Here is a 144,179-nt window from a genome sequence, read left to right as displayed (position 1 = left end):
ATCATCAGAGAGTTCTCCAACCCCTCAGCCACCGAAATCTTCATCATCACCACTTGCCGGGAACTTTGCAACCCCCTGCAAACTTCTTCCATGACAGTAGCTCCACCGTCTACAAAAACTTTGGACTCCAACCTGCCCCCTCTGACCTCCTTTGCCACCTCGCTCCTAAAAATGAGAGCCCTAACCATCTACTCACCTCCTGGGGCCAGCTTACCACACAGAACACCACAGCTTCCACAAACCCTTGACCCACTACATCTTCAATCTTAGGAGCAAGAAAATCAGCAGCAAGCTTACTGCCATTTTAAATGCATCCATCACCTTGGCCACCTTCCCCGAATAATGGAAGCATGCAGAAGTCAAACCCCTCCTCAAGAAACCATCCATCAACCCCACTGAACTCAAGAACTACCATCCCACATCTCTGCAACCCTTTCCCACCAGAGTCCTAAAAAAAACATCAACTGCCAACTTGCAGAACACCTGGAGAACAACAATCTTCGGGACACCTCCCAATCTGGATACCGCACCAACCACAGCACCAAAACTGCCCTGATTGCTGCCTCCGATGACTTTAATACTCTCCTTGACCAAGGAGAAATGGCGGCCCTCATCTTCCCTGATCTCTCTGCAGCATTCAACACTATATTCCACCACAATCTAATCAAAAGACAGCATCCCATCAGAATCCAAGGAGATACCCTCAAATGGATCGCCTCCTTCCTCACTGGAAGAATCTAGAGAATCTGCCTACCTCCATTCACTTTGGAACCCAAGAACATCATCTGCGGCATCCCTCGAGGCATGTTCCTCAGCCCCACACAGCTGAACACTTACATGACCCCTTTGGCCAACATCATCAGAGCTCATGGACTAAACATCATATCCTACGCAGATGACACCCAGCTCATCCTCTCACACTCAGAAGACGTCACCACGAGGGCCAACTTCCGCAGGTGTATGATGAGTGTCACTGACTGGATGAAAAACAACTGCCAGTAATTGAGCACAGACTAAACAGAAGTGCTGATCTTCAGCAACAACACCTCCCCATGGAACGACTCCTCATGACCCCCAAAATTAGGACCTTCACCAACTCCGACAGACCATGCTTGCAACCTCAGCATCACCCTTTACAGCAAACTCACCATGAAAAGCCAGATCAACCCAGTTTCATCAGCCTGCTTCCTTACTCTTTTCATGTTCCAGAAAATCTTCAAATGGCTCCCCATCAATACAAGATGAACCGTCACTTAAGCCTTAGTCATTGGCCGCCTTGACTACGGCAACACACTCCATGCAGGAATCACCACTAACCTCCTGAAGAGACTGCAAATCATACAGAACTCAGTGGCCAGACTCATCCTTGACCTCCCCAAACAGACACACATCACCTTCTCACCTCAAGAAACTCCACTGGCTCCCCATACAGAAAAGAAGTCAATTCAAGATGCTAATCCACACCTACAAAGCCCTACACAGCCAAGGACCATCATACATCAACCACCGACTGAATGTGCACCAACTCTCCAGACACCTACGCTCCTCCTCCCTCTCCCTAACACACAACCCCTGGTAATGCAACAGTGAAGGGCGCTCCTTCTCCTACCTTTCTCCCAAATCCTGGATCGGCCTCTCCCATCAGCTCCGGACCTCGATCTCTCTCCTAGAATTCCGGAAAGCACTTCAGACCTGGCTGTTCAACTGAACCCACCCGAAGCAGCAAGTCCCTTAGCACCCTCACAGATGATTAGCCACGCTTTCTAAATCCTGCTTGATTGAGCGATTAATTGGCAGTGATAACCTAGAGATGTTAGCAGAAACCTTAAACACCTCAGAGAAGTGTGTAGGAAATGGGATCCACTTTAAATTATTGACTAATTCACCTCAGTATCAAAAGAGAAAACCTGATTCTGAAAATCTGATTATTCACAACAAATGAAATACAGTTATAAGGAACTGGAACACTATAGAGAACATGTTCGAGACTATAGGGGCACTAAAAGAAAATAGGGATTAATCTCAAAAGATATATTTGTGGACCTATATACTCTATTAAAGGAAGAGATCCCTCAAGCCTTTTGGGTGGGATATATAAATAATGCCCAAAAAAATTCTCTACTTGTGACGTGTCCACAAGAACTAAATGGTTCCCTAGGGGGTCTGAAATATTACAAGGATGTATGACTTCGATATGGTCGCACATAGTCCTGAAAGGCGCCAAGCGTAGTTTACATTCGGAGGCTTGTAGTCCTGCATTTGCAATCAGAAAAGTTATGCACTACTAATTCTTTAATCTAAAGAATAAAGCCATGATTTCATATTCTGCTCTTAATGACCCCAGCGTTTTTGCACTCAACTTCGGTTTTAAGGAGAAGCTTGCGACGATCCAGTGCTGAAAATCATAGCACTTAATGGAAGGTCAGACATTTTGCACATAAAATTCACAATGGGGTAGTAGCGCAGGCACATTCTAGACAGTTCCTGGTGTGCATGTTGCAGATAATCTTTCGCAGTAGTGCAGGAGTACAGTTTGTTTTTTAAACATTAACAAATTTAATGTAGCTTGTCTTTTGTTTCACTATTTTAATTATTCTCCGTTTCTTCCACAAATTGACTTGTAGACTATGTTTAAAAACAATTTCCAGGTCAGTCTTTCATGTGCTTAAATTCACCATCTCCCAGGTTGAGACTAAAACCTCCCATGGCCGGCACTGTAAACCCTTTCCCATTACACTTTCAAGGAGTACAGCTCTATCCATCGGATCCCTGCTCCAACCTCTGTGGCAACCCCTCCCCCTCCTTTCGATATGCAAGGTGAGGGCTTCCTTTGTCATTCTTGAGGCCCAGGAAGAGGTGCGAAGGAGCGCTGTCCCGCGCAGCTCTGAATGACAAAGAGCCTAGACCTTGACGCTCCAGCCGAGTAGCTTTGACTTCTGACCCCAGTGTCTGTAGATTTCTACCGACTGCAGTAACATCCCAAACTGGAGTCCACTAACATTAGTGCATAACACAATTTTAAAAGCAAAGCATAATTTACTGTGAAAAAGAAATAACCAAGTAACATTCTTTACCTTATGCGATGAGGCTGGCCCCCACATAAGCAAACCCCCCAAAAAACAACAGCATATTGCAACTCGATGTGATATTTTTTTTCCTCAAGCAGAGCAAATATAGCTCGGAATTAAACATTCATTTAGGCACAAATGTTGGCAAAGTGTCAATGTTTGTGTGTGTTTTTTAGTGGTCTTTTTTCCATATAATATACCTTTTACAAGAACACCATATGAGTAGCATTTCTTTGAATTAAAAATCTTTCATATCACGTTGTGTTCTGCTCCAAGGTCAATGACATAACTGTACATTAGTAGGTAGTATATTTGCCTATAATAATAAGTTGCTTGACTACTGCTCAGATCCCTAACTTCTATTCTTGCCCATCTGGCATAATTTTTAGGCCGCCACTAGCTAGCTGGAGGTAGTTCTTCACCTAGGGAGGACAACTGTGGCATAAAGGCATGACAATCACGAAAAAATGCTGGCACTGACACACTAGAGGTATTATTTCAAAACAGATGTTCCCCTCCTGCTTCCCACCGCCATGGTTCATGGATGGCCTTAATGGCAAAACTTTGTCACTGCCAAATTGTATGTAATTATTGGCATGCCGGCATCCATGGCATATAGGGGGCACCCATCCACACTTTGAAAAAACGGGAAGCATCAAGATTCATTGATTAGGCACGCTATAAAGGATTTGAATATTTAATGAGTGTTCCCACAGTGCCTTTGGCTTTTGAGCAAATTAATGTGAAAATTGTGGTTCAAATGCAGGATTTGAGTCCATTTTATTCACAATGTTCTCAAGGGGAGACACCATAAACCACATCTGAACCCTTATATAAGAGGCCTGACTCACTTACTTTGCTCGCTACAATTCAGGGCAAGTATTACTTTCCATCACTTTCAAAGATCACACCAGCATCCTAATATTGCACATTTCTGTGTAGTGTTGTCATAGTAATCATACAGCTATTTGGGAATTTCAACGCTGTCAAATACTGTTTGCCATTATGATATAGTTATGTGGCCTCACTTACTGGGAAGATTCATTGCATGGTCTCTTCTTGTGATGCCATTAAGGTAAAAGGGTGTGTCATGTCACTGTCACTACCCCTGGCATTTTGGTGTCAACGTCCATGTGAAGTCTTTGTCGCAAGTGTAGCAATAAGTGCATGTTTAATGCTGAAGCCATATTGTAATCACATTATTGCGCACACAATGTACAGTAAACACATGCTGGACATATGCAGATATGCAGGAGCCACATGCCTGAGACGGCAGCTATGCAAACAATGCACAGAAAGCACACTATGGTGTTTGGTGCTCTGAACATGGCACTCCATGGAACTTCTGTTATGGAGGGATGTGCACTCAGTACTGAAGCTGAGCATGAGGAGCAGGTGCCACTAAAATTATGCATGAGGCACATCTTTACACGCTGTCTGGGCATGTTAGACGCTGTAGATGAGGGTAGCAACTAAGGGGCAGATTTACAAGCCCCTTGCGCCACGTTTACGCCGCCTTGCGTGACGCAACAGCAGCGTAAACGTGGCGCATCCCTGTGAGGCATTTACAACGTGACGCATCTAGGGAGATGCGTCACGTTATAAAGCCCAGCGCCACAATGGGGGCGTTCCCACGCAGGGTGGGCGTTCCGGCGCCTGTGTGTCTCACAAAAGTGCCTGCGTGAAATCTACAAGATTTCAAGCAGGCACTTCCGCGACGCTGCTATGTCAATTCCTTACGCCTGCTTGAAGCAGGCGTAAGGACTGACGCAGCATGTTAAGTATTGGGCGGCCCAGAGCATTGCTGGAGTTGCGTCGCGCTTGCGACGCGACTCCAGTGGTGCACCACCCTTACATCACGAGATGCGTCACGCATCTGCCTACCCTTGCGCCACGGCGCACCGCATTGTAAATGCGGTGCTTCTGCCGTGACGCAAGGGTAGTTTTGCGAGACGCATTTGTTCTGGCGTATCTCTGCTGATATGCAGAGATGCGCCAGAACTCGTAAATATGCCGCTAAAATTTCAAGGCAATCTTTTGCCAAAGGTATAATGAAGATAAAAGTAAAACACAAAATGAAAACAAATAATGGTGTACAGAATGTGTGTCTATAAAACGGGTGACTCAGTTAGTAAGAAAGAATTTGTATTGAAAAAGAAATAGTACAATATTAAAACTAGAACAGAAAACGGGGTAAGTCAATTGGTAAATTTTGAACAGGTCTCTGTACCCCCAAGCCGTCGTGTGACTGAATGGAAAGAAACATTTATGAAATTTGGATATTGCAAAACCGTAACAGAAAAATGTTGGCTGCATGCAGGTGCGCTGTAGGTGCTTTAGCAGATTCCTGACTTTACTAACTTTTCCAGCTGTAGGTAATGTAGGATTGTGGATGAGAATTTGCAGGTAACATTGCTACAACTTTTCTTCCTTTGAAGATAAGAAGCCCTTCCGTGCCCAGTTATTTGAGGCAACCCTCCCCCATACTCCTGTTGAGCTGCGGATGAGAGGCCCTTTGTCAGCCTCTGCGGTCAGACTGTGGCTGAGAATCAGGTGTGAATGTGCTCTATTCCGAGTTCAGTATAACAAAGGGTCGTGCGCATGATGCTCCCAGCTCCATTCAGACCTGCTCCACGCCCTGGCACCGGCGCCCACAGAGCAGCAAGCAATGGAAGAGAAACCCGGCCGCACAGGGCTGCAGCTGTTGGAAGGGAATCCGCTTGGGCTGTATGTATGGATGTCTGCACCCCTTAATGAAGCCATATGCAGACAAGATTACCAATTTAAATTCCCGGTTATATTAAACTGTAACTTGAAGGAGATATTTCGTACTAGTTTATAACATTTTCTCAAGTGGATTTGTTTTTTCAGAACCTTTTACCATGCAATACACCTAACCCTACTTTAGAGGCAGGTGTCCAACAAAAGAATGGCAAGTGCACCTAATCATATAACTCATTTTAAAAACTATTTTCTGTTTTATGACAACATATATTTCTCATATCAGGCCCTCTTTCGCCACATATACAATGCTGTGATACTGCAAGTTGCTAGTTATCTATATTTTAGTGCTATACTAATTTGTTTACAATTATAAAATGTTTAGGGCTCATGTAATGGGCACAGCAGCAATCTGAATTTGACAAATCTAAATCCGAGAGCTCCAAGAAGGATGAATATTCACACGAATAGCATAATTCATGGCTTAGCATAAAGCCAGGTTATTTGTAGTTCCAGGTCCGTTCAAAGCCTGTATACAAATAAGCATGTAAAGTCTGTAATGTGTGATTGTGAACTGTGAATAATTAATCTTGACAGGATAGTGTAAAATGCTAAATTTCACACCTTGTCATCTGGGTTGAAACTCAGTGTTCTCCACTAGACAAAAAACATTTTGCAGATTGTGCACGTCGCTTTATCTGCACTCTTCACTATTACTCTCCAAGTTCCTATCACATCCTGGTTTCTGCATTACAGTCACCACGGATGTTGCACATACTTTTCTGATTAAAGCGCCCCCTTTTTGGAAGCTCCTGCTACAATGAAAGTGTACTCCGTACAACGTCCAACAATTCCTGGAAACTACAGGTCTAACCTTCATTGAACAGATGATTTGCTGCTGCGTTGCAGTCAGCCACTGTGGATTGAGACAAGAGGAATTATGGGTAGAGGTAGACAATGACAACGAGAAGGGGGAGGTTGATGTGGCCATACATAAACATGGAGTGGTGAATGTGGAACACGTGTACACAGGAGACACAGGGAAAATTAAATAATAAAACATGGATCAGAGAGAGACAAGGGCATCCATTAAAACAGGGAGACATAGATGCGAAAACAGACACAGGAAGTCAAAAGAACATTGAGCTGCCTAGACAGTGATATGGTGAGATGGACGTGGACAAATATTAACATAGAGAGACATGGACATAGAAAGACGTGCATATGGGAGGCATGGGGAAAGCAGGAAAACGCTTTTGGACAGAGAGAAACAATTGCAATGAGACATGGTTACATTGATTCCAGTACATTGAGACACAAACTTTGGGACATGAATAAATGTGCCCTGGCGAAGAGACACTGGAACAAGGAGTCACAAATTCCAAGACATGGCCTTAGACCAGGGCAATGGTAGAGAGAGAGACAGTACAGATAGCAAGGCAAACATATCTCGTACTGGGACATTGTAACTTTGACACTAGTTTAGGGAATCAAAAACCTTTAAGATAACAAGAGAGAAACACTAGGACAATATATAAGGGCCTGATTCACAAAGATAACTTTCACTTTTGAAAAAATGTAGAATTTTGAGAACATTTACTTTTTGGCTAATCACAAAATTCGAGTGTAAATAACACGTTTAAGTACATTTACACTTAGATTTTGTGAATAGCCAAACATCATTAAACTTATTCAGAAGTGTAAATTACTCAAAAGTATAAATTACTCAACAGTGTACAGCCACCAGCCCCTTCGGCATGGAGTAGACATGTATTGGGAATTGCCAGAAAGTAGTAAACATACTAAAATGTTTAATTACTCAAAATTGTGAACAGCCAAAAAGTAGTAAACTTACTCAAAAGTTTAATTACTCAAAATTGTGAACAGCCAAAAAGTAGCAAACTTACCCAAACGTTTAATTACTCAAAATTGTAAACAGCCAAAAAGTAGTAAACTTACTCAAAAGTTTAATTACCCAAAATTGTAAGTTACTTTTGTAAATCAGGCTGATACATGTGGCCCTTGGTCCTAATTCCCATGTCTCTGCGCCCAAGTGTATGACCATTTTTAATGGTCACAACCGGAGATGCGGGGCATCTGCGACAGCTAAAAAGGGTTGTTGCATGTATCAACCCTATTTTGCAAGTCGGTAGCCTGTCGTAGGGTGGAATGTCATAGAGTATACTGTCATAGGTTGGAGTAAAGTGTCATAGATTGGAGCAAAATGTTGTAGATTGGAGTAAAGTGTCAATTAGTGGAGTAAAATGTCTTAGATTAGAGTATAGTGTCATAGAGTGGAGTAAAGTGTTGTAGAATAGAATCTAGTAGAGTGGCGAACAGATGAGTAGAGTGGTGAACAGATGAGTAGAGTGGTGAACAGCTGAGTAGAGTGGGAAACAGTTGAGAACAGTGACAGAGTGGCGTACAGTATAGTACAGTAGGTTGGTGAAGAGTAGCATAGAGTAGCGTAGAGTAGAGGAGTGCACAGTGTATTGGCCTTGAGAAGAGTGGAGCAAAATGTTGTAGAGAAGGTGGCACAGAGTGGCATAGTCGGGTGGCGTGGAGTATTGTATAGTGGAGTATTGTATATCATTATTGATGAGGTAGGTCAGTTGCGACTCCACTAGGAATTGCAAAATGCAGCTGAGACACATTACTACATTTCCTTTTACGACTCACTAATTGCGAGTCATTAAAATTGACAAATTGCGAGTCGCAAATGAAAATGGTCGTAAATGTGGCCGAAAGTGCCATAAATAGCACTTTTGATCACACTGCAGCACAACCCCTGACATGTGTTTCACACTCATAAGAGCTCTTCAGAGAAGTACAGCTTTGTCCAGACACAAGGGAGCACCCAGTAAAAGTAAAAAGAAAACCCATTCAGGCATAGAGTGACGCATGAACAGGTTTACGGTGGGTATGGGTTTTATGGGTTTCAATGGAATTTTTAGCGTTTAGTATGGGTGTGGTATTTTTGGTGGCAAGGGATTTTGTAGGGTTTATGGTGTGTAGGGGTTTTTGAGTTACTAGGACATTTTTAAGGTTTTAGGTTTGTGTGGATTTTTGTGGGGCAAGGGAAATCTTATGGTTTAGGGTGAGTATACGTTTTTGGGTGATAAGGAATTTAAGGGTGCAGGGTGGTTACCGATTTTTGAGTTGTAGGGTTTGCCTTAGGGTTTAGGGTGGATATGTATTTTTGGGTGGCAAGGGAATATTGAGAGTTTAGGGTGGGTATGGGTTTTTGGCTGGCAATGGAATTTCCAGGCATTAGGCTGAGGATAGGTTTGTAGGTGATAAGGGCTTCTTAGTATTTAGGGTGGGTATGGGTTCTTTGGTCGGCAAGGGAATATGTAGGGTTATAGGGAATGTGTGGGTATTTGGGTGGTAAGGGATTTTTTAGGGTTTAGGGTTGGTATGGATTTTTGGGTGGCATTGGACATTTTAGGGTTTAGGGTGGGTACGTTTTTTGGGTGCAAGTGAATTTTTAGGGTTTAGTGTGGGTATAGGTTTTTGGGTGGCAAGGGAATTTTCAGCATTTTGGATGGGTGTGGGTTTTTAAGTGGCAAAGGAATTTTTAATGTTTAGAATGGGTGTGGAGTTTTGGCAGGCAAGGTAAATTCATGGTTTTGGGTGGGTATGGGTTTTTGCATGATAAGGGAAATTTTAGGGAGTAGAGTGGATGTGTGTTTTTGGGTGGTAAGGTACTTTTAGGGTTTAGCGTGGGTATCTTTTTGGGTGGTAAGGGTATTTTCTAAGGTTTAGGATGGGTATGGGTCTTTGGCTGGAAAGGGATTTGTTAGGGTTTAGGGTGGCATGGGATTTTTTATATTTAGGGTGGGTATGAGTTTTTGATTGGCAAGGGATTTTTAGTGTTCAGGGTGGGTATGTTTTTTTGGGTGGCAATATAAATTTTAAGGTTTAGGGTGGATTTGAATTTTTTTGGGCAAGGGATATGTTAAGGTTTAGGCTGGGCATGTGTTTTTGGGTGGTAAGTTATCTTTTAGGTGTAGTGTGTGTATGTGGTTTTGGGTGGCAAGGGATTATTCAGGATGGGTATAGGTTTTTGGGAGGCAAGTGAATTTTTAGGGTTTAGGGTGGGTGTAGATTTTTGAGTGGTGAGGGATTTTTCAGCATTGGGGATGGGTGTGGGAAAGGAATGTTTAAGGTTGGGTGTGGATTTTTGGGTGGCAAGGACAATTTATTGTTTTGGGTGGGTATGGTTTTTGGATGATAAGTGAATTTTTAGTGATTATAGTGGATGTGTGTTTTTCTGTGGTAAGGTACTTTTTTTCGGGTTTAGGTTGGGCATAGTTTTTTTGGGTGACCAGTGAATTTTTATGGGGTAAGGGTGGGTATGGGTTTTTGAAAGGCGAGGAATTTTTTAGGGTTTGGGTAGGTATGGGTTTTTGAGTGGTAAGGGATTTTTGGGGTTAGGGTCGCAAGGAATTTTTAGGGTTTAGCGTGAGTATCGTTTTTTTTGGTAGCAAGGAAATATTTAGGGCTGAGGGTGGGTATGGGTTTTTGGGTGGCAAGGGATTTTTTAAGGTTTAGTGTGGCAAAGACATTTTTATTTCTAGGGTGGTTATGGCATTCTAATTGGCAAGGGATTTTTCAGGGCTTAGAGTGGTTATGGTTTTTTTGGTGGCAAGGGAATTTTTAAGGTTTAGGGTGGGTGTGAATTTTTTGGGGCAAGGGATATGTTAGGGTTTTGGGTGGGTATGGGTTTTCGGGTGATAAGGTAATTTTTAGGGTTTAGGCTGGGTATGGGTTTATTGGTGGCATTGAATCATTTAGGTGTAGTGTTTGTATGGGTTTTTGGGTGGCAAGGGATTATTCAGGATGGGTAGGGGTTTTTGGGAGGCAAGTGAATTTTTAGGGTTTATGGTGGGTGTAGGTTTTCAAGGGATTTTTCAGCATTTGGGATGGGTGTGGGTTTTTAGGTAGCAAAAAAATGTTTAATGTTTAGAGTGGGTGTGGGTTTTTGGGGTGCTAGGACAATTTATGGTTTTGGGTGGGTATGGGTTTTTGGATGATAGGTGAGTTTTTAGGGATTAGGGATTAGAGTGGATGTGTGTTTTTCGGTGTTAAGGTACTTTTTCGGTATTAGGTTGGGTATACTTTTTTGGTTGGCCTGTGAATTCTTATGGGGTAAGGGTGGGTATGCTTTTTTGAGAGGTGATGAATTTTTTAAGGTTAGCTTAGGTATGGGGTTTTGGGTGGTAAGGGATTTTTGGGGGTTAGGGCTACAAGAATTTTTTACGGTTTAGCGTGAGAATAGTTTTTTTTGGGTGGTAAGGGAATGTTTAGGGCTGAGGGGGGTAAGGGTTTTTGGGTAGCAAGGGATTTGCTAAGTTTCAGTATGGCAAAGGAATTTTTATTTCAAGGGTTGTTATTGGACTGATTGACAAAGGATTTTTTAGGGTTTATGCTGGGTGTGTTTTTTTGGTGGCAAGGGAATTTTTAAGGTTTAGGGTGGGTGTGAATTTATTGGGGCAAGGGAAATATTTTTTGTTTCGGGTGGGTATGGATTTTTGGGTGGTAAGCATTTTTTTGGGTTGATGCTGGGTATGGGTTTTTGAGTGTTAATGAATCGTTTAGGTGTAGTGTTTGTATTAGGTTTTTGGGTGGCAAGGGATTTTTCAGGGTGGGTATGGGTTTTTGGGTGGCAAGTGCAATTTTAGGGTTTAGAGTGGGTGTAGATTTTTGAGTGGTAAGGGATTTTTTTAGGGTTTATGGTGGGTATGTTTTTTGGGTGGCAAGGGAAATGTTAAGGTTCAGGGTGGGTGTGGATTTTTGGGGGGCAAGGGATATGTTAGGGTTTTGGGTGGGTATGGATTTTTGGGTGGGGCAGGATTTTTTAGGGTTAAGGCTAGGTATGGGTTTTGGGGTGGTAATGAATCATTTAGGTGTAGTGTTTGTATGTTTTTTTGAGTGGTAAGGGATTTTTCAGGATGGGTATGGGTTTTTGGGAGGCAAGTGAATTTTTAGGGTTTAGGGTGCATGTAGGTTTTTGAGTGGTAAGGGATTTTTCAGCATTTGGGATGGATGTGGGTTTTAAAGTGGCATAGGAATTTTTAAGGTTTAGAGGGAGTGTGGATTTTTGGGGGTCAAGGAAAATTTATGGTTTTGGGTGAATGGGTTTTTGGATGATAAGTGAATTCTTAGAGATTAGAGTGGATGTGCGTTTTTCAGTGCTTAGGTACTTTTTCAGGTTTAATGTGAGTATCTTTTTTTGGCTGGTAAGGGAATGTTCAGGGCTGAGGTTGGGTATGGGTTTTTGGGTGGCAAGGGATTTGTTAAGGTTTAGGGCCCCATTAGGATGGCAGACGGATCGCCCCCGCCAGGCCAGCGGTAGCCACCGCCGGCCTGGCGGGGGCGATCCGCCCGCGTCCGTGCCGGAATGACCCCCGCCATATTAGTATGGCTGGGGGGTCCGCGGCGGACGGAATGACTGTCCACCGCTTTTCCGCCCCGGTCTCCTTGCGACCGGATGGAAAAGGGTTCTGTATGGTGGCGGTGTCTATCAGACAACGTCAGCCATATTAGAATGGGCATTTTGCAATGCCTTTCTGTGGCGGCAATGCCACCACAGAAAGGCATGCAGAGTCTGCTTTGGGGGCCCGTTGCAGGCCCCCAAGGACTCTGGGGGGCTGGGGGGTGCACATGGGGGTTACCTATGGTACCCCCCAGCAGTCCCATGCACAACATGGCAGGTACCGCGCAGTGCCCGCCATGTTGTGCATGGAAGTGCACTGCATGCCTTCCTGCCATTGTGGCAGGCGGTGCGGAGTGCACCGCCCGCCACAATCGTAGGAATGCTGGATGCGCCTGCTAATGTGGTGGGCGCATCCTAATGCCAGCCACAGGACCCCCGCCCTTATGGCGGGCGGTCCCTTTCCACGATGGGCCTGTCGTCCTAATGGGGGCCTTAGTGCGGCAAAGGAATTTTTATTTTTAGGGTGGGTAAGGGTTTCTCATTGGCAAGGGATTTTTTAGGGTTTAGGGTGGGTATGGTTTTTTGGGTGGCAAGGGAATTTTTAAGGTTTAGGGTGGGTGTGATTTTTTTGGGGCAAGGGAAATCTCTTAGGGTGCATGTAGGTTTTTGAGTGGTAAGGGATTTTTCAGCAATTAGGATGGGTGTGGGTTTTGACGTGCCAAAGGATTTTTCAGGGTGGGTATGGGTTTTTGGGAGGCAAGTGAATTTCTAGGGGGTCATTATGATAGAGGGCTGATCGTCACCGCCTGTGCACAGACACTACCAGCCGTCAGTGCACGCTTTCACCAGGCACACACACCACCAGCTGTCAGTGCACGCTTCCACCAGGCCCACACCAGCAGCCGTCAGTGCACGCTTTCAGCGGGCACACACACCACCAGCCTTCAGTGCACGCTTTCACCAGGCACACACCACCAGCTGCCAGTGCACGCTTCCACCGGACACACACACCACCAGCCGTCAGTGCACGCTTCCACCAGGCACACACACACACACCACCAGCCGTCAGTGAACGCTTCTACCAGGCACACACACCACCAGACGTCATTGAATGCTTCCACCAGGCACACACCACCAGCCGCCAGTGCACGCTTCCACCAGGCACACACAGCACCAGCCATCAGTGCACGCTTCCACCGGGCACACACACCGCCAGCCGTCAGTGCAAGCTTCCACCAGGCGCACACACCACCAGCCATCAGTGCACGCTTCCACCAGGCACACACACCACCAGCCGCTGGTGCACGCTTCCACAAGGCACACACACCACCAGCCATCAGTGCACGCTTCCACCGGGCACACACACCGCCAGCCGTCAGTGCAAGCTTCCACCAGGCGCACACACCACCAGCCATCAGTGCACGCTTCCACCAGGCACACACACCACCAGCCGCTGGTGCACGCTTCCACAAGGCACACACAGCACCAGCCATCAGTGCACACTTTCACCAGGCACACACACTACCAGCCATCACACACCACCAGCCATCAGTGCACGCTTTCACCAGGCTCACACACACCACCAGCCATCAGAGCACACTTTCACCAGGCACACGCATCACCAGCCATCAGTGCACGCTTCCACTGGACACACACATCACCAGCCGTCAGTGCACAGTTCCACTGGGCACACACACCACCAGCCGTCTGTGCACGCTTCCACCGGAAACACACCGCCAGCCGTCAGTGCACGCTTCCACCGGGCACACACATCACCAGCTGTCAGTGCATGTTTCCACCGTGCACACACACCACCAGCCGTCAGTGCACGCTTTCACCGGGCACACACACCACCAGCAGTCAGTGGGGTGATATAACACAAGTGTGTGATGCTACACTACAAAAAGCGGGGATTTATTGGTGTGAGCTTCACCATTACGCATGTGAAGGCACCCGCTGTGAGTTTGGCAGCAGTTGGTGGGACTTGAGAGAGATAGATAGATATATATATATATATATATATATATATATATATATATATATATATATATATATATATATATATATATAGTACATTTAATTTAGGTGAAAATGTCAGTTAAAACATGCCATTTAAAGCTTAAACACTGCAATTCACCAGTTATAGTTATCTCAAGTAATTATAACTTGAGTTGAATGGAATACCCTTGATTTAAATGTGTGAGTGGGAGGTCAAACATAGATCCCTCAAGTGAATACATTAGTTTACAAATCCACCATACTAATAGAATCTGTTTGGTATCTTTAACATAACTATCGTCAAACACATCACTCTGGAGCCTTGAATATGACTATGATCCCACACTTTCAGGGTGGGGACCTTGGGATCCCTATAATCACACACTATATCTCTGGGGACCTGGTCATCCCTATAATCACACACTATCTCTAGGGCAGACCTGATCATCAGCATAATCACACACTATCTCTGAGGGGACCTGGCCATCGGTATAATGACACACTATCTCTGTGGGGACCTGGACATCCCTATAATTACACACTATCTCTGTGGGGACCTGGCTATCCCTATAATTACACATCATCTCTGTGGGGACCTGGCATCCATATAATCACACACTATCTCTGGGGCAGACCTGACCATCAGCATAATGACACACTATCTCTGTGGGGACCTGGCCATTGGTATAATGACACACCATCTCTGTGGGGGGGGGCCTAGTATCCCTGTAATCACACACTATCTCTTTGGGGACTTCAACATTACTATGATCACACCCTATCTCTATGGGGACCTGGTATACCTATAATCACACACCATCTCTGTGGAGACCTGTGCAGCCCTGTAATCACACATTATCTCTGTGGGGACCTGGTCATCACAATAATAACACAATATCTTTGTTTGGACCTGGGCATCAATATAACCAGTCACATGCAAGCTTTTCTGGGGGGCTGTGAACTTGACTATATTCACTATTCACGCACTATCTTTGTGTGGACAGCGGTAACACTATAATCACACGCATCTCTCTGAGAATTTAGACATCCCTATCATCACACACTATCTATGTGGGGAACTTGGCATCCCTATAATTACACACTATCTCTTGGGGAATCAGGGCATCAATATCATTTTGGGGAATTAAACATGACTATCATCACACACTATCTCACTGGTGACCTTGGCATGTATATAATCACACACTATTTCTTTTGGGAGGACTTGAATATTATTATCATCACATACTATATATGCAGGGGCATGAGCATGTCTATTATAAAAGATTTTTTCCGTAGAGAGACTTGAGCTTGATAGTTATCATGCACTTTCTCTGCAGGTTTACAATCACTATCTCATGGAAATGTGGGCATCCCTATTATCACACACTATCTCTTTGGGGGCCTAGTCTTCACTATAATCATATAACATCCATGCAGGACTTGAGCTTGACTTTAATCACACCCTATCTGTGCAGACAACTGGACATCATTATAATAACATATTATCATTACAGGGACCTAAGCATATCTTTATTAATACATTATCTCTCTGGGAACTTGACTATCATAACATTCTATATGTGATGACTTGAACATAACTATGATCACTAACTATCTCTGGTGGGATTTGAACAGAACTATAATCATAAGATTTCTCTGAGGGGACTTGAACATGAATATAATCACACACTATCTCAATCAGGACTTTAGAGTAACTATCATTTAATACTATATTTGTGGGGACCTGGGCATTAATGTAATGGCACACTATTTCTACATGAACATCAGTATGACTATCATCATACAATATTTGTACTGGGACTTGAATATGACCATCATAAAACTTTCTATGTGGGGACTTGAATATAAATATAACGACACTCTCTGTGGGGGACTTAAATATAACAATTATGACACACCATCCCAGCGGGGACTTGTTTATGTTTGTTTTGCGATTTTTTTTTAACATGACTAATCATTCAACATCATTGTGGGGACCTAAGCATGAATGTAATCACACAATATCTCTGTGTGGACCTGGACATCCCTATAATTACACACTATCTCTGTGGGGACCTGACATCCCTATAATTACACACTATCTCTGTGGGGACCTGACATCCCTATAATTACACACTATCTCTGTGGGGACCTGACATCCCTATAATTACACACTATCTCTGTGGGGACCTGACATCCCTATAATCACACACTATCTCTGTGGGGACCTGACATCCATATAATTACACACTATCTCTGTGGGGACTTTAACATTACAATAATCACACACTATCTCTGTGGGGACTTGTACATTACAATAATTGCAAACTATCTCTATGGGGACCTACACCCTTCTATAATAACACGCTATATTACCAGGATCTGCAGAATGACTGTCATTGTCCACTCTCTGTAGGGGGACGTGTAGGGGGACATCAGCCAGACTATAACCAAACATGATTATATTCAGACACTGTTTTGGAGGATTTGAGCATGTCTAAAATCACACTATCTATGTGAGAACCTGGACATCCCTCTAATAACAAACTATCTCATGTGACTTAAACATAACTAGCATCAAATACCATCTTTGTGGGGACTTAAGTATAAGTAGAACCACACTTTGTCTATGCTGGGACTTGAACATAAGTATAATCACACACTATGCCTATAGAAACTGAGAGTGACTATACTTAAACACAATTTCAAAATAATCACACATTATCTCTGCAGTGGCTTAAAAATTACTATAATCACAGACTCTCTCTGTCAGTTGTAGAACATAACTATAATATCATACCATATCTCTGGGAATTATTATTGCAGCGACATACAAAAAAATTATGCCTAGTAATGAGATTGATGGAACGGAACTAGGTAATCTCAACTTGGCTTTCCTATCAGACCACATTGCAGGATCTTTGGCCTCTAAATTAATTCAATGTTGTGTTGTTTCCTTAATCCTAAAAGTTTTTGAGCACTCAGTAACAGGCCAAATAACTGTACATCCCTTTCCAGGGACTACATATGCTATAGGCTTCTGCTGAAAAATGCATTATCATCACAAACTATTTTCTGTCTGCTCATAGGACACAATGAGCTATTCACATATGACTAAACTATCATGTAATTTAAGTACAACATTGAAAAATTACATTTAGCCATTTCTTTATGAAGACATTCAATCACAAATGATAATTATTGAGTAAGTCCCCACAAGGATGGTAACACATGTTCAAGTCCCCACAATGATGGTTCTGTGCGCGCGATCATAAAACAATATATTTGCAAATTTGAAGCAGGATCCTGTATTAGGATTTTTTTCTTAACATTTTTCTGTTATTGGCATATTTTTAAACAAATGGGAAAGGTTAGTCCCCACAAGGCAGGTGTTCACACATAGTCCCCACAAGGATGGTAACACGTGTATGTGTGTGTGTGTATGTGTGTGGGGGAGGGGCTCTGGGATGGCAGCATCACTGTGGAGCTGTTGTGTGTGTGTGTATGCGTGTGTGAGATGGGGTGGGGTGGAGGGAGTGGGCTCTGGGATGGGAGTATCACAGTAGAGCTGGAGGCGTGTCTGTGTGTGTGTGGGGGGTGGGGTGGAGGGGACTCTGTGATAGGAGCATCATTGGAAAGCTGGCTCTGTGTGTGTGTGTGGGGGGTGATGGGGCGGGGAGGGGGTTCTGTGATGGGACCATCATTGTAAAGCTGGACGTGTGTGTGTGTGTGTGTGGGTGTGGGTGATGGGGAGGTGGAGAAGTCTCTGTGATAGGAGCATCATTGGAAAGCTGGCTCTGTGTGTGTGTGTGGGGGGTGATGGGGCGGGGAGGGGGTTCTGGGATGGGACCATCATTGTAAAGCTGGACGTGTGTGTGTGTGTGTGTGGGTGTGGGTGATGGGGAGGTGGAGAAGTCTCTGGGATTGGAGTATCATTGGAAAGCTGGCTTTGTGTGTGTGTCTGTGGGGGTGTGGGAGGTGGAGGGGGCTCTGGGATGGGAGCATCATTGGAAAGATGCCGGTGTGTGTGTGTGTCGGGGGCTCGAAGCAGGGTTGATGCTGTAGGCTGGTCTGCTCTATACTGGATGAATTGTTCACTGAAAACATGCAAGCTAAGTCTCTCCCTCTTTCTCTTACCCTCTCCGTCTTACAAACACACAGTCACACACACCCTTTCTTTGTCTCTGCCAGTCTCCTTCTCTATCTCTGGACGTTATAGTTAGAAATTAGCATTTAAAAAACCTTAGAAATTCACTGAATAAAACACGTTTCAGGGACGTTATAGTTAGTTGGACTTTTCACTCGTACAATACCAGAGAAATTCGGCTGTTATAGTTAGTTGAGCTAACTATAACTCGCGCCCTCGCAATGCACTGCTGATGACGTCACATATTACATCATTCATGACATGGTCAGTGGCATCACTGTTGACATCACTGATGACATCTCAAATGACATCACTGATGACACCAATGATGACATCACAAATTTAGTGGAGACGTGTGGCTCATTGGTTAGAGCGGCAGACCCTGATGCAGAGGTCTAGCCTGGGACCAGGGTTCAATTACCCGTCTCGGCGGGTCTTGGGCTCAAAATTCCACGGACCTGATAATTCTCACCTCGGTGCCTATTCCAATCATGGAGTCCCACTCTGCAACTCTGGGCAATAGCTTGCTTAATCTCCACAACGGACCCCATAACACTAAGAATGCCTGGTCTCCACCTTGGGGGTGCCCAGGAGTGGACGCCTCACAGGGAAAGCGAGGATGGGTTCCACAGCGGTATTCGTACAAGCGCCTTGAGACCCTTGCGGGTGAGTAGTGTGCTATACAAGTATCAATTTACATTACATTACATTTACAATTGAATACAAAACAATTAGGAAATTGAATACTCAGTGGACCTTGGAGATTTCTCCATCAATGTAGCATGTACTAGATGCTAGCACTACCCAAAAACATTTTTTATTTTTTAATCAACACAATAAATATTTTTTCATTTTTTCTTCTGTTTGTTGTTGGAAATTGTTACATTTATCTAATTTTTCACGTTCAAAGATTGAAAACAGCGCATCTCATTTCATAGGTCTTATTCTGTTTTAACCAAATCCTATCCACCCTTTCGTCCACATTCATACACTATTTATCTGACAATGTGATTAAATACAAAAATTCATGACGTACATTGTATTTTAAGGCAAACCCCTCTTTGTCCAATCTTTTTGTCACATATCAATAATCATTAATGTTAAGCATGATTCAAATTGTAGCCTAAAATGGGATATATAACAGTTTAATAAGGATGAGTTTTCACCAGTAGAAATGTTGCCTCTGTTTTAATCAAAGAAAACAATCAATATAATCATGGCTAAGATCAGTCGTGTCCTATGTGCGTTTCGGCTATTAGCCTTCATCAGGAAGCCAGGTTTGATGTGATCCCTTTAAGCTAGAGCTTGCAAGCATAAATTGAAGGAAGATAACCAAATACTTTGCGTAATGTAAATGGTCTGCAAATCCAAAATCGATAGTTTTCTAAAGGTCCAGTCGAGATTAAAACAAGAAAGGGAGGATTGTCTAAAATGTTCAAATGCTCGACTATCCAATATGGGGCTCTTAGTTCTCTGCCACGAAGGTGCAATTAACTGAAGAGCGGCTTGCCGGTCTCGAAAGTTCAGTGAGTTCAGTGTACTTCAGGGCCCCATTCGTGCCAGCCTAGAAATACGTCGAGAAGAAACCCCCTAAAACTTTTGAGGTGGGACTGCGATGACATCATCCACTTACTGTGTGTTTCTGTAAAGTTTAAATATGTTTTGTGATCAAGGGCACAGCGTGCTGGAAACGCGTCGTGGAGGGAAAGAGTAATAAATATTTTCCTGCCTGAGCCGTTTGGGTCAGTCTCTGACTTTTTGCCACAAGAAAGTTCTGAGAGTATGCTTTGAATATATATATATATGTATATATATATATCCAAATCAACAGAGTCACCTCATTAGGAAGAGCCACTTCAGGTAGGTTTATAACTTGCTTCATTTATTTCACACGAAGGCTGCATACAGGAAAGCAGAGATGTTCATCAAAAATTAAACTGCACAGGCCAGACGTGTTTCGAGTCAAAAGACACTTCCTCAATGGCAGCAGTTGGGATGCTTCACGGAACCGGTGTTTGTGCAACCACGTAATTTAAACATTTACCGCCCCAGTGGGCGTGGCTACTCCAACAAGCCTTCTGGTCTTTGTAGTTGCACGCATAATCCTCCAGTGAGTCCGTTAACAGTGAAGCATGTTAAAGTTATTATTGTTACACCACAGTGGGGGGATGCGCACCTTCAGATTGTCCTGCTGCATACTTGCTCCTCCATATGGAAGTGCTACCTGCCTCATAGGCGAAGTCGGATGACATCACCGAGGAACACTGCACTTCACAGCTGGGCCCTTCCGCGACCGAGGCAGGCCGCTTCAATCCAAATCAACAGAGTCACCTCATTAGGAAGAGCCACTTCAGGTAGGTTTATAACTTGCTTCATTTATTTCACACGAAGGCTGCATACAGGAAAGCAGAGATGTTCATCAAAAATTAAACTGCACAGGCCAGACGCGTTTCGAGTCAAAAGACACTTCCTCAATGGCAGCAGTTGGGATGCTTCACGGAACCGGTGTTTGTGCAACCACGTAATTTAAACATTTACCGCCCCAGTGGGCGTGGCTACTCCAACAAGCCTTCTGGTCTTTGTAGTTGCACGCATAATCCTCCAGTGAGTCCGTTAACAGTGAAGCATGTTAAAGTTATTATATATATATATATATATATATTTTTTTATATATATATATATATATATATATATATATATATATATATATATATATATATATATATATATATATATATATATATTACCTACTGGCGGTCGCCAGTAGGTATATATAGTTAGGATTTTTTCTCTATGTAACTTTTGAAAATTCTATGTCTAATAACTTTGCCGTTTGTGGACGGAATCGGCTGAAATTTTCAGGAAAATGGCACATTTTGTTTCTGAGCAGCCCCTAAAAATTTGGGGGGGTTTCGCCAAGGGGGGGACGAGAAAAAAGGGGGGTCCTAAAATGCGTTTTTAACATTGAGTTTTCCATAGGGCGTTTGGCCTCACTTTTAGCTCGAACGGCTGAATGGATTTGCACGAAACTTGGCAAAATTGTAGGGACTGTTAGCCCGATGTGCCTTTGCTGGGTCTCAATATATGTGCTCCAGTGGATTTTGAGAAATTAACGTTTAAAAAAACAGATATATCTGTGACAGCGTCCCGGATAGCGCTCCAGTTCGCGTACTTTTCGCGTAACGGAGCTTTGCAAAGCGAAGCTGATTGGCTCTCCGGTGTCTGTCAACATTCTAAACAGTCCGTAGCGGCCGCCATCTTGTCTCTCGGTAGGATCGAGAGACAAGAGGAGGAGAAAAACGAAGGGGGAATTTAATGAAAGGGGGCAAGGTAGACCCCTCTTGACCCCCTAGGAATGATGTTGGAGTTATTAAAGGGTCCCGTGGGGCAAATAGAAAAAATTTGTGTTTTGTTTGTGTTTCGGTTTAATTAAATTACAAGATGGAGGAAAAACAATGTGAGAAATGGGTATAAGGGGGTACGGGAGACGTATCCTGACCCCCTATGTTTTCTGAGGGTGGCTGAGGATGCTCATATATGTTGATACATGTCTTCCAGCGGCTGCGCGTGAGCGTTGTTTTTTTTTTTTTTGCTGCGTGACGTCTGTTAACGTTCGATTCGAAGGAAATCAGGAAGTGTTGACCGCCATTTTGATACTGCGAGTAAATATATTGTTAAAAATATTTGTTATAAATTAATGCGTATTGATAAACATTGTCTGCGCCATCTTGCTTTTTTTCCAATGGCACACTTTTGTCGTGCACGGCAGCCATTTTAGATGCCTTGACCAGACCCACTCTCTGCACGCCGCCGATCGTGACGTCTGTTAACGTTCGATTCGAAGGAAATCAGGAAGTGTTGACCGCCATTTTGACACTGCGAGTAAATATATTGTTAAAAATAATTGTTATAAATTAATTCGTATTGATAAACATTGTCTGCGCCATCTTGCTTTTTTTCCAATGCCACACTTTTGTCGTGCACAGCAGCCATTTTAGATGCCTTGACCAGACCCACTCTCTGCACGCCGCCGATCCTCAGCATGGCTCCCCACCCTCCAAGCATCTCCCCCACGCACTGGTCCCCCCCGCTCTCTGTCTTATGCATGGGCCATAAACCTCCCCCCATCTGCGCTGCTCTTCCCTGAGAATCACACCCTGTGCCCGCCCGACACCACCCTTTCACCCTATTCACTACCGCACCCTCTGACACTCCTCTTCCTCTGTGTCCGATTGTCCAGGCCGGTCCCAGGCTATCACCTAGCCCTGCGGATGTAGTTTATGGCCCCAACTGTAAAGAATCACCCCTCTTCAAAGGAGTTACAGTAGATCAAGGCCCCCACCCCATGAGATCCGTCACACCACATGCGTTCCTACTACCTGATAACGATCCTGTATTGTGATTGGGGAGGGTATTCTCACTGTAAGGGTGTGTGGGACCGAGCCTGAAGCGGAAGATTCCAGGGATGCCATTTTGTACATCAAAGTCTTCACAATTATGTGTCACATTAAAAATATATAGCACTCCAACAAAGTAGTAGGATTATAACACTTTAATAACTTATAAATATATACATCGCAACAAAAACAGTAAACACCTTAAATTTTTTTTATTAAAACAGAAGCAACAATGGTCAGTAGTGGTCTGTTGTGCGAATAGTTCCAAGGCAGCAGAACGTGCTGAGTTCTGGATGGCACCCAGGTGAAGAACCATCCCTTCTTTAAACCCCATGGTGACCAACTATAGTTTATTCTCTATTTCTTTCCCTTGCCATAACAAAATAAAAGTCTTGGGTTATTTATGGAAGGGAAGACTTTTTGTTTCTTCCAATTTTTTTTAAAAAACAAAGGTTTAAGGAAAGGCAACCCTTAATGTGCATGTTTTCCACAGAAATTTGCCTTTGAAAACTAGAGGCAATAAATAAGGCAGAAATCTGTATTTTGTTTTTGGATACACATGTTATTTGTGTCTGTGTATTCATTTTTATGCATGACTTTATATGGAATGGTTAAAATAACTTATGATGCAACTTAACAGGAAAGATCACAAACATTCCAATGAGTGCTATGTCCCAGGTTTTACATAAAGTAGTGTTTACCTAGAGTGGTGCTGTGTAGGACACTCTGAATGGAAATTAACCAGAACTATAACCATCTACTTCCAATAATATAACTTTTATGCCCAAATTACACAAAGATTTAGCTAATCTGCTAAAGGGGGGAATCGCCATTTCTTTTGATCATTTATTCACCCATCCGTAGCCTCTCTATTCTCCATTACAATGTGTTTGTTGCTGTCGCTAGCTGATGAAACAACTAAAGTGACAACTTCCTCATCCTTAATTTGTCTTTCTTTGTTCCTTAAGATGTCATCTGTGTCAACCTCTTCCGAGAATGCTGATGCGTTAGGGATTTCCTTGTGTTTCTTAATAGCATTGGTTTCTGCACACTTCTTTGTCAATTCTGTGAACATGACAGCTGCTTCATAGACAGACGATATCTTTGTTAAGTCATTAGTGTTAAGTGTGTCTGAAACTACAGTGCCCTTCTGTTTTACTTTCCTCAGAAACTACAGAGTTTTGCGTGTTGTTCCTCTGAGCGACAATTATTCCAGAGGTTTCAGGTTCACTTGTTTTGTCCTGCAGTGAGTTAACAGCTTCAGAGACTTCATGTTTATTTGCCATGTCCTGCTGTGCGTCAACTGCTTCAGAGACGTCAGCCTCATTTGTTAAGTTTGACTATATCCTGGACCTGCCCGGTCGCACCCAAAATGGCACCGGTATAAATGTGACTCGTAACTCCTTGTTGTGTACTGGTTGCCCAACCTTGATATCACGAGATACGTATGCACCGTATGCGCCCCTGGGTGCCGCACTGGTTTTGGTATCCTACAATGCTGCTCCAAAAAACGGCGTGGGGCGCCCCGGGGGCTGTGGGGGGGAGAGGCGGCGTGAATGGGCCTCCCCAGGTGGAGGCTCGTCTGCTGTAGTGGGGCGCCCCTTTACCGTTTCAGTTGCCATTCCGCCCGCTTTTGCTACACTGTGCCTCTTCCGCCATTCAGCTGTTTATCACCTGCTCTTACGGCTACAGCGTCTCGCTCACCATGTAGTTGAGTTGCGCCCACTCTTGCGGTGCAGCGATAGGCGGCTGCCACAGGACTCTTAAAATGGCGGCCGGCTCTTCGGATTTGGGCCTGGTCCACTAAAATGGCCCTGGGACACCTTGGAACTCGGACGCTTGTCTGCTAGGGCTTGGGCTCCATTCTCGAAAGCGTCCCCTCAGCCTTGAACATTCTACAAAAGTCTTGGGGGCCCCGACTCCCGCAGGCTTCCGGTGGGGAGCGGCTGCCATGATTGCTTGCGGAATGGCCACGACGGAGCTACGAGATGGTGGTGCTCTCATGCTGACGCCAGCTTTAGTCTGAAACATCCAGAAACACTGTAGACTATCAATTCGATGAGTTCCGGTGGAGCCCCAACGTGACCCGGTAGGGAAGAACTTGCCCTCCCCTTTTTTAAGTGATGGTTCTTGTTGCCTGTCCCCTCTGTTGTAATCTAACGGAACCTTTTTTGATTGCCGAGTGAGAAAAAAAAAGGTGGGTCTTTCATCGTTTGGGAAAAAAAATGTTTTTAATCCAATGAAAAGTGTTATTTTTAGGTCATATGATCAAGCCTTCCATCATTAGGAAACCAAAAGTAAAATGAACCAATGAAAAGTTTTATAAACAAGTCACATGACCTGTTATGCGGCTTTGGGTTATAAAAAGCATACAAAACCCGTTGGCTCATGAGGCGGCGTCAGTAGCGGACCGATGTGCGAATAGGCCGAAGGCAGCACAACGCGCCGAGATCCGGATGGCACGAGGTGGTGTCCAGCAAGTTGCACTGGTGTGGCCATCCTACAATGCTGCGCCGAAAGACGGCGTGGGGTGCCCGGGGGGAGGCAGCGCAAACGGCCCTCTTCCGCCTCCCTAGGTGGAGGCACCTCATGTGCAGTGCGGCGCCCCTTAGCGTTTCACTCGCCTTCCAGCCGAGTTGCGCCCGCACTTGCTGCAACAGTAGGTCGAAGGCAGCACAACGCGCCGAGGTCCGGATGGCACCGAGGTGGTGTCCAGCAAGTTGCCGCACTGGTGTGGCCATCCTACAATGCTGCGCCGAAAGATGGCATGTCCAGCTGAGTTTCTCCGGCTCTTGCGGTACAGTGACTCAAACGCACCGAGATCCGGATGGCACCGAGGTGGTGTCCAGCAAGTTGCCGCACTGGTGTGGCCATCCTACAATGCTGCGCCGAAAGACGGCGTGGGGTGCCCTGGGGGGGGGGGAGAGGCGGCGTAAACAGACCTCTTCCGCCTCCCCAGGTGAAGGCATCTCATCTGCAGTTTGATTTGGTGGATAATCCCCGACCTGCCAGTACATCCACCAATGAAGTGGCAGTGACAGAATCAGAGGCATGGAAAACGGTTCTAAATCTTCAGAAGAACTTTGGACAAATGAAAATGACAGGTTTAACTTGCGGCAAATTAATTTCATGTGGAGAGAGGAGTGTTATTCTAATCAATAGAGCTTATGAACATCATCATAGTCGCTGGTTGGTGGAGACATTTTGACTATATCCTGGACATGTCCGGCCTCGCCCAAAATGGCGCCGGTATAAATGGGACTCGTAACTCCTTGCTGTGTACTGGTTGCCCAATCCTTGATATCACGAGATACGTATGCAGTTTTGAAGCACATGGCGGGCGGGGACGAGTACTGATTGAACATTTGGACATCCCTATTGATATTAAGTTCTGATGTGTTATTGATTACTGTACTATTGAAAGTTCGATTTAAGGTCATCCATGGTACTTGCCCGCAAATGTATATCCAGATAATTTTATTGTAACTGGCCCTGTCGTACTTTAATTAAAAAATGTACGTCCACCGATTCCGCAAATGCTAGACACCTTAGTTCTTGCAATCTAATGGGTCGCCCGTTACGTTGTTCTACAGTGTAAATGTCCCCTCATCATATACGATTCCAGTTTGCTCCGTGGCCGGCCCACGTGGTTATAGGCCCGTATATGTATACTGACATTTTCACAATAAAGGTTTTTAAAACAAAACATGGTAGTAGTACTTACATTGGAAAAGTTTTGAATAATAGCCACTGTTTTCGAATCAGTAAAAGGCAAGTGAAATAAAGCAGTCCAATTACATGATGGTTAAAAGGTATAATACGCAGGAACGCAGTAAAGATAAATGGTCAAGGGCTGTTGTGTTTTCTACTCCTGCAACATAAAGTGATCGTTAAGAATCTGATATTCAGGCCTATCGGCGACTAAGACAGCAGGGACGAGCCTCTTTTGCTCAACGGCTCCCTCATGGGACGAAGAAACGCCCTTTTTCTCGAAATAGGAATATTTTACTTGCAGGACAGTTGTAAAGTTCCCGGGAAAATACATTAGCCTGGAACATTATAACATATATGTTTAAGAAACAAAAATGTTCGTAAGCAATGAAAAGCGTTATTATGACCAAGCCTTTCATCATTAGAATAACAAAAGTAAAATGAACCAATGAAAAGTTTTATTAACAAGTCACATGACCTGTTATGCTTATGTTATGCGCTGCGCGCCGCGCTCTGACTCGCTTCTGGGAAGCTGGGCCTTGCGCACCGGAGTACTTCCGGGTGCGCTAACGCGGCGCGTCATATGACGCATTACGCGACAACGCAGGTCCAGAATATAGTCAAAATGTCTCCACCAACCAGCGGTCGGAACACAACCCCTTTCAGTAGTCCAAAAAGTTCTGTTAAATGACAACAGAAGGGACAGGCTACAACAACCTTCAGTCAAAGAGGGGAGGGCAAGTTCTTCTCTACCTGTTCACGTTGGGGCTCCACCAGAACTTATAGAATTTGGGCGGGGTGGGTGGCGGAGCCGAGCTGTCTTGCAGCCATCATGGCGTCGAGCTCAGTTCATCTCACTAGTTTCGTATTTCTCATGAAGGGTAGTTCCTAATGTTTCTATTTTAGCGAGGTCAAAAAGAGATCCTATTAGTGGCCTACTGATTTTGCTCGATTCTTTTTGTTTTTTTAAACGATTTTTCACTATCTGCAAAGACTAAACAGAGTATTGTGACTCTGTGCTTGTTTGTTATTAGAGAATGAAGCAAAGAGATCCAATTCTAAAACAGTAAATGCTTGGATAACAATCAATCAAATGGAGAGAGAAGCTGGCACGACGGATTACAACGGGGGCAAAGGCTTGCGTTACCTACCCTTCACTATCTGCAAAGAGAGAATACTTCTAAAAGAAAAAAAGGGGGGGGGGCAGCGTTCAAAGCACATCAGCGTGCATAGACACGAAAATGTTTTTACCTACCACGTACTTGACATTTTAAAGCTTTTCATATTTGCTATTAAAAAACCATTGAAATTCACTGAAAAAACCATAGGTTATAGACCATATATAGTTAGGAATTAGCATTTACAAAACCTTAATTTACTTGCATAAAACCATAGAAATTCGCATATATAGTTAGTTGCAATAACTATATATCGCGCACCCGCAATCCACTGCTGATGATGTCACATATTACATCATTCATGACATGGTCAGTGACATCACTGTTGACATCACTGATGACATCTCAAATGACATCACTGATGACATCTCAAATGACATCACTGATGACATCACTGATGACATCTCATTTGACATTACTGATCACATCACTGATAATATCATTCATGTGATAATACGATGAACCTCTTCAGACTCTAATATAACCTTAGATACAATCAGTGTAAACAGACACTCACAGATTGTCACTCATCCATGGAGTTACTCATACATCTAGTCAGTAATGAAAAGAATCAATCACTCCTCCATTTCCTCAACTATACAGTTATACACACCTTACTTATTCAAACATATACTAACACATATTTACTCTCTTATACAATCCCTGATACAAGTTCACAATGATCCATACAGCCACTCACACATTCACTGGCTCTTATGCACAGTTATTTATATATGTCAACTCTCACATGTACTGTGTTTTACATATGTACTTACTTTGACATGTAGCACTGAGATATCCATTCACTCACCAATACACTCATGCACACAGTCAACCGCCCATACAGCTGTTTCCACATGCACTTTTGAAACCATACATCTAGTGAATCAACTGCTCACACATCTATGCACAGAGTCATACACCTCCCAGCCACCCTCACACACGCTCAGTCTCCCATACAAATACTTGGGCAACCAATCAATAACCCATATAGTTACTCATATAGCTACTGATCAACACATGCAGCATCTTACACAACAACAGACATACTGATGCACACATTCAGACAGTTTAGTCACTAACCCATGCACTCAGTGAGACACATTTAATCATTTACTCATACAGTCAGTCATGCACCTACTAAATCCTTCATCCAGACACTTATACATCCACTCATTCTTCAATATGTAAGACATATTTTAACTTTACAGAAACTTACAGTCACTGGGTGTTGTCATCAGTGATGTCATCAGTGATGTCACTGGCCATGTCATGAATGATGTAATATGTGACATCATCAGCAGTGGATTGCGGGTGCGCGATATATAGTTATTGCAACTAACTATGTATGCGAATTTCTATGGTTTTGTGCGAGTAAATTAAGGTTTTGTAAATGCTAATTCCTAACTATATATGGTCTATAACCTATGGTTTTTTCAGTGAATATAGATATAGATATATATATACCAAGGTGTATTAAAGAATGACTGGGTGTATAAGTTAAGTATAGGCGAATTTTGCGGATCTGCGGTCCGCGAACTCGAGCGAAATCGCAAAAAAATCTGTGAGTTCTCGGAAAAATCCGTAAACTTGCGGATTTGCAGAAATATTACTGGAGTACTTTCAACTGGCTAATCAGTAAGTGCTAGCTCTTTGGGTAAATGTATAGTGCTTTTCCTACACTGCAGCTCGTAAAGGGCCAGAAGAGTTGTCGCCAGTGACCATGTGTGTTTTACTAAGGGGTCCCTTGAGTGAGCTGTCCATCATAGTGGGTAAATGGCGGGAAGACGGTGCACACCGCTAGTGTGTGGGCGGAGCCAAACGGGCGGGGCTTCTATGCGAGTTCACATGCCTTTTGTGTGTATAAAAGGTCAGAGACCGATCAGAGCAGCAGACGAGGACAAAGAAGCTCCTGGTCACAGGAACTGCACAGGGATTGCACTCGTGAAAGTGAAGGATGCAAAGGCCTCCATCCAGAATCACAGCTAATTTTCGACTGTAGATATGGGGAGAAAGCACACCTGCCCAGCCTCGACAAAGCTCACAATTGTTTTTGGGCTGATGAATGCGTTACTGAATTTGAGCTTCAACTCGGGCACCTGCTTTATTTATATCTGTAAGTGCTTCCTGTTGAGGTTTAATTTTTGTGACAGGAGCATCGTGCCAGAATGAACCCTGCTCTTCCCAAGAAGACGCCACCGGTTTGTATGATACATCTACTCAACTGCCAAACTTGCGGGGCTTCTAAAAAAAATCCGCCCACGAGCGGATTTGCTAATTTTTCATCAATTTTGCGATATTCGCGGATTGTGAAATTGCCGAAAATCCGCAAATTCCGCAAGCGGAACAGATTTTGTGCCCATACTTAGTATAAGTGTCTGAATGGATGATTTAGTAGGTGCGTGACTAACTGTATAAGTGAGTGATTAAACGTGTCTTAATGAATGCATGGGTTAGTGACTAAACTGTGTGAATATCTGTGTCAGTCTGTCAGTTGGTGTGTAAGCGGCTGCATGGGTTGGTGAGTAGCTACATTAGTGTCTATATGGGTTATTGATTGGTTGTCTGAGTATCTGTATGGGTGCCTGAGTGTCTGGGTGGGGGGTGTGACTATGCATAGATATGTGAGTGGGTGAATCACTGGGTGTATGGGTTCAAGAGTGGATCTGTGAAGGGCTGTGTGAGTGGGTGAGTGTGTGTATGGGTGTGTTAGTGAGTGACTGGCTGTCTCAGTGGTACATGTGTGAGTAACTACATATGTGAAAAGGAGAATATGTGGTTGTTGGACTATATAAATGACTATATGTGAGAGTGAGTGATTGTGAGGGTGGCTTTGTAGACGAGTGTGTGCTTGTATCAGTGATTGTATAAGAGAGTAAGTATGTGTTGTTATCTTTATGAATAAGTGAGGTGGTGCGTGTACAACTGTATAGGTGAGTAAATGGGATTGTGATAGATTCTTTGCATGACTGACTGGGTGTGTGAGTAACTATGGATGAGTAGCGGTGTGTGAGTGTCTGTATAGGTGTATGAGTGCACATAATAGTGTTGTATTGTTGAGTGACTGCATGTATGAGTGACTGTATGGATAAATGAGTAGATGTCTATGAAGACCTAGGAATCAGTGAGTGGGTATGTAGTAACTGGTATTGTTGTGTCTATGATTTTGAGAATGGTAGTCTGTATTTTAGAGTGGGTGTATCAAAGGTTCTATTAGGGTGTGAGGAGGTGCATCAGATTACCATGTGGATGATGTCATCAGTGATGTCATTTGAGATGTCATCACTGATATCATCAGTGATGTCACTGACCATGTCATGAATGATGTGATATGTGACGTCATCAGCAGTGCATTGCGGGGGCGCGAGTTATAGTTAGATCAACTAACTATAATGGCTGAATTTCTCTGGTTTTGTGCAAGTAAAATGTCCAACTAACTATAACGTCCCTAAAACCTGTAGTTTTTTCAGTGAATTTCTAAGGTTTTGAAATGCTAATTTCTAACTATAACGTCCCTGAAACCTATGTTTTTTTTCAGTGAATTTCAAAGGCTTTTTTAAATGCTAATTCCTAACTATAACGTCCCTGAAACCTCACTTTCTTTCAGTGAATTTCAAAGGTTTTATAAATGCTAATTTCTAACTATGCCTACAGAGGTAGGACATGTGTAATTAAAGAGATAGAAAGGTGCAGAAAGAAGCAAGGGAAATGCTTAAAGAGGCAAGAGAAGTCCAGAAAGACGAATAAAGGTGTAGGAACAAGCAAGAGATATGCAGTAAGAACCAACAGAGGTGCAGAAAGAGGCATTGATGCAAAGTTATCCTGTGCCCCCAACTTTTTGCTGACTGGTTCTCTTGGTAACTGACTCTGACTAACCATGCCAGGAGCCAGTGCTATGCTGAAAAACACTCAGAGTACAGTGAAAGCACCTACATACACTAGGGTACACTATGGGTAGGGGTACCCCTATGATTGGCATGACCTCCCCTGTAAGGCCCTGGTACATAATAGGGCAGGGGGACTAAAACTACCTCCAAGTCTGAGGTGCAGAAAGAAGCAAGAGCATTGCAAAAAGAAGCAAAAGCATTGCAGAAAGAAGCAAGAGAGGTAGAGAAATAGAGAATAGGGGTACAGAAAGAGGCATGAGGGATGCAAAAATTTGCAAAAGAGGTGCAGAAAGAAGCAAGAGCAGTGCAGAAAGAGGTGCAAACAGAGGCAAGAGGTGCAGAAAGAGGTAGAAGAGATGCACAACTTGGCTAGAGAGTAACAGAAAGAGGCAGGAGAGGTGCAGAAAGAAGGAAAAGTGCAGAAAGAAAAAACAGGTGCTGAAAGAGGCACATGGGGTGCAGAAAAAGGCTAGAGAAATGCAGAAGGAAGCAACAGAGTGTGAGAAGTTGGCCTGGCATATGCTGTCCACTATTCTAGTGGACACCTTGCACCAGTCCAAACGACCCTTATTGATGGTAGGTTTAAAGACAACCTATATAGAAAGCTATCCTAGTGGTAGCTGTGGTGGGCAGCCTTCAGGCTAAGCCTTGAAGGAATGTAAAGCAGCTTGTTTTACCAGTCTATAACCTCCTGAATGATCAAATGAAAGGAGAACCACACCAGGTATATATATAAAATACACCCCTCTAGTCTCTTTATGAGGCTAGAGGCAAAAGTACTTACAGGAAACTTAATTAGCACACAGTAAATTAGCACAGTATACGTTTTGCCCTAGGAGCCTCACAAACCATATACTAAGAACGTGGTATAAGTGCTGCTGTGAACATAGAGACAAGGCCAAGGGCTTGTAGAACCGCTGGGGCAGCCAGGAACCACCCAAGGTAGGGACGCATGAGACCCACGGGGGCCGCGTGCAGTGTCCAATCACAGCCGCGAATCACCATTGACTTTTTATGGAGAAAGTTGCAGTTACAGTAAAGAACAAGGACACTTAGGAGTGGACTGCAAACAAACCCCTTTAGTACTGGACACTTCGAGAGTCAAGACCCTCAGGAGCACTGAAGTACTTGTGTTACCTCACCCAGGGAAGCCGGGTGCATAGGTGTCTTTTCGTGTTGGGTTTCGTCATTGTTTCCTATGGAGAGTGGCAAAAAAGTGCTGCAGGCGACCAGATGAAAAGTGTCCCGATGGATCCAAGGCTGGATCGGAGATCTGAAGAACCTGAAAGCAGAGGGGACAGAATCTGGGACACTTGCCAGTGACCAGGGAGGCAACCAGAAGATGCCAGCCGATGTTTGGTGATTTCAGGTGATGTAGGTCAAGCTTGGCTCTTCAGCCACGAGGACCAGGAGGTATTGACGATGACCAGGATCTGGATTTGAGCTGTTCCTCATCATATATCGAGTGCTGCAGTATCAGTATTTGGATTGGACCCAACAAGCCTTGGCAACAGCAACCCAAGTAAGATGCAAAGATTGGCTTAGGAGCAGACCAGCAAGGTCTGAGGGACTCACCCTTTGGAGGGGAGTCAGGGCACATCTAGTGCAACCAGAAAAGCCCAAGAAACAAAGAAATTACCTTCCTGGGGACCCAGGAGTCAACAGACCAGGGATCGCAAAGGAGCCTCAAGCAGGAATGTCAAAAGCCGGCCCAAGGAACTCTCGTGGAGTGTAGACCCACAATCTTCAGTACAAAAGGTGCTTAGGGCTTGAACTACAAGTAGCCCAATGCACAACTTCGGGAAAGCTCGGGAAGTTGATGCACTAGCATATGTGCTGGATGTCCAGGTGTTCCAGTCCCATGTCTCCCGGGATGGCTACAGGTCTCAGCTTTGCTGGAGACTCGTGTCGGCCTCGGAGATGTCTGGAAGTCCATGTCCTATGTCGCAGATTCTTTGGGATCCGGCGGTAGCTTTGAAAATGCAGTCCGGCAAGATGCTTCTTTGGTGCCTGTTTGAACAGAGGAGTCACTTCTTGACCACAAGGGGGATTTCTTCCGTCTTTCAGTCAAAATGGAATGTTGAAGGTCCAAGATATATGTTGCAGAGTTTCTTCCAGGGTAATCTAAAGTCCTAGGGACTGGGTTCCTATACTTATACTAAGTTTAAGGGTTGGACTAACTCTAAGGTCCCACTTATGGGAGGACTTGGAGAGGGGGTGGTTACACCCCTTTCCCTTTGTCCAGTTTCATGCCATAGCTGGGGCTGAGTGCCCCAGCAACCAGTTTGAACTGGGGTATGCACAGGGACCCCTTGTGTGCCCCAGGCAGTGTCTGAAAAGCATTCAGTGAATGCACCCACCCTACCCCAATACACCTAAGCCTGCCTGGGGAGGTGGTTCCACCTCCCTGGATAGCAAACCTATTTTCCAGACCTCCCCTGCCGGAGTTTCATCCAGCAGCAGGAGGTCAGACTCATGTCTGTGGCAGCAGCATCCATTTTGTGATACTTGGGCTCTTTTAAACTATTAACGGTCAGGTAAGTGTGTACATGACTTCCAAAGTTAGCATTAACCAATAGGTTATAATGCACTTAAGAGTATATGGCATGGCTATATCACAGAACAGCTATAAGAAAGGGATTCCTAAAGCTGCAGAGGGGCTCAGCTCATGCTTGGGCACCCTCCAACACAAAACCAAGCACTCTGCCTTCAGTATTGTCAAGGCCTGCCATAGGAATGACTTATAGGTTTAAATATATCTGTATATATAGGTGGATATTAGTATACTATACCTTAGTAAGGGGTACAAGTACCACCTTACCCAGGCTGCAGTAGCAGACCTGTGGTGCCATTTTGGAAGGCTTCTCGGGGGTGGCATAATACATGCTTCAGCCCCTGGTAGGCCTCTGGGGTACCTATGCCCTTGGTACCTAAGGTACCATATACTAGGGACTCACAAGGGTAACTCAGTAATCAAACTGGAATGTACCTAATGTACATGCAATCAATTTAGAGAGAGAGCAGCTAGGCTGGGGTCCTAGTTATCAGGGCCCCAGTCAGACTAAAGTCGACAAATCAGTGAAACACAGCAAAAATTGGGGGTAACCATAGTAAGCAGATCCTACTCTCTTACACAGAGGTACAGAAAGAGGCAAGAGAGGTACATAAACAGACAGGAAAGGTGTAGAAAGAGGGAACAGGGGTTCAAAAAGAGGCAAGAGAGGTACAGAAAGAAGGAAGAGGGGTGCAGAAACAGGCAAGAGGTATGCAGAAAGAAGCAAGCGAGGAGAAGAAAGAAGCAACAGATTTGCAGAAAGACGCAAGAGAAGTGCAGAAACAAGCAAGAGAATTGCAGAAAGAGGCAAGAGAATTGTTGAAAGAAGCAACAGAGGTGTAGAAAGAAGCAAGAGAAATGAAGAAAGAGGCAAGTGAGGTACGGAAAGAAGCAAGAGCAGTGCAGAAAAAAACAACAGAGGTGCAAAAAGAGGCAAGATGGGTGCAGAAAGAGGTAGGAGAGGTGCACAAAGAGGCAAGAAAGGTACAGAAAGAGGCAGGAGGGATACAGAAAAAAGGGAGAGAAGTGCAGAAAGAGGCAAGAGAATTGCTGAAAGAAGCAAGAGCAGTGTAGAAAGAACCAATAAAGGTGCAAAAAGAGGCAAGAGGGCTGCAGGAAAAGGTAGGAGAGGTGCACAAAGAGGCAAGACATGTACAGAAATAGGCAGGAGGGGTGCAGAAAGAAGGAAGAGATGTGCAGAAAGAACCAACAGATGTGCTGAAATAACTGCAAAGGGTGCAGAAAGAGCAGACAGAAGCAGTAGAGGTACAGAAAGAGGCAAGAGAGTTGTAGAAACAGGCTGTAAAGATACAGAAAGCGGGAATAGGGGTGCAGAAAGAGGTGCAGAAAGAGAAAAGAGTGGTGCACAAGGAGGCAAGAGGGGTGCAGAAAAAAGAAAGTGAGGTGCAGAAAGAGGCATCAGGTGTAGAAAGATGCAAGAAATGTGCAGAAACAAGCAAGAGAAGTGCAGAAAGAGGTAAGAGAATTGCTGAAAGAAGCAACAGAGGGGTGGAAAGAAGCAAGAGAAGTGCAGAAAGAGGCAAGTGAGGTGCAGAAAAAGGCAAGAGAGGTGCAGAAAGAGGCAAGAGAGGTTCAGAAAATGGCAAGAAAACACCAGAAAGAAGCAAGAGGGATGCAAAAAGGGATGAAGGGTGCAGAAAAAGGCAAGGGAGGTATAGAGAGAAGCAAGAGAAGTGCAGAAAGAAGCAAGAGAGGTGCAGAAAGAGGGAAGATGAGTACAGAAAGAGACAACAGGGGTGCACAAAGAGACAACGGGGTGCAGAAATACACAAGAGAAGTGCAGACAGAGGCAATAGAAGTGCAGAGCCTGGCCTGCCAAGAGAGGGAAGTGAAATGTATCCTGCAGGAGGAGCCTGCCTGGTCTGCCGAGAGACGGGAGCAGAATGTATCCTGCAGGAGGAGCCTTCTCAGCCTGCCAAGAACGGATTGGAAAGTATCCGTACAGGAGGAGCCTGCCTGGCCTGCCAAGAGAGGGGAGTGGAGTGTATCCCTGCAGGAGGAGCCTGCCGAGAGAGGGGAGTGGAATGGATCCTGCAGGAGGAGTCTGCCTGTCCTGCCGAGAGAGGGGAGTGAAATGTATCCTGCAGGAGGAGACTCTCTGTCCTGCTGAGAGAGGGGAGTAAAATGTATCCTGCAGGAGGAGCCTGCCTGGTCTGCCGAGAGAGGGGAGTGGAATGTATCCCTGCAAGAGGAGCCTGCATGGTCTGCTGAGAGAGGGGAGTGGAACATATCCCTGCAGGAGGATCCTGCCTGGCCAGCTGAAAGAGGGAAGTGGAGTGTATCCCTGCAGGAGGAGCCTGCCAGGTCTGCCGAGAGAGGGGTGTGGAATGTATCCCTGCACGAGGAGGATGCCGAGAGAGGGGAGTGGAATGTATCCCTGCAGGAGGAGCCTGCCGAGAGAGGGGAGTGGAATGTATCTCTGCAGGAGGAGCCTGCCGAGAGAGGGGAGTGGAATGTATTCCTGCTGGAGGAGCCTGATTGCCTGCTGAGAGAAGGGATTGCAAGGTATACCTGCAGAAGGAGCCTGCCTGGGCTGCCGCGTGAGTGGTTTGGAATGTATTCCTGCAGGAGGAGGTTGCTCAGAGGATCCAAGCTGCTGGCTTCCTGGTGGAAGGGACACCCCTGAACAGCGTGGAGCAATGTACAAGCTGACCTGACCCGACTGCTGGGTAGATCTTCCTGCCTCCTTGATCACTGTTAAATCACCAACAACCCCAGACTCTCAAGGTGGTGATGAGGGAGCTGTGCAGGAAGATGGCTGGCAGACTCCCTGCCCCATTATTGCTGCCTAAGCTATCATCGACCAACCAAGGTGGAAGGAAGACGGGAGAGTGTGGCTGAGCAGGAGGTGTAAATCACATAACATTACCAAGAGCAGGATACTACAGAGTGTAAGCGCGTCTACAGCCTTGAGTTTGTTTTCATGAGATATTTTGCCCTCCTTTGACTTTTGGTGGGGAATGCGAGTGATTGGGGCATTAAAGGGCTGGTCCACAGGCCACCCAATTAAAAGTCTGCTTATTCTGATTACAGCGAGCCTGCACCTGTGAAATGACTGTCAGTCTGAAGCCTTTTTGTCTGATTTCTCTGTAGTACCTGTTATTCAAGCCCTGTGTTTACGGGCATATTCTTTGTTGTGGTATTTCATTATAAATTACTATCGTATACCTATTTTATAAAAGTAAGGCAAGCTATGGGAAATTCATTCCTGCACGCTATAAAGCTCTCAGGGGCAGATTTACAAGCCCCTCGCGCAACTCTTGTGTCCCTTGCCCCATGTTAAAAGTGACGCAAAAGTGGCGCAAGGGGCTTGTAAATCTGCCCTACAGTCTCTACTCCCACTACACTCCCTCCCTGAGAAGCCTCGGGCTGCTCGCCACACATCCCTGAGGGTCAGGTGCTGAAAGGGTTCCTTGGTGCTCAGTTTACAGAACCATAGAAGGTGAGATCCCGGAACAGCAGAGGTAAAAGTCGGAGTGTGATAAAATCGCATAATTTGCTACTGCATAAATATGTAAATTACCACAAAGTTACTTGTGATTACACAAAACGTATCTCTCACTGACATAATTACCCGGACAGCCGGTTCCAGTGAAAATGTAACTCGAAAATGTAATTTCGAGTTTACTTCCAGTTGCTTGCGTTGAAAACACTGCTTGTAGATTTGCTCTAACAAATTATCATTATCCGAACGGTCAGCGCGTGTAAAACATGTACCTGAAATGTTTGTTGACCGCCCACAATAAAGGAACTGCTGCTCGCGTTCAAAACACTGCTGCTCGCGTTCAAAACACTGCTGCTCTCGTTGGATTTATAGTCACGCCCACAAATAAACCGAACTCTGGTAAAACATGCACATGTTCATGTTAAAAAAAATTACCTCAGTCTACATCTTGCAATAAAATTTGTCCCAGAAATTACACAACATAATTAAATGGTGTAATCATGGTATTTTTGCATAAATATAGTTAATTGAAAATGGTAACAAGACAAAATATCGAATTCAAAATATAGAATTGCCATAATATTGAAGTCAAAATATAGAATGGACAAAATATCGAATGGACAGAATATAGTGGTGAAAAATATCGAATTGAAGGTAAGTAATATAATATCGATTTTTTTTAATATAGAAAGCCAAAATATCGAAGTATATAATATAGGTATTAAAATATATCGAATTTTTAATAATATCGAATTTTTTAAAGTGTTTTTTATGTTAGTATATTTGTGAAAAGTGTATATTTTTTTGTAATTTATTTTAAGTAATGAATTTTATGTTATTAAATTTTTGCGTCATTTAATTCTGTAGCTGGTTGTGGGTTTATAGGGGAATAGGGTGGGAAGTAATTTAATTGTAATTCATTAAATATGTTAATTAATTTATTGGTATTCATTTTGAATTAATTGTTAATTAATTTTTAATTGGTAAATAATTAATTTTTAATTGGTAATTCATTTTTATTAATTGATTATTTGATAATTATGTTAATTGTATTAATTTATTTTCCATAGCGGGTTTTGGGTTTATAGGGGAATAGGGTTGGAAGAAATGTAATTGTAATTTAGTAAATCATCTTTATTTATTTATTGGTATTGCTTTTTAATTTATTGTTAATTAATTGTAAATTGGGAATTAATTTGTATTAATAGGTAATTAATTGTAATAACATTTATTTGTATTTTTAATTTTTTTATTGGTATTGATATTTAATTTATTTTGATTAACATATTAAATCATTACTTTCCCTACTGTTGCACTCTCTGGAGTGGGAATAGTAATTTTTACCCCTACGCTATCCAACGCTTTCCCTACTGTTGCACTCACTGGAGTGGGAGTAGTAATTTTTACCCCTACGCTATCCAACGCTTTCCCTACTGTTGCACTCTCTGGAGTGGTAATAGTAATTGTTACCCCTACGCTATCTAACGCTTTCCCTACTGTTGCACTCTCTGGAGTGGTAATAGTAATTGTTACCCCTACGCTATCTAACGCTTTCCCTACTGTTGCACTCTCTGGAGTTGGAATAGTAATTTTTACCCCTATGCTATCCAAAGCTTTCCCTACTGTTGCACTCTCTGGAGTGGGAATAGTAATTTTTACCCTACCGCTATCCAACTCTTTCCTACTGTTGCACTCACTGGAGTGGGAATAGTAATTTTTACCCCTACGCTATCCAACGTTTTCTCTACTGTTGCACTCACTGGAGTGGTAATAGTAAATGTTACCCCCTCGCTATCCTACGGTTAAAATATTGTATCTTTTTTATTAATATTATGTTAATATATACATATATATGTTTTAACAAATAAAATTGTATGTTTTTTTATAACTTAAATTAATTATTTAATATTTTTGAGGTTATTTAAGTATTTTTAAGTATGTTGTAGTTAATTATATTTATTATTTCATTAATTTAAATTACTTTTAAGACATTTAAAAAAAATCGATATTTTGAGTAACTATATTTTTTAAAACAATATTTTTTATTCAATATTTTTGTACTTACCTGTTTGTAGAGAGGAATTTGATATTTTTGCATTCTTTATTTTTTCCTCGATATTCTGCAAATATTGTTTCATGCAAAGATCTTCAGCAGAGTGCAGAACTTCCACAAATAGTCCATAGAGAGTCATTGGAGCAGTAAAATACTGGAGGTCTGTGAAAGGGATAGTTATGGTCCTTTTCGGAGGGGCCTTGTGCCCTTATATACTGTCAATATCAGTGTAATAATAATGCAGACTTTTTCTTCAGCACACATCAGAAAATACATTGCCTCTAGGTGCTTGAATAAAAGGTGACACAAATGCAACAGAACTCATTGCCATCCCTCAGCTTGATTTCACAAGGCCTCTTGCAATAATACTTGATAAGACCTTTTTTTTTTACGTTTTATATAGCGCTTGCTTAACCCGTAGGTATCAGAACGCTTTTCATACACACAGTAAACAGCAGAAGGACATTACATTACATAGTAGGTCGGCAGTAAGGAAGCAAACCAAAGAAAAAAAGACAGCATGGGAAATAAATATGCAGTGGAGCGGAGGGGGAGAGAGCAAGAAATAGAAACAGGTGAGAATGACATAGTCCGGTCACCCACTATCCTTGAGTGTCCAGGGAGAGAGGAGACAACTCGGATATAGTAGTCTAGGTAAGTTGACGTTGGTCATGAAAGTATTTGTTTAGGAGTTGGAGTTTCAGGTCCCTTTTCAAACAGGAGAAAGAGGGGTTGCATCTGAGGACTCCAGGGAGAGTGTTCCATATCCTGGGAGCGTTGCCAGAAAACGATCGGTATTGGGTGTTGGAATAAGAAGGAGAGAGTTGGAGCTTCTCATCGTTCTGGATTGACCTGCTCTCCTCAGTTTGTTGTTTAGGTAGTTGGGCAGGAGAGTGGAGGGTTTTGTGTGTGATGCATGCCAATGTATAGATACACCTCCCTTCCATGGGAAGCCAATTGAGGGAGTTGAGAGCTGGAGTGATGCGTTCAAATCTTTTTACTCCAGATACGAGTCGAGCGGCCATGTTCAGCACTGCCCTTAGAGGGGCTAGGTGAGCTTTTGGAGTCCCTGTAAGGATGGCGTTCCCGTAGTCGATTTTAGAGAGAACCAGGGATTGGAATACTGTCTTGAGGTCATCGTGGGGTAGAAAAAGTTTCAATTTCTTTAGGTGTTTTAGAGAGAAGAGAGCACTTTTTGACGAGTTTTTGATGTGTGCCTCCATTAATAAGTTCTTGTCAAGGGTGATGCCTAGAGACTTAACTGAGTCGGATAGGGTAAGGGGGCAGTTCAGGGCAACCAGATTCTTGAGCCACTCTTGGATTGGACGATGGTTACTTTTTGGAGAGAATAGGATTAGTTCAGTTTAGTCTGGGTTGGGCTTTAAGTGCAGGAGAACATCCGCTCTCCCACCAAAGGAGCGACCTTCCAAATGAGCATCCTAAGAAAGATAAAACCCTTCCTCCCCAGAAGACTTCAAGTCTGCTGCTCAAGCGCTGGTCATTTCCAGGTTGCAGTATGGTAGCGCCACCCTTTGTAGGCTATCCAGCCACAAGTTGGCACAGCTCAGGGCATCCCTGAATTCAGCTGCAAGGCTTATCACAGGATCCAGAAGAAATAACCACATCACTCTACCTGAAATCCCTAAACTGGCTGCCTTTTGATGTGAGGATACTTCTTAAAATTGCTTGCATGACCCATAAATCTTTCCACCTTAACACTCCTTTGCACCTCACCCATAAACTGGAACTCTCTGGTGTTTGCAGGTCTTCTAGGAGCTCCAGCAACTTGTTGTTGATACAACAAAAATTCAAAAGAAGTAAAACCAATAACCGAGCCTTCTCTGGTATTGCCCCGAGAATCTGAAACTCCTTGCCTCCAAAAACCAGACTGAATCCTTCAATGGCGTCATTCAAAAAAAAAAAGTGAAAGCACTACTGATGAATACTTTCAGAACTTGAACTGTACATATTCTGCCCTTGGTACGATGTTAGGATACTTCCACCACACATATGGTGTTCCTTCTTATAAAGACTTTTCCTCCCAGATGGGCGGCTACTTCCTGTTTCATTCCTTATCGTTTGGTTGGTTGCAACATCTTCGTTTGTTATTGCTTTTACATATTTTTTATGTTCTCTTTGTGGTGTTGTGATGTATCCTCTTGTGTCCACCTGTAGCTTGCATACGCTTGTTGTTGTTCTGCCATACTTGTCGCTCTCTATTGTGTCCCTTTTTATTTGTAAATCGCCGTGAAACCCTCTTTTGGTCATGTTAGCACTATATGAAACTCTATAAATAAATAAAATAATAAATAAATAAAATGTAACCCATATCAAGCCCCGTTCACAAACAGGAGTATATTTACGATTTGTAGTCTTGCTCCTATGATTTTATATACTTTTGTGAGTTTCTGTACACTCCAGGAGTTCGGTCTGAAAGGAGCATGCCTGCCTGTCCTTTCTGCACTCCTGCGGTCAACAGACAGATAGTCACTTTTCCTCTATTTTCCCCTACAGCCCAACAACATATGGGGGAATTTCACATTTCACCACCCTAAATGGATACTCACTCACTTCTCTTTTGTAGATTTATGCTGGGAAAACCATTTGGGAGTGTTTTTAAATACCCACACAATTACACTCATTAACCCACTCTTTTCCAACTGTATGTTACACTGAATTAACTGGCAAGTCATTTGTCATGTGCATATGTTACATTCTCCTTAGTGCACACGTTCCTCCTTCTTTCCTCTCCCCATACCTTTGTTGCATCACCTATACCGCATGCCTCCTTTGGCATGCACTCTGTGTACTTTCATAGTGTATTCCACATTCTGCAGGCTTTGCTCACTGTAAGGTTCTGGACTGTTTGCAAGTTGCATCTGGAGCTAAACTTGTATGGACCATTTTTACAGTGCTGACAATAAACCTGCATTTATTTCATAATTGGAGTCTGGATTAATTTGAATAGCATGCTATATGTTGGCCTAGATTATTTCATGGAACAGCATAATTATCTATTTAAATCATACACAAGAGGGTAATCAGACAAAATATCGAAAAAAAAGATTCGGAAAGACAAAATATCGAAGTAAAAATATCGAAGGACAAAAATATAGGTATGCAAAAATATCGGATACAAAAATATCGAAATAGGTGAGTATGCAAAAATATCGAAAAAAAAAATGTCGAGTGTCAAAATATCGTAAAAAAAAAAATATTGTGTAGTAATGGAAATAATCAATAGTATAGGAAAAAGTAAAATAATTGTATAGAAAAAGTATTAAAAAAGTTGTATTATTATAAATAAAACAATTATAAATAAAATATTTAAAAATACATATCTATGTTTAGGAGCGGGTTATTGGGTTTATAGGGGATAAGGGTGGGAAGTAATTTAATAATAATTAATTAATAATATATGTTATTCAATATTCCTAAATTATACCTAATTGGTAATTAATTTAAAATAATTAGTTAATTAATTAAGATCATATAGTCCATATTATTAATTACTAATTAATTGGTAATTAATTAATAAAAATTAGTTAATTATATTAATGAGGTTAATTTTTTTAAAACATATATAATTTTTTTTGTGTTAATTTAAATTTTATAAAAAAAATTTTTTTTAAAAACATCTAGGTTTAGGAGCGGGTTATTGGGTTTATAGGGGATAAGGGTGGGAAGTAATTTATTAATAATTAATTAATATATGTTAATAACAAATACTAAATTATACGTATTAGTTAATTAATTATAATTAATTAGTTAATTAATTAAGCTCATATAGTCTATATTATTAATTATTAATTAATTGATAATTAATAAATATTAATTATGAAAGTAAAATTATATATTTTAAACAATATATGTAGATATTTGTTGATTTTGTAATTTCTACATTTAGTAAAATATAAATTAAAAAAATTACATTTTTATGTTTAGGAGCGGGTTATTGGGTTTATAGGGGACAAGGGTGGGAAGTAATTTATTAATAATTAATTCATTAAAAAATAAATGTTATTAAATATTTTTACATTATACCAAATTGATAAGTTTTTTTTTATTAATTATAATTAGTTAGTTAACTATTTAAGCTCATATAGTCAATTATATTAATTAATAATTAATTGGTAAATAATTAATATTAAATAAGAAATATTAAATATTTACTTAAATAATTCAATGTACATACATGTTTATTTAGTATTTCGACATTATTGTAAAATAGTTATTTGTAAATTACATTTCTAGGTTTAGGAGCGGGTTATTGTGTTTATAGGGGATAAGGGTGGGAAGTAATTTATTAAGAATTAAATCATTAATTAATAATTGTAAATATTTTTTTGTACATTACACCAAATTGGCAAATAATTATTAATAATTAGTTCAGTAATTAATATTATATAGCCTAATTTATTATTTACTCAATTCTTTGTAATTAATTAATTTTTATTGTTATTAATTGTAATAATGTACTTAATTATTTTGATTTTAAGGGGTATTAGTTGAGTATTGGGTCAGTTTTCAGTTTGTAGTTAAAGGGGTATTTGTTGAGTTAAGGGTCAGTTTTTACTATTTGGGTAAAGGGCTAATTTTAGGGTTCTGGGTTAATTTATCGTTTTTGGGTACAGGGGTATTTGTTGGGTTCAGGGTCAGTTTTCAGTTTGTGGATAAAGGGGTATTTGTTGGGTTCAGGGTCAGTTTTCAGTTTGTGGATAAAGGGGTATTTGTTGGGTTCAGGGTCAGTTTTCAGTTTGTGGATAAAGGGGTATTTGTTGGGTGCAGGGTCAGTTTTCAGTTTGTGGATAAAGGGGTATTTGTTGGGTTCAGGGTCAGTTTTCAGTTTGTGGATAAAGGGGTATTTGTTGGGTGCAGGGTCCGTTTTCAGTTTGTGGATAAAGGGGTATTTGTTGGGTTCAGGGTCAGTTTTCAGTTTGTGGATAAAGGGGTATTTGTTGGGTTCAGGGTCAGTTTTCAGTTTTTGGGTAAAGGGCTAATTTTAGGGTTCAGGGTCAGTTTTCAGTTTGTGGATAAAGGGGTATTTGTTGGGTTCAGGGTCAGTTTTCAGTTTGTGGAAAAAGGGGTATTTGTTGGGTGCAGGGTCAGTTTTCAGTTTGTGGATAAAGGGGTATTTGTTGGGTTCAGGGTCAGTTTTCAGTTTGTGGATAAAGGGGTATTTGTTGGGTTCAGGGTCCGTTTTCAGTTTTTGGGTAAAGGGCTAATTTTAGGGTTCAGGGTCAGTTTTCAGTTTGTGGATAAAGGGGTATTTGTTGGGTTCAGGGTCAGTTTTCAGTTTGTGGATAAAGGGGTATTTGTTGGGTTCAGGGTCAGTTTTCAGTTTGTGGATAAAGGGGTATTTGTTGGGTTCAGGGTCAGTTTTCAGTTTTTGGGTAAAGGTCTAATTTTAGGGTTCAGGGTCAGTTTTTAGTTTTTGGGTAAAGGGCTAATTTTAGGGTTCAGGGTCAGTTTTTAGTTTTTGGGTAAAGGGGTATTTGTTGAGTTCAGGGTCAGTTTTCAGTTTGTGGGTAAAGGGGTCATTGTTGTGTTCTGGGTCAGTTTTAAGTTTTTAGGTTAAGGTCTATTTTTGGGGTTCTGGGTCAGTGTTCTGTTTTTAGGGTAAAGGAGTATTTGTAGGGTTCAGGGTCAATTTTTTGATTTTGGTACCTAGTTCTACAGGATAATAATATATTTATTTTTCATTTAATCAATTACAGGATTTTTTACATATATAATATTACATCAACTTTAATTTACTGTACACTAATGTTGGAATAATCTATTCTAATTAATTAGTGTATAGTACATATTAACATTTTATGTAGAGTGCAGTAGGAATATTAATATTTATGTTATTACTGTGCTACACCTATTGAAATGTAATGTACACTGGATTTTGTATATTATTTATTACATTATTAGAGTCCAACATATACTCACTTGTAATATACAGTTATTAATTTTTTATTACATTGATACTTTTTAGTAAGATAATAAAATACAATATTCAGCATGATTTTATTAACTTTTATTTTATTTACATTTTAACAAATAACATAAATGCATAATAATATATTTTTATTGACATTTCATTCGAAATAAACTTTTATAAACACAGTTAATAACAACTGTACAGAACCATTATTATTTTTCTTCTTTTTAATATGAAATTCACATTCTTTATTATCTCTTTCACATATTGTTATGTCAGAAAAAAAATGCAAATAACACTAATATTTTTCTGTTAAGCTTTTCTCAGCTTCATTTGTGAAGATCACATTTTAACAATATAAATAAACATTTTTCCTTTTTTTATAAATAAATTTCCAGTTTTGTGACAATGTAATTACATTTGTTAACATTGTTAACATAAACATCATTGTTTTCATCCTATTAAATTATTATCTTCATGTACATATTTTTCATGATTTCTTTGTAGGATAAAAAAATAGAATTTTTCTATATAACATAAATTAATACTTCTTTTTTTACACATTTGGTTCTGTATAGATATTATATTTTACACTTGGGACTATTTTATTCATTTTTGGTGCTTTCTTTTGTAACCGGGTTTGGTCGTTTTGGGTTATTTGGAAGAAGGGCTGATCGCGGTTGGGAGACACTTCACGTCGCTGCAGGTAAGGTTCATTTTATATGTTATATGTGTATTAATATTATGGTTTGAGACTAGTGAGCTTATATTTAGTGATGTTGAATGTGAGGGAGCTATGTTTCAGATTTTGAATGCACATATTTACGTATGGTATATACACGTCGTGTTAGTTAGTTAACTAATTATTTATAGAGTTCATTTAAGTCTTTTAGGGTATATCGAACATTAAATCATCAATGTTAATATGTTAGTCTGTCATTATTTGTTAAATATTGTGGGTGGGAATGTCTGTTTTCTATGTTTTTTTCCTAGGTGTACGCAACATCGGAAGTTCCGTTTTTTTTCTAAAGGAAGTGTTAGTTTTTTTAATCCAACACTGATTTACAAACACTTCTTTACAGTTTTTCGGGTTTTCCGGAGCGATTCTTTCTTTTTTTCTACTTTTTCGGGTTTTTGATGGTAGTTCGATGGCTAAGGACCGCGTGGAATTCGTAATTGTGGAACAGTTGTATTTTTACATTTTTTTTTGGGTTACTTTTGCACTACCTGGATTACTTTGGTGGTAATGGACGTTCTTGGATAGACAACAAAATTGGTAAGTGTTTGCTTTCTATTATTTTTGTGGGTGGGTAATGTCATATTTATTATGGAATTGTTTTTAACTTATTATTTTGTTTTAATGTGTGCATATATTAAAATAATATCATTATATATTGCATACATTAAATACTTTAGAAGCTCACGTTACATATTTTCACATACTTAGGTGCTACATTTGGTCTTTTATAAGAGTTTCGGTTTTATTTACAGTAGTGTTTTGGCTATGATGTTTAGGTATTCTATGCCTTTCGTATTAGGGTAAAGTTTAACCTGCTCTTCCAGGTACTTGTACATTTGTTTATTTTGCTTGGATGTTTTAGGGACAATTTCGGTAACAGATTGGTCCATTCGAAATTCTTGATAGCTCTGTTCTTTCTGTAGGCATTTTATGAATTTTTCGAGACTAGGTTTGCTTCTGCCAGTTGATTGGACAAATGCATTGTGCCAACCTTCAACTGCATTGTTAGTTTTTGACTCCCCGTTAAGGGTACTATTGTACACATTCCACCAGGGAATGAGGAATTTTGGATTTCTTCTGTGCCCAGATCTGTGGAGTCTGCCTACCCAGGTGTCCTCAAAGTAATCAAGAAAAGGAGTTAATCTAGCTTCGTTTTGTTTGTAAAATGGACTGTCTATGATAATATTGTAATGTTCAGCTACATCTGTTGTAGGGACATAGGCAAGTGCTATAAGTTTTTTGATTTGAAAAGCAAATGAAGAATTTGTAGCATATTCGACACTTAGGGTAGTTTTTTGAAGGTGTCGCCATAAACACTGGTTGAAATGATAATAGCACCCTTGAATGGAGGTATGTGGGTGGATCTTTAGAATAGTTGAGAGCATTGCATGCTCAAAATCAAGAATGATTTTGTCCGGAGAAAAATCATTGTTTTTTTGTTTTATGACATTTAATAATTCCATATATGTAGAATTGTTTTTGTTAGGCAATAGTGCATATAACAAAGGGATATTGCAGTTGTGATAGAGGCCATGTATTGTGTATAATTGGAAGAATGGTTTGGGACAGATGTTAAATGTCCCATCCATCATCCAATATTGGCTTTACTGCAGTTTCACTAAATTCATACTGGTACCAAAAATTATAAGTCTATTCTCATTGCTTTCGTTGTCATAAATTATAAAGGGTTGTTTATTTAAAGTTATTATTTCGTTAGCACTAAAACTAATATCCTGATATCCTAATATCCTGATATGTTCTAGGACATGGTGTTGAAGAAGTTGTCGCTTTTTTGGTCCGTGCTATAGTTCTTTTTAATGATAGGATGTTTGGCATTTGGGTTGAGGCTGTTTTGGGAATTTTTGGAATGGCTTCTTTTAAAATGACATTAGTTTGCTTTTGGGATCCGGTACTAGCTTCTTTTATACTTTCCATGGCTGTTCTGACTTCTATTTCTGTAATATTAGGTGGATGATTATGTTCCCTAGTATATAGTACTGTAGCTTCTTTTGTTGTTGCTCTGCCATAGCACTTGTTGGAATAATATTTGCAACATTTCCAATTCACTTTCATGCCATATTGTTTTTCCTGTGTGTACGTGTAACCCATGTAGCATAATAATAATTTTCCTTTTTGGCTGGTCACAAATTCGGCTCCTTCGGTCATTTTGTACTTTGTATATCTATAAAATATATATAACAGTTAATGTCAATTTAAATGTGATCAATAATCTATGTTAGTGATAAGTAGGAATGTTTATACTTACGTGTTTTAGAATGTAAAGCTAAACTTCGGACTTTCTTGCTTCTTTAGTTGAGGATAAATAGTTTTGATGTTGTTGTAGCTGTTCTGAGAAATATGAAAGTAGTATATTATTTATTAATGTTTAGGTAAATTAGCAATTATAACGCTCATTTTTACTACAAAAATGTGTCTTCATTATTCACATTGTGAAGATACTTACATAATCGTCCATCTTAGGTGAGCCTTGTCATTATGGCAGGGAGTCCCAGTTGGTTCCTTCTCATTTCCCACTGTCTTCTTTACCCCGGCTCACCCCAGCACCAGCTTACCCATTGGAGGATACTATGGCTCCTAACAACTCTATAAACAAGCCCTTAGAAAGGCCACCGTCATTGGCTGTGTCCTCTCCACTTGCACTTGCCCATTCCGTTAACCATTCCTCTTTAGAGACATCACTGTTAAAGATTGTAAGCTGGAATGTGGCAGGGCTTGCTCGCAACCTCGATAACCCGGAATGGAATGCGTTCTTAGAGCCTTATAACATCTGCATCCTGCAAGAAACCTGGTCTCAGGAACCTAAATATAAGGTAGGGTTCACAACCTACTTTGTCCCAGCTCACCAGCAAAGCGGATCTAAGGGTCGTCCATCTGGCGGCCTGTTGATATGGGTCAGTATTGCTTTGGGCCTAAAAGTGAGCCGTAGGCCCACCCAATCTCCTGACCTACAGAGGATTTCTATTCATTGTGATGGGGAAGGACGCTAGAGGTTTTTAATCTGTACTTGAGAGGTGCTAGAAATGGGTCATCCAGTTTGCCATCGACAGGCCTAAGTAAAGATCTAGCTGCTTGCAATATCAACTCCTATGTCCTCCTTGCAGGCGATTTTAATTGTTGCTTTGAACCATTGGCAAGGGAGGACATCTTGGAGTCTTTCGATGAGGACACTAAAAGAGGAATACCGATTTTGACTCTCGACCCAATTCCAAAATGGACGCAAAGTGCGATAGACATCACTGCACTTTGCATGGAACACAACCTGCGCTCAACGAATGGTCGATCCAAATCGGATCCTGGGGGTGCCCACACATACAACAGGACGGGCCATACCTCCAGAATAGATTTCATCATGTTGAACTATAACCTCTGGCCTCTTCACCATGACATGGAGGTCATCATGTCTTCCGACAGTGACCACAATCCCCTTTCCCTAACCTTGTCTTCCCCGTGGCAGATGAAGAACCAGGTCAGGCCTTCCCACATCTGGAAATCATCCCATAACATTGTACCAACGAACTGTGGCAGACGATTGAAGTGGGCCAAAGTTAAAGAAGATGAGGCTAGACTGATGCTAGCTGGGACCATCTTGTCTGTGGTGGCATCCCGGCTTGACACTTTATGCCCTCCGAACACTAAAGTGTTACCATTATTCACAGAGACCGTAGTATCCTTGAGTGATTTGTTTGTTATTCCTCAACCCAAGTGCAGGTCTGTAGCTAATGGTGCCAACAAAGCTAGAGCTAAATGGTATTCCGCCAAATGTAGAGCTGCTAGGGGGGATCTGATCACTGCAGTAAAGAATAGGGATCCAGTCATTATCAAATCCGCAAGGAAATTCTATAAAAAAACGGTGACTGAGGCCAAGGAGAATTATGAATATCACTTTTGGTGTGAGTTAACTGAGGCAAGTAAAAAGAAGGACTCGAAGGGGTTTTGGGATCTTTTGAGAGCAAGGGACAAGCCCATTGACCAGCTGATAACCTGCAATATTCCCGGTGATGTTTGGTTTGCTCACTTCTCCAAACTATACTCTGAGTCTCAGGGGATATCCCTTGCATGCCCGGGCCCGGGCCTCTTGATTAGCCCAACAGTTTTCCCCCCTGTCATCGTCGACCCCTTTACTAACCAGGAAGTTGATAGGGCAATCGGTGGTATTGTTTCTAACAAGGCACCGGGCCCCGATGGAATCCCAGGCGACCTATTGAAGTCCCATCCAGTAGTATGGAGCAGATTAATTGCTTCTCTGCTAAACGAGGTCTTGATGGGAGGCTCCTTTCCTGACTCTTGGAGGGGCGCTGAAGTTGTGCCAATATTCAAGAAAGGCAGCAGGGACGATCCAGCCAACTACCGTCCCATCAGTTTGCTGGATTCAACCCAAAAGGTGGCAGGCAAGGTGGTTTTGGGTAGGATCCTGCAGTGGGTTGACGAGGGAAAAATTCTGTCTGATTTTCAGGCAGGATTTAGATCAGGGACAGGCACCATCGAGCAGACATTCCGTCTCCTAATGATATATTGGAAGGTGGTGGTACTGGGAGGGGGCAGTTTGTACCTAGTCTTTATAGACTTGCGTACTGCCTTCGACCTGGTCCCACGGGCACCAGGCCCGGACTGGTCATTCCGGGCACCGGGCAATCCCCCGGTAGGCTGGACGGGTTGGGGGCCGGTTTTGTGGCAGGGGCTGGTTTTGTAGCGTGGGGCCGATTTGGACCCTGAAGCGTGACCGAACAAAGAATTAGCACAACTATCTGCATAAAAAGCAGCTGCTGGTCCGTGATGTCACCCGATTTAATTTTATTTCATTTAGCCTAGCCTATTATTTATGAAAATCCACCTCTGACCTTCACCTGGGTGGCTGCACGCACCGTGATGCGTGCAATAGCCTCTACTCGCAGTCTTCGCCGCCGCCGTGTCTGTGCGCCGCTGTACAGTCATTCACCCTTAGGGTGGGGTCTGTAGTCAGTGGACCAGGTGATCATGCGCAAGCGCATTTGGGGGGTCGCGGAATGACAACGTACACGTGACTGCGTGACAGAGGCCAGAGAAGACTGAAAGAGAGGCTGGAGCGGAGCCTGGTAGCACCAATAATTATTTCTAGCCGACCTCGTCGTGTCTGTCAACAGGGAGTGAGGGGCCGTTCCTTCCCTGCGTGAGTCTCCTGAGATGTTGTTTGCATTCAATTATTCATGGCCAGGCTCTGTCTGGGGGCATCACGACTCGCAACCGGGCCGGACTTAAAAGCAAAAGCCTGGTTATTAGTTAAACTTAGACCCCGGCCCGGGCGGGCAGCATAGGCTCGTCCATCAAACACAGAGGTCTCGGCGCAGCGCACACCCTGTACTTACCGATTTGACGGCACTACTACTAGAAGTCAGGGTGCGATAGCCCGCTTGTGGTCTGAATGAAGCCGTGCCATGTGAGGCCTGGTGTGGGCAGTTGTCGGGGTGAGAACTCTCAGCAGTGCAGACAACGAGCACCTGCCTCTGTGTCCAGCTCCTGAGTGTAGCAGTACCCAGGGAGTTCCTGACTGCCCTTAAAGAGTGGGATGCACCCGGGCGCTGTCTGTATTCAATGGAAAGTAGCGCCTGGAAGCCGGGAAAAGAGCTGCGACCCAGGCGATCGAATACAACCCTGCCAATAAGGTAACTCCAATCTTACCTCAGATGGGAAACAACTTTACATATGTTACACGATGGGTTACACAATTCCTGAACATTTACCCACCAAGCTATCCGACGGAAGGTATCTGCAGGGTAAATGTACTTGCTGACTTAGGTTAAAGTTAATGTTCAGTAATGGTGTTGAACTTTGATAGCTGAATGTAAGTCAGTGAATAAAAGCTCTTCAGAAATGTTAAGGTCACGGTTGCGAATGATCAGAATGCTAAGGGGCTTTGATTGCAAGCTGTACTTTGCAGGTTCACATACTACGCATGTGGTATTTGTGTAGCGCCTACATGGCTGAAAACACGGAATGCTGCTACACAGGGTCAACAAGAAGAATAAAGTTAGGGGGCGATAGGGGGGTAGCTGGTTCTGGGAGCGCGGCTGGATCCTCACTGCATCGTAATGTGGTCTTTTCCAAAAAGAAGCGTCTTTAACCTTTCCCTAAACTGGTTTGGGGACCGTGCGGTAATAAGGGAATGTTTCTGCATCCTGAGTGCACAGATGGACAGGATCTGTACCCTTGAGTTTTCTTTTTTCCCACTTTTTAAGCCTTCAGAAGGATGGCATCCTTGCTTTGGGTGGGCAAAGGGCCACCAGAGGTGAAGAGTCTATCAGATAGGTCACCAGCTCTAGAGGCTATGAGGTCCGGGCGACCGGCACGGACCACGGCATATAGTGTACACAACACATCGATCCATGGTAATTGGTAAATCAGTTGTGAAGTCACTTCACAACTGATTTAATAATTACCATGGATCAGTGGTCGAAGAGGGCAGGATCGGCGGCCGGGGCACGGCGTGCCCCTACTTCTTTTTTTCAGTAGATTCTGTTCCCCAACGTATTTTATTTTTAACATTCATCCCACGACACAGCAAAGTTGCAAAGGCCTGCAAAGAAGGCTTGGCCACAGTACGGAGACGGGCGTGGGGGGCAGAGGAGGAAAAGGACTCTTTTTCTTCTTGCCCAGAGAAGACAAGGGCAGTGTGCACTTCTGTTCTGCCTTTGGCAGCTGCCCCCTCTCTTTCTTTGTCTTATTCCCACTTTCTGTCTTGCTCCTCCTCACTTAGTGAAAACCATGACTTCAAGAAACGTTTTTCACACTCTCGTCTTCCCTCCTTTCGTTTATTTGTTCCCCTGTGAAATGGATCCAAAAGCAAAAAAAACACTTTTGTCGTCTTTTTCTGACACTTTTGTTTTCCACAGTGCAGCCTAAGGAATAAAAGGTTCAAACTATGAAAAAGAAATAAAAAAATAAAAACAGCTAGACAGTGTTCGCAAAGCGACCAGATTGATTTTATTCACACCCAAACACATCAGCGCCACTTTACAGAGTTTGCCAGTGAAGCGCTACTTTTGTTTGCTTGTCTTTCTTTGAACAATATTGTTTTCCCCAGGTGGAAAAGTGCACCAAACCTGAAGGTACTGAAATACCTGGTTGATGGGTGGATTGGTAACCATGTTGATCCTGCTTACATCTCACATACTTTACTTTGCTTTTTCCAGGATTTTGGTACTTTTTTTTAGGCAGCATATTGCTCTTGTCTAGTGCGTAATTTGAATTGAGTTACATCCAGGTGTTTATAACGGGGCACAATTGGGTTGTAGTTTAAGGCGGTGAAAATTTTCCTCAGTGGAGCAGTATGGTGTTCAGTGGGGGAGAGGATGTGGCACTATGGCCAGAGCTGCAAAATTTAGAACTGGGGAACCAGGTTCAGCCTTCATGGCCAGTATCCCAGACCACGCTCCAGAGGGAGCACATTCTGTGCTAGACCATAGATGGCCCTGCTAGACCTTAAAAGCCCTGGTGTCTTAGCACTAGCAGGTGGACTCTAGCGGTGGCAAGTGTAGGTTAACCTTGATGCCTGTCCACCACAATCCATACTGAAGTTCACCTCCAGTCCTGCAGGCAGGCCTATGAAGCAGCACACCCTAGAGCAACAGTGACTCTGTCACTGAGGTCACAGGATCCTTGAGAAGGGCCGGTGCGACCGGTGTGACCGCACTGGGCACTGACTTTGGGTGGGGCTGTCCTGTTTGCAAGTATATTATGGTTCTAAAAACGACTTGCTGCCATCTTCCTGACCTCCAGCAATTTTCAGAGACAATAAAAATGTCATGATAATGCTGGTAGTTAATGTTCTTCCTAGAGAGTGAGAGAGAGATCAGAGTTTTGTCTAAATGAAGTTTTGACTCATGGAAAGGTAGCGTACAGGGTTAATGTGCCTGCTGCAAAGATCACAAAGTGCCTATAATGTAAATAGGTCAGTGGGTCACTGCTTTTGTCAGAGAGATCCTTTTGTTACTTGCAATTTTTAAGTTAGAATCCTAACATAGAACAGTGAGCTATTAACTGTCACCTAAGAGCAGCATACAAACTGCAAGGTATAAATTAGAGCGTTATGTTTTTTTCCCCAGTGTTTGATTATCCTAATGTTCCAAAAGGTGCTCACTCGAGATGGAAATCAATTCTGATTATTAAAGAGGACCCCCCCAACCATAGTATTACGTTTTAAATTCTCAATTTGTGTTTCTCTAGACCAATCACTATTAAACTGTATTGCTTACCTGTATGGTTGTCATGTGGCTCCTACACCTTGTAGTCCTTTGTCTTATGTAACATATCCTAAACAGTGGTGTATACACGTATAATTGATTGTCTCTTTTTAATGTGTGTGATGTAAAGTACTCGGACGCCCTACACTGGTATGAGCGACGCTGTAAATCAAATTAAATGCATATGAGAGAGAGAGTGTAGTTATGGAGACTTGAGGGGCACTGTTAAAGGGTGGTAGTGAGAGAGTCCACGGCGGAGGTGGTCATTGGGTGCACCAACAAACATTGTTGCACAGGGTGCCACCAGGGCTAAAGCCAGCCCGGCACTTGAGGCCACCCATTGGTACCTCCATTGGCCTTGTTTCAGCAGTAGTAGCTGCAACTCACCAGGGATCGGCAATGCAGGATTGGCACGCACACCATACTAAGTTTGTAAACTTCACAGTCTCTCTGCTTCATGCACAAGCCCTTTTAACCTGTTCTGCCTGCTTTTGGGGTCACTGGAATTATGCAGCAAAGGAGGACAAAATTATGCCACAGTATTGACTACATTATGCAGCAAAAAAGGCTGCAGCGTAATGCAGTATATTTTCTGATACTTTATTATTTGACATTTCACACATGCTAACAGTCTCTAGAAAGATTTTGCCTTATTAGTACCAGAGTAAAATACAAATACAGCAGTGAGAAAGGTGATCAGTCAACCTTTGTGAAGGGCTGACCACTTCACAGCAACATAAGTCACATTTTTTTTGTAACTTTTGATCTGTTTGAGCTACACACAATTTATTAGTTAAAATTGTCAGATTATGTATCAGATGTTGTGTTATGTGTCCACTATGGCAGAGCCATAATTATATAGAAAACATTTTCAAACTAGGAAATTTTGCTATTCATGTTGGAACTGCTCTGGTGGAAAAAGGGAGGAGAAGTGAGTATGACAGAAACTGCATGGCTACGAGACAAATGGCTTGTACTTCCACTTTTAAGCATATTTGGGACATTCTGAGATTGAAACCGCCCCATGGATTCTCTGCCCACAGTTCCCCTACTTTTTTCCCCTCTTCGACCACTGCCATGGATCAATGTGTAAAATCCCATGCAGTGCTACTGGCTTGGGTGCGTTTGTGTGAATTTTTCTTGCGTTCTGGCTAGGGTGCCATGTGAGACATTTCCATATCTTCTGGCAGCCTGGGTGTTTGTGTGATATTTCCATGCTTTCTAGCCTGTGTGGTTATGTGTGCTATTTCCATAGTTTCTGGCCTCAGTGACCTGGAGGCTCTGTAGGAATGTCTGTGATTTGTGACTGGGTATCCTGATGCTCCATAAGGTAATCGTTTACTATGCTTTAAAAGTGAATACAATCTAATATGTAGTGAAAAATATGTTGAAAAATGCTTTGTTTTGGCCTTTCTGCCTCCAGGAGTTTCTAGGGGGTACAACACCCCAAACTCCCCCTAATAGTGGTTGCCCACTGCGCTTGCTCACTACACACCATGTGGGAGCTGGTCTCACTTTTACTTTGTTCTCTCTGTTTTACTACTTGTGTCTATTTTTGATGCTCTTTGAAAGGATGTCTATGGGCACATTTGACTGGGTGGCTAACCTGGTGCTCTTTAAGGTCATCATCTACTATTTACTGTGCTTTGAAAGTTGATACAATTGAATATGTAAGGAAAAATGTGCTGTAAAATTCACCGTTTTGGTCTGTCTTTTTCCAACTTTTTCGTGGGGGGAGAACCCCCCCCCAATCCCCCCTAGTGGTGGACGAGCTCGCTCGCTCGCTACGTCCCGGACGGGGGCTGGTCTGGCAAAATTTGCCAGGGCTGCTTTCAGTTCCCAGTCCGGCCCTGACGGGCACTACTCTGGAATGTCCTCGATGGGCTAGGTCTACCACCCTACTTGCTGCTTTTGCTTAGAAAATTCCATGAAGACAATTTCGCCCAGATCAGATGGGGTGTCCAGGGAGAAAAAACATCTCGTATCCCAGTAGACAGGGGCGTCCGCCAGGGGTGTGTGCTTGCCCCCACTCTGTTTTCTCTCTATGTAAACGGAGTGGTGGAGCATCTCTTGGAACATCCAGCAGATGCACCTACCCTGGCGGGCAGAAAAGTTCCAACTCTCCTGTTTGCGGACGACACCCTCCTGATATCCAAAACACCTGCGGGCATTCAGAAATTGCTCACAAACTTTAAATCTTTTTGTGATTCCAGGGGATTGGCAATAAATATTGGCAAGACTAAATTCCTTGTCCTTAACCCTCCTAAGAAATCCGTTATCCCTCCTGTCCTAGACTCTATCCCCCTCGAAAGAGTCAAGGAATTCGATTACCTCGGAATACGGCTCTGTGATACCATGAGCTGGAAGGCACACCACCAAAAGGTATTCCTGACTCACAAAAGGGCCACTGGAGCCTTACTTAAGGAACAGCGAGCCTCATCCTTAAAACCAATCGGGGCATTGATAGATATCTACAGAGCGAGGGTTGCGAGTGCCGCCCTGTATGGGGCTGAACTGTGGGGCTTACAGAAAGTTGATACCCTGGCCCACCTTGAAAATAATTTTCTCAAGGATTTGATGAGGTTGCCCCACAGTACTCCTACAATCCCACTACTGTTAGATACAGGCACCCGCCCAATTTGTGAGCAAGCTAATTTACGACCTTTGCTTCTCTGGTCCCGGATTTGGAATGTCCCCGAATTGTGCAGCTACGCTGACGCCTTAAAAGACCTTCTGTCGCTTCCAGGTTGCAGTAAGATACCCTGGTTTAGGGAAGTCAAACGCCTCCTTTATGAGCTGGATTTGGGTGACGCCTGGGTCGACAAAACCGCACCCCCTAAACAGTTCCTGAAGAAAGTGTATTGGCTATGGGTACACAATAAGAGAATACACAATTCCAACCACTGCAAATCTGTCGCCAAGTTCTTGTTAGTCAAAGAGTTCCCCTATAGGGAACCCTATTTGGACCTGATTCACAATTCTGGAGACAGATCTCTGTATTTTAAATTTAGGGTGGGAGTGCTTCCCCTAGGCTCGTTTACCTCTACCTGGAAACCTCCACTTCAAACGCTTCCACATTGCCCGTTCTGTGCTTCAAGGGTTGAGTCCATCGCCCACTTATTGTTTGAGTGTAAGGTTTATGCAGCACCCAGATCGAAATGGCTAAAACCATTGTGTAGGAGCCTAGGAACAAGATCACACTCAGAAGCCCTACGCATACTATGCTCAGATGCCCGCCCATTTTTTGCATGTTGTATGGCTAAATTTTTAGGTTGGGCCTGGCGTATAAGAACCTCAAGGAAGCTGCTACTCCAGTAAAGTGCCCCTTGATGAACTATATTTCGTAAGGGTGCTCAAATGTTAATGTTATTCTTATTTGCACATCTCGCTCTTATTGCTTTTACTCTTAAATCTGAAGGTATTTTATATGATATAAATTGTATCGTTTTACTTGATGCTTTGTATTGCTTTTATGATATGCACTGTATCGAAATAAAGCTTACTTACTTACTTACTTACTTACATAATTTTTGTGGTTGGTATTTGGCAGTATAATTCTTTCTTCAGCTTCTGTAGAATACTTTGTAGTGTTATCTTTAAAAAATAAGGAACATATGAGTTACTATAATCACCATGTTGGTAGGTTTTTTGAAACGTGGTAAATATGTTATTTAATATACTTACTTAGTTATTTGTTTTACTGTTGTTTTGAATGTGAAGTTCTGTATGTTGTCTGTATATCTATTCACTGTGTTTGCTCTGTAAATAAAGAATATGTCATAGAAAATTATTAAAACAGTTAGAAATGTTAGTATTGTTTTTACACATTTATTGCAGTTGCATAATACTTACTTACTAAAATGTATTTTTAGAAATAGTACTGAGGTCCTTAGTTAATTAGGAGTGCAGTTTTCAGAAGTCGAATCTACAGAGAAAAAAATATATGTTGAGGAAAACTGTTATTTTTTCTGTGTTTAGATTTTTGAGCACATAATTACACAATGTAACTTAACTTACATAGTTATTCGATTCTGTGTTCCTATGCTTTCTTCACACTTAGTTTGAGAAGAAAATTCAGTTGTTGTAGTATCTAAAAAAATAATAATATGTTACTATTTAGGATGTTAAGTAGTATGAATAGCAAAGAGCCACTGGGTATTTAGCAGGAAAATAATTAGTAGTGCTAAATATGCAGTTTCTATTTTATGTACTTACTTATGACAAAGTATTGTAGAAATAGTTCTGATGTTCTTAGTTCTGTAGTAAAGCAGATTTTAGTAGTATAATCTATAGAGAAAAATAAATATGTGGGAGAAAAATGATTATTTCATTGTGTTTAGATTTATGTGGACATAATGAAACAATGTGACATTATTTACATATATTTGGGCATCTGTATTCCTATGCTTTGTTCACAGTTATTTTGAGTAAAATATTCAGTTCTCGTGGTATCTTAAACAAATAGTAGTAGATAATTTATTAGCATGTTAACTGCAATGAATAGCAAAGGGGTACTGGGTATTTAGCAGGTACTTAAGTATTACTAGCAAATGAAGCACTTTCTATTTTATTTACTTACTTAATATAAAGGATTATAGATGTAGTACTGTAGCCTTAGTTCTGTAGTAGTGCAGTTTTCAGTAGCAGAATCTACAGAAAAATAAAAAGATGGTGTGCAAAAGTCATTATTTCAGGGTGTTTAGATTAATGTGCACATAATGAAGTAATGTCAAATTACTTACATATTTATCTGAATCTGTATTCCTATGTTTTGTTCACAATTATTTGGAGTACAATTATCAGTAGTGGTAGTATCTAAAAAAAAATAATTTTATATCATTATTTAGAATGTTAAGTAGTATGAATAGCAAAGGGCCACTGGGTATTTAGCAGGTAAGTAAATACAATTAGAAAATAATGTATGATATATTTTATTTACTTACTTAGTAGATGTAATAGTAGGTTTTGAGTCTCGTTCTTCTACTTGTTGTGCAGCAATTCGGATAGAGATGAATCTCCTTCTGTGACTTTTGGCAAGTAGTTTGTGCTTACGTTTTCATTGCTTATATAGGGGAGTGTCAGTAGTAATTACTTTACTATTGGTTCATTTAAAAAATTAGGCTTGTGATTGGTTAGTTAGTAGATTTGAATTTCTGTTGACATTAATTAGTATTAGAATATAAAATCAAACAATAATTAGAAAAGTATACACAGTACCATAGAATATTTTTATATGTGTAGGTGACATTTTTTAAACCAATATAAAAAAAGATTTGATTTTATAGTTTGTGTATAGTAGAAATGAAAGTGTTGTATGTTATTTTTCCTGTGAAAACATATAAAGCGTTAATTAATTATGTAAAGAAAAGCTTTACAAAAGTCGATATAAATCATAATCCGATATTTATGTGCACGATATTTGTGTTATCGATATTTTTGTAAATGTCATTACATTTTGCAGATAGCGATATTTTTGTTTTCCGATATAAATGTGGTCGATATCACAGTAAACAATATTTTTGTATATCGATATTATAAAATCGATATTTGTGTAGATATATAGTTAAGTATAGGATCCCGATATTTTTGACATCGATATTTTTGTTCCGATATTTTTGTACTTCGATATTCTAGTTTTCGATATTTTGTCAGACATTCACACAAGAGAGGTGTAGCACCCACTCTGAACTCACGCATTTCAAAGTGCTCTCAAGTGCAATGAGGAAAAAGAAATCACAGTGAAACAAAATATGTGCTGCTGATCAGTGGCGGCTCCTCTACAATGGCGGAGGAGCCTCACCTCACCAGCTCATAGCCAGCAGCAAAAAATACAATTATATATTACTATTGTTTTTATATTTTTGCTGCTGGCTCTGAGCTAGTGTGTGCAGGGAGAGGTGGGGCCGGGCCATGGGATGGGGGAGGAGGAGTGGTATGTGCACTTGTAAGTGCGCATGTCAATTTGTCCGGCCGCCTTAGGCTGGCCAATCTGCAGCCCAAACTGACACGTGCACTTTGCTTTCTGCACCTTGGATGTATCGTCCAGCCGGGTTAGAGAAACAGCACAGACTCCCTGTGGCTGAGTGAGCGTCTTTTCAGCCCACTCAGGCCACTCCCTGTGCTGCTCTCATATAATGAGAGCAGCACAGGGATTGCACAGGGAGACCGTGATGCTGCCCCAGGGACTGCTGGGAGCAGCAATCAGAGAAGTAGCAAGAGGCGAGGTGCAACGTCATCATGTGGTAAGTATTTATTTATTAATCCCCTGCGCGCTCCCCCCACCTCTTGTGCTCAACTGCGACCCCCCCCCCCCACCCTCTTTTAAATGATATCGGCCACCACTGCTTAGAATCACACAATTTACAAGCAGGGAAGCCAAGAACACTCCAGGGTTTCCTGGTTTCACTTTTACCCTTCAGCCACTGGAAGGCTATCTCTTTCTCTCTCGTGTTTTAGGTTAATGGTTATTGTTAGATTTGGGGGTCTCTTGTTGGTACAGGTAGGTACTTGTGACAAATAGGGACCCTCTCCTCTACTCAGGGAAAGGGGGATTACACACCCAAAATAACCCCTGCTCACCCTCTAGGTTTCGTGGCACGAGCAGTCAAGGCTTATTACAGAGGCGTTGTAAGTTAAGCAGTTGTGACCACATACAGTAACCCAGTGTCAACACTACAAATGGACACCACACAGGTTTTATATCAAAAATAAGTAGAATTTATTTAGATTTACCACAAGACGGTAAACTACAAAAATACACACTATGATTACTTTAAGATGATAGATTTAAGCTTAGTTCAATTCAGTTCTTAGATGCGACACTCTGCGTCAATGTGCCTTAAGTTGAGTTGCGCTTCCACGACAAGCAATGTCGCAGCGATGGGAATGCGGCAAACTTCAGGTGCAAATAAATAAAGACGTGAAGATATTCCAGATGCGGCGCGCTTCTCTGGGATGCGAGAACCTCCAGCGTCGACGCACTTCTCCCACGATGCGTGAAGCTTCCGCTCGATGCGACAACTACTGCGGCGACATCCAAGATGCAATGGCAGCAGCTCCGACGGCGGTGCACTTCTCGGGTATGCGAGGTCCTGTTGGTCGATGCGGTGCAATGCGACAGTTCCAGCGGCGACACCCTCCTTCTTCGGAGTTGCGACGGCAGGCACAGCGCGGCGACACGCTCCGACCTCGTTGCGAGATGCTTCTCCTGATGCGGTGCAGTGCGACAATCACAGCGGCGACACCCTCCTTCTTCGGAGTTGCGACGGCAGCAGAAGCAACAGCGACACGCTTCCTCTTCGTTGTGGCACGCTTCTCTCCGATGTGGTGCAGTGCGACAGGTCCAGCGGCGACACCCTCCTTTCTCTAGAGTTGCGACGGCAGGCACAGCGACACGCTTCTTCTCGTTGAGTTGCGCTTCCAGCTCCTTGCGACACGCAGTTCCTCAGAAGGCTTAAAACTGCAGCAGGCACTTCCATAAGAACTCTGGGGAGCAGGGGGTTGAAGTCTGTTGTCCCTGAGACTTCAGCAGGAGGCATGCTCTTTTCCAAGCCCTTGGAGATCCTTCACAAGTTGAAAGCAAAGTACACAAAGTTCCTTTTTCCTTCCTTTGGCAGTAAGGCAACCACTGCAAGCCAATCCACCAAGCAGTACTTCAGCTTAGGAATAGTCTCTCCTCAGTTTCTTCAGGTTTCTCTCCTCAGTAAAGGTTTCTTCTTGTAGTCCAAAAGTGATCTAATTTCATGGGAGCAGAGTCCCAATATTTATACCCCAAAATCCTTTGTTGTCTGAGGGGAGAGGGGCCTGTGCCTAGTCCAAACCAGTTCCTGAGCACTGTGTTTACCAGACTTCTCCTTTCCTTTCACAGTGCAGGGCAGAAACATCAGACGCCCCACAGGAGGTGGAGCCAGCATTGTGGAAGGCAAGTACAGTCCTGGAACACTTTGTTGACAGGACTCCTTCTCTTCTTTCAGTGTGCAGGGCAGAGACATCAGCCGCTCCCCAGGGCATGGAGCCAGCATTGTGGAAGGGAGGCACAGCCCTATTCAGATTCCAAGTGCACTCCTCCCACCCATCTAGATGCAGATCTCTCTATTCACCACTGGGTGACTCAGCCTTTCTCCTGGAATTCCCCAGCCCTGTCACTCACAGAAACCAGACATAGGAATACACAAACTAGCAGAGGCAGGTTTGAATGGTTAGACAAGCAAATCCTACCTTCTAAAAGTGGTACTTGCAAACACAGAATATTAAAATAAACTTTACTAAAAGATGTATTTTATTATTCCAGGCATACTAAACTCGAAGTTTTACCATGTTCTCTGAGCCTGTTAGGATTATAAAATGTAACAATTCTAACAGCCCATTCTGGCCTATGAAGAACAGGTTGCCTTGCAATAGTGAAAAGCGAAAATGGCTGTAATTCACTATTAGGACATGCCACACACCCCAGGGTTTGTCCTATCTTATACTTACAATGCACCATGCCCATGGGCCTACCCTAGGCGTGACTGATATGAAAAAAGGGAAGGTTCAGGGACTGGCAAGTGGGTGCACTTGCCCAGTCAGCATGGCAGTACCAGACTGCACACAGGCTCTGCAATGGCAGACCTTCGACACATTTTACAAGGCTGCTTCTGTGGGTGGCACAACCAGTGCTGCAGGCCCATCAGCAGCATTTGGATTAAACGCCCTGGCACACTCAGTGCACTAGACTAGGGTCTGACAAGTAAACCAACATAGCCAAACATAGAATCACTAATCCATACATCAATTTACAATAGGGAGCACTCGCACTGTGGCACTGGACGGCAGTGGCACAGTGCCCAAAGTATCTAACATCAGCAAAAATACATGAGGCAACAGTAAAAAAGGAAGGGAGACCCACGCCAATGGTGCCAGGTCTAAAACGTGTCCCCTCCAGCTGAAAAGTGGGGAGAACTACCCTAACTCCTGGGAGTTCTCTTCACTAAGGCGGAAAAATCTGGACAGACCATCGGTGTTGGCGGGTTCTGTACTAGGGCAGTTTTCCACCGTAAAGTCTATATCCTGCAGAGAAATAGACCACCTCAACAACTTTGGATTATCTTCCCTCATCTGCATCAATCATCTGAGGGGTCTGTGGTCTGTCTGAACCCAGAAGTGAGTCCCAAACAGGTATGGTCTCAGCTTCTTCAGTGCCCAGACCACAGCAAATGCTTCACGCTCAATAGCACTCCACCTCTGTTCCTGTGGAAGTAACCTTCTACTGAAAAGGGCTACAGGTTGATCTAGGTCCTCCTCATTCATCTGTGACAAAACAGCCCCCACACCATGCTTTGAAACGTCTATCTGCACAATGAACTCTCTTGAGAAGTTGGGTGCCAGGAGCACGGGCGCTGTGCACATGGCAGCTTTCAGAGCCTCAAAGGCTTTCTGACAGGTGTCAGTCCAAATCACTTTCTTGGGCTGCTTCCTGGAAGTCAGCTCTGTCAAGGGTGCAAAAATGTTGCCTTACCCCTTGACAAACCTCCTGTAATACCCAGTGAGACCTAGAGAGGCTTTAACCTCTGTCTAGGTTTTGGGTGGCTCCTAAGCCAGAATGGTTTCAATCTTGGGTTGTAGGGGCGACACCTGGCCGCTCCCAACTTGGTTTCCCAAGTACACCACAGAACCCTGCCCGATCTGGCACTTGCTCGCCTTGATCGTGAGGCCTTTCTCCCAACTGACACTGAACACTGCGATGTCATCCAAGTAGGCGGCACTGAATTCCTTCAGTCCAACCAACACCTGGTTAACCAACCTCTGAAAGATGGCAGGGGCATTCTTCATCCCAAAAAGCATAACACAGAACTGGAAATGCCCATCTGGTGTATAGAATGCTGACCTCTCCTTTGCCCCGTCAGCCAAGGCAATCTGCCAGTACCCAGACGTCAAATCAAACGTGCTGAGGTACCGTGCAGCCCCTAGCCGATCTATGAGCTCATCAGCTCTGGGGTTGGGGTGCGCATCAGTCTTCGTGACTGAATTGAGCCCTGTGTGTCCACACAGAACCGGAGTTCGAGTGTGGCACCCGGCGGTGCAGCCTTCGGGACCAAGACCACTGGGCTGGCCCAAGGACTGCTGGAGGACTCAATCACCCCAAGGGCAAGCATATTTGAGACCTCCTCCTTGATGCAGACCCTGACCCTGTAAATTACCCTGTAAGACTTGTGCTTCACAGGTAAGCTGTCTCCTGTGTCCACATCATGGACACGCCAATCTGTTACACTAGGAACCAGGGAGAACAGATCAGATAACTGTCCCAGCAACTGGCGGCAGTCATTCTGTTGCTCATGGGTCAGGGTGGAAGAGAGGTTAACACCATCCACGGACCCATCTTGCTCTGAGGCTGACAGGAGGTTAGGAAGAGGCTCAGTCCCCTCCTCCATTCTATCAACTGTAGCCAAGAGCATGCCCACTTCAGACCTCTCTAAGTGGGGCTTAAGGCGGTTGACATGTAGGACCCTCAAGGGGTTCCTAGGAGGCCGCATGTCCACCAAGTAGGTAACTGGACTCTTGCGCTCCACAACCTCAAAAGGTCCGGGCCACTTATCTTGGAGCGCACAGGGCTCCACTAGAGCCATGACCCACACTTTCTGTCCAGGCTGAAGCTCTACCAGAGTGGTATTCTGGTCTTACCAGTGCTTCATCTCCTCCTGGCTGACCTCCAGATTCACCTGAGCGAGTTGACTGAAGCGCCTGGTCTGGTTTCTGAAGGCCAGCATGTAGCTATATACATCCTGGGGAGGTTTCCTGGAAGATTGCTCCCAGCCTTCCTTAACCAGACTAAGAGGTCCTATGACCGGGCGTCTATAGAGCAACTCAAAGGGACTGAACCCAAGAGATTTCTGTGGCACCTCCCGGTGTGCAAACAGTAGGCATGGGAAGAGGACGTCCCACTTACTCCTCATGGGTTCCTCAAGACCCATAATCATGCCTTTCAGGGTCCGGTTGAACCTTTCAACCAGCCCATTTCCTTAGGTGTGGTAAGGAGTGGTGAACTTGTAAGTCATTCCACACTCCTGCCACAGGGACTTCATATACTTAGAAATGAAGTTGGTCCCCCGGTCAGACACTATCTCGCGAGGGAATCCCACTCGGGAGAAAATTCCCATCAGTGCCCGTCCCACCACGGGGGCCGTCACTGTCCTCAGAGGGATGGCTTCCGGGTACCGGGTGGCATGATCCACCAAGACCAGGATGAACCTGTTGCCCATGGCTGTCTTGGGGTCCAGTGGCCTCACAATGTCAATCCCCACCTGCCCAAAGGGGTACTGACCACAGGGAATGGCTGGAGAGGAGCCTTGTGCTTTCTCCCACTCTTTCCACTTGCCCGGCAAGTCTGACAGGTCCTGCAATGAGTATCTGAACTTTTGCGCATTTGGGGCCAATAAAAGTGGGTAACAAGCCTTTCAAAGGTCTTGTCCTGCCCCAAATGTCCTGCTAAAGGTACATCATGAGCCAGCCCCAGTAGGAAGGCTCTGAACTTCTGGGGTACCACCAGCACACGGGCTGACCCAGGTTCAACAACCTTGGGCTCACTATACAGGAGACCATTCTCCCAGTAAATCAAGTGTGACCCTAACTGATCACCTGCTGCCTGGCTTGCAGCCTGTTGCCGCTCACCCACAAGAGAAGGGCATTCTTTCTGCTCCTTGCAAAATTCTTCCCTGGAGGGGCCTCCTTCTTGCTACCAATGGGTCAGCTCAGGCAGGTCTCCCAGTTTAGCTATCTGTTCCCCGGTAGGCTCCAGGGCATACCCCTCAGGGTCTACCTCCTCCTGGGCCGTGGGAACTTCTTGGACTGGTTTCCCGCGCCCCTTGCCACTTCTCTCTTCGGCAGGTTGATGGGCCTCCCTCTCAGGCTCCAGGTCCTCTTGAGAACACCTACTGGCTGACATTGACCGATGGTCACGCACGCCCAGTCAGGCAGTCCAACCATCTTCAAGTGAGTTGTTTTCTCCACCTTTTCCCAAGGGAAGCTCTCCAAATAATTTCCTAACAAACTGTCAACAGGCATGGCGGGCCTCACAGCTGCCTGAAGAGTACCAGAGACCCCCCCCCCCAACTCAAAGGGAACCTGAGCCATTGGACAATGACTCTCTCTGTTGTCAGCGTTAACCACTCGGCAAAATGCATGAGGGACAATCTGCTCTTGAGTCACCAGGTGACACCTGACAGCTGTCACACTGGCTCCTGTGTCTCTAAGAGCCTCCACCTTTTGGCCATTGACGGTAAGTATGGACTAATTTTGCGGATTCGCTGTCCGCGGATTCGAGCGAAATGGCAAAAAAAATCTGTGAGTTCGCGGATTTTCCCGCAAACTCACGGATTTTTATGCCATTTGCACAAATAATGTGACACATGTGTCTGTAACTTTGCCACCGTGCCGAAAGGTGCCGGTGTCCCTCGAGTAATCTGTCCATCATAGTGAGGAAAAGGGCGGGAAGACGTTGCATACCCTAGTGTGTGTGTGGCGGTGCCAACGGGCGGGGCTTCTATGCGAGTTCACATGCCTCTTGTTTATAAAGGGTCAGCGACCGATCAGAGCAGCAGATGAGAAGAAAGTAGCCTCTTGGTCACAGGAAGTACACGGGGATTGCGCTCGAGAAACTTGTGGATGCAAAGACCTCCATCAAGGATTACATCTAATTGTAGGCGGTAGATAATAGGGAGGAAGCACACCTGCCAAGCCTAGTGCGTGCTCACTAGTTGTTTGGGTTGATTATTTGAGCTTCAACTAGGGCATGTTCAAAAATCAGCCCGCGTGCGAAATTTGCGAATTTTTCGGCAATTTCGCACGATTCGCGGATCGCGAAATTACTGAAAATTCACAAATTCCGCGAGCGGAACGGATTTTGCGTCCATACTTAATTGACGGTCACTCTGTGCCCATATTTCTTAGTGTTCCTGGGTAGCTGAGCTTCTGAGACCGTCTCACAGTCTCCTAAAGAGACAAGGGCCATCTGTGTGGGACCCCACCCACCTTGGACATCCATCTCCTCCCCCAAGGCTACACTAGCCATCTGCCGGGGCAGAGCACCAGTGGGTGCTTGTTTACCAAACAGGCGGCACCAGGTATACTTCGCCTTATGACCCAGGTCACCACACTTGTAACATTTCAGGGTCCCCTGGGGAACAGGACTACCTGTTGGGCCCTTTCTTTCTCTCAGGGGGAGACTGGGAACCTTTCACAGGGTTCCCTTGAGGTCTACTTTGGGGCCAGACTAGCCGCCCCGCCGATCTCCCAACCTTGACGTACTCATCGCATCCTGCTTCATCCTCTCTCCACCCCTCCCGCCACCCTCCCCTGCCCCCTCCCTACCCATCTCATGCTCCCTCTCCTGAAGTCTGTGCCCCCTCTCTCTGCGCTCCCCTCTCACAGATGCTCCTCCCGCCCCCCCTTCGCGTTCTGTTCGTGACCTGCTCACGCCCCCCCCCCCCTTTGAGCCTTCACACTTTCTTAACTACGAGGCGCGCATCCTTTCGCCATTTCTCGTCCCTTCACTCCTCTCTTCCCGTGACTTCATTCACCCCCCCATACACCCAGGGGCGTAGCTGCTACTGGTGCAGTGGCACCGGAGCCCACTGAAACATGATTATTGCTGTATTTCTATGTGTTTTACCTTTTGTGACGTCACTTCCGGTCGTGACGTCACTTCCTGTCTCTGAGCGTCCCCCCACTTCTTTATTTAGGACTTATGCCCTGATTGTAACCCCTAGGTTCTTGGCCCACCCTCTTGGGGAAGGAGCTTCTTCTAGTTCTGATGGACTCCAGTCCGAGGTCCACAGTTCTTCTGCCTTGACAAAGAGCAGTATATCCCTTTTGGAGGAGTTAAGTTGCAGAAAGTTCCCCCTCATCCAACCTGCTCTGCTCGTCCTACAGTTTAGGAACTTAGCTTTAGTTACTGCAGGGCTGTTCTCTATGTGCACTATCAGCTGTGTATCATCAGTGTAGGATATCGTTTCAAACCCACAGTTTCTGATGATTGAGGCCAAGGGGGCGACATATAGGTTGAATAATGTGGGGCTCAATATAGAGCCTTGTGGAACCCCCTTATCCACCGCAGCTGTATGTAGCATGTGTGCAGTCTATACATTATTTTGTCAAGTTTAGTGACAGCTTCCGTTGTACTTGTTGGTTTGTTTATAACTTTGGGGTCATTTCACAAATCTGCATGGAACTTTTCAATCAAAAATTGGATTTCCGCAAATACTGATTATTATTTTTTTTTATCATCACAACCCAGCAGGGTGGCTCTGCCGGCGGCTCTGCAGGCGGCTCTGCAACATGGCTTTACAGGGCTATGCTACTTATAGAAATGTTCTATTGTGGGTTAGGGATGCACTCGTCTCCTCTTAATTTCCTATGTTTTAACCAAAACTCCAAATAGTGCTGCGACCAACAAGGGATGTCCCCCCCTGAATACTGAAATCCAAACTACAAACACGCTGTGTGGCTTGCAACAGTCGCGCACTATTCACAAGGGGGCACATGCATCAATATTGCTTTTTGCGATTCCTTAATTGCGATTAATAAGGAACGCAATTAAGGAATTGCAAACTGCAATGCATCAAGAAATTGCTAAAAAATAGCGATTTCTTAAAATTCCTTAATTGCGATTCTCTAATTGAGAATCGCAATTAAGAAATACCTCCCCATCCATTCCTATGGGCCTAGAGGCCCATAGGAATGAATGTGAAGACATTCTTAATTTGCGATTCTCCATTAGAGAATCGCAAATTGAGAGTGCAATTTCAAGAGTGCAGGGGTGTCCAAAGGACACCCTGTTGCACCCCTGAAATCTGCTTATAAGTACATCTTGCACACACACATGCCCCAAGGACATGTGTGTGTGTGTAAAATGGAAGTTTGAAAAATGCATTTTAGTGCATTTTTCAAAGTTTTCGCAAATTACCATGAAGGTCAACTTCATGGCAATTTGCTCCCCTTATTTGCGCATTGGCAAATGTTTTAAGTTTGATGCATTGCAATTAAGGAATCTCAATTTGAGATTCCTTAAATGCAATCACAATTTAAGAAATCACAATTTTGCGATTTCTTAAATTGCTTGTGAAAAAGGACAAAAATGGTGATGCATCCCAAAAATTGAAATTGCATTCGCAAACGGCCGAATTTTGCGATTCGCACCATTTGCGAATGCAATTTACAATGATGCATGTGCCCCAAGGTGTGTTACCACAATTATACTCTCAAACAAATTAATTAATTGCTCTTTTCAGTTAACATCTCCATAGGTGTTGCCCAATGCATTAGGTTCCGAAATACATTGGGCAACACCTATGGAGATGTTAACTGTACAGCCAACTTGTTGAATTATGTAATATGTACAAGAATGAAATTTGTACAAATATCAGTTGATTCATTGTAAATACGATGTACATAATCATGATGATTGGTTTATTGCCAAGAAAAATGAACTATAAACTATAGCAGTGAAACTGAAAAGGGCAATTAATGAATTTGTTTGAGAGTATAATTGTGGTAACACCCCTTGTGAATAGTGCGCGACTGTTGCACGCCACACAGCGTGTATGTAGTTTGGTTTGCAGGGCTATGCTGGCTGTGCAGTGCAATTATGCAGGGTTATGCAGTGCGGCTATGCAGGCTATGCATTGCAACTATTTAGGACTCTGAAGGCTATGTATTGCAGCTACTAAGGGCGAGGCAAGACGAGCCCGCCTTTAGGGGCCGGCCCCCCGGCCCCGCACCCCATTCGCACAGTGTAGCCGGTCGTCCACCTTATGGGAGGCGACCGGGAAGAGGAAGTCCTTCCGGGTGGCGGTGACGCATGTCCGGCGCGGGCGGGGTCAGAGGCCATGACCTATATAGGTCACGCTCGCAATTTGGTCGGCCTCTTTCCTCGCCTGCGCACGGACCTGCTCGCACCTACTGCCCACCTTATCCCCAGGCTCGGTAGCCTGTTTTATTTAAATTAAGATAAGTTTCAGGCTTTTTCTAGGGCCATTGAGGCGGCATTGTCTTCTGCTAAGGTGACTCTGCATCAGTTACAGGTACTAGTGGGCCAGCTGAATTTCGCCCTGAGAATCATTCCTATGGGGCGCCCTTTCTCGAGGTCAATTGCAAGAGCTATGGTAGGCCTGTCCCAGAAGCACCACAGGGTTCGCCTCAGGGCGGAGGTGAAGAATGACTTGAAGGTGTGGCTGAATTTCCTGGCAAACTTTAATGGTTCTGTTGTCTGGCCGGCACCGGCGGTCTCTAGCAAAGAGCTAGGATTGTTCACGGATGCGGCGGGAAGCATTGGCTTTGGGGCAATCTTGGGCCCACGTTGGTGTGGGGCTGAGTGGCCACGGGAGTGGCATGAGAGTGGCCTGACTAGGAACATTGCATTCTTAGAATTGTTCCCGATCTTGGTAGCAGTGAGCGTTTGGGCAGAGCACTTCAGGAACAGATGGGTGATCTTTTGGTCTGACAACATGGCTGTGGTGGAAGCTATTAACAGGCAAGGGGCTACATGTGCGCACGTGTTGAGATTGCTGAAGCGGCTGGTGTTGGAGTGTTTGAGGTTGAATTTGACGTTCAGGGCAGCGCACATTCCGGGCGTTGACAACCACGCTGCTGATGCTTTGTCTCGTTCCAAGTTACAGGAGTTCAGGAAGTTCCACCCGGAAGCAGAGGACGAGATGACAGTGTTTCCCCCATCACTGTGGAGGATTGGAGCCCCGCTCTAGCGGGGCTGGTAGGTGCCTCACTGAGTGACCGCACTCGGGTTGGGTATCAACAGTGTTTTTTGACTTACAGGTCCCTGGTCCAGGAGGCGGGCAACACGAATTGGTTCTCCGACCGGGCCATGTATTCTTTCTTGCAGCGAATCAGGGACCAGGGCAGGTCTCTCTCTTATGCTAGGGCTCATATTTCAGCAGTGGGGTTCTTTGCTAGATTGGCTGGTTCACACGATCCTGGGTCATCCTTTGTAGTTAAGAAGGCTTTATCGGGTTGGGCTAGGCAGGAGGGGCCCAGGCGGGATTGCAGACGCCCTTTAGATGTGAAGACTTTGGGGGATATCCTGGGGGTATTGCCTATGCTCTGCACCTCATCATATGAGGGCAGGCTCTTTGCAGCAGTGTTTTCCTTGGCATTTTATGGTGCCTTCCGCCTGGGCGAGATTGTAGGGTCTTCTCGTAACAATCAGGATGGGGGGATTCAGTTTAGGGACACGAGGATTGAGCGCAGGGACCTGGTGGTGATCCTTACGAAATCCAAGACCGACCAGGCGGGCAAGGGGGCTGTCATTCACCTGCGCCCCGCCCCCGAAGCCCCGGTATGTCCGGTGGCCTGCATGCAGGAGTACTTATCCTTACGCCCTGGTGGGGGGGGGACAGCCTTGTTCATCCACGAGAGTGGGGAGTGCGTATCGCAGTTCCAATTCAAGGCAGTATTGCAGAAGGCCTTGTCACATTTGGGTTTAGGGGGCGCGGGTTACTCTTCCCATTCCTTCAGGATAGGGGCTGCAACTTTGGCTGCAGGAGCAGGGTTGACATCTGTGGCTGTGAAAAAGGTGGGCCGCTGGTCGTCCGATTGTTTTAAGCGTTACATTCGCCCTGAATTGCTTTGACAAACAATTTTGCCACGATTTTGCTTAACTTTTCTATTTCCTCTCTGATTAGTATGCTGGGAATGGTGGTGTGGGTGTTGGGTCACTCATTTGTGCGGCGGGCGGCTGAGCACCTGCGACGGCGCCGTCTGAGGAAACCACCGAGTTTGGACGGGGCGGAATTTCTATGGCACGGTGTGGGAGGAATGCGCATCCGGCATCTGCGGCGGCTCGTGGAGGAGATTAAAGAACGCGAGGGACAGAAGTCCCCGGACCTAATCGTAATCCATCTGGGCGGCAACGACATGGTGGACCGTGGACGCTTGGCAGTCAAGGAGGCGCTCCTAGCGGAATTTTCTTGGCTGGGTCACACCTTCCCACAGGCCAGGATTGCTTGGTCATGTATGATTCCGAGGAAATGTTGGGGCACTGGCATCAGGGCTAGGGTTTTGAACATATCAGTGAGACGTCTGAATGGTGAGTTGGCAAAGCTGTGCTCAGCGAAGGGCCGCTTGCTGCACTTACCCCATAAGATGATTTCTGGCCCGGCCATGTTTCACCATGATGGAGTGCACTTGTCGGACATTGGCATGGACGCATGGATTAACGGAATCTGGTATTTTGTGCTACATCTACTGGAAGGGGGGAAGGGCGACGGACCTATGGCCCCTAGTCGCCCTTGTGGCGGAAAAGAGACATTGGAACACTGATCTTGATAGATGACATAGACGGGAGTCCACCTTGAGCACTCTCTTAGGCCAGCACTGAGGGGAGAGAGGGTAAGCTCTCCACAGGGGGATGGAGACCACCGGTTGGGGAGGCTAGGGCGACAGGTACGAGCCTCCTGGGTCCCTGGTCAACCTGGTGGAGGAGTGGTGGTGCCCTGGAAATGGCGGACAAGGTTACGAGGGCTGGGGCCCATCACTCTATGACGCAGGTGGGTTGCACCTCGCGTGGGCATCGCTTCCTGGGGAGAGCCTAGCCAGAGGGCCTCTTGGTGCTGGGGGGATAATGTCATTCTGTGTGATTATTAAAAATGATAATGTACAGTTTTTAATTTTGTGTTCCGATTTGCAAGTTTTTATAATTTTAATAATTTTAATAATTATACATCGTCATGTTTATGTTGTGTTGATATTAAACATGGCCGTTTTTTGACACCCACCTAAATCTCAAGTTTAATTATTGGGTGGGTGATGGGAGGGCGTGGAGCATGCTGGGGGATCCGGTCCCTATATGCAGGGGTATGGAGGCTATTCAGTGGAGCTATGCAGGCTATGCATGCAATGGAGTGAAGCTATGCAAGCTATGCAGCTCAGCTATGCAGGGCTATGGAGGCTGTGTAGTGCAGCTCTGCAGGTCTACGCAGGCAATGAAGTGTAGGTATACTTGCTAAGCATGCTATGCCGTGCAGCTATGCCGGGTTATGCAGAATATGCATTTCAACAATGCAGGCCATGCAGTGCAGCTATGGTTAATCTTCAGAGCCAAAGCCCGTGCGCGGCAGGTTCATTGGTACCGGGGCTGGAGGGGGGGGGGAGGTGATGGGGAGGCGGGGGCATCAGGACAGGAGCTCTGGGCACAGCCGGGGCCTTGCGCCGCTGGTGTGACACGTGGTTGTGTTTAAATACATCGCAAATATGTTTTTGATCTCCAAGCTTGCATACTTCTTTTTATTTCATATTGTACATGTTTTTGTTTGTTAAAAAGCTTGAATGCGCATGTTTTTTTAGGACTTTCGTTTCAAGCTCCCGCCCTCCCTCCCGTCTCCTTCTTTGATGGTCTGTGAATGCACCGCCGACGCCGTGCAGTGAAGCGCCCCCTGGCAGTGCCCCCTGGGTGAGGAGTGCGCCGCATTCCTGGGGTACATAAATACCAAGGCTTCTAACTGACGCAAGCACGAGCCACGGGAGGTGAGGGGTGCGGTGTTGTGACAGATGCCTACATCGTTCAGTGTATAGGCCTGGAAGCATAAACGTCTGGGTAGGCCCCGCCGAAAGAAGCCCCGTCTCTTACCTGCAGGTTGCACCATGAGAGCCCGAGAGATATGCCTGACTGATCTCTGCAAATGCAGAATTCATTCATGAAGGGGTTACGCCCAAAGCCCTAAGACGAAAATAGAAAACACGAAGGGACCGCGCCTGGCCCCCTTCAAGGTGCACGGCCAACTCTGGAATAATTGAAAAATATATTTAAAGCTGGATGTATTGGATTCATTCATGGCAGACTTGGCAGCGCATCTTGAAGGGGGCCAGCCGCGGCCCCTCCGTGTTTTTCTACTTTCCTTGCGCAAGTAGGGGGAGCGCGTTGTAAGTTTGCGCGCCTTCATTGGTTTGAAATAATGAACAGAATACATGTTGTGTATAAACTTGGAGTAAGTGGTGTGCATTCCGTCACCATTGTGATTTACCAAGCGCTAAGACGCTACCCCAGCAGCCAGTGGGCGCTATGCAAGAACCCTTTTTTGTATATTTTTACAGTTTCATATACTCTCAGTTCTCTAATGCACCGCAGGCCAGGGTCCCAAAGCACCAGTGAACATCTGGACAGTTGAACATGCGAGACTCGTGTCCTGACACATATGGATGACACATGACGCGTCATAGAAAGCCCGGTCGTGGTATCTTCAGGACGAGCCTTTGGCGGGAGGACCAGCAGTCATCAGCTAAAGAAACAAACCCCACGCATAGAGGCGACAGCTGCAGCCCCGGCCCCCCTGGAGGGACCCCCACAGATACTGACAGAGGGAGGGGCGAGTGGTTTCACAGGTGGGCTTGTGACAACACAGCCCCCCGCGGCTGCCCATCTGCGGGACAAACGAGGGCGTTTGCCCCGAGCCAGGGCCGTTCACACCTCTGAACGAGGGCCCCGGGAGGGCCCATTCATTCCAGGGCCCCTCACTGCAGGGGGCCAGACGCAGCATCCAGACAGGGTTGGGAGAGGGTTCAGGGAACATGCCAGCCACGCCAGGCTGCCCAGGGTTTGTGCCAGACGGCCTCAGTTACTGAAATAAATGAATCATAGTCTTTTACTGGAAACGTACATATTTTTTTTGTTGAAAAATTAGTCCTGGGAAGAGGGTGGGGGAGGGGATTCGATTAATGGCAATAAAATACATGTACATGTGGGGTTTTATATGGCAATTAATACTCCCCTCCTTGTCGGAGTTTTAATATCAGTCTGGGTTTATTTAAGGTCCGTCTCCAGCCAGAGGGTCCCCGGTCGACCTGTCCGCGTCCAGGCGGATTCTCTGCTTCCTGGTTTTGCTCCAGATCCGAGGCCCACTGGCACGAGGGAGGGAGGGGCCCTTTCTTTCAGGTGCGCGGCAAGCGAAAAAAAGAACGATGGCTTAACCCCAGATCTGTGACTGGGGCTAATGTGGGACATTGTTCTGCATTCCGTCCTTCAATTGTTCTTTTTGCTCGCAATGACGCCGGAGTCACGAGATTCTGCCTGAAGAGGGGTGACCCCCGAAACCGGTCCCAGGATGCTTGTTTCCGGTCCAGGGAGGACCTGGCTTGGCAGTTCGGGCTGGACTGTTCCCATGAGGCACAGCGCCAAGACTGGTTTGCATATGGGTGGGTCCAAACCCGGGTGGCGCAAAAAAACAATGGGTCAGATTTTCAAACCCCCTGCGCCACCGCTACGTCACTTTTCGTGTCGTACTGGTGGCGCAGGGGGCTCCTTCAAATTTACAAGGAGATGAAAAGCCACCCTGCGTGACTTTTCCTCTCCTTGTAAATACGGCCCCTTCACACACAGCACTTTGCGTTGAAGGGGCGTTCCATGGGTGTTGCTGTGGGTGTTCCAGGCAACACCCATGGAACCAGACACATCTCCAGATTCACGAGAAATCATAAATCTTTTTTCATTTATCCTAGTTTTTTCCTCTTTCAATGCGTGCTGTAGAAAGAGAAAAACCTTTAGTGATTGTTTTTGTGCAGGAAGGAGGACCTTCCTGCACGAAAATAATCTCCCCATGACTCAGGCATCCTTGGACCATGGTGCAAGGGTGACTGCGCCGGTGCATGGCTACAGTTTGTGCGCCAGTGCAGGGGAGAGCAGAGAAATGCAACATATTCGTGTAAATATGTTACATTCCTGTGCTCTGAAAGTGCCGCAGCCAAACGGCTTGCGGTGCCGTGCTGAAGCACTTTCTTGTAGTTCTGCCCCTATATGGATTTAGCCCAGATCGGTGGCTGGGGGATGAATGTCTGATTTGTTCAGCATTCCGTCCATCATCTGTTCTTTTTGCATCCTTCAGGTGAACCTCTCCCCTTGCATCCTTCAGGTGAACCTCTCCCCAGGGTTCAGAGGAAAGATGCTTAGGAGGAGCCCTCAAGGGAAGGCCCAGGGAAGTCTCGATGCCCCTCTGCTTCGGTGTATCCCCAGAGAATGTTGCCTCCAGCTCGGATCGGGGGCCTTGACTCATGCCGGGAGGTTAATGCAATAAACTTGCCATGCCCAAAGCTGCCCAGCTTCCCAGGCCCTCGTGTGTCTGATGAGGTCACAGTCCTGATTTCAGCTCCTAGAACTCTGGGACCCGTGGTCTTATACTATAAACCAGGACCACAAGTCCCAGAATTGTAAGAAAAAGCCGGGACGTGTCTATAAAGTCAGGCCTCGGTCTTGGAAACTCGGCGCTGTGCCCCTTGGTGCAAGGCCTGCTGCTGAACCACTGGGAAGGTTCACCCACCTCACCCCGCTGCTAGGAGCCTTCCCTGGCAGCTGCTCAGGGAGGCACATCTGTGGGGGGCTCTGAGCCCCGCCCTGGTGCGTTGAAGCCGCTTCAAACTGCATTTGTCCTTCATTTTGTGAAAGAGCTTCCCTTCGCGTCACACACGCAGCGCAGTGTTCTAACTTTTGACATTAGGGGTTGTTTTAGTTGTGAAAGAACAGCTCATGTGATGCAACTGGAGCTCATGCAACGCACCCCAGTTCCTTCGGTCGAGTATAAAACTGCAAAAAAAGAAAGAAAAACAGTTCTTCATTTCCATATATCACCCGGACTTCTATTCTCCTCGCAGGACGCGCAGGGGCTCAGAGAGGCAAAGGTGGCATATATAGAAACACTAAAATAATGCGCACGAATTCGTTAGAATGTGTCCACTGTAGGGGGGCTCGGACGCTGTACAGGGAGCCCGAGAGACCTCGAGGCCACTCCCTCTCCTTGTGGCAGCCCCCCTTGCAAGTGTTGGCCCGGCGGGGGCTGTTTGTTGGTGACCTGCTCCTGGGCGCAGACACCCGAGTATACACAAGCCCCTCTCTACGGGGGTGTAACTGGATAATCATTGCCTCCAATTAAACGCACAGTCAGCCAATTATGCTATTTGTCCGGCCAGAGTGTGAATGTCCATTACACAGACGCAGCGGGACGCTCGGACGCAATTAAAATATGGATTGGATTAGAGGGTCCTCATTACAGCACCCTGGACCCCTCGAGCTCTCAGAAACGGGAAGTAGTGACAGCCCCCACGACCCCTACCCCCCACATCCAATAGTCCGACACTACACCGCACATAGGCCCTGGAGGTCTCCAGCTCAGCCCTCGCCATTCCTGGGCTTCACCACACCAGCTCCCTCTGGGGCCAAGGGCCGGCGGCCTTCTTGCCAGACTGCAAAGAGTGCATGCCCCTGCCACGCATACATGACCACGCGCATGTCACTCTCAAGCACGCGTGACCACGTGCGCGCCACAACACCGAAATACCCACAGCAGTCACTGCCGACCACTCAGAAACTTGGCATTTATTGCTGACTCTTTGTTCAGAAAGTCGCGGTGTGCAATAGAATCACAATACTCGGATTTGTATAGCGCTAAAGACTCCTGCGGGTCTCCAGGCGCTGTCCTGAGAAAGGGGAGCGGAAATGATTTGCCGGAATCACAGGAGTTGAGCCGATGCTGAAACTCGAACCTGGACCCCCAGGTCCAAAGTCGGCCGCTCCGGCAATTACGCCACACCCTCTAAAGACAGCATTTTATGGGCATGATACGTCATCATGCGCCTGGAGTTCAGGCAGACCCACCCCTTCCAAGCACCTCGGGCTGCCGTGGTTTCCGGCCCCTTGTCTGGTTCCCGTTGTTTTATGTGTCTTGTCTGTTAGGGTGATGGTGACAGACAGACAGACACGCCGCCTCCTGACACACTTCGGTTTCGTTTCTTCCTCAAGGAGCCGCAACCCCCTCCCCCCCTCCTGTGTGTCTGTTCCTGATGTTGGGTTGAGAGGGATAGAAAGGGCTCCGATGTCTGGAGCAAGTGTTCAGAATCAGCCCTGAGGTGAATTGTTTCCCCACGAGGACAGCGTTCTGCACGGCTTGTCTTGTTCATATCTGCAACCTACAGTGGCGGCTGCTCCGGTAAGGCGGAGGAGCGTCGCCCCACTGCTCAAAAGGAAACATGATATGATAATAACCTATCTTTATCATCATTTTATGTTTACTATTGACGTCAGTGGCTCTCAGAGCGGGCGGGGCACAGCAGGGGAGAGGAGGGGTTTGCACTCCTAAGCTGCACATGGAACAAAGTGGGGTTGCCTGTATCGGTATCCCCCGTCTCTGCACATCTTTAAGATATGCGACGTGGATCCGCTGTCTAAGGCTTTAGACCTGAGTCCGGTTGTATCTCTTCATAATGTCATTTTCCGGAGGTTCCTCAGACACAGCCTATGTACAAGGTGATGGTTCCCAGCAGGCTGTGGTGATGATGCTGGCTCCAAGCAAGACACGAGCACAGTGACGTCAGAGACTCGGCACCTGGTTGTCCTCAGCCTCCCTGAATCAAGCATCAGGGACAGACAGACGGCAGGCCTGGCGGGGAAACCTCGCCTTGAACAACACCCCTCAGCCCTAACATCTGCCAAACGTCAATGCTCGGGAGGAAATACTCACAGACTAAGGGGCGGGGGCCGAGCCCTATGGGCACGCTCCTTGGTATTCGCGCTGGGCATACTCAGCAGCTCTCTGCTAGCAGTATCCTCTCTGAATTTCTGGAGGGAGCCCTGATGCACTCTTCCTTGACTTTAGGGCCGGGTCTCCACCCTTCGGCCAGGAATGCAGCTGTTACACGTTCACTGTCAGGGGCAGCTGTACTCAACATCTGTCTTGTGTCATGCTAAACCACGGACTCCAAATGGCTGCAGGGGACCCACACAGTCCTGCTGCATACATGTTCTACACGCTCGCTGCACATACACACGCATGTCAGTGCAGAGTTCTGGGTTTCACATGACAGAAGTGTAAACGGGAGGGGTCAGTGGACGCTCCTCTTCCCTGACACCGAGAAGAAGGTTGGATCACAAGATTCACACAATGCGCCAGACCGCCACCAACCCGCTATAGATTCACCGGGAGCAGGCACAGCCATGCAATGCCCACTGTTAGGGCACGCTTGACGCGCCCCTCCAGTGCCAGGGACTGGCCTAGTCCGCTGCCCACGCGCTATGCCAGAGTGATGCCAGCATCAAGCAGTCCGGATGCCCGTTTCATTTGCATCCAGGCTCCCAGGGCTGGTTTACGCGCCCACGTGACACGCAGAGGACGCTCTGGGCCCAGCAGTCATTGTGGGATCCGTACACCCGTGGAGGAAATGCTGAGTCTGGGAGAGGGATCAGAGGTGCACGGAGAGAGAGATGCAGTGATACAGGGACACCAACCACAAGGCTCGCATCACAAGCGACCCATAAATCCCAAGGGCCCCAGTCACAGAGATCAGCCTGAAGCCGTGCATGGAGGACTGAGGGAAAGAAAGCAGGAAGTGCTGCTGAGGCACTGACTTCCACATATCGAATCACCCAAAAATTGTAACCCCATTACTTTCCCTCCCCCTGATTTACTGGCACCGTACCTGAGGAATGGTGAATCCCAGGTGAAGAAATAAAAGGGATCAATACAAGGGGGCAGATTGGCAAGCCCCATGCGCCACTTTTGCATCACTTTGCCCATGTTAAAAGTGACGCAAAAGTGGCGCATGGGGCTTGTAAATCTGCTCCAAAGTACTTGGGGGCAGATTTTCGACAAAATAACGCAGCACGGTCCAGCAAGTCATTTTGCTGCGCCGTGCTGCGTTAGTTTGGAAAGCACAGGGATCCGACATATTTACAAGAATACGTCACATCTCCCTGCTTCCCCTGCGCTGGCGCACAAACTGCAGCCATGCACCGGCGCAGGCACCCTTGCACCATGGTCGTGGGGAGATTGTTTCTGTGCAGGTAGGGGCACCTTCCTGTACAAAAACAATCACAAGAGACTTGTTCCTCTTTCAATGCGTGTTGGGGAATGCAGCACGCATTGAAAGTGGAAAAAACGAGGAGAAATGAAAACATTTCTCCTCATTGCGCTTGGCTACGCCACCCCTAGGTTGCCGTAGCATTCAGACGCATCTCCAGATATACGATTTCTCGTAAATCTGGAGATGTGTCTGGTTCCATGGGTGCTGTGTGGGAACACCCACAGCAATCCCCATGGAACGCCACTTCAATGCACTGTGCTGCGTGTGAAGAGGCCATATTTACAAGGAGAGGAAAAGTCACGCAGGGTGGCTTTTCCTCTCCTTGTAAATACGGAGGAGCCCCCTGCGCCACCAGTACATCATGAAAAGTGACATACTGGTGGCGCAGGGGGGCTTGTAAATCTGCCCCTTGGTATGGAGGCGTACGGAGGAAGATCTGAAGCAGGAATTGGGATAGAAAGACGCAGACACACTCTCTGGAAAGGAAAGACGGGGACACACTCTCTGAAGAAGAAAGACGTGGACACACTCTCTGAAGAAGAAAAAAGCGGACACACTCTCTGAAGAAGAAAGACACGGACACACTCTCTGAAGAAGAAAGACGCGGACACACTCTCTGGGAAGGAAAGACGCGAACACACTGTCTGAAGAAGATAGATGCGGACATACTCTCTCAAGAAGACGTGGACACACTCTCTTAAGGAGAAAGACGCGGACACACTTTCTGAAGAAGAAAGACGCAGACACATTCTCTGGGAAGGAAAGAGGCGGACAAACTCTCTTAAGAAGATAGACGCGGACACATTCTCTGGGAAGGAAAGAGGCGGACACACTCTCTGAAGAAGAAAGACGTGGACACATTCTCTGGGAAGGAAAGAGGCGGACACACTCTCTGAAGAAGACAGACGCGGACACACTCTCTCAAGAAGACGCGGACACACTCTCTGAAGAAGAAAGATGCAGACACACTCTCTGAAGAAGAAAGACGCGGACACACTCTCTGGGAAGGAAAGACGCGGACACACTCTCTGAAGAAGATAGACGCGGACACACTCTCTGAAGAAGAAAGACGCGGACACACTCTCTGAAGAAGAAAGACGCGGACACACTCTCTGAAGTAGAAAGACGCGGACACACTCTCTGAAGTAGAAAGACGCGGACACACTCTCTGAAGAAGAAAGACGCGGACACATTCTCTGGGAAGGAAAGAGGCGGACACACTCTCTGAAGAAGATAGACACGGACACACTCTCTGAAGAAGAAAGATGCGGACACACACTCTGAAGAAGAAAGACGCGGACACACTCTCTGAAGAAGAAAGAAGAAGACGCGGACACACTCTCTGAAGAAGAAAGACACGGACACAGTCTCTGAAGAAGAAAGACGCGGACACACCCTCCGAAGAAGAAAGACGCGGACACATTCTCTGGGAAGGAAAGAGGCGGACACACTCTCTGAAGAAGATGGACGCGGACACACTCTCTGAAGAAGAAAGACGCGGACACACTCTCTGAAGAAGAAAGACATGGACACACTCTCTGAAGAAGAAAGACGCAGACACACTCTCTGAAGAAGAAAGACGCGGGCACACTCTCTGAAGAAGAAAGACGCGGACACATTCTCTGGGAAGGAAAGAGGCGGACACACTCTCTGAAGAAGAAAGACGCGGACACACTCTCTGAAGAAGAAAGACGCGGACACACTCTCTGAAGAAGAAAGACGCGGACACACTCTGAAGAAGAAAGACGCAGACACATTCTCTGAAGAAGAAAGACATGGACACACTCTCTGGGAAGGAAAGATGCTCCCACTCACAGTCAGATGGCTACCCCCACACTCTCTGGAACCAGAACACAGGAACATCTGATCACCTTCATGTGATTGCAGGGAAGGCAGCCGCGGTCCATGCAGGTAAGAGCGGTGGAGCCGGGTTGGGGGGAGGAGTGATTTTAACAGATGGCAACAAAGGAAATTGGATTACTTATTTAATATTCCCTTGTCATTGGCTGTCAAAAAACCCTAGAACCCACAAACACCAGTCTAGAACGTGAGAAAAAGTGTTGCTGCTCTATTTGAAAGCCAGGTAATACGGCATAACATTTGTGTCTTCTGGTGCATGGTGGACCTGCCTTCAGGAGATCTTATCCGACGTGAGGATCCTGGGAGGAGGTGTTGTCAAGTCAAGTCAAGTCAAGTCAAGTCATAAAATTTATATAGCGCACTACATACCCAGAGGGTTTCAAGGCGCTTAGGAAGGGGAGGAGGATTATTTGTCAAATATCCACGTTTTAAGCTGCTTTCGGAACGCTAGGTGATTCTGGGTGAGGCGAAGGTAAGCGGGGAGTGAGTTCCATGTTTTGGCAGCCAGGTATGAGAAGGATCTGCCTCCCATGGTGGTCTTGTTGATGCGAGGTACAGTGGCGAAGGCTTGGTTGGAGGAGCGAAGTTGGCGGGAGGGGGAGTAGAAGGACAGTCGAGAGTTGAGGCAATTTGGTCCGATGTCGTAGAGTGATTTGTGTGCGTGGGTAAGCAGTGGGAAAGTAATCCTCTTATTGACGGGTAGCCAGTGGAGGTCTTTAAGGTGACCAGAGATGTGTTCGTTGCGTGGGATGTCTAATATGAGCCTGGCTGAGGCGTTTTGGATTCGTTGTAGTTTCTTCTGGAGTTTAGCGGTGGTACCTGCGTAGAGGGTGTTTCCGTAGTCCAGTCGGCTCGTGACTAGAGCGTGGGTGACTGTCTTCCTTGTCTCGGTGGGGATCCAGCGAAATGTTTTTCTGAGCATGCGAAGAATGTTGAAGCAGGAAGAGGACACGGCGTTGACTTGTCTGTTCATTGAGAGTGAGGAGTCCAGGATGACACCTAGGTTCCGTGCGTGGTCTGTCGGGGTGGGTGCTTTTCCGAGGGCTTCCGGCCACCAGGAGTTGTCCCACGCAGAGGGGGATGTACCTAAGATGAGGACTTCTGTTTTGTCTGAGTTCAGTTTCAGACGGCTTTGTTTCATCCATTCGGCGACTTCTTTCATTCCTTCGTGAAGGTTAGTTTTGGCGGTGCTGGGGTCCTTGGTGAGAGATAGGATCAGCTGCGTGTCATCCGCGTACGAGATGATGTTGAGGTTGTGTTGGCGGGCGATGGCCGCGAGGGGGCTCATGTATACGTTGAAGAGGGTGGGACTGAGTGAGGATCCTTGTGGTACGCCGCAGATGATTTCAGAGGCCTCGGACTTGAATGGTGGGAGGCGGACTCTCTGGGTTCTTCCGGTGAGGAACGAGGTGATCCATTCCAGTGCCTTTCCTTGGATTCCGATGTTTTTGAGGCGTTGTAAAAGGGTGCTGTGGCAGACTGTGTCGAAGGCTGCAGAGAGGTCGAGGAGGATGAGGGCGACTGTGTCTCCATTGTCCAGTAGAGTTCGAATGTCGTCTGTTGCTGCGATGAGGGCGGTCTCAGTGCTGTGTTTGGCTCGGAAGCCAGATTGTGAGGGGTCGAGTGAATTGTTGGCTTCGAGGAAGGCGGCGAGCTGGTTGTTGACAGCTTTCTCGATGACTTTGGCCGGGAATGGAAGAAGCGAGATGGGGCGGTAGTTTTTGAGTTCGGTGGGGTCTGCTGTTGGTTTTTTCAGGAGGGCGGTGAGTTCAGCGTGTTTCCAGACTTCTGGGAAGGTAGCGGAGTTGAAGGAGCAGTTGATGACGTCTCGGAGGTGCGGAGCTATGACGGAGTCTGCTTTGTTGAAGATGTGGTGAGGGCATGGGTCTGTGGGGGATCCAGAGTGGATGGAATTCATCAGGCGGATGGTGTCCTCAGTGGAGATTGGGTTCCAGGCGTTAAGGGTGTTAACGGGGGAAAGATGGTCATCTGATGGTAGGGTGGGTTGGCTTCCGGGTTGGTTGTCAAAGCTGTTGTGGATGTCCGCAATCTTGTTGTGGAAAAAAGAGGCTAGGGAATCGCAGAGGGTTTGAGAGGGGGTGATGTCGTTGGAGTTGGCTGAGGGATTGGAAAATTCCTTGACGATGTTGAAAAGTTCCTTGCTGTTGTGGGCGTTGTTGTCAAGTCGATCCTTGAATGCTGTTTTCTTGGCTTTTCGGATCAGTTGATGGTGAGTACGGATGGCGCTTTTGAAGGCGTCCTTGCTGCTGGTGGATGGGTCTTTTTTCCAGGCCTTTTCAAGGGAGCGGCACAGTTTCTTGGACTTCTTGAGGTCATCGTTGAACCATGAGGTCTTCTTGCTGCCAAGTTTGTGTTGACGTATTTTCAGTGGTGCTAAGGTGTCGGCGGTGTTGGATAACCAAAGGGTGAGGTTAGAGGCGGCTTCGTTGGCATTAGAAGAGAGGGCTGGGGAGGTTTGAAGGAGCGATGTGGAGATCTGTTCCGTGGTGATTTTGTTCCAGTTTCTTTGTAGAGTTGGTTGGAGGTGGATGATGGGTTTCGGCTTGTTGTAGGTGAAGTGAACGCAGCTGTGGTCAGTCCAGAGTAGATCCGTAGTGTGGCTGAAGGAGACATGGTTGCTGGAGGTGAGGATGGGGTCGAGTGTGTGACCTGCGATGTGGGTGGGGGAAGTGACCAGTTGTTTAAGTCCGAGGTTGGCTAGGTTGGTACCAATGTAGGGCTTTGAGGTAGCACCAGTGTTTAATTTGTAAAAGAATACGTGCCGGGAACCAAGGTTTTGCTCAGAACTCTGTGCCCGGTGCTTTCAAAGACGGAGTAGTCTTGTTTCCACCTCATGCCTTGTTCATCCACCACCAGGCTGTCCATGCCACTTTATCTCACTCTGGCAGGTTCCTTTTAAATCCCTGCTGTAAGAAATGGAGCTATTAGTTGAGAGGGGCGGATGCCCCACTCCAATAATGAGGAAAATCCTTGTCAGGGTGAACCACAAAAATCACTAAATTAAACTGTGCTTAACCCTCTGGAAAATAGCCACAAGGGCAGTCAGGCTTAACTTAACTAAAAGAGGTAATGTGTAAAGTATTTATGCAACACTCAAACAGTTATAAAGTGTAAACAACAAAAGAAAAATGACACCAAAATGACAACAATTTCAATCAGTGGAACAGGAGATATGAGTTTCAAAGTTTCAGGTAAAAATAGTGCCAAAAAGCACAAAGTGCCACTTACGTTTATTTATTTATTTATTTGTTTATTTAATTACATTTTTATTGCAAAAGAAAAAAAAGACAAACATAAATGTACATAACATTTCTCCAGTGAATCTGCATGGCGTATATGATAAAGTATCAACCATAGTCTAGAAAGTCCCCCAGCACATTTCTCCGTATGCCTAGAATAGAATAAACCTCATCAAAGCAAAGCAACAAACGAAAACGATAAAAGAAATTAAAATAAAACCAAAAGGTCCCATCCTTGGCATGATACAATCCTGGGTTACACAGTCGTGTCTGGGCAGTGCATCAATCTTCGCTCACCATATGGCCCGCCCCCCCCCCCATCTCTCTTCTAGACTTAACGTCAATCACTTTTATTGAGCAAATAAGTTCGCAGCGGTTCCCAAATGTCCCTCCGCCTCGAAATTGTCAGCAGTTCCTCCGCATATGTTTCCAGGCTGTCTCTACAGTATACCAAATCTTTTATCCACAGGTCGATTTTCGGCTGACATCTGCCCCCCCCATGCAATCGCCACTCTCTGTGCCGCTAGTAACAAAGGCAGGCGCACACACTTACCACTCACTCCCTTGATGTGTGGTACGCAGCAGAGCAAACATATAAGTGGGGTGCACTGAATTTCCACAGCTACCATATCTTTCAAATGTCCCACTACCACTTCCCAAAACTCAAACCCCCTCTGACAACCCCAAGCTAAATGCAGAAAATCCGCATTCTCTTGTCCACAACGCACACAACGATCAGATACACACAATCCGTATCTGTGCAATCGTACAGGAGTGTAATGCACTTGGGGCCAGATGCATCAAAGGGGTTTGCCCATTCTGTGTCTATGGGAAAATGTGTTCATGCATATGGCCCTAGGTGTGTGTATTTAAAATGTATAATCCGCAGATTTCCATTCATGCTGAAAGTCCCTGTCAATCCACAGATATATTTCTAGCCAGCCTCCGAAATCGGATCAGGCAAACACTCATTCCATGTTTCCCAGCTCCCGTCTGAATCGCCGACACCTTCATCTTTAATCAGCTTGCAAAGCTTGGATATCAGCTGTTTATTAGTAGGGGTTGTGAGTGCAAACTGCAAAATCAATAGCGTGGGGGGTTCTTGTGGGTAAGTGGTGTTGTACATCCTGGCCGCCTGACGTAGGCGATGGATGGCAAACCTGAATAGTAATGATTGGCTACTGACGTACTGCAGGTCAGCATGTGTAATAAACGAGCCATCTGGATAGATATCAAGAATGCGCCGAAGACCTGCTACCTGGAGCAAATGCATTGATGGTGCTTCATGCGTTACAGACATGGCACCATGATGCTCCAGAAACATATAGTGCGTACAACGGCAATTTCCGTGCCAGATGCCCTATCTTCTGCCAGGCAGTAATAGTGGTATCAAGTGAATTTATTTCTGCTCTCGGGGTGCCACATATCCGATGAGTGATCACGCTGTGTAGTGGAACTGGGACAGTATCCCCTTTCTCCACCGCGACATGAGGCGTATACGCATGCGGTCTGTACAAATAGAACACATATTGGGCCTGTCCGCTCAAATAATACGCATAAAAGTCTGGTGCCCCGAACCCTCCCTTTTCATACCCCCTAGTAAGGACCGACCATTTCACACAATCAGTCTTGCCCCCCCCACACCAATCGAAGCAGCTCTCTGGGAAGATTCCTGAAACATCCCATCGTTAGCACCACTGGGATGTTAAGAAAAAGATATAGGAACCGCGGTAGTACCACCATCTTGATAAGCGGAATACGATCTGCCAATGATAAAGGCAGCAAAATCCATGCATTCACCTGGCTCTCCAATTTTGTATATGCTCTCCCAAAATTCTCCCTAACTACTATATTCGGATCTCAATGGACCCAGACTCCAAGGTATTTTACCCGGTCTGTCGACCACACCAGTGGGAACTCCAAATCAGGTTGCGCAGTAGACTCCGTCAGTGGGATAATAAAAGATTGATCCCAATTTATGCAAAGGCCTGACAGGCGGCCAAACCAAACGTACTCCCGTAGCAATTGTGCCAGATATCTAGAGGGTTCATGCACAAAAAAGAACCATGTCATCCGCTTAAAGCGAAATGGCAACGGTCGGTTGTTAAAATTGAGTTCGGTCTCCCTGTGCCGCTGATGAACCACACAAGCTAAGGGTTCTAAAACAATTTCAAACAGTAACAGTTATGTTATGTTATGTTATGTTATTTATTCTTTTGTATAGCGCACGGCTACTCAAAAAGAGTGTCCCGGCGCTTTTTTGGAAAAGGGGGGCTGCAACACAATAACATAACACCGTTAAAAAGAAAAGGACAGAAGGCCAAACGAACACATACAGGAACAAGCATTGGAAATGCAATAGGTCTCGCAGCATTAGAGTTAGTGTTTTTAGAATTGTTTATTTGTTTTTTTTGTAAATCTTTAGCATTTTTGTTTCCTGTAGCCAATGCTAAAGAATTACAAATAAAAAAAGCCATAAACAATTCTAAAAGCTCTAACTCAAATGCTCCTGTGGTCATGGTAATGTGCTCTGCCTTCCCAGCGGAGTAAACTCCATCTGCCAAACTCTAAATTGACCCCTAACTTCTATGCCAATTTCAGAAATGGGAGAACTGGTACTATCTCTTCTTGGTGATGACACCGTAAAATAATGTAGAAATTATGTACCCTCCTGGAGCAGAAATATTGCCAAGAAATGCTGCCTATTCAGTAATCCTGAAAGTGAAGCTGCCATTGAATAATGCGACTTAAAACAGCCAAACCTGCACTTGACGCCAGTATCATAAGAAGAATCGAGGAGTGGAGATGTTATGATTTCTTATTCACAGTGCGTTTTGTCATATATTTCGACTTTTGGGCACTATAAATACACATTCCTATTTCCCCCGTGCACCGACTAGAATTACAATCAGCTGGGACTAATTAAAGTGATTGCATCAACCAGGAAAAAGCATTTCGCTCAAATAAATGTAACTTGGATTTTTGATTTTTTTAAATTAAGACGCGCGCCTTATATTTTACATGCATGTACCTGTAGGTGAAAGCCCAACGTAAAAGTTGCAGAAACTTCTGATCCGGTTAGCCGCTGTCTCAGGTGTGCCGTTTTGCTTTTCTTTTTTTTTTTAAAATCTACGTAAAACTCATATTTAATACGTGTGCGTTCTGAACACTTCAGTCTTTTTTGTTTGTTTATAAAGCTGGAGGTGAACAACCCGGCAATAAAAGTAAAGGTGCACTTCAGACTCGTTGAGAGCGTGACCCCGCGTGAGGCTACAGGCAGAACATTCCTGTGAGCGCTTCCCTGAAAACAGCAGGAACTGTTCTGCCCCGCACGGTAAACAATCCTTACATTGCATACATATTTCTGTCCATTATTGTGCAGGCAGAACTAACAGCGCTTTGTAACGGGGGCGGGGGGGTATTTACACCGTAAAGCAGGGGCCGCTCCGTGATGTGGGCAAAGGGGTGAGACATCTGAACAGTCCAATGATCCCCAATAAAAGAGTGCACAAGAACGGGAGGTTGGCTAGACACGTCCTCATCTGGGCACGTCAAAGTAGGAGGAGGCGGCAGCGGCGCCAAACAAAACAGAAAAGCAGAAAACCTCCGAGGGACTGTTAAAGGGAAAGACCTCGAGGATACTCCTGGGTGCAGTTCAGGGCGCGAGGGAGGACGCTGAGAAAGGTGCAGAGTCCTGCGGCGGTACAAAGGTCGCAGAACACCCGAGGGCTGAAATGTGCGCCTGCCTCCTGGCTACGTATTAGCATTCCAGCGCGGCGATGCCATCTGCGGGGGAGGGGAGGTGCGGGTGGTGTTGGTGGCCAAGGATAGGGGTGGCTAGTCGCCTGCTCGAATCCAGGCGGGATTACGCAGCCTTTCACCCTATGGTGTCTATACAATCTGTGCAGTTTATTAAACTAACAGCGTGGCTACACGAAAGTTTACTTTTAAGAAGAACTTTTTAAGAAGAACTCGATCGAGGCTTTGCTTTCCTCGTCGCCTATGAATGAGGGCGGGTCTGTGAAGAAGCGAGAGAGCTGGGGAATAATTCCCCTGTATATGTGTGTTTTGCCATCTACCCACCGCCCTCCATTACACAGAGAACTCTGCCAAACTAAGGCTGGATTGGAAATTAAAATCAACCCTGCAAAAATGTTCAAAGCACCGCGACACTGTAGAATGCTGGGAACAGACATGCGGCGCAGGGGTTGGGTGGGTTGTGACTGCCCAGCTCCGAGAAAGCAAGGTAACCTGACCCAGGAGGGGGGAGGAGGGAGGAGAAATGCGTCTCGGCCGGAGCAGGGGGCGGAGCAGGGAGAGCGGGCTTTGAAATGTAATTGACACGGCCGGCCGGTCGTGAAACTGAAAGCATGGCCGGCCGGCCGTGAAAGCCTTTGATGCGGCAGGGGGAAATGCGAGACGGCGGGAAGGGGAGGGGGAGGAGCGGGTAAACAAAGACGGACGTGCACGCGCTTTTAAGCTCAATGCGCATGCGCATTGAGCTTAAAAGTCACGGGCACTGCAAGGAATCGCCACGATTCCTTGCAGTGTGGATAAAGAGTAGATAAGTCCCAATACTCTCGCCTTGCTCGATGCGCATGCGCATCGACAGGCGAGACCTAAAAACAGGCTACTGGGTAAACAGCCAAGTTTTAAGGCTTTTTCTAAAAGCAAGTAGGCTGGTAGCTCCCCGCAGAGTGAGCGGCAGAGAGTTCCACAACTGTGGCGCCAGTAGTCCAAAAGAGCGGCCTCCCAGGCGAGCTCTCTTCACACGCAGAACAACCGCCAGAAACAGGGATTCCGACCTCAAAGACCGAGTCGGTTGATAGAAGACCAGTCTCTTTTGAAGATACTTTGCTCCCACCGCGTGGAGAGCTTTATAGGCCAGAGTCAGAGCCTTAAAGGCGATCCGTTTCTGGATTGGAAGCCAATGCAAGGTTTTCAACAGGCCCGCTGCACTGGTCCGTCTGTTTAAACCAAAGATTGCTCTCGCGGCAGCGTTCTGCACCACTTGGAGCCGCTGCAGCAAATACTCTGGCAGGCCCAGGTAAAGAATGTTAGAATAGTCCAACCTGGACCCGATCAGAGCCTGCACTGTCAGTTTCCTGTGCTCCTCAGACAGCAGGGGGAGGAACCTCCGCAACATCCTAAGGATGCCGAAGCAAGTGCCCGACACCCCAAGGATCTGGGATTTCAATGTTAGCCCCTTATCCATCTTGACCCCCAGATTCTTGGCGACTTGGGAAGAACAAGACGGAGGAAACATATTGATCGGCCACCAGGCCTGCCAGTCTGGCTCAGTGTCGCACCCAAAGAAGAGTACCTCGGACTTATCGGAATTGCACTTGAGGCTGTTCAGTTGGAACCATTGGAAAACAGCCCCAAGGCAATCCCGGATACTCTCCCCGTCAAAGTCTCCTCCTTTCTTACAAGAGAAGAGGAGCTGGGTGTTGTCGGCGTAGGATACGATCTGGGCCCCATACGACTCCGCCAACGCCGCCAACGGGGTCATGAAGATGTTGAATAGGGTCGGGCTCAGGATAGAGCCCTGTGGGACCCCGACTCCCAGAGGCAGCATCACGGCGGAATCTGGCGAGGCCCAGACCGTTTGCCGGCGGCCGGCTAGAAAGGAGGAAAACCAGCCGAGCACCGTCCCCCGCAGACCTATCTCATAGAGTCTTGCGAGAAGGCCATCATGGGGGACGGTGTCGAAGGCCGCCGACAAGTCCAACATCACCAGCATGGCTTTGCCCCCAGAGTCCAGAACCCCTTTAATGGTTTCTGAGACCTCAAGGAGCGCAGTCTCTGTGCTGAGGTGGGGACGAAAACCCGACTGGGTGGCGTGCAGGATCTCATTGGTCTCAAGAAAATTGGAGAGCACCACCTGAACGTGCTTTTCCACAATCTTCGTGAGAGCCGGCAGCAGAGAGATAGGCCTGTAGTTGACTGGGGCCTTCGGATCTAGGCCAGGCTTCTTGAGCAGTGGAATCACCATCGCCTGCTTCCAGGCGTGCGGGACCACTCCCTGACTCAACGAGAGATTCAGCAGCGGGTTCGCCAGCGGATTGATCACCTCCGCAACTTTCGCCAAAAATTTAGCAGGGCATGGGTCGAGGGGCGAGCCCGATTTGAGATTGCCCATTAGCGCTAGAGAGTCAGGGGCAGAGATCGAAGGAAACACACCCAGCGTCACACCTGGCGAGGCCCGCGGGGATAAGATGGCCTCAGGATTAGTCTGGCCCGTAGGCCCAGGCGATGGAAAAGAATCCTGTATAAGTTGGATCTTGCTCGTAAAGAAATCAGCAAGGTCCGAAGCCCAGGTACCAGATAGTTTTTCGTCCGAGGTGTTAGGCCGTGGGGAAATAAATTCTCTCACAATGGAGAAAATCTCCTTACAGGAGTTAGAAGCAGCTTCTATTCTCCTAGCTAGATATGCTTTTTTTTCCAGGCGAATGTCCCGGTGATAGGCCTTGACCACTGTCTTATACAGTGAAAGGGGACACCCTTGGTGTGTACCCCTCTCTATGTGAAATGGTTCGGAGGTCAGTCCCCCAACACGTACTCTCGCAGTCGGTTATGTGTAAAGCACAGCTATCCAGTGTAGGAACCAAGGTGGGAAACCCATGCGACGCAACACATAATACATATACTGCCAATCTACTGAGTCAAATGCTTTGGCAGCATCTAACAATACTGCCGCCGCTGACAAGGTCGGTTCAAGAACGTGGAACATGGAGGAAACAGTTTGCAGATTGTGCGAAGTGGATCTCTCGGGTATAAAACCCAATTGATCGGGCAGTACCAGACACTGCATCAGGGGTTGTAGTCTGGTCGCCAAAATCTTAGCCAGTATTTTGGCGTCGATATTGATCAATGACAGCGGACGGTAAGAGTCACATTTGTCCGGGGGGCTTGTCTTTTTTAAGCAAAGTGATTATCAATGCCTGTCTCAGTGACAGCGGTAATTTCCCTGAGTCATGCGCTTCCGCATACATCTCCAAAAGATTCGGCGCAAGAAGATATGTATACTTCCAATAAAACTCTACAGTGAGCCCGTCAGGCCCGGTGCCTTACCGTTAGATAATGCCGAAAACACTGTCTTAACATCCTGCTCGTCTATAGGCACACACAAGCACTCCCTATGTGCGTCCGAAAGCCAGGCACACACCACGTCCTCCAGATATGCCTCAAATTCTGCCTCCGAAGCAGCCCCGCGATGTTTATAGATCGGTGTAAAAGTCACAGAACTGCTCCGTAATGGCGACTGGGTGATGATGTTCCCTTCCATGTTCGTCCATTATGCTATCTATGTGCATCTGCTCAAGGCGCTCCTTAATTTTAAATGCCAGTGTACGTCCCAGTCGTCCCCCCTCCCCATATCGCCGGGCCGTGTGTCTGCGCGACAGGTATTTTATCTCTGTGTCAGCAAGCTCATCATTGTCCTTAAGCAATTTTGTATACAAGCTAGTTTGCCCGCCTCTCGTGCCTCAGTGTACCCGCGTTCCAGCTCCCGTAGCACATCCTCAGTGTTTTGTAATTGTGTCCTTAAATCTCTCAGTATGTCCGCTGCAGTACTAATACACAACCCTCTAATCGTGACCTTAAAGGCCTCCCAGGGTGTCGAAGCCTCGTCTACAGTGCCCTTGTTGAGTGTGAAATATTGTTCTATGGCCTCCCACACCGCGGTCTCATATGCAGTGCCTCGGACCGCAATCGCCACGTAAAGGGGCGATGTACAGCTGTTGGGATCACCACATCCAGCTGCACAGGGCTGTGATCCGACAGCGTTCTAGCAAGATTTGTTACTTCTTCCACCCAGTCCATAATCTCCGCCCCCAACAGCCAATAGTCCAATCGCGACCAACTCCGATGCAAAGGTGTCGCTTGTGTACCTTCCCTCACCTGGGGGTTCCGCACTCGCCAAGCATCACATAGACCAAATTCCTCCATGGCACAAGCAATACTCCTAGCAACCTTAGGAGTGCGATGAGAAATGGGATTAGATTTATCTAGCTCAGTGTTCAGGTACGTATTCAAATTCCCCCCCACAGTACAGGAGACTCTTTCCATTCTCTCAATACCCCATACATGCGGGAAAAACAATTTGGGTCATCCATGATTGGTCCGTACATATTATTTATAGTAATCAGTCTGCCACTCATCTTGCCATGCACCATTGCACATCTGCCTTCCTCATCCACAAATGTATGTATCGGCTGAAACGCCACCCCTCTTTTGACCAAGATCATAACACCTCTTGCATAGGAGGAATATGACGCAGTTAGCATAAAGCCTGCCCATCTACCCGCAATGCCACGTTCGGTATGTTTCGTCAAATGCGTTTCCTGCAATAAGGCAATATGTATCATATGACGATTCAGATATGCCATCACCTGTCGCACTTTTTTAGGTGAGTTGAGGCCACGGACATTCCAGGTCAACATCCTGCATCTATCTCCCATCATTTATGGCAGTACTCTGTCTAGTCGCTTCGCAATCTGCCTTAGGGGGGCGCCGTTCATGGCATATTGCAACATTCCTGCCCATTTATTCGTCCTAAGTTCACCTGCGTGTACTATGATAGATGTGTTACAAAAAAGAACAACTAACAACACAGAACTCTCCTCGCCCACCCCCCTCCCACCTCCCACACCAACCTCCCAATTAGGTCGAGACCGGACCCCACCCCCCACCGTCTGAACTTCCCCATGAACTACCCAATGCAACATTCGGGGAACACACGGTAGGGGAAGAGATTTGGTGATGAATACACGCACCGGAATGCTGTCGCCGGACGGAGTATCACTATTCGGACCCCCTGCGTACCCCATGGAAACATGCTCTAGTCAATACCTAACGGCTACACCCCCAGGACATACGGTGTTCAGTGTTAGTGTGCCCCTACCACCCGCCCCCGTTCCGCCCAAACAATAAACTAGCCATCATTTGCGATCAACCCCAAACGAGCCAGGGAGAATTAAGACACATCCACTTGCAGTATCTTTAGACCAGCTGTACAGTCATTAGTCCGCTTCTTCCAGTCCCAACACCCCAGCTGCATCCTCCAGTGCATTCTGCAGGGATCTGATCTTACAAATGTGTTTAGTAAACTTCAATGCCGACTTCGCATCTGTGAAAAAATGTGCCTGTTCCTCGTGAGTGATTTTCAATTTGGCAGGATATAACATGGCATAGGGTACTGAGGCGGCCCTCAACAGTTTTTTCACTGGCACAAATTCTCTTCTTGCCACCTGAACCACCGGGGTGTAATCCGGGAAGAAAGACAGCGTGTCCCCTTTATAAACAACGGGGTTTTTTGGCCCTAGCCTCTCTCGGCACAGCGTCCCTGTCAGCATAGTTTAGAAGACGTGCAATAATCGGGCAAGGTGGTGTGCCAGGTTTAGGTCTGGGCCCCAGCGAGCGATGCACCCGCTCCACAATCATCACTGTGGAGAGTACAGATCCAAAGAGCTCTCGCAGTAGGCCATCTATGAACGTCTCCATTTTGCAAATAGGAGTAGGTTCCAATAGTCCAATAATTCGAAGGTTGTTTCGCCTCGAGCGCGCTTCCAAATCTCCATTCTTCGCACTTATTACCTCCAATATCTTTTCCATCTGTAGGATCTTCGTCCGCCATTCAGCCTGCGCCTCGTGTGTGTCAGGCATTTGTTTTCCTAGAACGTCTAGTCTATGTTCGTGTTTATCAACCTTCGTTTTTACCATGTCTAGCCCGGTCTCGATTTCATGCTAGGCCGCAGTTCCAACAATATGGTCCTGGTGTCATCTTCCGCACTTTCTACCAGCCTGAGGCACTCCGCGACTCAGTCTGGTCACCCATCACGTTTGTGGCACGAGTATTGCGTTTATTGTCACATTGTAGTTTGGCCTGATTGGGGTCTGATTTGCCCATAGTGAAGGTGAGAGTCTCTGAAAGTCGCAAACCACCCAGTCCCGCAGCCACACAGATGATCTGTTCCAGCAATCCCTGCTCCAGTGATAGCTCACGGTACCACTTCAGCACACGGCTGCCCAGATGGTATATCTCAAAATGGCAGCCCCACCGCTTGAGTGCAAGTGTGAACCACTAGAGTTCAGTCAGGGTAGCCAGCACCCCCCGACCATGGGCTGATCTCAAATGTCGTCAAGGGCTGCGCCACCAGCTTGCAGCACCTCGTTGCTGACTCTATGCCGGAGAACTGGTCAGGCCACTCCGACAATCCCAAAGCCTTTCCCGACTCCTCCATGAACCACCAGGCACGGGCGGCTTCACGGTGAGGCCAAGGCAGCGCCACATCCGCCTCTCCTGCAGCCAAGAGGTCTCCCGTGGTCCCGCCAGCCCGCTAAGCCCGGGCCAGCTGGAGCTCAGGAGCCCCCAGGGAGTGCCCCTCAACCACCGAGCGGCAGTCCAGCACCCGCCCAGGGCACACAGGGAGCGGTGCCGCGATCCACCGTCCCCAGCGACCCGTCAGCCCGAGCCCCACCAGGCGCCACTAAGCACTCGATAGTAGCACCCGAAGAGGGCCGCACCGCCCAGAGCCAACACAGGCCCAGCTTGCACTGGTGCTTCCGTCACCCAGCCACAACGTTTCCAGCTCCGTCCACGGAAGCCGCCTCAGCCGCTCCAACGTTGCTGCTACTTCCTACTCACAGCGCCAGTATAAGGCTCATAAATAGGCTTTGTCTCAGTCCTCACCACTGCACCACACAGCCCCGAGCCATCCACTGCAGGAGGAGCACCCCACGCAGCGTTAGTGCGGACCTCTTAGGCACGATCGGACTCGGTAGACTCCACCGCCTCCACAGCCACGAGTAGGTACGCACAGTCAGCCACGATCTGCAGCAAATCCCGCCTCCTCCAGCTGACGATAATTCCCTGCAGAGCGTTCGCCATTTGAAGCCAGTCCCTGCGCGTTAGCCTCAGATGGCAAACTCCTAGCAGCAATCACCAGGCCAGCGCCATTTTCCCACCCGATCCGCGAGGGAAAGATCGGTCCAGTGTAGTAGCTTCCCGGCGGGCACGGTGACTCAGACCACACCAGTATTTGCCACAGCCCGTGGGCTCTGTCCTGTGAGGGTTCACAGCATGCAGAGGGTCTTTTTAGGATGGGACTAATCGGATGAAGTTTGTGGCGTGCGGAGCTCCCTTAAAAGGCAGCCATTCCGCTTCGCGCCGAAGCCACGCCACAAAAGTGCCACTTACGGTTATCTGGTCGTGCACGACCTAAGAAAAGTCACAAGCACAGGCTGACTGTGATGGAGCATGGGTCAGATACAGGGACCAGGTTAGACCAGCTGAAGAGTTACCTTTTCTAGTCCTGCACGATTGGTGTTGTTCGTATTGGCAAAAGCCTCGAGGAGCAGCTTGTCAGCGTGAAAAGCAGGATGGGCGTCGCAGACAGTCGCTGCGGTAGCGCAAGGAGCCTGTCGTCACTGAAGACTTTCACTGGTTGTCCACAAACATAACCTGTGTATTTGTAAAGCACATGTTCACCCAGAGGTCTCTTGGCGCTGAATAACAGATGTTCATTGTTACCCAACTCAATGGTACTCATTTTATCGACCTCAGATGCATGAAAGACTGAGTGGACCCACCAGGATTTGAACCTGTGACCATGAGGTCAAACACAGGTTCCTGCAATGGATGCATTATTCCACTGAGCCACCTTGGGTTGTCGCTCTCGGCAAGGAGAGCCAGTCACACTGGATATTCGCGCTGTTGGTCCCTGCAGACAGTTGTTGTCGATGCGAAGAGCAGCACCTGCTTGAGCTTCACGTTGGCAGTCGTCATAAGCGGTCGATTCTCTGCATAAAGAGGTCACTTTGCAGTTGCAAGGTGCCGAAAATATTTGTATCTTCACCTTTCTTTCAGGAGGAGTGCACTTGAATGCCAGCTAATGGTCAAGGACCTGGGGGCCCTAGAAATTGGTTCTGGTCAGTTCTTCGCCTTCTCTCGATCCTGGCTTCAGTCTGTCAAGGTTGACAAAGGCAAGGACAGCCCTGTTGTCATGGCGCTTTGTGTTTGTTGCAAGCAGGACACTTTAAAGTGTTATCAGGGCAGGGCAAAATCCCTCCCCAGCCACCCTAGGCCTCTTTGTTCCCATGTCTTGAACGGATACACAACCAACATCAGAGGAGCCATCCACAGTCATGTGACCCAGGACACTGTCAGAAAGACACAGTTGGTTCGGACTGAAAAATACCAACTTTCTAAAAGTGGCATTTTCAAAATTGTAACTTAAAATCTGAATTTACCATTTAAGAGGATCTTAAATCGTAATTACTTTAAGTGGAAACATCATTCTCTTTTCTGGTCCCAATCTGAAGTTAGTACTCATTAAGGGTAATAAGGTAACTCAGTGTTAGTTTATGGGGTAGATAGCCTTACATTATTGACACATGACTTCATGGGCCTGATTTAGATTTGGCAGATTGGTGAGTCTGTCACAACGGTGATGGAGGAACCTTCCTCCAAAACATAAATCCCAATTTATCCTATGGGATTTGAATTTTGGCAGATGGGATCTCCATCAGCGTTGTGTCGGAGTAACCTGTCCCCGAGATCGAAATTAAGCACAATGAGTTTTGCATTATAAAAACATGTGAACCCTCAAGCCATACTCATACCCTAGGGGTGGTTAAGGCCTACCCTAGGGGTGACTTATAAGTATTTAAAAGGAAGGTTTAGTCTGGCAAAAGGCGTATTTTGACGGCTCAAAATGGCAGCATAAAAATGTACTGCAGGCTGCAATGGCAGGACTGACACGTTTTGCGGTGCTACTCTGGTGGGTGGCACAATGTGTGATGCAGCCCACTTGTAGCATTTAACTTACAGGCGCCGGGTACAATGCAGTTCCATTTACTAGGGATATAAGAACATTACATGTGCCAATTTGATGTAGGCCAATATTGCCATGTTTAGAGAAGGGCACAAGCTCCTAGCCACTGGTTAGCCGGGAGAAAGTGCACAGAATCCAAATGCCAGCAAAAACAAGTTTAGCGAATATCAGGGGGTGAAGGCAAAAAGTCTGGGGGAGCACCACGCCAAGGGTGTTTCCTCCCCTTGTCACTTGTTTTCCATCTCTCTCTTCTTCCTTCTTTCCCCCATTTATGTTTTTCTCTTTCTTGTGCTGGGTGAAAGTCTGATGAGGAAAAGCAAGTGTTGTTCCCAAAAATGAGTTCCAGTGGGCCCCACCTGCAACACCAGCTCAAATGAAGCACCGGGTATTATCAAAGCAGTGCTAATTTGTAAAAATATACGTTTCCAGGTCAGTGCCATTTCCAGTGCTTGGCACCTGCACTTATTTATGACAGCCCACCTCATGGTGACACTGTCTGTTTCTTATTAATATCTTCATTTAAGTACATTGAACACTTTTTCTTATTTATGAGCTCAGCTCAAAAACAGACAGCGTCACCATGAGGCAGACTGTCATAAATAATTGCAGGTGCCAAGCACCTGCAAACGCCTGCACAAATTAACCACTGAGATGATCTTTGTGGTGGTGGGAGTAGAGCACTGACTTGGTATTCTTGCGCCATGGCAGTACTAGAATTTCATAGGACCTGGACCCCCGCCCGCCCGCCCGCACCCATCAGAACCCACAAATCAAGACTTGCCAACCAGAGCTGTGGGTAAAAGAGGCCATGTTTATAACACACCATCACATATAAACATGACAATATATAACCAATAATATTCAAATTTCATACAACATAGATTTATCAAATTCGACCACTGAACGATATTTACATTTATGTTGATCATAACTTCATAATCTATCTGCAGAAATGACAGAACTTAATTTATCAACAAAGAATGTTCTCTTTCGCTCCAGCACTAAGGGGCCTTCTGTCTCGCACCCCCCAACTGAGAACCACGCAAGGCGTAACCCACCTGCGTCCTTGAGAGGTGAGCCCCTGCATCTGGTCCTTGTATGCCATCCGAGGGGTCCACCCGTCCACCACCAGGCTGCCCACCGGGGCACATAGGGTATAACCAGGGGCTGATGACCCATGCCATGGATTGTAAACTGGCGCCCTTGCCCCCAGCCGGTTTCTCCATTCTCTCTGGGGTGAGCTTACCGTCTCTCCCCCTCAGAGCTGGCCGAGGGAGTACGCAGGAGGACTCCCCTTAACAATATAAGGCAATGAATGTGGCCTCCTTACCGCCACAAGGGCGACCCAGGGCCAACCGGTCCTTCACCCACACCACCACCAGACCACTCCTGAACCACCAAGTCCCATCGACCCCTAGGCCCACAGCCATGTCAGACTCACATGCCACGCGTGCACTGGTCTGAGTACAAGGTAGACATGTGTACACCGTTGTAATGACCATTACAAAAATATCACCCAATGTGAGATATTAATAGAACATCTGCACTTAATGAGGCAGTTTTTTGCAAATGATATTTAGGACACAACATTTATTCAGATGATATGGGAGAGTTTGATGACATCCCTTCTAGTGCCTGGTACTTGATGGCGTTTGGGACACTATAGAAGTGAATCACTTCACCTCTGACCCCATTTCTATGGCAGCGTCTGTGTAACCACAATGTTTGTGGAACTTGAGGTGCAGAGCTTCTGTGATAGATTTGTTCCATTCTGTGTATTTATAATTTATTGCCAGACCCCCACAGTTGCCTCCAACACAGACTTTCTGATGACTTTGTGCCTTCTAAGCACTGTGGGCCCCTTGTTTCGGGAAACCATACAATGAATGGTCTTTTTCTGGCAGAGTTTTTATTGCCAGTTTAAAACTCCCCAATGTTTTCCTACAAGTCTACCTAACAATAGGCTGTATTCAACTCTACTCTCGCATCATTAAAAAAGAGTTTGTGTTGACCTCTGCTCGTTTTTTTCCCTATAATACCACAATCCTATTTTTTTTTTTTTTACGCTTCCTCCTGTCCCTGTGGCTGTCTGTGCTCCTCTGAAAGGTTAGGTTCTGTCTGTCTGTGTTCTTTAGTCAGTGGTAGGATGACCCTATCATCTGCACAAGGTGTCATTGTTTCACTCCTCCCACCCTGTTCTCTTATGTGGGCAGATGCCTCTCTTTTAAGGTCCTCCCCAGCGTTTTGGCAGATGCTGCTGGTTTTCCGACTCTGAGGCTTGCTAACCTGATCTCCGTGCCAGGGCCATGACCTTACAGTGTGTATGTTTGATTGGATTATACCCAATTGGCATATGCTGACTTATTTTTATTTTTTTGGGCATTTTATATAACGCAAACTCAGCCAGAAGTTATCCAAGCGCTTTACATGTGCACCAGTTTCGTGACAGACTGACACATTCATTCTTGTCAGGCACAGGGAGATTAAGTGATTTGCCCAGAATCACAGGATGTTCAGCGTCCCTGCCGAGTCTCGAACCCGGTTCCCCAGCTTCGAGGTCGACCACTCTGCCGTTAGGCCACATCCACAGTCCTTTGTATATGGTACCAGGAGTACCCAGAGCCTGTAAGTTAGAGGGTGCTCTCAGGGACTGCAGTATGTGTTGTGCCACCTGGAGGGGGACAGGGCAAAGCAAGGCTCCCTTTATGCCACTGCCGGCTGCAGGGCGGTGTAAACCCGCTAACTGGGCTCTGCCACTGTAAGCAATGGCAAAACCCAAACTCACTTTTTAATGTGAGCAAGTCATCCCGACAACAGGCCTATCAAGTCCTAAGGCCAGGTGCCAGACATTAAAAAAGTAGAATATGTGTTTAACATGTTCCAGTAGCAAACACCCAACATTGATGTTTTTTTTCGGGAGAGATTGGGAGCCCCTTTGGTGAGTACAGAGTTACATGCTGACATCTCCGCTGTGCTAACTTCTGAATGGGACCACCAAATATTTTCCAACTCCAAGATATCAAAACAACTTGTTACATGAAGCCCAACTTGAGGCCCAATTTGAAATGAATGTAACTTGTTGCACCATCCAACTATTAGAAAGTAGCTACTCTGTCGCCCATGTTTTCCAGTGGCCGTTTACTGAGGCTGGTCATGAGATAGCCTTCTGCCCGCCTGGGCAGACATGTAAATGACTCTCAGGACAAGTGACAATAGAGGCCTGCCATTGGAGGAGGTGTTACCTCGGGCTGGAAGGAAGACACAGCACACAGGGTGTTAGCCCAAAGGTGACTTACAGAGGGAAAGCCACCTTTGAAGGGCAAAGGGTAACCACACTGGAGAGAGGCTGCTCTTTTGTTCAGGTAGACAGGTTGGCATCGGGCATAGAGAGGGGGAAATTCCCACCAAACTGATTTTTCTGTTGGAGTGAAGCTCACAGGTAGCCACGCCTCTAGGGTGGGCTACCTAGCTCTTGAGGATCATAGAGGGGTCCTGCCACCTTGAAAGTTGTCAGAATTAAGTCTTCTTGGATAGGCAGGTACCTCAATTCACAGGAAGTTGTCCACAAGTGGGAGGGAACCTAGTATCCCATGGGCTAGAAATAGTGACCTGTCCTGAGGGCACTTTCTGGTCATAAAAAGGGTACCCCTGGCTCTCAAAATTCAGTCTCAGATCTCATTTGACTGCAAGAAGTGGACCAAAGAAGGACTGCCCGCTGACCCTAGAACCGGCAAAGAAGACGCTGCACCAAAGGTGGCTTCTTGGCTAGCGATGCCTGCAGGGTCCAGTTTGTGGAAAGTTGTCCCCCAGGCAGAGCTTGAAGCAGAGACTCCAAGAGACAGTTGGCTGGCTTACATTTTGCAGCACAGGGCCAGAAAAGCTGAAGAAACCTGCTGGGGCGAATTGGTAGACCGATCGCTGCTCCTCACCACCGTGCAGACCAAGAGACCAGGACCCGACATTCTATAGTTGCACCGAGCCTGTTGGACCTGGGAGAGTTCTTGGAGTGCTTCTTGGTTGCCCAAAAGAAGAGTTATTGCCAAAAGTAGGAAACTGCTATAACCAAGGTGCTGGGTGACTGGTAGGCCATTGGCAGCTGGACGTCTGCTGACATTGAGACGACTTTGTGGGACTTTGACCCTTGTGGTCGGAATCACCTCACCAGGACCTTTGACTGACAAATAGCACCAGGAAGACCCTGTCGACTGCACAGCACCTTCAGCTTCCTTGAGCTTCTTCAGCATCCTGTATCCCTTGCATCAGGACCACTCCATAGAAGTAAAAGCAAGGAGCCGGACTGAAGACTACCACATAATACACCCCATTACCTCACAGCCCGCTACCTACCTATGGATATGCTTGCACCTGGGGAGTTTTGTACGGCAGCTACTGTATGTGCGTTGATGATGTATGTGGTCAAACAGGTGCTCCTTCACTTTCTTTCCACTGATCAGTGTGTACTGGGACATGTGTCTTCCATGCCTAGTTATTCAACGCCACTGGCACTTGGACAGCCCACACTACAAAGCTCTAGTTCTAAGCCATGTGTGACGTGCAGAAGATGCTAACCTGCATCTGCAAGTCTTGCTTCGGAAACAAGCATTCAGTGCATTGCTGCACTAGGCTATATTTCACATTACCAAGGTCAGGAAGATCAACCCTTTTATCGACTCCACAAAATTGTTATGGTGACCAACTATAGTGAAGTACTGATTTATTAGACACACCTGCACCACAAAGTGCTTTGAAGACCTGTTGGTAGTTGATATTGTGGGGGAAACAACCTTTCAACAAAGTCATTACATCGCAACATCCTTTACATCGCATGTCATTACAACGCAGCCATTACAACGCATGTCACTACAACGCATGTCATTACAACGTATGTCACTACAATGCAGGCATTACATTGCATGTCATTACAGCACATACCATTACAACGCCTAGTACCCTTACACTATCCGACACTTACCCTACTGTTCAGTCACTGGAGTTAGAATAGTAATTTTAACCCCAACAATATCCAACACTTACCTTAAATGCGATGTAATGGTATGTGTTGTAATGGTATGCATTGTAATGGTATAATGCGATGTAATGGAATGCGTTGTAAAGGTAGTTTCTATAAATGCGATGAAATGGCATTCGATGTAAAAGAATGCGTTGTAAAGGATGTTGCAATGTAAAAACTGCGCTGCAAAGGCATGCGTTGTACGTGTATGCGTTGTAATGTCATGCAACCATATTGTGGACTTGATATATGTGTAGATCAGTCGATAATCTTTGGTACTATGGGAGAACACTCGGCACTGCCTGAGAGACAATCAGAACCAGGCATGGGGCAGGCTTACACTAATGAAGACCCCACGCCGTGGGAGTGTGTGGGTGTGTACTCGGCCATAGCAGAAAACATCTCAGCAACCCTGGAAGCACAGCGTTAGGTCACACAATCAAGGTTCCCTGAGTGACAAAGATGTCCAGGTCAAGCCTGAACCCCCATTTCTGTGGTTGAGTCTGTGACACCCTAACAATGCAGCGAGCGGTGGGCAGGCTGACACTACCTCAATGCTCAGCCTGGGGGAGGTGACCCTGTACACAGGGCCAGGAGTTGTCTCTATGGTGGACACGCTCAGCAGTATCTGGCAGAGGCGGGTGTCACCCTCCCAGTTCCCTCTCAGTCACACTTAGCGACACCATGTGGAAAGGTGTGGTACAGCGGCCAGGGCAGCTGACTTCAGAGTACAGGGTTCACGGTTCGATCACCGGCTCCAGCGGTAGCTAACTCAGCATCATGTGCGTCTGAGCAATAGCTCACTTAATTTCCACAACGCCCCCCAGCATCTTGAGACCCGTAAGGGGGAGTAGTTCGCACTTTACAAATTCAGATTTTTAGGTCGAGGGACCGTCGCACTGCGAAGCAGTGGGAGGAGTCCCGAAAATTTTATGTTTTGGAGTTAGGGGGGCTTGAACCCACCTCTCTTCCCCATTGGCTGGCTTCCTAAACGGAGGCTAGCCATTGGATGAGAGGGGCATCACTCAGTTCAAGCCCCGTCTCTTTCGGATTCGGGGGTGTGTTTTTTTGCGTTCTTTGGACTGTGACGTCATCCGTCACTCAGAACGCCAAAACACGCCCCGAATCCGAAAATGGCCGTGTGTTTCTCCGAGGCATTTCTTCTTCGCCTCGGAGAAAGATGGTTGGCCCGGCTGGTGCTGCTGCCTCCTTAAGTGCTGCGGTGTGGGGCACTTGTTCCTTTTTTTATAGCCAATGGAGACGAAGCGGAATTGGTCGAAAGAGAACTGTGGAGGCTCTGACACCTACTCCATTATACATGTATGGATTGAATAAGTAGAGCCAGGGGTGAAACCTCACGAAGTGGTTTTTTTTCGAAGTAAGAAGCTTTTGCTGGGTGTTTCACTGTTCTGCGCGTAAGTTTGTGTGATTTAGACAAAAAGAACACGTTCTTACGCCTGAGCAGCGTTCTGCGGGGTTTCTGTTGTTTGCGCCTAGCGCAGAGCGCAGACCCAGCAAGTACAGGCGCTAGTGTGAGGCGAGAAGAAGACGGACACACAGAGTAGGCCTTACACGAGCGCAGCGGCACCTGCGGGGGCGCCTCCTCTGCCCATGGTCAGCTGCTCCGGAGTCGCCTCTTCTAGGCGCTACGTGGTGGCAGGTGAAGCGTCAGGACTCCAGAGGCGGGGGAGGAAGGAAAGGTTTCAGGGGATGGCAGGGAAAGACCCGCAAGCCCCCTCGGACAGTGAGTGTGCCGGGAGGGAGCCCCCTCTTCTCCAGGGGCCTCCGGAGCCTCAGCCAGGTGCACCGCTGCTGGAGTGCATTTGATCCAGAAGAGCCCCTGCTCCGGTCTCACCCCTCTGCAGCCTCTTACTAGAGAGTGATGACGTCTTGGGGCTAGAAGGCTCTGTTCCAGCGGACCATCTGTTAAAGCAGGGGGACTCTAGCTCCCTGAAGCAGGCGGCAGGGGTCTCTGGGACCGGTTGTGTCGCCTCTGGTCCTGGCCCCTACAGATGTTGTGTCACTCTGCACGCTTCCCTTCTGGAGGACGTCCTTGCGGCCTGCTGCCACTAGGAGGTGCGTTTTCAAGTGTCTGTCTCTATAGCGCCTTGAGGCCGACGGAATGCACGGTGGCCCTGCCTCCGCCGCCGCCGAGCCTCGTGCGCACTGGTTTCATGATGGAAAGATGCCTCATGCCCCCTGCGCCCGCCCGTCACGCCCCTCCCCTCCCCTCCTGGCCATGGGTCCCTCCTCCCTTGAAGAGAGGATGCTCGTGTGTAAAATTGGCCAGGGCTGATAAGCGCGGTCTGACGCCTTGCCTGGGCCGATAAAGACGCGCCCGCCGTCCGAGCCAGGAGGGCAGAGACCTGGAAAAGGCAAGAGGAAGCAGCGTCCCAAATGCAGTCGCAAGAGGCGCGCGCGTGAAGCAGCAGTATGCAGCAGCGCGCGCGGCCTGCCAGGGGACGAACGAGGGGACTCACTGCACGGGGATAGGAGCAGGGACGGCATACACAACTCTGCTACTCGCTTCCCTACCACAGATAGCGCCAAAAAGCACCACTCCCAGCTCCCCTTACTGACTGCAACCAGAGCACCATCAGCATCATTGCAAGCTTCCCTCACACACTGCAGGAACACCATCAGCATCACTGCAAGCTTCTCTCACACACTGCAGGATCAGCATCACTGCAAGCTTCCCTCACACACTGCAGGAACACAATCAGCATCACTGCAAGCTTCCCTCACACACTGCAGATGAAGTAAAAGCAGCATAACCACAAGCTTCTCTCACTCACACACTACTGTAGGAGCACAAGCAGCATCACCGCAAGCTTCACTCACACACTACTGGAACAGCACAAGCTTCACTCACACACTACTGTAGCAGCACAAGCAGCATCACGCAAGCTCCACTCACACACTTCTGGAACAGACAAGCAGCATCATTGCAAACTTAATCAAACAGCTCAAGCAGCATCACCCCAAGCTTCTCTCACACACTACTGGAACAGCACAAGCAGCATCACCGCAAGCTTCACTCACACTCTACTGGAACAGCACAAGCTTCACTCACACTCTACTGGAACAGCACAAGCTTCACTCACACACTACTGGAACAGCACAAGAAGCATCACTGCAAGCTTCACTCACACACTACTGGAACAGCACAAGCAGCATCACTGCAAGCTTCACTCACACACTAATCAAACAGCTCAAGCAGCATCACTGCAAGCTTCACTCACACACTGCTGTAGCAGCACAAGCAGCATCTCCTCGAGCTTCACTCACACACTTCTGGAACAGACAAGCAGCATCATTGCAAACTTAACCTACACACTAATCGAACAGCTCAAGCAGCATCACCCCAAGCTTCTCTCACACACTACTGGAACAGCACAAGCTTCACTCACACACTACTGTAGCAGCACATGCAGCATCACGGCAAGCTTCACTCACACACTTCTGGAACAGACAAGCAGCATCATTGCAATCTTAATCAAACAGCTCAAGCAGCATCACCACAAGCTTCTCTCACACACTAATGGAACAGCATAAGCTTCACTCACACTCTACTGGAACAGCACAAGCAGCATCACTGCAAGCTTCCCTCACACACTGCAGGAACACAATCAGCATCACTGCAAGCTTCCCTCACACACTGCAGATGAAGTAAAAGCAGCATAACCACAAGCTTCTCTCACTCACACACTACTGTAGGAGCACAAGCAGCATCACCGCAAGCTTCACTCACACACTACTGGAACAGCACAAGCTTCACTCACACACTACTGTAGCAGCACAAGCAGCATCACGCAAGCTCCACTCACACACTTCTGGAACAGACAAGCAGCATCATTGCAAACTTAATCAAACAGCTCAAGCAGCATCACCCCAAGCTTCTCTCACACACTACTGGAACAGCACAAGCAGCATCACCGCAAGCTTCACCCACACTCTACTGGAACAGCACAAGCTTCACTCACACTCTACTGGAACAGCACAAGCTGCACTCACACACTACTGGAACAGCACAAGAAGCATCACTGCAAGCTTCACTCACACACTACTGGAACAGCACAAGCAGCATCACTGCAAGCTTCACTCACACACTAATCAAACAGCTCAAGCAGCATCACTGCAAGCTTCACTCACACACTGCGGGAACAGCACAAGCAGCATCACTGCAAGCTTCACTCACACACTAATCAAACAGCTCAAGCAGCATCACTGCAAGCTTCACTCACACACTGCTGTAGCAGCACAAGCAGCATCTCCTCGAGCTTCACTCACACACTTCTGGAACAGACAAGCAGCATCATTGCAAACTTAACCTACACACTAATCGAACAGCTCAAGCAGCATCACCCCAAGCTTCTCTCACACACTACTGGAACAGCACAAGCTTCACTCACACACTACTGTAGCAGCACAAGCAGCATCACGGCAAGCTTCACTCACACACTTCTGGAACAGACAAGCAGCATCATTGCAAATCTTAATCAAACAGCTCAAGCAGCATCACCACAAGCTTCTCTCACACACTAATGGAACAGCATAAGCTTCACTCACACTCTACTGGAACAGCACAAGCAGCATCACTGCAAGCTTCACTCACACACTGCTGTAGCAGCACAAGCAGCATCTCCTCAAGCTTCACTCACACTCTACTGGAACAGCACAAGCTTCACTCACACTCTACTGGAACAGCACAAGCTTCACTCACACACTTCTGGAACAGACAAGCAGCATCATTGCAAACTTAACCTACACACTAATCGAACAGCTCAAGCAGCATCACCCCAAGCTTCTCTCACACACTACTGGAACAGCACAAGCTTCCTTCACACACTAGTGGAACAGCACAAGCAGCATCACCACAAGCTTCACTCACACTCTACTGGAACAGCACAAGCATCATCACCGTATGCTTCACTCACACACTTCTGGAACAGACAAGCAGCATCATTGCAAACTTAACCTACACACTAATCGAACAGCTCAAGCAGCATCACCACAAGCTTCTCTCACACACTACTGGAACAGCACAAGCTTCCCTCACACACTAGTGGAACAGCACAAGCAGCATCACCGCAAGCTTCACTCACACACTGCGGGAATGGCACAAGCAGCAGCATTGCAAGCTTCACTTACACCCTACTGGAATGGCACAAGCAGCAGCATCACAAGCTGCACGCACACACTGCAGGTGAAGTAAAATGCAGCATTTCCACAAGCTTCTCTCTCTCACACACTACTGGAACAGCACAAGCAACATCATCACACGCTTCACACACACACTACTGTAGCAGCACAAGCAGCATCATCACAAGCTTCACTCACACACTGCTGGAACAGCACAAGCAGCATCATTGCTCGTTGTGATCTGTTTTTCTGCCCTCTGTTCCCTGCTTGTGCTCGATTGCCTCTGTGCCCTTGTTATGATCTGTTTTTTTCTGGCCTCTGTTCCCTGTGTGTGGCTCTGTGTGTGTGTGTGTGTGTGTGTTGGTGGGGCTCTGTGTGTGTGCGGGGGGCTCTATGTGTAGGGGAGGCTCTGTGTGTGGGGGGCTCTCTGTGTGTTTGTGTGGGGCTCTGTGTGGGGGAGCTCTGTGTGGGTAGCTTTTTTGTAGGTGGCTCTGTGTGGGTGTCTGTCTGTGTGAGGGTGGCTCTGTGTGTGTGTGTGGGGGCTCTGTGTGTGTGTGTGGGGGGCTGTGTGTGTGGGGGGGGGCTCTGTGTGTGTGCATGTAAATGTGTGTGGCTCTAGGACTCTTTACTACTCACTCACACTATATACTACTCACTCTTTCACTTTGTATTACTCGCTCTCTAATACTCTCTTTACTAACAACTCTCTCCTACTCACTGTCAACTACTCACTACACTACTGTCCTACTTACTCTGTGTGTGGGTGCTATAGGTCTCGTATGTGCAAACGATTAAGCTATTGGCAATGTAAATGACAATGCCATTTATTTAGGATGTAAAAAAAAAAGTAATCAACAATGACAATAGCTCTACCTTTAATAATGCCGAGACCATTGCATTGTAACTGCTTGTTTATGGAGCTGTGGGGTAGGGACTTCCTGAGGGAAATATTGAGAGGGTTGGTTACTCACTTCCAAAGGGGTATGACTTAATTTGAAAGGCAAGGAATGCTTTGGTGGCCCTGGGCTCACAGAATGTGTTGCAGAGACCTTGTGACGTCATGCTGAGACCCAATGGAGTCCCGCTGAGACCTCAGGGTGCGTTGCTGAGTCCTCAGCGTGTGTCTTACAGAGACCTCATGGTGTGTTGCTAACACCTCATTGCATCCTGCAGAGACCTCAGGGTGTGTTACAGAGACCACAGGGGGAGCTGCAGAGACCTCAGGGTGTGCTGCCGAGACCTTAGGGTGCTTTGCTGAGTCCTCAGCGTGTGTCTTACAGAGACCTCAGGGTGTGTTGCTAAAACCTAATTGCATCCTGCAGAGACCACAGGGTGAGCTGCAGAGACCTCAGGGGGTGTTGCAGAGACCTCAGTGTGTGCTGCGGAGACCTCCGGGTGTGCTGCAGAGACCGCAGGGTGTGCTGGAGAGACCTCAGGGTGTGCTGCAGAGACCTCAGGGTGTGCTGCAGAGACCTCGGGTGTGCTGAAGAGACCTCAGGGTGTGCTGCTGAGACCTCAGGCTGTGTTGCTGAAACCTCATGGCATCCTGCTGAGACCTCAGGGTGTGTTGCAGAGACCTCATAGTGTGCTGCAGAGACCTCAGGGTGTGCTGCAGAGACCTCAGGGTGTGTTACAGAGTCCACAGGGTAAGCTGCAGAGACCTCAGGGTGTGCTGCAGAGACCTCAGGGTGTGTTACAGAGTCCACAGGGTAAGCTGAAGAGACCTCAAGGTGTGCTGCTGTGACCACAGGTTGTGCTGCAGAGACCTCAGTGTGTGCTGCAGAGATCTCAGGGTGTGTTACAGAGACCTCAGGGTGTGCTGCTGTGAACTCAGGGTGTGTTTCTGAGACCTCATGGTATCCTGCAGAGACCTCAGGGTGTGTTACAGAGACCACTGTGCTGCAGAGACCTCAGGGTGTGTTACAGAGTCCACAGGGTAAGCTGCAGAGACCTCAGGGTGTGCTGTAGAGACCTCAGGATGTGCTGCAGAGACCTCAGGGTGTGCTGCTGTGACCTCAGGTTGTGCTGCAGAGACCCCAGTGTGTGCTGCAGAGACCACAGGGTGTGCTGCAGAGACCTCAGGGTGTGCTGCTGTGACCTCAGGGTGTGTTTCAGAGTCCTCAGGGTGTGCTGCTGTGACCTCAGGGTGTGTTTCAGAGTCCTCAGGGTGTGCTGCAGAGACCTCAGGGTGTGCTACTGTGGCCTCAGGTTGTGCTGCAGAGACGTCAGTGTGTGCTGCAGAGACCACAGGGTGTGCTGCAGAGACCTCAGGGTGTGCTGCTGTGACCTCAGAGTGTGTTTCAGAGTCCTCAGGGAGTGCTGCTGTGACCTCAGGGTGTGTTTCAGAGTCCTCAGGGTGTGCTGCAGAGACCTCAGGGTGTGCTGCTGTGACCTCAGGTTGTGCTGCAGAGACCTCAGTGTGTGCTGCAGAGACCACATGGTGTGCTGCAGAGACCTCAGGGTGTGCTGCTGTGACCTCAGGGTGTGTTACAGAGACCACAGGGTGTGCTGCAGAGACCTCGGGGTGTGCTGCCGTGACCTCAGGGTGTGTTTCAGAGTCCTCAGGGTGTGCTGCAGAGACTTCAGGGTGTGCTGCAGAGACCTCAGGGTGTGCTGCAGAGACCTCATGGTATCCTGCTGAGACCTCAGGGTGTGCTGCACAGACCTCAGGGTGTGCTGCTGAGACCTCAGGGTGTGCTGCAGAGACCTCAGGTGTGCTGCAGAGACCTCAGGGTGTGCTGCTGAGACCTCATGGTGTGCTGCTGAAACCTCATGGCATCCTGCTGAGACCTTAGGGTGTGTTGCAGAGACATCAGGGTGTGTTACAGAGACCACAGGGTCTGCTGCAGAGACCTCAGGGTGTGCTTCAGAGACCTCAGGGTGTGTTACAGACACCACATGGTGTGCTGCAGAGACCTTAGGGTGTGCTGCAGAGACCTCAGGTTGTGTTACAGAGTCCACAGGGTAAGCTGCAGAGACCTCAAGGTGTGCTGCCGAGACCTCAGTGTGTGCTGCAGAGACCTCAGGGTGTGTTACAGAGACCACAGGGTAAGCTGCAGAGACCTCAGGGTGTGCTGCTGAGACCTCAGGGTGTGCTGCTGTGACCTCAGGGTGTGTTACAGAGTCCACAAGGTAAGCTGCAGAGACCTCAGGGTGTGCTGCTGTGACCACAGGTTGTGCTGCAGAGACCTCAGTGTGTGCTGCAGAGACCTCAGGGTGTGCTGCTGAGACCTCAGGGTGTGCTGCAGAGACCTCAGGGTGTGCTGCAGAGACCTCAGTGTGTGCTGCAGAGTCCACAGGGTAAGCTGAAGAGACCTCAGGGTGTGCTGCAGAGACCTCAGTGTGTGCTGCAGAGATCTCAGGGTGTGTTACAGACACCACAGGGTGTGCTGCAGAGACCTCAGGGTGTGCTGCAGAGACCTCAGGGTGTGTTATAGACACCACATGGTGTGCTGCAGAGACCTCAGGGTGTGTTACAGAGACCACAGGGTGTACTGCAGAGACCTCAGGGTGTGCTGCAGAGACCTCAGGGTGTGTTACAGAGTCCACAGGGTAAGCTGCAGAGACCTCAAGGTGTGCTGCTGTGACCACAGGTTGTGCTGCAGAGACCTCGGGGTGTGTTACAGAGACCACAGGGTGTGCTGCAGAGACGTCAGGGTGTGCTGCTGTGACATCAGGGTGTGTTTCAGAGTCATCGGTGTGTGCTGCAGAGACCTCAGTGTGTGCTGCAGAGACCTCAGGGTGTGTTACAGAGACCACAGGGTGTGCTGCAGAGACCTCAGGGTGTGCTGCAGAGACTTCAGGGTGTGCTGCAGAGACCTCAGTGTGTGCTGCAGAGACCTCAGGGTGTGTTACAGAGACCACAGGGTGTGCTGCAGAGACCTCAGGGTGTGCTGCAGAGACCTCGGGGTGTGTTATAGAGAACACAGGGTGTGCTGCAGAGACCTCAGGCTGTGCTGTAGAGACCTCAGGGTGTGCTGCAGAGACCTCAGTGTGTGCTGCAGAGACCTCAGGGTGTGTTACAGAGACCACAGGGTGTGCTGCAGAGACCTCAGGGTGTGCTGCAGAGACCTCAGGGTGTGCTGCAGAGACCTCAGGGCGTGTTACAGAGTCCACAGGGTAAGCTGCAGAGACCTCAAGGTGTGCTGCTGTGACCACAGGTTGTGCTGCAGAGAACTCAGTGTGTGCTGCAGAGACCTCAGGGTGTGTTACAGAGACCACAGGGTGTGCTGCAGAGACCTCAGGGTGTGCTGCTGTGACATCAGGGTGTGTTTCAGAGTCATCGGTGTGTGCTGCAGAGACCTCAGTGTGTGCTGCAGAGACCTCAGGGTGTGTTACAGAGACCACAGGGTGTGCTGCAGAGACCTCAGGGTGTGCTGCAGAGACCTCAGGGTGTGCTGCAGAGACCTCAGGGCGTGTTACAGAGTCCACAGGGTAAGCTGCAGAGACCTCAAGGTGTGCTGCTGTGACCACAGGTTGTGCTGCAGAGACCTCGGTGTGTGTTGCAGAGACCTCAGGGTGTGTTACAGAGACCACAGGTTGTGCTGCAGAGACCTCAGGGTGTGCTGCTGTGACATCAGGGTGTGTTTCAGAGTCATCGGTGTGTGCTGCAGAGACCTCAGTGTGTGCTGCAGAGACCTCAGGGTGTGTTACAGAGACCACAGGGTGTGCTGCAGAGACCCCAGGGTGTGCTGCAGAGACCTCAGGGTGTGCTGCAGAGACCTCAGTGTGTGCGGCAGAGACCTCAGGGTGTGTTACAGAGACCACAGGGTGTGCTGCAGAGACCTCAGGGTGTGCTGCAGAGACCTCGGGGTGTGTTACAGAGACCACAGGGTGTGCTGCAGAGACCTCAGTGTGTGCTGCAGAGACCTCAGGGTGTGTTACAGAGACCTCAGTGTGTGCTGCAGAGACCTCAGGGTGTGCTGCTTTGACCTCAGGTTGTGCTGCAGAGACCTCAGGGTGTGCTGCAGAGACCTCAGGGTGTGTTTCAGAGTCCTCAGGGTGTGCTGCTGAGACGTCAGGGTGTGCTACAGAGACCTCATGGTGTGCTGCTGAGACCTCAGTGTGTTCTGCAGAGACCTCAGGGTGTGTTGCTGAGACCTCGTGGCATCCTGCTGAGACCTCAAGGTGTGCTGCAGAGTCCTCCGGGTGTGCTGCAGAAACCTCAGGGTGTGTTTCTGAGACCTAATGGCATCCTGCTGAGACCTCAGGTTGTGCTGCAGAGACCTCAGGGTGTGATGCTGAGTCCTCAGGGTGTGTTGCAAAGACCTCAGGGTGTGCTGCAGAGACCTCAGGGTGTGCTGCTGTGACATCAGGGTGTGTTTCAGAGTCATCGGTGTGTGCTGCAGAGACCTCAGTGTGTGCTGCAGAGACCTCAGGGTGTGTTACAGAGACCACAGGGTGTGCTGCTGAGACTTCAGGGTGTGCTGCAGAGACCTCAGGGTGTGCTGCAGAGACCTCAGTGTGTGCTGCAGAGACCTCAGGGTGTGTTACAGAGACCACAGGGTGTGCTGCAGAGACCTCAGGGTGTGCTGCAGAGACATCGGGTGTGGTACAGAGACCACAGGGTGTGCTGCAGAGACCTCAGTGTGTGCTGCAGAGACCTCAGGGTGTGTTACAGAGACCTCAGTGTGTGCTGCAGAGACCTCAGGGTGTGCTGCTTTGACCTCAGGTTGTGCTGCAGAGACCTCAGGGTGTGCTGCAGAGACCTCAGGGTGTGTTTCAGAGTCCTCAGGGTGTGCTGCTGAGACGTCAGGGTGTGCTACAGAGACCTCATGGTGTGCTGCTGAGACCTCAGTGTGTTCTGCAGAGACCTCAGGGTGTGTTGCTGAGACCTCAGGGCGTGTTTCTGAGACCTCGTGGCATCCTGCTGAGACCTCAAGGTGTGCTGCAGAGTCCTCCGGGTGTGCTGCAGAAACCTCAGGGTGTGTTTCTGAGACCTAATGGCATCCTGCTGAGACCTCAGGTTGTGCTGCAGAGACCTCAGGGTGTGAGGCTGAGACCTCAGGGTGTGTTGCAAAGACCTCAGGGTGTGCTGCTGAGACCTCAGGGTGTGTTTCAGAGTCCTCGGGGTGTGCTGCTTAGACCTCAGGGTGTGTTTCAGAGTCCTCAGGGTGTGCTGCTGAGACCTCAGGGTGTGCTAGAGAGACCTCATAGTGTGCTGAAGAGACCTCTGGGTGTGTTTCTGAGAGCTCATGGCATCCTGCTGAGACCTCAGGGTGTGCTACAGAGACCTCATGGTGTGATGCTGAGACCTCAGGGTGTTCTGCAGAGACGTCAGGGTGTGTTGCTGAGACCTCAGGGTGTGTTTCTGAGACCTCGTGGCATCCTGCTGAGACCTCAAGGGGTGCTGCAGAGTCCTCCGGGTGTGCTGCAGAAACCTCAGGGTGTGTTTCTGAGACCTAATGGCATCCTGCTGAGACCTCAGGTTGTGCTGCAGAGACCTCAGGGTGTGATGCTGAGACCTCAGGGTGTGTTGCAAAGACCTCAGGGTGTGCTGCAGAGACCTCAGGGTGTGCTGCTGTGACATCAGGGTGTGTTTCAGAGTCATCGGTGTGTGCTGCAGAGACCTCAGTGTGTGCTGCAGAGACCTCAGGGTGTGTTACAGAGACCACAGGGTGTGCTGCTGAGACCTCAGGGTGTGCTGCAGAGACCTCAGGGTGTGCTGCAGAGACCTCAGTGTGTGCTGCAGAGACCTCAGGGTGTGTTACAGAGACCTCAGGGTGTGCTGCAGAGACCTCAGGGTGTGCTGCAGAGACATCGGGTGTGTTACAGAGACCACAGGGTGTGCTGCAGAGACCTCAGTGTGTGCTGCAGAGACCTCAGGGTGTGTTACAGAGACCTCAGTGTGTGCTGCAGAGACCTCAGGGTGTGCTGCTTTGACCTCAGGTTGTGCTGCAGAGACCTCAGGGTGTGCTGCAGAGACCTCAGGGTGTGTTTCAGAGTCCTCAGGGTGTGCTGCTGAGACGTCAGGGTGTGCTACAGAGACCTCATGGTGTGCTGCTGAGACCTCAGTGTGTTCTGCAGAGACCTCAGGGTGTGTTGCTGAGACCTCAGGGCGTGTTTCTGAGACCTCGTGGCATCCTGATGAGACCTCAAGGTGTGCTGCAGAGTCCTCCGGGTGTGCTGCAGAAACCTCAGGGTGTGTTTCTGAGACCTAATGGCATCCTGCTGAGACCTCAGGTTGTGCTGCAGAGACCTCAGGGTGTGAGGCTGAGACCTCAGGGTGTGTTGCAAAGACCTCAGGATGTGCTGCTGAGACCTCAGGGTGTGTTTCAGAGTCCTCGGGGTGTGCTGCTTAGACCTCAGGGTGTGTTTCAGAGTCCTCAGGGTGTGCTGCTGAGACCTCAGGGTGTGCTAGAGAGACCTCATAGTGTGCTGAAGAGACCTCAGGGTGTGTTTCTGATAGCTCATGGCATCCTGCTGAGACCTCAGGGTGTGCTACAGAGACCTCATGGTGTGATGCTGAGACCTCAGGGTGTTCTGCAGAGACGTCAGGGTGTGTTGCTGAGACCTCAGGGTGTGTTTCTGAGACCTCATGGCATCCTGCTGAGACCTCAGGGTGTGCTGCAGAGTCCCCCGGGTGTGCTGCAGAAACCTCAGGGTGTGTTTCTGAGACCTAATGGCATCTGCAGAGACCTCAGGGTGTGATGCTGAGACCTCAGGGTGTGTTGCAAAGACCTCAGGGTGTGCTGCTGAGACCTCAGGGTGTGCTGCAGAGACCTCAGGGTGTGCTGCAGACACCTCAGTGTGCACTGCTGTGACCTCAGGGTGTGCTGCTGTGACCTCAGGGTATGCTGCAGAGACCTCAGGGTGTGCTGCTGTGACCCCAGGGTGTGTTTCAGAGTCCTCAGGGCGTGCTGCAGAGATCTTATTGTATGTGTAACAGAGTCCTCAGGGAGTGCTGCTGTGACCTCAGGGTGTGCTGCAGAGACCTCTTGGTGTGCTGCAGAGACCTCGGGGTGTGCTGGAGAGACCTCAGTGTGTGCTGCAGAGACCTCAGGATGTGTTTCTGAGACCTCAGGGTGTGCTGCTGAGACCTCAGGGTGTGCTGCAGAGCCCTCAGGGTGTGTTTCTGAGACCTGATGGCCTCCTGCTGAGAACTCAGGGTGTGCTGCTGAGACCTCAGGGTGTGCTGTTGAGACCTCAGGGTGTGTTTCTGAGACCTCATGGCATCCTGCTGAGACCTCAGGGTGTGCTGCAGAGACCTCTGGGTGTGCTGCAGAAACCTCAGGGTGTGTTTATGAGACCTCATGGCATCCTGCTGAGACCTCCGGTTGTGCTGCAGAGACCTCAGGGTGTTCTGCTGAGACCTCAGGGTGTGTTGTAGAGACCTCGAGGTGTGCTACTGAGACGTCATGGCGACCTGCTGTGACCTCAGGGTGTGCTGCAGAGACCTCAGGGTGTGATGCTGTGACCTCAGGGTGTGTTTCAGAGTCCTCAGGGTGTGCTGCTGAGACCTCAGGGTGTGCTGCTGAGACCTCAGGGTGTGTTTCTGAGACCTCATGGCATCCTGCTGAGACCTCAGGGTGTGCTGCAGAGACCTCCGGGTGTGCTGCAGAAACCTCAGGGTGTGTTTATGAGACCTCATGGCATCCTGCTGAGACCTCCGGTTGTGCTGCAGAGACCTCAGGGTGTGTTGTAGAGACCTCAGGATGTGCTGCTGAGACCTCAGTGTGTGCTGCAGAGACCTCCGGGTGTGCTGCAGAGACCTCGTGGCGTCCTGCTGTGACCTTAGGGTATGTTGGATAGACCTCATGGCATCCTGCTGAGACCTCAGGTTGTGCTACAGAGACCTCAGTGTGTGCTACAGAGACCCCCGGGTGTGCTGCTGTGACCTCAGGGTGTGTTGCTAAGACCTCAGGGTTTGTTTCAAAGACCTCAGGGTGTGCTGCTGAGACCTCAGGGTGTGTTGCTGAGACCTCATGGCGTTCTGCTGAGACCTGAGGGTGTGTTTCAAAGACCTCAGGGTGTGCTGCTGAGACCTCAGGGTGTGTTGCTGAGACCTCATGGCGTTCTGCTGTGACCTAAGGGTGTGTTTCAAAGACCTCAGGGTGTGCTGCTGAGACCTCAGGGTGTGTTGCTGAGACATCAGGGTGTGTTGCTGTGACCTCAGGATGTGCTGCAGAGAACTCATGGTGTGCTACAGAGACCTCAGTGTGTGCTACAGAGACCCCCGGGTGTGCTGCTGTGACCTCAGGATGTGTTGCTAAGACCTCATGGCGTCTTGCTGTGACCTCAGGGTGTGTTGCTCCGACCTCAGGGTGTGCTGCAGAGACCTCAGGGTGTGCTGTAGAGGCCCCAGGGTGTGCTGCAGAGACCTCAGGGTGTGCTGCTGTGACCTCAGGGTGTGCTGCTGAGACCTCAGGGCGTGTTTCTGAGAGTTCATGGCATCCTTCTGAGACCGCAGGGTGTGCTGCAGAGACCTCAGGGTGTGCTGCAGAGACCTCGGGGTGTGCTGCAGGGACCTCAGGGTGTGCTGTAGAGACCCCAGGGTGTGCTGCAGAGACCTAATGGCATCCTGCTGAGACCACAGGGTGTGCTGCAGAGACCTCAGGGTGTGCTGCAGAGACCTCGGGGTGTGTTACAGAGACCACAGGGTGTGCTGCAGAGACCTCAGTGTGTGCTGCAGAGACCTCAGGGTGTGTTACAGAGACCTCAGTGTGTGCTCCAGAGACCTCAGGGTGTGCTGCTTTGACCTCAGGTTGTGCTGCAGAGACCTCAGGGTGTGCTGCAGAGACCTCAGGGTGTGCTACAGAGACCTCATGGTGTGCTGCTGAGACCTCAGTGTGTTCTGCAGAGACCTCAGGGTGTGTTGCAGAGACCTGATGGCATCCTGCTGAGACCACAGGGTGTGCTGCAGAGACCTCAGGGTGTGCTGCAGAGACCTCGGGGTGTGTTACAGAGACCACAGGGTGTGCTGCAGAGACCTCAGTGTGTGCTGCAGAGACCTCAGGGTGTGTTACAGAGACCTCAGTGTGTGCTCCAGAGACCTCAGGGTGTGCTGCTTTGACCTCAGGTTGTGCTGCAGAGACCTCAGGGTGTGCTGCAGAGACCTCAGGGTGTGCTACAGAGACCTCATGGTGTGCTGCTGAGACCTCAGTGTGTTCTGCAGAGACCTCAGGGTGTGTTGCTGAGACCTCAGGGCGTGTTTCTGAGACCTCGTGGCATCCTGCTGAGACCTCAAGGTGTGCTGCAGAGTCCTCCGGGTGTGCTGCAGAAACCTCAGGGTGTGTTTCTGAGACCTAATGGCATCCTGCTGAGACCTCAGGTTGTGCTGCAGAGACCTCAGGGTGTGATGCTGAGACCTCAAGGTGTGTTGCAAAGACCTCAGGGTGTGCTGCTGAGACCTCAGGGTGTGTTTCAGAGTCCTCGGGATGTGCTGCTTAGACCTCAGGGTGTGTTTCAGAGTCCTCAGGGTGTGCTGCTGAGACCTCAGGGTGTGCTACAGAGACCTCATAGTGTGCTGCAGAGACCTCAGGGTGTGTTTCTGAGAGCTCATGGCATCCTGCTGAGACCTCAGGGTGTGCTACAGAGACCTCATGGTGTGATGCTGAGACCTCAGGGTGTTCTGCAGAGACCTCAGAGTGTGTTGCTGAGACCTCAGGGTGTGTTTCTGAGACCTCATGGCATCCTGCTGAGACCTCAGGGTGTGCTGCAGAGTCCTCCGGGTGTGCTGCAGAAACCTCAGGGTGTGTTTCTGAGACCTAATGGCATCTGCAGAGACCTCAGGGTGTGATGCTGAGACCTCAGGGTGTGTTGCAAAGACCTCAGGGTGTGCTCCTGAGACCTCAGGGTGTGCTGCAGAGACCTCAGTGTGTGCTGCAGAGACCACAGGGTGTGCTGCAGAGACCTCAGGGTGTGCTGCTGTGACCTCAGAGTGTGTTTCAGAGTCCTCAGGGTGTGCTGCTGTGACCTCAGGGTGTGTTTCAGAGTCCTCAGGGTGTGCTGCAGAGACCTCAGGGTGTGCTGCTGTGACCTCAGGTTGTGCTGCAGAGACCTCAGTGTGTGCTGCAGAGACCACATGGTGTGCTGCAGAGACCTCAGGGTGTGCTGCTGTGACCTCAGGTTGTGCTGCAGAGACCCCAGTGTGTGCTGCAGAGACCACAGGGTGTGCTGCAGAGACCTCAGGGTGTGCTGCTGTGACCTCAGGGTGTGTTTCAGAGTCCTCAGGGTGTGTTGCTGTGACCTCAGGGTGTGTTTCAGAGTCCTCAGGGTGTGCTGCAGAGACCTCAGGGTGTGCTACTGTGGCCTCAGGTTGTGCTGCAGAGACCTCAGTGTGTGCTGCAGAGACCACAGGGTGTGCTGCATAGACCTCAGGGTGTGCTGCTGTGACCTCAGAGTGTGTTTCAGAGTCCTCAGGGTGTGCTGCTGTGACCTCAGGGTGTGTTTCAGAGTCCTCAGGGTGTGCTGCAGAGACCTCAGGGTGTGCTGCTGTGACCTCATGTTGTGCTGCAGAGACCTCAGTGTGTGCTGCAGAGACCACATGGTGTGCTGCAGAGACCTCAGGGTGTGCTGCTGTGACCTCAGGGTGTGTTACAGAGACCACAGGGTGTGCTGCAGAGACCTCGGGGTGTGCTGCCGTGACCTCAGGGTGTGTTTCAGAGTCCTCAGGGTGTGCTGCAGAGACTTCAGGGTGTGCTGCAGAGACCTCAGGGTGTGCTGCAGAGACCTCATGGTATCCTGCTGAGACCTCAGGGTGTGCTGCACAGACCTCAGGGTGTGCTGCTGAGACCTCAGGGTGTGCTGCAGAGACCTCAGGTGTGCTGCAGAGACCTCAGGGTGTGCTGCTGAGACCTCATGGTGTGCTGCTGAAACCTCATGGCATCCTGCTGAGACCTTAGGGTGTGTTGCAGAGACATCAGGGTGTGTTACAGAGACCACAGGGTCTGCTGCAGAGACCTCAGGGTGTGCTTCAGAGACCTCAGGGTGTGTTACAGACACCACATGGTGTGCTGCAGAGACCTTAGGGTGTGCTGCAGAGACCTCAGGTTGTGTTACAGAGTCCACAGGGTAAGCTGCAGAGACCTCAAGGTGTGCTGCCGAGACCTCAGTGTGTGCTGCAGAGACCTCAGGGTGTGTCACAGACACCACATGGTGTGCTGCAGAGACCTCAGGGTGTGCTGCAGAGACCTCAGGGTGTGCTGCAGAGACCTCAGTGTGTGCTGCAGAGTCCACAGGGTAAGCTGAAGAGACCTCAGGGTGTGCTGCAGAGACCTCAGTGTGTGCTGCAGAGATCTCAGGGTGTGTTACAGACACCACAGGGTGTGCTGCAGAGACCTCAGGGTGTGCTGCAGAGACCTCAGGGTGTGTTATAGACACCACATGGTGTGCTGCAGAGACCTCAGGGTGTGTTACAGAGACCACAGGGTGTACTGCAGAGACCTCAGGGTGTGCTGCAGAGACCTCAGGGTGTGTTACAGAGTCCACAGGGTAAGCTGCAGAGACCTCAAGGTGTGCTGCTGTGACCACAGGTTGTGCTGCAGAGACCTCGGGGTGTGTTACAGAGACCACAGGGTGTGCTGCAGAGACGTCAGGGTGTGCTGCTGTGACATCAGGGTGTGTTTCAGAGTCATCGGTGTGTGCTGCAGAGACCTCAGTGTGTGCTGCAGAGACCTCAGGGTGTGTTACAGAGACCACAGGGTGTGCTGCAGAGACCTCAGGGTGTGCTGCAGAGACTTCAGGGTGTGCTGCAGAGACCTCAGTGTGTGCTGCAGAGACCTCAGGGTGTGTTACAGAGACCACAGGGTGTGCTGCAGAGACCTCAGGGTGTGCTGCAGAGACCTCGGGGTGTGTTATAGAGAACACAGGGTGTGCTGCAGAGACCTCAGGCTGTGCTGTAGAGACCTCAGGGTGTGCTGCAGAGACCTCAGTGTGTGCTGCAGAGACCTCGGGGTGTGTTACAGAGACCACAGGGTGTGCTGCAGAGACCTCAGGGTGTGCTGCAGAGACCTCAGGGTGTGCTGCAGAGACCTCAGGGCGTGTTACAGAGTCCACAGGGTAAGCTGCAGAGACCTCAAGGTGTGCTGCTGTGACCACAGGTTGTGCTGCAGAGAACTCAGTGTGTGCTGCAGAGACCTCAGGGTGTGTTACAGAGACCACAGGGTGTGCTGCAGAGACCTCAGGGTGTGCTGCTGTGACATCAGGGTGTGTTTCAGAGTCATCGGTGTGTGCTGCAGAGACCTCAGTGTGTGCTGCAGAGACCTCAGGGTGTGTTACAGAGACCACAGGGTGTGCTGCAGAGACCTCAGGGTGTGCTGCAGAGACCTCAGGGTGTGCTGCAGAGACCTCAGGGCGTGTTACAGAGTCCACAGGGTAAGCTGCAGAGACCTCAAGGTGTGCTGCTGTGACCACAGGTTGTGCTGCAGAGACCTCGGTGTGTGTTGCAGAGACCTCAGGGTGTGTTACAGAGACCACAGGTTGTGCTGCAGAGACCTCAGGGTGTGCTGCTGTGACATCAGGGTGTGTTTCAGAGTCATCGGTGTGTGCTGCAGAGACCTCAGTGTGTGCTGCAGAGACCTCAGGGTGTGTTACAGAGACCACAGGGTGTGCTGCAGAGACCCCAGGGTGTGCTGCAGAGACCTCAGGGTGTGCTGCAGAGACCTCAGTGTGTGCGGCATAGACCTCAGGGTGTGTTACAGAGACCACAGGGTGTGCTGCAGAGACCTCAGGGTGTGCTGCAGAGACCTCGGGGTGTGTTACAGAGACCACAGGGTGTGCTGCAGAGACCTCAGTGTGTGCTGCAGAGACCTCAGGGTGTGTTACAGAGACCTCAGTGTGTGCTGCAGAGACCTCAGGGTGTGCTGCTTTGACCTCAGGTTGTGCTGCAGAGACCTCAGGGTGTGCTGCAGAGACCTCAGGGTGTGTTTCAGAGTCCTCAGGGTGTGCTGCTGAGACGTCAGGGTGTGCTACAGAGACCTCATGGTGTGCTGCTGAGACCTCAGTGTGTTCTGCAGAGACCTCAGGGTGTGTTGCTGAGACCTCGTGGCATCCTGCTGAGACCTCAAGGTGTGCTGCAGAGTCCTCCGGGTGTGCTGCAGAAACCTCAGGGTGTGTTTCTGAGACCTAATGGCATCCTGCTGAGACCTCAGGTTGTGCTGCAGAGACCTCAGGGTGTGATGCTGAGACCTCAGGGTGTGTTGCAAAGACCTCAGGGTGTGCTGCAGAGACCTCAGGGTGTGCTGCTGTGACATCAGGGTGTGTTTCAGAGTCATCGGTGTGTGCTGCAGAGACCTCAGTGTGTGCTGCAGAGACCTCAGGGTGTGTTACAGAGACCACAGGGTGTGCTGCTGAGACTTCAGGGTGTGCTGCAGAGACCTCAGGGTGTGCTGCAGAGACCTCAGTGTGTGCTGCAGAGACCTCAGGGTGTGTTACAGAGACCACAGGGTGTGCTGCAGAGACCTCAGGGTGTGCTGCAGAGACATCGGGTGTGGTACAGAGACCACAGGGTGTGCTGCAGAGACCTCAGTGTGTGCTGCAGAGACCTCAGGGTGTGTTACAGAGACCTCAGTGTGTGCTGCAGAGACCTCAGGGTGTGCTGCTTTGACCTCAGGTTGTGCTGCAGAGACCTCAGGGTGTGCTGCAGAGACCTCAGGGTGTGTTTCAGAGTCCTCAGGGTGTGCTGCTGAGACGTCAGGGTGTGCTACAGAGACCTCATGGTGTGCTGCTGAGACCTCAGTGTGTTCTGCAGAGACCTCAGGGTGTGTTGCTGAGACCTCAGGGCGTGTTTCTGAGACCTCGTGGCATCCTGCTGAGACCTCAAGGTGTGCTGCAGAGTCCTCCGGGTGTGCTGCAGAAACCTCAGGGTGTGTTTCTGAGACCTAATGGCATCCTGCTGAGACCTCAGGTTGTGCTGCAGAGACCTCAGGGTGTGAGGCTGAGACCTCAGGGTGTGTTGCAAAGACCTCAGGGTGTGCTGCTGAGACCTCAGGGTGTGTTTCAGAGTCCTCGGGGTGTGCTGCTTAGACCTCAGGGTGTGTTTCAGAGTCCTCAGGGTGTGCTGCTGAGACCTCAGGGTGTGCTAGAGAGACCTCATAGTGTGCTGAAGAGACCTCTGGGTGTGTTTCTGAGAGCTCATGGCATCCTGCTGAGACCTCAGGGTGTGCTACAGAGACCTCATGGTGTGATGCTGAGACCTCAGGGTGTTCTGCAGAGACGTCAGGGTGTGTTGCTGAGACCTCAGGGTGTGTTTCTGAGACCTCGTGGCATCCTGCTGAGACCTCAAGGGGTGCTGCAGAGTCCTCCGGGTGTGCTGCAGAAACCTCAGGGTGTGTTTCTGAGACCTAATGGCATCCTGCTGAGACCTCAGGTTGTGCTGCAGAGACCTCAGGGTGTGATGCTGAGACCTCAGGGTGTGTTGCAAAGACCTCAGGGTGTGCTGCAGAGACCTCAGGGTGTGCTGCTGTGACATCAGGGTGTGTTTCAGAGTCATCGGTGTGTGCTGCAGAGACCTCAGTGTGTGCTGCAGAGACCTCAGGGTGTGTTACAGAGACCACAGGGTGTGCTGCTGAGACCTCAGGGTGTGCTGCAGAGACCTCAGGGTGTGCTGCAGAGACCTCAGTGTGTGCTGCAGAGACCTCAGGGTGTGTTACAGAGACCTCAGGGTGTGCTGCAGAGACCTCAGGGTGTGCTGCAGAGACATCGGGTGTGTTACAGAGACCACAGGGTGTGCTGCAGAGACCTCAGTGTGTGCTGCAGAGACCTCAGGGTGTGTTACAGAGACCTCAGTGTGTGCTGCAGAGACCTCAGGGTGTGCTGCTTTGACCTCAGGTTGTGCTGCAGAGACCTCAGGGTGTGCTGCAGAGACCTCAGGGTGTGTTTCAGAGTCCTCAGGGTGTGCTGCTGAGACGTCAGGGTGTGCTACAGAGACCTCATGGTGTGCTGCTGAGACCTCAGTGTGTTCTGCAGAGACCTCAGGGTGTGTTGCTGAGACCTCAGGGCGTGTTTCTGAGACCTCGTGGCATCCTGATGAGACCTCAAGGTGTGCTGCAGAGTCCTCCGGGTGTGCTGCAGAAACCTCAGGGTGTGTTTCTGAGACCTAATGGCATCCTGCTGAGACCTCAGGTTGTGCTGCAGAGACCTCAGGGTGTGAGGCTGAGACCTCAGGGTGTGTTGCAAAGACCTCAGGATGTGCTGCTGAGACCTCAGGGTGTGTTTCAGAGTCCTCAGGGTGTGCTGCTGAGACCTCAGGGTGTGCTAGAGAGACCTCATAGTGTGCTGAAGAGACCTCAGGGTGTGTTTCTGATAGCTCATGGCATCCTGCTGAGACCTCAGGGTGTGCTACAGAGACCTCATGGTGTGATGCTGAGACCTCAGGGTGTTCTGCAGAGACGTCAGGGTGTGTTGCTGAGACCTCAGGGTGTGTTTCTGAGACCTCATGGCATCCTGCTGAGACCTCAGGGTGTGTTGCAGAGTCCCCCGGGTGTGCTGCAGAAACCTCAGGGTGTGTTTCTGAGACCTAATGGCATCTGCAGAGACCTCAGGGTGTGATGCTGAGACCTCAGGGTGTGTTGCAAAGACCTCAGGGTGTGCTGCTGAGACCTCAGGGTGTGCTGCAGAGACCTCAGGGTGTGCTGCAGACACCTCAGTGTGCACTGCTGTGACCTCAGGGTGTGCTGCTGTGACCTCAGGGTATGCTGCAGAGACCTCAGGGTGTGCTGCTGTGACCCCAGGGTGTGTTTCAGAGTCCTCAGGGCGTGCTGCAGAGATCTTATTGTATGTGTAACAGAGTCCTCAGGGAGAGCTGCTGTGACCTCAGGGTGTGCTGCAGAGACCTCTTGGTGTGCTGCAGAGACCTCGGGGTGTGCTGGAGAGACCTCAGTGTGTGCTGCAGAGACCTCAGGATGTGTTTCTGAGACCTCAGGGTGTGCTGCTGAGACCTCAGGGTGTGCTGCAGAGACCTGATGGCCTCCTGCTGAGAACTCAGGGTGTGCTGCTGAGACCTCAGGGTGTGCTGTTGAGACCTCAGGGTGTGTTTCTGAGACCTCATGGCATCCTGCTGAGACCTCAGGGTGTGCTGCAGAGACCTCTGGGTGTGCTGCAGAAACCTCAGGGTGTGTTTATGAGACCTCATGGCATCCTGCTGAGACCTCCGGTTGTGCTGCAGAGACCTCAGGGTGTTCTGCTGAGACCTCAGGGTGTGTTGTAGAGACCTCGAGGTGTGCTACTGAGACTTCATGGCGACCTGCTGTGACCTCAGGGTGTGCTGCAGAGACCTCAGGGTGTGATGCTGTGACCTCAGGGTGTGTTTCAGAGTCCTCAGGGTGTGCTGCTGAGACCTCAGGGTGTGCTGCTGAGACCTCAGGGTGTGTTTCTGAGACCTCATGGCATCCTGCTGAGACCTCAGGGTGTGCTGCAGAGACCTCCGTGTGTGCTGCAGAAACCTCAGGGTGTGTTTATGAGACCTCATGGCATCCTGCTGAGACCTCCGGTTGTGCTGCAGAGACCTCAGGGTGTGTTGTAGAGACCTCAGGATGTGCTGCTGAGACCTCAGTGTGTGCTGCAGAGACCTCCGGGTGTGCTGCAGAGACCTCGTGGCGTCCTGCTGTGACCTTAGGGTATGTTGGATAGACCTCATGGCATCCTGCTGAGACCTCAGGTTGTGCTACAGAGACCTCAGTGTGTGCTACAGAGACCCCCGGGTGTGCTGCTGTGACCTCAGGGTGTGTTGCTAAGACCTCAGGGTTTGTTTCAAAGACCTCAGGGTGTGCTGCTGAGACCTCAGGGTGTGTTGCTGAGACCTCATGGCGTTCTGCTGAGACCTGAGGGTGTGTTTCAAAGACCTCAGGGTGTGCTGCTGAGACCTCAGGGTGTGTTGCTGAGACCTCATGGCGTTCTGCTGTGACCTAAGGGTGTGTTTCAAAGACCTCAGGGTGTGCTGCTGAGACCTCAGGGTGTGTTGCTGAGACATCAGGGTGTGTTGCTGTGACCTCAGGATGTGCTGCAGAGAACTCATGGTGTGCTACAGAGACCTCAGTGTGTGCTACAGAGACCCCCGGGTGTGCTGCTGTGACCTCAGGATGTGTTGCTAAGACCTCATGGCGTCTTGCTGTGACCTCAGGGTGTGTTGCTCCGACCTCAGGGTGTGCTGCAGAGACCTCAGGGTGTGCTGTAGAGGCCCCAGGGTGTGCTGCAGAGACCTCAGGGTGTGCTGCTGTGACCTCAGGGTGTGCTGCTGAGACCTCAGGGTGTGTTTCTGAGAGTTCATGGCATCCTTCTGAGACCGCAGGGTGTGCTGCAGAGACCTCAGGGTGTGCTGCAGAGACCTCGGGGTGTGCTGCAGGGACCTCAGGGTGTGCTGTAGAGACCCCAGGGTGTGCTGCAGAGACCTAATGGCATCCTGCTGAGACCACAGGGTGTGCTGCAGAGACCTCAGGGTGTGCTGCAGAGACCTCGGGGTGTGTTACAGAGACCACAGGGTGTGCTGCAGAGACCTCAGTGTGTGCTGCAGAGACCTCAGGGTGTGTTACAGAGACCTCAGTGTGTGCTCCAGAGACCTCAGGGTGTGCTGCTTTGACCTCAGGTTGTGCTGCAGAGACCTCAGGGTGTGCTGCAGAGACCTCAGGGTGTGCTACAGAGACCTCATGGTGTGCTGCTGAGACCTCAGTGTGTTCTGCAGAGACCTCAGGGTGTGTTGCAGAGACCTGATGGCATCCTGCTGAGACCACAGGGTGTGCTGCAGAGACCGCAGGGTGTGCTGCAGAGACCTCGGGGTGTGTTACAGAGACCACAGGGTGTGCTGCAGAGACCTCAGTGTGTGCTGCAGAGACCTCAGGGTGTGTTACAGAGACCTCAGTGTGTGCTCCAGAGACCTCAGGGTGTGCTGCTTTGACCTCAGGTTGTGCTGCAGAGACCTCAGGGTGTGCTGCAGAGACCTCAGGGTGTGCTACAGAGACCTCATGGTGTGCTGCTGAGACCTCAGTGTGTTCTGCAGAGACCTCAGGGTGTGTTGCTGAGACCTCAGGGCGTGTTTCTGAGACCTCGTGGCATCCTGCTGAGACCTCAAGGTGTGCTGCAGAGTCCTCCGGGTGTGCTGCAGAAACCTCAGGGTGTGTTTCTGAGACCTAATGGCATCCTGCTGAGACCTCAGGTTGTGCTGCAGAGACCTCAGGGTGTGATGCTGAGACCTCAAGGTGTGTTGCAAAGACCTCAGGGTGTGCTGCTGAGACCTCAGGGTGTGTTTCAGAGTCCTCGGGATGTGCTGCTTAGACCTCAGGGTGTGTTTCAGAGTCCTCAGGGTGTGCTGCTGAGACCTCAGGGTGTGCTACAGAGACCTCATAGTGTGCTGCAGAGACCTCAGGGTGTGTTTCTGAGAGCTCATGGCATCCTGCTGAGACCTCAGGGTGTGCTACAGAGACCTCATGGTGTGATGCTGAGACCTCAGGGTGTTCTGCAGAGACCTCAGAGTGTGTTGCTGAGACCTCAGGGTGTGTTTCTGAGACCTCATGGCATCCTGCTGAGACCTCAGGGTGTGCTGCAGAGTCCTCCGGGTGTGCTGCAGAAACCTCAGGGTGTGTTTCTGAGACCTAATGGCATCTGCAGAGACCTCAGGGTGTGATGCTGAGACCTCAGGGTGTGTTGCAAAGACCTCAGGGTGTGCTCCTGAGACCTCAGGGTGTGCTGCAGAGACCTCAGTGTGTGCTGCAGAGACCACAGGGTGTGCTGCAGAGACCTCAGGGTGTGCTGCTGTGACCTCAGAGTGTGTTTCAGAGTCCTCAGGGTGTGCTGCTGTGACCTCAGGGTGTGTTTCAGAGTCCTCAGGGTGTGCTGCAGAGACCTCAGGGTGTGCTGCTGTGACCTCAGGTTGTGCTGCAGAGACCTCAGTGTGTGCTGCAGAGACCACATGGTGTGCTGCAGAGACCTCAGGGTGTGCTGCTGTGACCTCAGGTTGTGCTGCAGAGACCCCAGTGTGTGCTGCAGAGACCACAGGGTGTGCTGCAGAGACCTCAGGGTGTGCTGCTGTGACCTCAGGGTGTGTTTCAGAGTCCTCAGGGTGTGTTGCTGTGACCTCAGGGTGTGTTTCAGAGTCCTCAGGGTGTGCTGCAGAGACCTCAGGGTGTGCTACTGTGGCCTCAGGTTGTGCTGCAGAGACCTCAGTGTGTGCTGCAGAGACCACAGGGTGTGCTGCATAGACCTCAGGGTGTGCTGCTGTGACCTCAGAGTGTGTTTCAGAGTCCTCAGGGTGTGCTGCTGTGACCTCAGGGTGTGTTTCAGAGTCCTCAGGGTGTGCTGCAGAGACCTCAGGGTGTGCTGCTGTGACCTCATGTTGTGCTGCAGAGACCTCAGTGTGTGCTGCAGAGACCACATGGTGTGCTGCAGAGACCTCAGGGTGTGCTGCTGTGACCTCAGGGTGTGTTACAGAGACCACAGGGTGTGCTGCAGAGACCTCGGGGTGTGCTGCCGTGACCTCAGGGTGTGTTTCAGAGTCCTCAGGGTGTGCTGCAGAGACTTCAGGGTGTGCTGCAGAGACCTCAGGGTGTGCTGCAGAGACCTCATGGTATCCTGCTGAGACCTCAGGGTGTGCTGCACAGACCTCAGGGTGTGCTGCTGAGACCTCAGGGTGTGCTGCAGAGACCTCAGGTGTGCTGCAGAGACCTCAGGGTGTGCTGCTGAGACCTCATGGTGTGCTGCTGAAACCTCATGGCATCCTGCTGAGACCTTAGGGTGTGTTGCAGAGACATCAGGGTGTGTTACAGAGACCACAGGGTCTGCTGCAGAGACCTCAGGGTGTGCTTCAGAGACCTCAGGGTGTGTTACAGACACCACATGGTGTGCTGCAGAGACCTTAGGGTGTGCTGCAGAGACCTCAGGTTGTGTTACAGAGTCCACAGGGTAAGCTGCAGAGACCTCAAGGTGTGCTGCCGAGACCTCAGTGTGTGCTGCAGAGACCTCAGGGTGTGTCACAGACACCACATGGTGTGCTGCAGAGACCTCAGGGTGTGCTGCAGAGACCTCAGGGTGTGCTGCTGAGACCTCAGGGTGTGCTGCTGTGACCTCAGGGTGTGTTACAGAGTCCACAAGGTAAGCTACAGAGACCTCAGGGTGTGCTGCTGTGACCACAGGTTGTGCTGCAGAGACCTCAGTGTGTGCTGCAGAGACCTCAGGGTGTGCTGCTGAGACCTCAGGGTGTGCTGCAGAGACCTCAGGGTGTGCTGCAGAGACCTCAGGGTGTGTCACAGACACCACATGGTGTGCTGCAGAGACCTCAGGGTGTGTTACAGAGTCCACAGGGTAAGCTGAAGAGACCTCAAGGTGTGCTGCTGTGACCACAGGTTGTGCTGCAGAGACCTCAGTGTGTGCTGCAGAGACCTCAGGGTGTGCTGCAGAGACCTCAGGGTGTGTTATAGACACCACATGGTGTGCTGCAGAGACCTCAGGGTGTGTTACAGAGACCACAGGGTGTACTGCAGAGACCTCAGGGTGTGCTGCAGAGACCTCAGGGTGTGTTACAGAGACCACAGGGTGTACTGCAGAGACCTCAGGGTGTGCTGCAGAGACCTCAGGGTGTGTTACAGAGACCACAGGGTGTGCTGCAGAGACTTCAGGGTGTGCTGCAGAGACCTCAGGGTGTGTTATAGAGACCACAGGGTGTACTGCAGAGACCTCAGGGTGTGCTGCAGAGACCTCAGGGTGTGTTACAGAGTCCACAGGGTAAGCTGCAGAGACCTCAAGGTGTGCTGCTGTGACCACAGGTTGTGCTGCAGAGACCTCAGTGTGTGCTGCAGAGACCTCGGGGTGTGTTACAGAGACCACAGGGTGTGCTGCAGAGACCTCAGGGTGTGCTGCTGTGACATCAGGGTGTGTTTCAGGGTCATCGGTGTGTGATGCAGAGACCTCAGTGTGTGCTGCAGAGACCTCAGGGTGTGTTACAGAGACCACAGGGTGTGCTGCAGAGACCTCAGGGTGTGCTGCAGAGACCTCAGGGTGTGCTGCAGAGACCTCAGTGTGTGCTGCAGAGACCTCAGGGTGTGTTACAGAGACCACAGGGTGTGCTGCAGAGACCTCAGGGTGTGCTGCAGAGACCTCGGGGTGTGTTACAGAGAACACAGGGTGTGCTGCAGAGACCTCATGGCATCCTGCTGAGACCTCCGGTTGTGCTGCAGAGACCTCAGGGTGTGTTGTAGAGACCTCAGGATGTGCTGCTGAGACCTCAGTGTGTGCTGCAGAGACCTCCGGGTGTGCTGCAGAGACCTCGTGGCGTCCTGCTGTGACCTTAGGGTATGTTGGATAGACCTCATGGCATCCTGCTGAGACCTCAGGTTGTGCTACAGAGACCTCAGTGTGTGCTACAGAGACCCCCGGGTGTGCTGCTGTGACCTCAGGGTGTGTTGCTAAGACCTCAGGGTTTGTTTCAAAGACCTCAGGGTGTGCTGCTGAGACCTCAGGGTGTGTTGCTGAGACCTCATGGCGTTCTGCTGAGACCTGAGGGTGTGTTTCAAAGACCTCAGGGTGTGCTGCTGAGACCTCAGGGTGTGTTGCTGAGACCTCATGGCGTTCTGCTGTGACCTAAGGGTGTGTTTCAAAGACCTCAGGGTGTGCTGCTGAGACCTCAGGGTGTGTTGCTGAGACATCAGGGTGTGTTGCTGTGACCTCAGGATGTGCTGCAGAGAACTCATGGTGTGCTACAGAGACCTCAGTGTGTGCTACAGAGACCCCCGGGTGTGCTGCTGTGACCTCAGGATGTGTTGCTAAGACCTCATGGCGTCTTGCTGTGACCTCAGGGTGTGTTGCTCCGACCTCAGGGTGTGCTGCAGAGACCTCAGGGTGTGCCGTAGAGGCCCCAGGGTGTGCTGCAGAGACCTCAGGGTGTGCTGCTGTGACCTCAGGGTGTGCTGCTGAGACCTCAGGGTGTGTTTCTGAGAGTTCATGGCATCCTTCTGAGACCGCAGGGTGTGCTGCAGAGACCTCAGGGTGTGCTGCAGAGACCTCGGGGTGTGCTGCAGGGACCTCAGGGTGTGCTGTAGAGACCCCAGGGTGTGCTGCAGAGACCTAATGGCATCCTGCTGAGACCACAGGGTGTGCTGCAGAGACCTCAGGGTGTGCTGCAGAGACCTCGGGGTGTGTTACAGAGACCACAGGGTGTGCTGCAGAGACCTCAGTGTGTGCTGCAGAGACCTCAGGGTGTGTTACAGAGACCTCAGTGTGTGCTCCAGAGACCTCAGGGTGTGCTGCTTTGACCTCAGGTTGTGCTGCAGAGACCTCAGGGTGTGCTGCAGAGACCTCAGGGTGTGCTACAGAGACCTCATGGTGTCCTGCTGAGACCTCAGTGTGTTCTGCAGAGACCTCAGGGTGTGTTGCAGAGACCTGATGGCATCCTGCTGAGACCACAGGGTGTGCTGCAGAGACCTCAGGGTGTGCTGCAGAGACCTCGGGGTGTGTTACAGAGACCACAGGGTGTGCTGCAGAGACCTCAGTGTGTGCTGCAGAGACCTCAGGGTGTGTTACAGAGACCTCAGTGTGTGCTCCAGAGACCTCAGGGTGTGCTGCTTTGACCTCAGGTTGTGCTGCAGAGACCTCAGGGTGTGCTGCAGAGACCTCAGGGTGTGCTACAGAGACCTCATGGTGTGCTGCTGAGACCTCAGTGTGTTCTGCAGAGACCTCAGGGTGTGTTGCTGAGACCTCAGGGCGTGTTTCTGAGACCTCGTGGCATCCTGCTGAGACCTCAAGGTGTGCTGCAGAGTCCTCCGGGTGTGCTGCAGAAACCTCAGGGTGTGTTTCTGAGACCTAATGGCATCCTGCTGAGACCTCAGGTTGTGCTGCAGAGACCTCAGGGTGTGATGCTGAGACCTCAAGGTGTGTTGCAAAGACCTCAGGGTGTGCTGCTGAGACCTCAGGGTGTGTTTCAGAGTCCTCGGGATGTGCTGCTTAGACCTCAGGGTGTGTTTCAGAGTCCTCAGGGTGTGCTGCTGAGACCTCAGGGTGTGCTACAGAGACCTCATAGTGTGCTGCAGAGACCTCAGGGTGTGTTTCTGAGAGCTCATGGCATCCTGCTGAGACCTCAGGGTGTGCTACAGAGACCTCATGGTGTGATGCTGAGACCTCAGGGTGTTCTGCAGAGACCTCAGAGTGTGTTGCTGAGACCTCAGGGTGTGTTTCTGAGACCTCATGGCATCCTGCTGAGACCTCAGGGTGTGCTGCAGAGTCCTCCGGGTGTGCTGCAGAAACCTCAGGGTGTGTTTCTGAGACCTAATGGCATCTGCAGAGACCTCAGGGTGTGTTGCAAAGACCTCAGGGTGTGCTCCTGAGACCTCAGGGTGTGCTGCAGAGACCTCAGTGTGTGCTGCAGAGACCACAGGGTGTGCTGCAGAGACCTCAGGGTGTGCTGCTGTGACCTCAGAGTGTGTTTCAGAGTCCTCAGGGTGTGCTGCTGTGACCTCAGGGTGTGTTTCAGAGTCCTCAGGGTGTGCTGCAGAGACCTCAGGGTGTGCTGCTGTGACCTCAGGTTGTGCTGCAGAGACCTCAGTGTGTGCTGCAGAGACCACATGGTGTGCTGCAGAGACCTCAGGGTGTGCTGCTGTGACCTCAGGTTGTGCTGCAGAGACCCCAGTGTGTGCTGCAGAGACCACAGGGTGTGCTGCAGAGACCTCAGGGTGTGCTGCTGTGACCTCAGGGTGTGTTTCAGAGTCCTCAGGGTGTGTTGCTGTGACCTCAGGGTGTGTTTCAGAGTCCTCAGGGTGTGCTGCAGAGACCTCAGGGTGTGCTACTGTGGCCTCAGGTTGTGCTGCAGAGACCTCAGTGTGTGCTGCAGAGACCACAGGGTGTGCTGCATAGACCTCAGGGTGTGCTGCTGTGACCTCAGAGTGTGTTTCAGAGTCCTCAGGGTGTGCTGCTGTGACCTCAGGGTGTGTTTCAGAGTCCTCAGGGTGTGCTGCAGAGACCTCAGGGTGTGCTGCTGTGACCTCATGTTGTGCTGCAGAGACCTCAGTGTGTGCTGCAGAGACCACATGGTGTGCTGCAGAGACCTCAGGGTGTGCTGCTGTGACCTCAGGGTGTGTTACAGAGACCACAGGGTGTGCTGCAGAGACCTCGGGGTGTGCTGCCGTGACCTCAGGGTGTGTTTCAGAGTCCTCAGGGTGTGCTGCAGAGACTTCAGGGTGTGCTGCAGAGACCTCAGGGTGTGCTGCAGAGACCTCATGGTATCCTGCTGAGACCTCAGGGTGTGCTGCACAGACCTCAGGGTGTGCTGCTGAGACCTCAGGGTGTGCTGCAGAGACCTCAGGTGTGCTGCAGAGACCTCAGGGTGTGCTGCTGAGACCTCATGGTGTGCTGCTGAAACCTCATGGCATCCTGCTGAGACCTTAGGGTGTGTTGCAGAGACATCAGGGTGTGTTACAGAGACCACAGGGTCTGCTGCAGAGACCTCAGGGTGTGCTTCAGAGACCTCAGGGTGTGTTACAGACACCACATGGTGTGCTGCAGAGACCTTAGGGTGTGCTGCAGAGACCTCAGGTTGTGTTACAGAGTCCACAGGGTAAGCTGCAGAGACCTCAAGGTGTGCTGCCGAGACCTCAAGGTGTGCTGCCGAGACCTCAGTGTGTGCTGCAGAGACCTCAGGGTGTGTCACAGACACCACATGGTGTGCTGCAGAGACCTCAGGGTGTGCTGCAGAGACCTCAGGGTGTGCTGCTGAGACCTCAGGGTGTGCTGCTGTGACCTCAGGGTGTGTTACAGAGTCCACAAGGTAAGCTACAGAGACCTCAGGGTGTGCTGCTGTGACCACAGGTTGTGCTGCAGAGACCTCAGTGTGTGCTGCAGAGACCTCAGGGTGTGCTGCTGAGACCTCAGGGTGTGCTGCAGAGACCTCAGGGTGTGCTGCAGAGACCTCAGGGTGTGTCACAGACACCACATGGTGTGCTGCAGAGACCTCAGGGTGTGTTACAGAGTCCACAGGGTAAGCTGAAGAGACCTCAAGGTGTGCTGCTGTGACCACAGGTTGTGCTGCAGAGACCTCAGTGTGTGCTGCAGAGACCTCAGGGTGTGCTGCAGAGACCTCAGGGTGTGTTATAGACACCACATGGTGTGCTGCAGAGACCTCAGGGTGTGTTACAGAGACCACAGGGTGTACTGCAGAGACCTCAGGGTGTGCTGCAGAGACCTCAGGGTGTGTTACAGAGACCACAGGGTGTACTGCAGAGACCTCAGGGTGTGCTGCAGAGACCTCAGGGTGTGTTACAGAGACCACAGGGTGTGCTGCAGAGACTTCAGGGTGTGCTGCAGAGACCTCAGGGTGTGTTATAGACACCACATGGTGTGCTGCAGAGACCTCAGGGTGTGTTACAGAGACCACAGGGTGTACTGCAGAGACCTCAGGGTGTGCTGCAGAGACCTCAGGGTGTGTTACAGAGTCCACAGGGTAAGCTGCAGAGACCTCAAGGTGTGCTGCTGTGACCACAGGTTGTGCTGCAGAGACCTCAGTGTGTGCTGCAGAGACCTCGGGGTGTGTTACAGAGACCACAGGGTGTGCTGCAGAGACCTCAGGGTGTGCTGCTGTGACATCAGGGTGTGTTTCAGGGTCATCGGTGTGTGATGCAGAGACCTCAGTGTGTGCTGCAGAGACCTCAGGGTGTGTTACAGAGACCACAGGGTGTGCTGCAGAGACCTCAGGGTGTGCTGCAGAGACCTCAGGGTGTGCTGCAGAGACCTCAGTGTGTGCTGCAGAGACCTCAGGGTGTGTTACAGAGACCACAGGGTGTGCTGCAGAGACCTCAGGGTGTGCTGCAGAGACCTCGGGGTGTGTTACAGAGAACACAGGGTGTGCTGCAGAGACCTCAGGGTGTGCTGTAGAGACCTCAGGGTGTGCTGCAGAGACCTCAGTGTGTGCTGCAGAGACCTCAGGGTGTGTTACAGAGACCACAGGGTGTGCTGCAGAGACCTCAGGATGTGCTGCAGAGACCTCGGGTGTGTTACAGAGACCACAGGGTGTGCTGCAGAGACCTCAGGGTGTGCTGCAGAGACCTCAGGGTGTGCTGCAGAGACCTCAGGGCGTGTTACAGAGTCCACAGGGTAAGCTGCAGAGACCTCAAGGTGTGCTGCTGTGACCACAGGTTGTGCTGCAGAGACCTCAGTGTGTGCTGCAGAGACCTCAGGGTGTGTTACAGAGACCACAGGCTGTGCTGCAGAGACCTCAGGGTGTGCTGCTGTGACATCAGGGTGTGTTTCAGAGTCATCGGTGTGTGCTGCAGAGACCTCAGTGTGTGCTGCAGAGACCTCAGGGTGTGTTACAGAGACCACAGGGTGTGCTGCAGAGACCTCAGAGTGTGCTGCAGAGACCTCAGGGTGTGCTGCAGAGACCTCAGTGTGTGCGGCAGAGACCTCAGGGTGTGTTACAGAGACCACAGGGTGTGCTGCAGAGACCTCAGGGTGTGCTGCAGAGACCTCGGGGTGTGTTACAGAGACCACAGGGTGTGCTGCAGAGACCTCAGTGTGTGCTGCAGAGACCTCAGGGTGTGTTACAGAGGCCTCAGTGTGTGCTGCAGAGACCTCAGGGTGTGCTGCTTTGACATCAGGTTGTGCTGCAGAGACCTCAGGGTGTGCTGCAGAGACCTCAGGGTGTGTTTCAGAGTCCTCAGGGTGTGCTGCTGAGACGTCAGGGTGTGCTACAGAGACCTCATGGTGTGCTGCTGAGACCTCAGTGTGTTCTGCAGAGACCTCAGGGTGTGTTGCTGAGACCTCAGGGCGTGTTTCTGAGACCTCGTGGCATCCTGCTGAGACCTCAAGGTGTGCTGCAGAGTCCTCCGGGTGTGCTGCAGAAACCTCAGGGTGTGTTTCTGAGACCTAATGGCATCCTGCTGAGACCTCAGGTTGTGCTGCAGAGACCTCAGGGTGTGATGCTGAGACTTCAGGGTGTGTTGCAAAGACCTCAGGGTGTGCTGCAGAGACCTCAGGGTATGCTGCTGTGACATCAGGGTGTGTTTCAGAGTCATCGGTGTGTGCTGCAGAGACCTCAGTGTGTGCTGCAGAGACCTCAGGGTGTGTTACAGAGACCACAGGGTGTGCTGCTGAGACCTCAGGGTGTGCTGCAGAGACCTCAGGGTGTGCTGCAGAGACCTCAGTGTGTGCTGCAGAGACCTCAGGGTGTGTTACAGAGACCACAGGGTGTGCTGCAGAGACCTCAGGGTGTGCTGCAGAGACATCGGGTGTGTTACAGAGACCACAGGGTGTGCTGCAGAGACCTCAGTGTGTGCTGCAGAGACCTCAGGGTGTGTTACAGAGACCTCAGTGTGTGTTTCAGAGTCCTCAGGGTGTGCTGCTGAGACGTCAGGGTGTGCTACAGAGACCTCATGGTGTGCTGCTGAGACCTCAGTGTGTTCTGCAGAGACCTCAGGGTGTGTTGCTGAGACCTCAGGGCGTGTTTCTGAGACCTCGTGGCATCCTGCTGAGACCTCAAGGTGTGCTGCAGAGTCCTCTGGGTGTGCTGCAGAAACCTCAGGGTGTGTTTCTGAGACCTAATGGCATCCTGCTGAGACCTCAGGTTGTGCTGCAGAGACCTCAGGGTGTGAGGCTGAGACCTCAGGGTGTGTTGCAAAGACCTCAGGGTGTGCTGCTGAGACCTCAGGGTGTGTTTCAGAGTCCTCGGGGTGTGCTGCTTAGACCTCAGGGTGTGTTTCAGAGTCCTCAGGGTGTGCTGCTGAGACCTCAGGGTGTGCTAGAGAGACCTCATAGTGTGCTGAAGAGACCTCAGGGTGTGTTTCTGAGAGCTCATGGCATCCTGCTGAGACCTCAGGGTGTGCTACAGAGACCTCATGGTGTGATGCTGAGACCTCAGGGTGTTCTGCAGAGACGTCAGGGTGTGTTGCTGAGACCTCAGGGTGTGTTTCTGAGACCTCATGGCATCCTGCTGAGACCTCAGGGTGTGCTGCAGAGTCCTCCGGGTGTGCTGCAGAAACCTCAGGGTGTGTTTCTGAGACCTAATGGCATCTGCAGAGACCTCAGGGTGTGATGCTGAGACCTCAGGGTGTGTTGCAAAGACCTCAGGGTGTGCTGCTGAGACCTCAGGGTGTGCTGCAGAGACCTCAGGGTGTGCTGCAGACACCTCAGTGTGCACTGCTGTGACCTCAGGGTGTGCTGCTGTGACCTCAGGGTATGCTGCAGAGACCTCAGGGTGTGCTGCTGTGACCGCAGGGTGTGTTTCAGAGTCCTCAGTGCGTGCTGCAGAGATCTTATTGTATGTGTAACAGAGTCCTCAGGAAGTGCTGCTGTGACCTCAGGGTGTGCTGCAGAGACCTCTTGGTGTGCTGCAGAGACCTCTTGGTGTGCTGCAGAGACCTCAGGGTGTGCTGGAGAGACCTCAGTGTGTGCTGCAGAGACCTCAGGATGTGTTTCTGAGACCTCAGGGTGTGCTGCTGAGACCTCAGGGTGTGCTGCAGAGCCCTCAGGGTGTGTTTCTGAGACCTGATGGCCTCCTGCTGAGACCTCAGGGTGTGCTGTTGAGACCTCAGCTCAGGATGTGTTTCTGAGACCTCATGGCATCCTGCTGAGACCTCAGGGTGTGCTGCAGAGACCTCTGGGTGTGCTGCAGAAACCTCAGGGTGTGTTTATGAGACTTCATGGCATCCTGCTGAGACCTCCGAGTGTGCTGCAGAGACCTCAGGGTGTGCTGTTGAGACCTCAGGGTGTGTTGTAGAGACCTCGAGGTGTGCTACTGAGACTTCATGGCGACCTGCTGTGACCTCAGGGTGTGCTGCAGAGACCTCAGGGTGTGATGCTGTGACCTCAGGGTGTGTTTCAGAGTCCTCAGGGTGTGCTGCTGAGACCTCAGGGTGTGTTTCTGAGACCTCATGGCATCCTGCTGAGACCTCAGGGTGTGCTGCAGAGACCTCCGGGTGTGCTGCAGAAACCTCAGGGTGTGTTTATGAGACCTCATGGCATCCTGCTGAGACCTCCGATTGTGCTGCAGAGACCTCAGGGTGTGTTGTAGAGACCTCAGGATGTGCTGCTGAGACCTCAGTGTGTGCTGCAGAGACCTCCGGGTGTGCTGCAGAGACCTCGTGGCGTCCTGCTGTGACCTTAGGGTGTGTTGGATAGACGTCATGGCATCCTGCTGAGACCTCAGGTTGTGCTACAGAGACCTCAGTGTGTGCTACAGAGACCCCCGGGTGTGCTGCTGTGACCTCAGGGTGTGTTGCTAAGACCTCAGGGTGTGTTTCAAAGACCTCAGGGTGTGCTGCTGAGACCTCAGGGTGTGTTGCTGAGACCTCATGGCGTTCTGCTGAGACCTCGGGGTGTGTTTCAAAGACCTCAGGGTGTGCTGCTGAGACCTCAGGGTGTGTTGCTGAGACCTCATGGCGTTCTGCTGTGACCTAAGGGTGTGTTTCAAAGACCTCAGGGTGTGCTTCTGAGACCTCAGGGTGTGTTGCTGAGACATCAGGGTGTGTTGCTGTGACCTCAGGATGTGCTGCAGAGAACTCATGGTGTGCTACAGAGACCTCAGTGTCTGCTACAGAGACCCCCGGGTGTGCTGCTGTGACCTCAGGATGTGTTGCTAAGACCTCATGGCGTCTTGCTGTGACCTCAGGGTGTGTTGCTCCGACCTCAGGGTGTGCAGCAGAGACCTCAGGGTGTGCTGTAGAGACCCCAGGGCGTGCTGCAGAGACCTCAGGGTGTGCTGCAGAGACCTCAGGGTGTGCTGCTGTGACCTCAGGGTGTGCTGCTGAGACCTCAGGGTGTGTTTCTGAGAGTTCATGGCATCCTTCTGAGACCGCAGGGTGTGCTGCAGAGACCTCAGGGTGTGCTGCAGAGACCTCAGGGTGTGCTGCAGGGACCTCAGGGTGTGCTGTAGAGACCCCAGGGTGTGCTGCAGAGACCTGATGGCATCCTGCTGAGACCACAGGGTGTGCTGCAGAGACCTCAGGGTGTGCTGCAGAGACCTCGGGGTGTGTTACAGAGACCACAGGGTGTGCTGCAGAGACCTCAGTGTGTGCTGCAGAGACCTCAGGGTGTGTTACAGAGACCTCAGTGTGTGCTCCAGAGACCTCAGGGTGTGCTGCTTTGACCTCAGGTTGTGCTGCAGAGACCTCAGGGTGTGCTGCAGAGACCTCAGGGTGTGTTTCAGAGTCCTCAGGGTGTGCTGCTGAGACGTCAGGGTGTGCTACAGAGACCTCATGGTGTGCTGCTGAGACCTGAGTGTGTTTTGCAGAGACCTCAGGGTGTGTTGCTGAGACCTCAGGGCGTGTTTCTGAGACCTCCTGGCATCCTGCTGAGACCTCAAGGTGTGCTGCAGAGTCCTCCGGGTGTGCTGCAGAAACCTCAGGGTGTGTTTCTGAGACCTAATGGCATCCTTCTGAGACCTCAGGTTGTGCTGCAGAGACCTCAGGGTGTGATGCTGAGACCTCAGGGTGTGTTGCAAAGACCTCAGGGTGTGCTGCTGAGACCTCAGGGTGTGTTTCAGAGTCCTCGGGATGTGCTGCTTAGACCTCAGGGTGTGTTTCAGAGTCCTCAGGGTGTGCTGCTGAGACCTCAGGGTCTGCTACAGAGACCTCATAGTGTGCTGCAGAGACCTCAGGGTGTGTTTCTGAGAGCTCATGGCATCCTGCTGAGACCTCAGGGTGTGCTACAGAGACCTCATGGTGTGATGCTGAGACCTCATGGTGTTCTGCAGAGACCTCAGGGTGTGTTGCTGAGACCTCAGGGTGTGTTTCTGAGACCTCATGGCATCCTGCTGAGACCTCAGGGTGTGCTGCAGAGTCCTCCGGGTGTGCTGCAGAAACCTCAGGGTGTGTTTCTGAGACCTAGTGGCATCTGCAGAGACCTCAGGGTGTGATGCTGAGACCTCAGGGTGTGTTGCAAAGACCTCAGGGTGTGCTGCTGAGACCTCAGGGTGTGCTGCAGAGACCTCAGGGTGTGCTGCAGACACCTCGGTGTGCACTGCTGTGACCTCAGGGTGTGCTGCTGTGACCTCGGGGTATGCTGCAGAGACCTCAGGGTGTGCTCTGTGACCTCAGGGTGTGTTTCAGAGTCCTCAGGGCGTGCTGCAGAGATCTTATTGTATGTGTAACAGAGTCCTCAGTGTGTGCTGCTGTGACCTCAGGGTGTGCTGCAGAGACCTCTTGGTGTGCTGCAGAGACCTCAGGGTGTGCTGGTTCGACCTCAGTGTGTGCTGCTGAGACCTCAGGATGTGTTTCTGAGACCTCAGGGTGTGCTGCTGAGACCTCAGGGTGTATTGCTGAGACCTCAGGGTGTGTTTCTGGGAGCTCATGGCATCATTCTGAGACCGCAGGGTGTGCTGCAGAGCCCTCAGGGTGTGTTTCTGAGACCTGATGGCCTCCTGCTGAGACCTCAGGGTGTGCTGCTGAGACCTCAGGGTGTGCTGCTGAGACCTCTGGGTGTGTTTCTGAGACCTCGTGGCATCCTGCTGAGACCTCAGGTTGTGCTGCAGAGTCCTCCGGGTGTGCTGCAGAAACCTCAGGGTGTGTTTCTGAGACCTAATGGCATCTGCAGAGACCTCAGGGTGTGATGCTGAGACCTCAGGGTGTGTTGCAAAGACCTCAGGGTGTGCTGCTGAGACCTCAGGGTGTGCTGCAGAGACCTCAGGGTGTGCTGCAGACACCTCAGTGTGCACTGCTGTGACCTCAGGGTGTGCTGCTGTGACCTCAGGGTATGCTGCAGAGACCTCAGGGAGTGCTTCTGTGACCTCAGGGTGTGTTTCAGAGTCCTCAGGGCGTGCTGCAGAGATCTTATTGTATGTGTAACAGAGTCCTCAGGGTGTGCTGCTGTGACCTCAGGGTGTGCTGCAGAGACCTCTTGGTGTGCTGCAGAGACCTCAGGGTGTGCTGGAGAGACCTCAGTGTGTGCTGCATAGACCTCAGGATGTGTTTCTGAGACCTCAGGGTGTGCTGCTGAGACCTCAGGCTGTATTGCTGAGACCTCAGGGTGTGTTTCTGAGAGCTCATGGCATCATTCTGAGACTGCAGGGTGTGCTGCAGAGCCCTCAGGGTGTGTTTCTGAGACCTGATGGCCTCCTGCTGAGACCTCAGGGTGTGCTGCTGAGACCTCAGGGTGTGCTGCTGAGACCTCAGGTTGTGCTGCAGAGACCTCCGGGTGTGCTGCAGAAACCTCAGGGTGTGTTTATGAGACCTCATTGCATCCTGCTGAGACCTCCGGTTGTGCTGCAGAGACCTCAGGGTGTGCTGCTGAGACCTCAGGGTGTGTTGTAGAGACCTCAGGGTGTGCTACTGAGACCCCATGGCGACCTGCTGTGACCTCAGGGTGTGCTGCAGAGACCTCAGGGTGTGATGCTGTGACCTCAGGGTGTGTTTCAGAGTCCTCAGGGTGTGCTGCTGAGACCTCAGGGTGTGCTGCTGAGACCTCAGGGTGTGTTTCTGAGACCTCATGGCATCCTGCTGAGACCTCAGGGTGTGCTGCAGAGACCTCGGGGTGTACTGCTGAGACCTCAGGGTGTGTTGCTGAGACCTCATGGCGTTCTGCTGTGACCTCAGGGTGTGTTTCAAAGACCTCAGGGTGTGCTGCTGAGACCTCAGGGTGTGTTGCTGAGACATCAAGGTGTGTTGCTGTGACCTCAGGATGTGCTGCAGAGAACTCATGGTGTGCTACAGAGACCTCAGTGTGTGCTACAGAGACCCCCGGGTGTGCTGCTGTGACCTCAGGGTGTGTTGCTAAGACCTCATGGCGTCTTGCTGTGACCTCAGGGTGTGTTGCTCCGACCTCAGGGTGTGCTGCAGAGACCTCAGAGTGTGCTGTAGAGACCCCAGGGTGTGCTGCAGAGACCTCAGGGTGTGCTGCTGTGACCTCAGGGTGTGCTGCTGAGACCTCAGGGTGTGTTTCTGAGAGTCCATGGCATCCTTCTGAGACCGCAGGGTGTGCTGCAGAGACCTCAGGGTGTGCTGCAGAGACCTCAGGGTGTGCTGCAGGGACCTCAGGGTGTGTTGTAGAGACCCCAGGGTGTGCTGCAGAGACCTGATGGCATCCTGCTGAGACCTCAGGGTGTGCTGCTGAGACCTCAGGGTGTGCTGTAGAGACCCCAGGGTGTATTTCTGAGAGTTCATGGCATCCTTCTGAGACCGCAGGGTGTGCTGCAGAGACCTCAGGGTGTGCTGTAGAGCCCCCAGGGTGTGCAGCAGAGACCTGATGGCATACTGCTGAGACCTCAGGGTGTGCTGCTGAGACCTCAGGGTGTGCTGCTGAGACCTCAGGGTGAAATGGGAAGGTCTCAGGTGTGAGGAGAAGCCTCAGAGTGTGATTGTGATGAAGGGTCCTGGAGAAATCTTAGGTGTATTTGGAGAGATTCTAAGGTGTGTTGGAGGGAAATCCGTGATGGGTAAGGGAAGGCGCCCTTAGTGTGGGTTTCTTGTCGAAGCGTTAGGTTCTGTTTGAGCACAGGATCTTGTCCGTTGTCTGTGTTCAGGTGTGGATCACCCCCCCTCCCACCCCATTCTAAGAGCCCTTGAAGCGGGGGTCTTCAAACTAGGGGCCGACCCTCTTAGGGAGCCACAAGTGATCCCAGGAGGGCAGGTGGGCGGGCGCCAGGTTTTGGCCAAAAGGAGCGTTCTGCTGATAACAGTGCATTGTTTTCACCTTGAAGAAAATGCACGACAGTGAGACTCACTATAGTGAGCCATCACCAGCATCTTTTGAGATTCTTATCCTGGCTGGGAGTATGTGTCAAAGGGGGAGGGGCTCCAAGTATTCTTCAACCCCCCCCCCCCCCCCCATCTCTAATAAACACACTGTGCACACGTTTACACCTTCGTGAGGACAGCCTGACCAGAGTAGTATGTTTGTCAATCATGTATTTGATTGCATTTTTAAAATGGTAACAGAACTTAATTGCAGTGTTTAAATAAGTCTAGACATTAAAATATTACCAATTTAATTGAATAATTGTGAAAATTTTTGAGAAGGGCCCTGATGATTTGTTTTCCACTGGTGGGTGGCCGCATTAAAGTGTTTAAAGTGCTCTGCCCTAAAGGCGTGATGTCATTTAGGGGTCACCAGTGTTCTCTGCTGTGACCCCTGGCATTCCCCTGGTGACCCTTGGCACTACTTTTGTGACTCTTAGCATGTGACTCTTAGCAAAATCAGTGTGTCATGAACAGATGCAGCTACTCCTTATGGATGTCGGCGAGGAATTCTCTAACCAGTGTTGTAAATTTTTTTTTATTATACTAATAGTGAATAATATTGCATTATTCTCACTTAGTTTAATAAAAAAATGGAGTACAAACAGCTCGACTATGACTTTCCCTGTCGTTTGAGGTAAGTAAAAAAATATGTTCTCAAATGAATGTATGCTGTGTGCGTGCTTACAGTTTTGAGCGTGTTTAAGTAAAAGAGAGTGTGTGAACCTGTGTGCATGTGTATGCGTGAGTGTGTCACTTAACACCCTTCTGCAAGACAACGAGATGATCCAACACTGTTCAGAGGAAACGCACTACAGAGGAGCGATCCTGAATGCAATCATTGCAAACAAAAATGCAGTCTCGATTGACCACATCATCCCGGTGGACTGGTCAGACCACCACATCATTCTCTTTCATATCAACCAGCCGGCCCTATCCCTCCCACCCACTCAAGCTTCCCCTAAGTGGGTCAGGAACACATCCAGAGTCCCCAGAGACAAGCTAGAAGGATTCAGCTCACTCCTCCCGAACACGACGGAGTCCCTCTCAACCTCAGAACTCACCTCGCTCTATTATGCCAACCTGGAGCTCACCTTGGACCAACTGGCCCCTCTGAAACTAAAAAAAACCTAGAAGTACTCCCT

The sequence above is a fragment of the Lissotriton vulgaris genome, chromosome 3_2 (genome assembly GCF_964263255.1).
Source record: "Lissotriton vulgaris chromosome 3_2, aLisVul1.2, whole genome shotgun sequence".
Classification (NCBI taxonomy): domain Eukaryota; kingdom Metazoa; phylum Chordata; class Amphibia; order Caudata; family Salamandridae; genus Lissotriton; species Lissotriton vulgaris.
The sequence above is the reverse complement of the archived record's forward strand: the minus strand, read 5'-3'. Positions refer to the sequence as shown.